Source organism: Ambystoma mexicanum, chromosome 6q (assembly GCF_040938575.1).
Source record: "Ambystoma mexicanum isolate Mex_15411 chromosome 6q, UKY_AmexF1_1, whole genome shotgun sequence".
Lineage (NCBI taxonomy): Eukaryota > Metazoa > Chordata > Amphibia > Caudata > Ambystomatidae > Ambystoma > Ambystoma mexicanum.
Genome location: NC_090937.1, coordinates 1,684,943,748 through 1,685,087,926, shown reverse-complemented (window position 1 = coordinate 1,685,087,926; position 144,179 = coordinate 1,684,943,748). Strand labels below are relative to the sequence as shown.

Here is a 144,179-nt window from a genome sequence, read left to right as displayed (position 1 = left end):
AGGAAGGCGTTTCACGTCAGGCGGCCATGTTGGGAGTATCAAGGAGTGCAAGCCCCGTTGAGATAAGGACTAGGAAGTCCAAAAGGAGCACGTTCTGTGGTTCATAACAGCATGCCTCCTCCGAAGACCTGTTCCACCAGGTTTGCCCGGGTGTATGAGATGGTATCTTCTGAGCAATCGAGGGGTGTTCAGGTTAGAAAATGGTTCCCAGGTTATTTCACTAGGAGGATATCCTTTCCATTCAACCAGGTATTGAAGCTGACCCCGTTTATACCAGGAATCACATATTCGGGAGACTTCATATTCCATTTGGTCATTCACCACCACGGGAGTGGGTCTGCAGGATTTCCGGGAAGATCGGATGTAAGGTTTTAATAAAGAAGTGTGAAAAACTGGGTGAATTTTCTTCCAGGAGTCAGGTAGCTTAAGGTATGAGACTGGATTTATGATTTCCTTGATGGGAAATGGACCATAGTACGGGGGGGCCTATTTGTTTGGCCGTAAATGTCGGGGTAGTAGTTTCGAGGACAACCAGACTTGATCACCAACTGCATAAGAAGGTCCTGGTCTTCTTTTCGAATCTGCGTACCGCTTAGTATGTGTTCTGGCCTTTTCTAAGTGTTCTTTGGCTTCCTTTTGTATGTTGATGAGAGTTTCAGTCCAGGAGTCGACGGTGGGTACTGGTGTGGGATTTGGAAGAACAGAGGGTAGAACAGATGGATGGAATCCTTGACTGCAATAAAAGGGGCTGGTCTTAATTGCTGAGTGATCGGAATTGTTGTAGGCGAATTGAGTCACGGGTATTAGGAACGACCAATCATCCTGAACCTTGGTGGCGAAACAACAAAGGTATTGTTCCAGGGTCTGGTTTACACGTTCCGTAGCTCCGTTGATTTGTGGGTGATATCCTGATGAGAGTGCGCATCGGATTCCATAGAATGCGACAGAGATGTTTCCAGAACTGTGAGACGTATTGAGGTCCTCGGTCAGATATTATCTTGGAAGGGAGTCCATGAAGGCAGAATATGTGTTCTAGGAAGATTCCAGCGAGTTCCGATAAAGATGGCAGTTTACACAGGGGTGTAAAATGGGCCATATGAGTGAACAAGTCAATGGTGACCATGATAGTCGTGAATCCCCTGGAAGGTGGCAATTCCCCAATGAAATCTGTAGCAATGAATTCCCATGGCCTTGTTGGTGGTATAGGTTGCAGTAGGAGACGCGCCAGTCTCTTGTTATCGTGTTTGTTTTGACTACAGATAGAACAGGCTTAGATGTACAGTGTACGTCAGGTTTCATTCCAGGCCACCAAAATTGCCTTCGTATGAGACGCAGGGTATTGGTTATCCCACGATGTCCAGAGTGAAGGGTATAATGGCAGAGGTTTATTATCCTTTGTTGTAATTTCTGTGTGGGAATGACTAGAGCTTTATCCTTGATTAAATATCCATCCTTGGTTCTCAGATTCCATTGATTTTATTCTTGAAAAATCCTTCTAGAGCTCAGAGGATTGGGTTTGCATCCAAATTTCTTCCAGGAGACTGACTGCCTGAGCTACGAAAATTGTATGGGGAAACATCTTTGGATAGGCCCGATCTTCAATAGTCTCGTAATCAGGACATTGAGATAAAGCGTCAGCAATTATATTTTGTGATTCAGGAACATGAGTGATGTGGAACTGGTACTGGGCAAAGAAGAAGGCCTAACGGGCCTGACGACTGTTCCGGCACTCCATGGATTGTAGAACTTGAATATTTCGATGGTCTGTGCTGACCTGGACTGGATGTCTAGCTCCCAGGAGTAGGTGTCGCCATTCTGTGAAGGCTTGGCGGATGGCTAACAGTTCCTTTTCCAAGACGGAATAATGTGTCTCACTGAGAGTCAGAGTTCATGAAAGGTAAGCAATGGGGTGTTCGAATTTGTTCTCAAATTCTTGCTTCAACACTGCTCCTATGGTGTAGTTAGAGGCATCCGTTTCCACTAGGAATGGCCGATTGATGTCAGGTTGGGCCATGATGGGGGCTTGAGTAAACTCTGTCTTTAAATGTTGGAATGCTTCTTCTTGAGTAGCAGACCAGAGGAAGGGAGTGACTTTCTTCAAGAGAGCAATGATCGGTTGAACAATCTCAGAAAATGTGGGGATGAATTTCCGGTAGAAATTGGCAAGCTCCAGGAAGGATTGAACTTGTTTCACGGAAGCAGGAGCCGGCCAAGATAGTATGGCCTTTACCTTCGAATGATCCATAACAATTCTTTCTGGACTAAGGACAAAACCTAGGTAATGAACAGAAGTAACGTGAAACAGGCATTTCTCAGGTTTAGCTAGGAGTCTGTGTTCACATAGACGTTGTAAGACTGCCTTCACATGCTCCTCATGCTTTAGAAGGTCCTTGGAGTAGATCAAGATATTCTCCAGGTAGACGATGACAAAGAGGAACAGCATGTCAGAGAACACCCTATCCATGAAAGATTGAAAGATTGTCGGGGCATTAGCAAGTCCAAAGATCATGACTAGGTATTCGAAGTGACCAAAGGGTGTTCTGAAGGCTGTTTTCCATTTATCTCCTTCCTTGCTACGAATCAGATGATAGGCACCCCTGAAATCCAGTTTCATGAAGATTACGGCTCCTCTCACCGCTTCCATGATATCCGAGATAAGGGGTAAGGGATAGCGGTCCTTGAGGGTGCATTGATTTAATCCACGATAATCGAGGCAAGGTCTAAGTTCCTTGGTGTCCTTCTTGGGAACAAAGAACAACGAGTCTCCAGCTGGGGATTTCAAGGGTCTTATGGTAGCGTTTTCAAGGTTGGTATCCAGGTAATCTCGGAGGGCCTTTTTTTCCAGTTCGGATAGGATGAACATCCTCCCAAAGGGAATCACTGCTGAGGGCTCTGTGTCTATGGCGCAGTCTGTGAGGGGGTAGAGCCTGAACTATGGCAGTTGCAAACACGTCAGCATAACCTTGATAGGCCTTTGTAACCTGTATAATATTGGAAACCATGAGTGATTCCTGCTGGTCTATTGAAGGTTCTTTGGAAGGTGTCAAGGAAGAATCCAGGGATAAACAGTGAGACATACAAAACTCAGAGCCGAGAAATAAGGATCCTGCTGCCCAGTTGATATAAGGATTATATTTCTGCAGCCAAAGCATACCCAGCACCATTGGGTAATGAGCTGACTTAATGATGTCAAATCTGATCAGTTCTTGGTGATGGTTTATTGAAAGCTGGATCTCTTTAGTCTGCAGGCTTATGGGTCCTGAAGTGAGGCGTCTTCCATCGATCGCTTCCACCGGTTGCATGATGCTTCATGTCTCATATGGAATGTGGTGGCTAAAAACCCAATCTTGATCAATGAATATTCCCATAGCTCCGCAGTCTACCAAGGCCAAAATGGAGTAGGTCTTATTCTTGGATGGCGATAGGAAGGCCTGTAGAATCACTAGGTTGTTTTGTCCAAGAGAGTGTGTGGGAGCGAGGGGCCAATGCACCCCTCTCTACCATCACTTCTCAGTACAAAACTTGGACCAAGTGCCTCTAGTGGTGGGTATGCACTTGCCCTTATGCGATACTAACTTTTGTTTATATTTGCGTAGATGGGACCACCGAGTAGGACACAGGGCATCCATTTTCTGTACCCCCTTTCAACTCCATCTTGGTAACTAGGCCTCACTGCAATAGTACAAAATGCATCTCTCCCCTTTGCCCGCCGCTGTAGCTCGGAGCACATGGCCCCCACCCTCGTCCCCACACCAACTGGAAAAGTCCACGGCTCCATTCTCATGCTGAGGCTGGAGCTGCTTGCAACAAATAATGAATGTAACACATCCCTTTTCCTGTGAGATCACTGTCCTGCATGTGAACCGACATGAGCCAAGCACAGAGCTCGTCCATCTCCACAAAAGTGTCCTTGCCCTCTTACCCTCGCCAGTCGAAACGTATTGCCATTCTAACCTTATGTCCTTGCGAGGCATCCCTTTCATGTGGCAGACTGCCAACCTCGCTATGAAGCCCTACCCAACAAACCCCCCAACTAACATTAGACCCCGATGCAGTATATTGTGCCCAATATTAACAAGTGCCACATACCTGAGATTCTTGTGAGACTTACCTTATAGTTCAATGACAGTATTATAGTGGTCAAGGCCCTTAAAACCTGTGACCTGTGTAACCCAAATGTGTAGACGGTATAAACTCTTGAGTGATTTGTATAACGACATGATACACTACTGAGAGTCTTTTGATCAACTGTTATTTAGTGCATGCATTATTCAGAATGTATTTTCTTAGCTTAGATAGTGACCACCGTGTTTCACAGCGACCTGACCTTCACCCATCCGGAGCAAAAATGTCTCACGTCAATCCTCCCGCCAACCCAGCAACCAACCCGGAGGAAGAGATGATGCCCACACCTAAGACACCACCCCAGCTGACCAATCCTGGTCCAACGTAGTATCATATGTCAAAGATGTAGATGTACTATATAAATGTTTTGTAACCTTGATGTGGTCAGAGCGCTCTCAGAGATCCAGATAAACCTTCCTTGAAACACTCGCAGCCTGTGCTTTTTTGCCAGGGAGTGTCTGTTTTATTAATTTTTTACACGTGTTAGTCAGGGTGGGCACAAACATTTGGTGACCCCGACGTGATCGGAGAGGTGCCTCGAGGCCAGCGCCGAGCGGCGAGATCCGGGATGCCCCCCAGTGAAACCATTTCCTCTGCGGCCCACCAGCCTGTGCACACTACGAAGAAGGGTCAAGGGTTCCCGGTTGACGAATATCCGACTGAAAAGCTGCTCACCGAGGCGGGCCACGGCTTGGTTGGGGTGCGAGCCTGACTGGGGTCGGACTGTGAGTGGCGACCCTCGGATCACCTGTCTGAACACGTGAGTGCCGGTTGCGAAGGTTACGAAGGAAAGGTAAGGAGGAAATAGGGGGACAGGTGGTAACGGGTAGCAGGGAAGAGTAGGGCCTGTGTGAGTGATGATGAGGCTTTTCTGATCTGTCCTTTATATGGCCTTTAGGTTTTGGTAAGAAGTGAAGAGAAAAAGAGAAGTGGTATCCTAGCCCAAACGGGGTAGAAGGCTGCGCCGCGTAGCATTGTCTCGTCCAGTGCAGAATAAATAAGTGAAGTTACTGAGAAAATAGTAGGAGTCTCGTATATTGAGTAGACTCAGAGTAGTTATTTAGAACATTCTATTTCTGGGTACGAAAGGATTCTTGGAAAAGAGTAAGAGGGTGTAAGAGGTGGGGAGTGAATGAGAAGAGTAGGCGAAATGGGAAAGGGAGTGGGAAAAAAGAGCAACGGGGAAGAAAACGCGCGCAGGTAGTGCATGTGCATGATAAGTGTTATATGTGCTTTTATGTTCTGTCTATTTTTTGTCAAGGATATCCAAGTACTGTGATTAATTTGTGGTTAAAGTGCCAATATATGCAACAATGAACTGTTGAATTTGAACATGCAATAACTAAGAGATTAACGTTGAAAAGGGGGTCGATATATACATATATATCTTGATACAATATGTGCATATAAATTACAAGTAATTGACAAGACTCGTGGTATATTACCCAACTGGTGAAGAAGTGATTACAGGGAAAGGGAGGTCAAAAGGTAAGTACAGACAGAGGGAGGGAAGGAAACACATCGTCATGGGGGGAATAACACCACTAGTACATATTTGTCAGCACCTTCCATTGTACAGTGAGAAAATACAAAAATACCATGATCAATGGTTGACGGAGATAAAATGAGACAGTGTGACACCAATCTGGCCAGAAGGTGGGTCATTCGACAAAAGAGTATTAGACCTAATATCTACACACTTGTTAGCATGGTATAAGGGGAAACAATTGCAAAACAGAAGGGAAGTACTAGACCTATGGCGAATGTTTGAGGAAGTTGTGCCTGCAGCAGAGGTAAGTAAAGAGAAGGTGAATGAAACACAGAAAACACAGGAAGAGGTAAAGTGGAACGCCAAAGGGCGAGTGCACCACCACTACAGCTGAAGGCGATACAACTAAAATATACCCTCTAATGTCCAGACCAGCAGTAGGATATAGTGAGCCCCTGTACGTACCAGCATGTCCAACTCCTACACCTACAACAGGAGCAGTTGCCACAGCACCACCCCCCTATGGATAAGGAGGTTTGTATGGCCCAACAAGCGCACCCTCTGTGAATTTAGCACATATCACTGGAGAATTAGACCGCCAGCTAGCGCATGGACAGATGGAGATAACGCGGTTACGAGCATTGTGCGATAGGAGCCAGATGCTGCCAGGAGGAGGAGAGGTGCCACCATTATCCATAGCGGATCTAACACCAACATTGAGCACAGCAGGGGAAGTGGTGCAAGCGATCTCAGAGCCAGCACGGTCAGTATCATCACAAGGAACACGCATACCACAAGGACAAGAGAAGGAGTGGCGGTCAGGGCAGTTCCTATTCCATCTAAATGACAAACCCTTGAGGATTATACGCCCACCTACCCCAGAATGTGAGTGGGGAGAAGGATGTAAAGGGAACAATGAGCAAAAATAGAAGAAGTGTGGAGTCACTTAGACGAATATGAAGAGGCATCTGCCGAGACAGGGTGCCCACTGCCAAACCGCCGGTACCCAGACACACCATCGCCACCACTATGGCAGGGTAGGCTAAGACAGCGAGGGGGAAAATTGATGGTAAGTAAGACAAAGAAAGGTGCGGTAAGTAAGATAGGGAAGAAACACAAGTTGCAAATGCCATTGATACATAAAGGAGCAGGTAGGCCGCATTACATTCCGTGGGCGCAAATGGATAAAAATAACTTGCTAAAGGTCCTCCCCCCACTGTCGGGAGGGGCTGGGAAATGGAAAGAAGCCTTTGAGAAAAACACAGCAGGAGTGCCGCTAGCGATAGGGGTTGTGAAGAACTTATTAGTGTCAGCAATTGGTGATCAAGCAGACACAGTGTGGGAAAGAGCCGGATTTCTCAGAGTAACGATGAGTTGTGATCGCCACGATGGATCGACCTTCAATAATGTTCGAGCAGAGGTATGGGATGCATTGAGGAGCACGTTTCCAGATATTCCAGATTTACATTTGGTGATGCAGTGCACAATGGAGGAGGACGAGGATCCTACGCAATTCATACTGCGGGTGCAGGATTTATGGAGAAGCGAAACTGGCACGGCGTGGAACCAGTCCACCGCCTTGTTCTATTTTATCATCAAGAAGGGGCTCCCGAATGAGGTGCAGAAGGCCTTGGACAATATAGCTGGGATAGAAGCCAAGGGCTGGCCTGAAATACAGAGTATAATTGTGCACCACTGCAGGAGGATCAAAGAGAGGGAAAAGGAGATAGCACAGAAAAGGCTGGCAGACGAGGCGAAGCTGGTGCAGAACAAATTAGTGAAGGTCGCCGCCGTCAATGCCAGCGTAGCCACAGACCGAGAAAACGAGGGGGACGAAGGAGCAGGAAACAGACCAGCATCAATAGCAGCACTGCGGGCTACAGGAGGGCCAGGACAGTGGAACGGAGAAGAGCAATACGGTGGACAACAGTGGCAAGACCGACCGGCAAGAGGAAGAGGTGGGTACCGTGGCCAGAGAGGGGGGTTTGGAGGTATGGGAAATAGGGGATTTGGCGGCCAAGGAATGAGAGGCAGACCACAAGGGTCATGCTGGAACTGTGGAAGATGGGGACACTACTCTAGAGATTGCAGAATGCGGCCTTCAGGGTACTTCCAGGGGCAACAGCCCATGGAGAACGAACAAGGTTGGGGGTGTCTACGGACTACCAATGGGAAGTGGGAGACAACAAGACTACTGCTATAACGAACCTCAGGTATAGCAAGGACAGCAACCACCACCACAACCAATGGCAAGGCAAAATGCCACAACCAATGGCAAGGCAAAATGCAGTGGGAAGTGCGACCATGTCACGCACGGCGGTTGCTGGCAGTTGTGGAGACGCTGGAGCGGCCATTGAGTAAGCCATTACGCCGCTGTGCGTTCTCCAGTAGCGGTCTAGCTTTCCGCCTTTTGACCAGCGGCGTCCTTTATTACGAGCGCCAACCCGGAAGTCCGCGCGTTGCAACCTATTCGCGTTAGGCTTCCGGGTTGGTACGCTCCAGTCCTTTCTTCAGAGCCTTGCTATTCTCTTCATTCTCCAGTGATTTTGTCCGTCTTGCCTTGCCTTCCCGGCTTCTCCCGTTCCTCTCTGGCTTCCCCCTCCCATTTCAGTCCTCCTGTTTTTCGCTACCTTAGGCTCTCACCTTTCTCCTTTCTTTTCCTCTCTGCTTACTATTCGCCTCTCCCCTCCTACTCCCCCTGTGGAGTCTTGTTCATCCGGTCTAATCCAAATCATTCCGACCTGGTATCCTGTCGGTATCCTGTCAACAAAGAAGGGGTTTTTTGTGCCTGTGGGCTTTTTCCCCTTCACCGGTCTGCCCCGGTTCGGGGGGCCCCCTAGGCCCCGAGTTAGAGGGGCAGGGTGGCTTCCTCTCGAGGCAGACCCCATCTGCATTCCAGAGAAGAGACCTTGAGGATTCGGAGATTCAGACTCCCAGCAGAAGAGGAGACTGCAGGTGAGCAGGAGGGCTTAAGGGACACTTGGGAAAGCGGTGTGGAACCAACTGAATTCGGGAGCGATTGTGACAGTTTGAAACGCCCAAAAAGAAGTATGGCCACCCCCGAACAAATACAAGAATTAGTGGCCGCGGTCCAGGCCATGAACGTTGAATTGCAGAACGTGAAGGCAGATAATGCAGTCCTGAGGCAGATGATCTCTAATCGGGAAGCTAGAGATTACGACTTACCTCCTATGGCCTTATCTGCAGGCAAATATGATGGCACCCCGAAGCGCTTAAAAGAATTCTTGGAAGCCTGCTCCATTTATTTTGCCTTTAGACCTTTGATGTTCTCTAATGATCACGCCAAGGTGGGGTACATGATATCTAACATGATAGGAAATGCCTTAGCTTGGGCCACCCCCCTAGTGACCAACAATAACCCTATTATCAGAGATTATGGGGTTTTTTTGACCTTACTGCGCCAGACTTTTGAACAACCTGAGATCACACATGTGGCTGCAGAAGAACTCTTGGATGTGCAACAGGGTTCCAGTGACCTGCTAACATACATCTCCACCTTTAAACGTTTGGCCTCTGAGGCAGGTTGGCCAGAAAGGGCCCAGTATACGATTTTCCGTCGAGGATTGAAGGAGGAGATAAAGGACGAGCTGGCCAGGATAGCCCGTCCTACTACCCTGTCGGACTTATTCTCCATCGTAACACAGATTGACTACCGCCTCAGTGAACGCAAGGCGGAAAGGAAGAAACAGAAAGCATCCGTCGCTCCTCTACCAAGTGCCTACCCTATGCCCTCCCTGTCTCACTCCAGTAATAAGGAGGAACCGATGCAAGTTGGGTCCGCACGATCCCCTTTGACACCTGAAGAGAGAAGACGCCGGAGGGATGCGGGCCTCTGCATGTATTGTGGATCCGGTAACCACTTGCTTCGGAACTGTCATGAAGTACCGCCTAGACGCCCGGGAAACGAACGACCTCGGAACTAAAGGGGACGAGTAACCGAGGTCAGACCGCAAGTCCCTATGTTACAGTGACTGTAGCTTCTCATCCAACCACCATGGACTCCCGCCTTATGGCTGTTCCCATCCAGTTGGAAACCCCGACAGAAGTCCTTACCACCATGGCTCTACTGGATTGTGGCGCCTCCGGAGTATTTATGGATACCGAGTGGGCGCACAAACAAGGTCTTCCTCTGTTGAAACGGGAAGAAGTACAGAAGGTGGAAGGAGTTGATGGTTCTCCGCTTTCATCGGGGCCTATCACCCATTCCACTGTATCCTTGAAGGCCTGCATTCTCTAGCATTCGGAACAGATACAATTTGATCTAATTCAAGCAGCCCATTTTCCAGTAATCCTCGGAATTCCATGGCTGAGGAGGCATAACCCGCTCATCGACTGGGCACAGAACACCCTGGCCTTTACCTCCTCATATTGTAAACAAAACTGTTTACTACATGTTTCAGAAGATCTGGTACAAGTCCTTACCCCCCAACAAGAAGGAGTAAATGAAATATGTAAGATTTCCCCAGAATTGGCTAAGTTCAAGGAAGTTTTCAAAGACAATTCTGTCTCGGATCTCCCTCCGCATAGGCCGGAAGACTGTGCCATCGAGCTGGTGCCAGATGCCCTGGTTCCGTTTAGTTGCATGTTTTCCTTGTCTCTATTGGAGAAGAGGGCGCTTCGCAATTACTTGGACTCCCATCTGACCAATGGCCTCATTCGTCCCTCCAAATCACCAGCTGGAGCCTCTTTTTTCTTCATTCCCAAGAGGGATTCCTCGGAGTTAAGACCATGCATTGACTATCGGGGTCTCAACAAGGTCACAGTCCGTGACCGTTATCCGATGCCTTTGATAGCAGACATATTGGAAGCAGTCCAGGGTTCAACCGTCTTCTCTAAATTAGACCTCCGGAGTGCCTACCACCTTCTCCGGATTAGAGATGGGGATGAATGGAAGACGGCCTTTCGGACGCCGTTTGGCCTTTTTGAGTATCGAGTGATGCCTTTTGGCTTGGTTAACGCTCCGGCCATATTCCAGCGTTTCATGGATCGCCTGTTTTCTGACCTATTATACCTCTGTGTCATAGTATACCTCGATGACATCTTGGTTTTTTCAAAATCCTCCTCCGAACATACATCGCACCTTCAGACAGTCGTACATCGGCTACAGTCTCAACACCTATTAGTTAAACCTGAGAAGTGCCTATTTAATATGCCTTCCGTTCCTTACTTAGGTTATATTTTATCCCAGGAAGGCATAACCATGGATCCAAGGAAAGTGTCTGCCATCCTAGACTGGCCCCCACCCACTTCTTTGAAAGAAGTCCAACGGTTCCTGGGACTAGCCAATTTTTATAGGAAATTCATCGGACATTTTTCACAGATAGTGCTGCCCATTACCTCATTACTTAAGAAAGATGCCAAGCCGTTTCACTGGTCTGAACCAGCTGATCAAGCCTTTATTGATTTAAAGAGGAGATTCTGTTTCGCTCCCATTCTATCGCAACCCGATCAGAACCAGCCCTTTATAGTAGAGGCTGATGCCTCCGCTAACGCCTTGGGAGCAGTACTTCTTAAACTCAAGGAGGGACAGGAACATCCTGTTGCATATCTTTCTAAGACGCTTTCCGCAAGTCAACAGAACTACTCCGTTATCGAAAAGGAACTTCTGGCTCTTAAGGTGGCTTGTGAAGAGTGGAGACACCTGCTTCAAGGTGGAGCACATCCATTTACTTTACGTACTGATCATAAAAACTTGAGGATTCTCAGAAATATGGAATGTGTCAACTCAAGGCAGGTTCGCTGGGCGCATTTCTTCAGCCAGTATGACTTTGCTATAACCTACATTCCAGGCACCCAAAACAGCCTGGCGGACGCCCTGTCTAGGTGTCAGACTTTCGAATACCACTCTCCTTCATTCAGTCACCTTATGTTTCCCCGGAACAGAATAGTGGGGATAGTCTCTTCATTCTTCAAGAGGTTAAGATGGCAACCCAACCCGATCTGGCAACCACTGTGCCGGGTGCCTTACATCCTCAACTTTGTTGGTCTAAAGGTCTTTTACTGGTGGGACAGCGTTTATACATTCCCTCTAGGTCCTTACAACTTAAGGTTCTGGAATGGGGTCATAACCATGTTACCGCCGGACATAGGGGTGTCCGAGGTACCATAGAGTTAATCTCTCGCTCTTTTTTTTGGCCTTCACTTTCTCTCGACGTAAGGCAACACTGTAGGTCGTGTATGGTTTGCGCCCAGAATAAGAACTCCACCCACAAACCCTACGGGTTGCTGATGCAACCGGACTTGCCAGCCATGGTCCCAAATATCCACTGACTTCATAGTAGACCTGCCCCGATCCCAGGGTTCGACCTGTCTCATGGTTACCATTGATACCTTCACCAAGCTGGCCCATTTCACAGCACTGCAAGGAGTGCCGTCCGCCACTGAGATGGCCGAAGTTTTCCTTAGGGACATCTTTAGGCTCCACGGTCTGGCCGATAAGATCATTTCTGACCGGGGTAGTCAGTATACCTCTCGATTTTGGGGCGCCCTATGTCAACGATTGGATATTAAGAGGGCATTGTCATCAGGCTTTCATCCTCAGACTAATGGTCAGACAGAACGCCTCAATGCATCCCTTGAGCAATACCTCCGATGCTATGTCAATAAGAACCAGGACAATTGGGTGAGCCTTCTGCCCACCGCAGAATTCGCATATAACAACGCGGTACACTCGGCAACGGGACTCAGCCCTTTTTTTTGTTCCTATGGTTTCCACCCTCACAGTATTCTTCCAGTTTTTTCCTCACCCACTAATATACCCACCATTGAATCCACCTTAGATCAAATAACCACAGCCCACACTACCGCCCAACAATGTTTAGTATCTGCCAGACGCAGGTATAAGGATTTGTCTGATCGAGGTCGTTTACCAGGTCCCGATTGGCAGGAGGGCGATCGGGTCTGGTTATCTACTAAATACTTGCCCAGATGGGTACACCCGACCAAACTAACCCCCCGGTTTATCGGACCCTTCAGAATAATCAAGAGAATTAACCCAGTGGCGTACAAATTACAACTTCCCAAGTCCATGTCTCGAGTACACCCGGTCTTTCACTCCTCCCTTCTCCGTCCAGTTGATCCAGGCACCCCTGTTAGAAAGACCACAGGGATATTGGGTACTCCCAAGTCTATACCAGAAGAATACGAGGTATCTGCCATCTTAGATTCCAGATATCGCAGGGGCAGATTGGAATATCTTGTGTCTTGGAAGAACTACCCCAGTTCCGAAGATTCTTGGGAACCCAGGTCGTATGTACATGCTCCTCAACTGGTCAAGCGTTTTCACCGGACACATCCGGGAAAACCCGGAGGGTTCGGATCTGGATGGGGGCATACTGTCACGCACTGCGGTCGCTGGCAGTTGTGGAGACGCTGGCGCTGGAGCGGCCATTGAGTAAGCCATTACGCCGCTGTGCGTTCTCCAGTAGCGGTCTAGCTTTCCGCCTTTTGACCAGCGGCGTCCTTTATTACGAGCGCCAACCCGGAAGTCCGCGCGTTGCAACCTATTTGCGTTAGGCTTCCGGGTTGGTACGCTCCAGTCCTTTCTTCAGAGCCTTGCTATTCTCTTCATTCTCCAGTGATTTTGTCCGTCTTGCCTTGCCTTCCCGGCTTCTCCCGTTCCTCTCTGGCTTCCCCCTCCCATTTCAGTCCTCCTGTTTTTCGCTACCTTAGGCTCTCACCTTTCTCCTTTCTTTTCCTCTCCGCTTACTATTCGCCTCTCCCCTCCTACTCCCCCTGTGGAGTCTTGTTCATCCGGTCTAATCCAAATCATTCCGACCTGGTATCCTGTCGGTATCCTGTCAACAAAGAAGGGGTTTTTTTGCCTGTGGGCTTTTTCCCCTTCATCGGTCTGCCCCGGTTCGGGGGCCCCCCTAGGCCCCGAGTTAGAGGGGCAGGGTGGCTTCCTCTCGAGGCAGACCCCATCTGCATTCCAGAGAAGAGACCTTGAGGATTCGGAGATTCGGACTCCCAGCAGAAGAGGAGACTGCAGGTGAGCAGGAGGGCTTAAGGGACACTTGGGAAAGCGGTGTGGAACCAACTGAATTCGGGAGCGATTGTGACAGACCAGTAAATGTTATGCAACATCTGCAAACGGTGCACCTGCACTGTACCGTGGCGTGACCGTGATCGGAGACAATGTCTTCTACGTGCCAGGGAAAGAAAGACATTCAGATTAGGACAGCTCACAGGGAACACTTGCGTGTCCAGTCCTATCCACCACCCTATGTGCAGAAGAGGAACCACTAGTGGGGGCAGAGATAGGAAACAAGAAGATTATCTTCATGGTAGACTGTGGAGCAGAGAAATCATGTCTTATGGAAGGGCGGTTTTCGCTCTCATGCAGGAATTTAGAGACACAGGGGTTCTCTGGGGCTATTTTAAAAGTTCCTTACACTAAAGATCTTGATATAACGGTGGGGGGAAAAACCGTGCGCGCACCCTTACTGTGCCACGAAGACGCACCAATAAACCTGCTGGGTAGAGATTTGTTGAGCAAATAGAATATGACGATCTATTTTACGGAACGAGGAATAGTGTGCTCAACACCGGGAGTGTGCCCAGTATGAGCAATGTTGATGATCAGCACAGTGATGAATGAAGTGGTGGTGCGAGGGGTACCCATTGATATAAGCATGTTCATATATGGTATCAAGGTGTTAGCACGGGTGGTGCCAGAGATAACGAGAAAAGAATGGAGAACACCATCAGATTTCATATTCCGCCCAATTGCACACACAGACATTGTACCAGGCACGATAATGTCCATAGACATTGAGGCAGTCCAAGTATCCAGCAAACGTACTGTGGTCATAGGATTGGACGCGCAGGCGTGCGAGTGGAGGACTGTGTTATGCATAGACCCAAACATAATGCTACAAGATATAACAGATGAGGAATTGTTCACTGATGGTGAGGATGATGGAGAAATAATAATGGAAATAAACATACCATGTGATATTATGGTCCAATACAGAGAGGTACATAACCCATTGATGGCTAGCGTTAAAGCCCCACTGACTATATTTGAGGAAGACATAACAAAGGTAGCACCTGAAATTTGGACTACCGGGCCCCACGATTTAGGGCTGCTGCATGAGGTGACACCAATAAAAATAAAACTCAAACCAGGTGCAATGCTGCCGAGAGTAAAACAATATCCCATATCAAAAGAAGTGGAGGTGGGTATTAGAGAGACCATAAATGCACTTGTGAAACAAGGCATCATAGTGCCATCAACCTCCCGATGTAATACAGCGATTCTCCCGATCAAAAAAGCAAAGGGAGGGGCGTGGAGGATGATCCAAGATCTCCGCCCACTCAATGACGTCATTCAAAAAGAGTTCCCATTAGTGCCTAACCCGGCATCAATATTGTGCAGTGTGCCAAAAGAATCAACATGTTTTACTGTAATTGACTTGAAGAATGCTTTCTTCTCCATACCACTTGACCCAGTATCCCTGTACCTAACAGCGTTCACAATAGGGAACAACAGATATGAACACCGCCGACTCCCACAAGGGTATTGTGAAACCCCAGCATTTTTAACAGGGTGTTACGGGAAGACATTGGAAACATAGATGTAGAGAGCACCATCATTCAATATGTAGACCATTTGCTCGTCTGTAGCCATACAGAAAAAAAGTGTCAGGCAGACTCGATAGCACTACTGAATGTGTTAGCTGCCAAAGGATACAAGGTAGACAAAGGGAAATTGCAATACTGCTTTGCCGAGGTTGTATACCTTGGACAGTTAATTTCAAAAGATGGGAAACGAATACTCCCAGACAGAGCAGCTGCCATACGCAACATAATAATACCATAATCGGTGAAAGACATGCAAACATTTCTTGCCATTTGTAATTATTGCCGAGCATGGATCCTTGATTACGCGGCATTCACATGCCCCTTACTACAAGCATTAAAAGAGGCACAGAAGAATAGGGCGACAATAAAATGGACGCATGAAATGATAACACAGTACTCGAAATTAAAAGACCTTATCGCTGACGCCCCAGTCCTCGCGAACCCAGATTATGAGAGGGATTTTTTCTTGTTTTCACACTGCAATGGGATACTGATGACAGCAGTACTGACACAGAAGACATCACTAGGTCACAAACCATTGGCTTACTACAGTGGGACACTAGATCCAGTAATGCAAGGTCATTTCGCGTGCAAACAGGCCCTCGCAGCTGCGGCCTTCGTGATTGAAAAAAGCACCACCATTGTCATGGGATGTTCAGTAACGCTATATGCAGAGCATTCCCTGTTTGCCATCCTTGAGCGATCAAAATCAACACTAACACAAAGAGCAACAGCATATGAAGTAATAATTTTAAGCCCCAATGTACACGTTGTGAGGTGCAAGACAGTGAACCCAGCAACATTTATTACAGAGCCATGCACGACAGAGGACATAAAAGAACACGATTGTGCCACATATGAGGGGGAAGGTGACAACATCCCTAAAACAAGTGAGAATGCCCTACAGGAGGGAGAAATATACTTTATAGATGGGTCAGCATCAACAGACCCCGAGACAGGAGAAAAACACGTTGGAATGGAGGTAGGGCGCATGCATGGAGGAAGATGAATATGAGACAATTGTGCAAAAGCGCCTCCCATCCCCTTATTCAGCACAGGCAGCAGAATTAACTGCCTTGATTGAAGCCCTGCACACAGCCAAAGGCTGTGCGGTGACAATATATTCAGACTCAGCGTATGCAACTACCACAGTGCACTCAGGACTGTCACGGTGGCGTAGAAGAGGATTCAGGAGGGCAGACGGTTCACCAGTACAGCATGCAAAATTGTTGAATGAGCTGATAGGTGCATTAGCAGTACCATCAGTAGTGGCAGTGGTGAAATGCCAAGCCCATACCAACAACACAGACGCAATCTCATTGGGAAACTCGGCAGCCGACGCAGCCGTGAAGGAGGCCTCGTATTTCAATATGACACCAACACTTGAGTGCATCACAAAAGCAACCATCACAGACCCACGAGAGGAAGCATACAATAATACCCCAATAGCGCAGATAATAGAGTTACAAAAACGAGCGTCCCAAGAGGAGCAAGAACTGTGGAGCAAACGGGGATGTACACAATCAGCCACAGATCTCATTTGGAGACAAGAGACGACAGGAAAGGTTGTAATGCCCATAGAGTTGCTAGAAATAGCATTCCAACAGTTGCATTTCCTCGGCCATGTAGCGAAACAACACATTGCTGCAGACATTCAAGAACACTGGTTCATCCCCAATTTACAAGAGCACCTGTCAAAATTCATTATAGAATGTATAACATGCCAAACAAATAATTCTGGAAAGACATTAAGAACACTTCGTGGCACCTTGCCCCGACCAACAGGACCATTTAGAGAGCTACACATAAACTATGCTGATATGGGAGAGCGGTGTAACGGAGCAAGATATTCGATTGTGGTGGTGTGCCCCTTTTCAAGGTGGGTGGAAGTAAGCCCATGTCCCCAACCAGACGTGAAATGTGCAGCCAAATTCCTCGTGTGGGAGGTGTTTTCGCGATGGGGGATATGTGAGGTGATTAGATCAGACGATGGCACGCACTTTGTGAATGACCTCTTTAAGGAAGTGACATCACTTTTGTGGTGAAGCACAAATTATGCTCAATTTATCACCCAATGGCGAATGGGATGGTAGAAAAGACCAACGGATTATTGAAGGGTAATTTGTCTAAGTTGTGTAACACAATGAAAAAAAACTGGGTTTATTGCTTGCCCCTCGCACTGTTCCAACTCAGGACGCAGCCGTGTACAGACCACCACCTAAGTCCCCACGAAATTGTGACTGGGAGGCGAATACACACACCAGTATCCCCAATCAGAAGAGCCTCGGACGCACACTGGGCTGCCACAGTGCTGGGGGAAGAGTTCAAGGAATACCTAATCCAGTTAACACGTGCAGTACACAGCATAGCGCAACAAATAGCACCACCTTTTACTGAAAATGTGATGACTGATACTACTACACCGGGCCACTAATGCCAGGGGCACATGTGTATGTCCGCAGCTTTGTGAGAAGGTGGAATTCACCCAGGTTTCATGGCCCCTGCGAGGTCATTTATAGTACCCCCACTGCGGTGAAAGTGAAGGGATTGAAGTATTGGGTGCACTTATCCGATGTAAGGAGGGCACACAGTAGTACAATCCCCCCGGAGGAGCAAGACAGCGCTACTGGGACCGCAAACGAGGTTGTAGGAAAATAACAAAAGAGTCAGTAAAAGAATATGCAGAGATAAAAATGATGATATGTATTTTGTTCTGCACAACTTGCTTCCTCCTTCTTTCCTTTCTGCCTCTTCCCCACTCTCTTCTTCAATTGGCCAAGCATACCATCTATATACCTCACCTCTCTCTCCCCCTCTGTCTACCACCTTCATATTTGATGGTTGTCTCTACAGCAAAAGTACATGAACAATAGAGTAACAGAACAAGCCTGACTGAAAATAATGATTAAACGTGAAGTTGAACACGAATGGAAATAATTGTACATATTGTGATGACTTAACAAATTTATATCGCCCCTCCAGGTGAACAATCGCCCCACGATCGGAGAGAGCAAATTAATGTTAGATAGCGATAGGGTTGCCTCTAGGGCTAAAAGGTTCAGTGATGTTAAATGCATTTTGAAATGTGCTGCAATTTTTATGTCGGTAATGCTGTTTTTTGCAGCGTGGTACTATACCCTTTTATCTCTAAGGGTATAGTACCACGCTGCAGGCGGGGGGAGCGGGGCTAACTTGATAAGAGATGGATCACAAATGATATGGACTGGGGTGAAGACAATATGGCAGGACTCACATGAAATTAATGTTAACAAAACAGATGGAATGCAACCCTCCGAATACATCACTAAGGGATCAACAAGTGTGTCAGTGTTACATTTCGATGTAAATATGAGTAATGCTTATGGATATAACGAATATAATGGAGATTATTATTAGATAAATGATTTAATTAACATTAGTAGTAATGTACAAACAACCATACACTCTACCTCGCACACAATTGCTGCTACTGATGATGATACATATGCCATATTGAATAGTAATGATACAACATGGGCTGGGATGTTCCGATACATTACAAAAGGGTGAAAGAGAATGATCAGGAAGGGAGGGGGAGGAGGAAAAGGGGGGCGGGAGGGAAAAGATACATCTATCACGACCTGGGATTAGATGAAATAGAAGATCCCCGCCCGCCTCATCAATCAAATAAATGGTATTCTGACATGAGTGCCACGGCGAAGCAAACAACAAGTGAGAGCTGCTATGTCTGTTCACTCAGCCCGCATGCATCAGGAACACCGAAAATGTTAGTACCACAGGAAGTTCCCTTGTCGGAGGTCCAATGTTTAATTCATCTGGTTTTATGCAGAGCACATTCCAGGCGCACACTGTCACATTGGAAAAGCTGGAGAACGAGAAAACGTGCACAAGCCGGCGCCAAGGAGTAATTTGCCTCGAGGAACCATTCCTTGTTATCAAGGAGACACGATTTGCAGAAAATAAATGGCACGAAGAGACAATACAATGCAAGGCAGAAGCGTTTCGAGGCCTACCAAATGACACTTTCCAATGGATAAAAGGGGCATGTGACCACATCTGGTCACAACACATCGCAAAACTAACATGGGTCACAGCATTAGAAAAACCTATCAAAATACAAAAAGAAGTGCCACATGAACTGTGTTTCCATGAGGAAGGGAAGGTGAACATGGGAGAAGCAAGGAAATGTAACAAGACGGTAATAATCCCCGACATGAAGAAAGGCACAGCTGCACTAATGGACATTTATTGGGTTTGCGACAAACAAGCTTACCTGCACCTCCCCGCATCGTGGAAAGGAACTTGTGCTTTAGCGACCCTCCACACAGCCCTGATGGTAATACCAGAGAGCCACATTCAAGGGTCAACAGAGCAATCAGCTGGCAAATTGGCAGCAGAGCAATCGGCTGGCATATCGGCAGCAGGGCTATCGGCAGAACCATTGGCAGCGCCCCAACTAATGAGAACAGAAGCTCCAGCATATGAACTATTGTCAGAATATGAACTCAAGAAAAGTTTGACACGAAGTAAAAGGTCCTCCAATTACATTTCATCCGAATCATCAAAACTACTTGCTGAGATCCCGCAGAAATACAAGCTCTTTTCATCAGCAGAGACATTCTTTGCCTCACTTCTCTCCCCCGGACTACAAGAACGAGCAAACGCCAAATTGTTGTAGATCGTGCGCTGGGAACTCATACAATTGGCTAACGACACTGAAGAGGGGTTCAACATGATAAAGATAGAGCTCTGCGCGTTGCGCCTAATGACAATGCAAAATAGATATGTCCTCGATCTCCTCATGGCGATGGATGGTAGTGTTTGCCGAAAAATTGGGGGTGCGTGTTGCACATTCGTGCCAACTGAAGACGCTGATAACGGGACACTCTCCCATGTGATAAACGCAGTACAGAACCTAGGGGAGAGAATGAGAGCGGAAGGAGGAGCAGAGGAAAGTACATGGTTCAACAATTTGTTCAGCTGGATACCATCATGGGTAAATGTGGCAATGAAAATACTGATCCCGATCATCGTTTTTGTGCTCTTGTTCTTTTGTGTGTGCCAACTGGAACTACAGTGTTGTAAGAAAAGCATACCAACCTCGGCTATGATGATGGTGACAGTGGGCTGACCGACAACGGTGGCTACCATGATAGATGCGCAAATGCAAACAGGAGAGTACACCACACCACAGTACAGAATGACAGCAATTTACAGGCAATATGGGGACATAGTGGATAATTTGCATTACACGACAATAAAGGACCCAAGAGAGCTGCAATGGTACCACGAAGTATGGGTAGATCTAGATGGGGATGGAGGAATTTACTCAATGTGTACCCCAGATGAATATGCCAGAAGAGGGAACAGCCTAAGAAGCGTCTGCAGAGCTTGGATGCCCATAAAAGGTACCCCCGCGTGGGACGAGGCGGTGGCGGAGGTTGAGTACTACCGAAGGGAGAATGAAAAGAATAAAAAGTAGAAGTATTTGTTACTTTAGATGTAATGAAAGGGGGGAATGTGTGGGAGCGAGGGGCCAATGGGCCCCTCTCTACCATCACTTCTCAGTACAAAACTTGGACCAAGTGCCTCTAGTGGGGGGTACACCCCTTGCCTTTATGCAATACTAACTTTTGGTTATATTCGCGTAGATGGGACCACTGAGCAGGACACAGGGCATCCATTTTCTGTACCCCCTTTCGACTCCATCTTGGTAACTAGGCCTCACTGCGATAGTACAAAATGCATCTCTCCCCTTTGCCCGCCGCTGTAGCTCGGAGCACATGGCCCCCACCCTCGTCCCCACACCAACTGGAAAAGTCCACGGCTCCATTCTCACGCTGAGGCTGGAGCTGCTTGCAACAAATAATGAATGTAACACTTCCCTTTTCCTGTGAGATCACTGTCCTGCATGTGAACCGACATGAGCCAAGCACAGAGCTCGTCCATCTCCACAAAAGTGTCCTTGCCCTCTTACCCTCGCCAGTCAAAACTTATTGCCATTCTAACCCTGTGTCCTTGCAAGGGATCCCTTTCATGTGCGAGACTGCCAACCTCACTATGAGGCCCACCCAACAGACCCCCCAGCTAACATTAGACCCCTGTGCAGTATATCGTGCCCAATACTAACAAGTGCCACATACCTGAGATTGTTGTGAGACTAACCTTATAGTTCAATGACACTATTATAGTGGTCAAGGCCCTTAAAACCTGTGACCTGTGTAACCCGAATGTGTAGACGGTATAAACTCTTGAGTGATTTGTATAACGACATGATACACTACTGAGAGTCTTTTGAGCAACTGTTATTTAGTGCATGTATTATTCAGAATGTATTTTCTTAGCTTAGATAGTGACCACCGTGTTTCACAGCGACCTGACCTTCACCCATCCGGAGCATAAATGTCTGACATCAATCCTCCCGCCAACCAAGTGACCAACCCGGAGGAAGAGATGATGCCCACACCTAAGTCACCCCCACTGCTGACCAATTCTGGTCCAACGTAGCATCATATGTCAAAGATGTAGATGTACTATATAAATGTTTTGTAACCTTGATGTGGGCAGAGCGCTCTCAGAGATCCAGATAAACCTTCCTTGGAACTCTTGCAGCCTGTGCTTTTGTGTCTTATTCCCTACCCAGGGAGTGTCTGTTTTATTCATTTTTTACAGATGTTAGTCAGGGTGGGCACAAACAAGTGTTCAAGGATGGAATTGATGTGGAGCAAACATCCCTCTCCCGAAGCCTTGCTCCATCTAGGATCGGGAGCTGGTGTTTTCCGAATGCCGAGGAGGGGCTAGAGGACATTCTCTAACCAGGTGTTTATCCGAGGCAAAATACATGCATAACCCCGTATGAATCCTTCTCATCCTCTCTTGTGGGGATATGGGTCCACGGAAGGCTCCTATCTGCATGGGTTCTGGTTCAGCAACTGACCCTGGGGTTGTGTCAGTCTTGGATGTTACCTCAAATGATACCTTCGGGGGGGTTTGCTTTGGTTCTTTTCTTTTCTGCCTTCCTTTCCTGGATGCGAAAATCTATTTGCAATGCAAGGTCCATAAGAGCCTGGAATGAGCTTGGGCGGGCCACTCTGGCCCACTCATCTTTGATCTCCTCATTCAATCCTCTTCTGAAAAGAGTAAAACTTGCTTCAGAAGACCAGTCCGCTTCCTTGGCTAATTGCTTGAATCGAGGTACGTATGTGAGCATATCCTGGGATCCCCGTTGAAAGTCTAGTAGGCGTTCCTGGGCACTATAGACCTGTTCTGGGCGGTCAAACATGGTTTTAAGGGCCTGTATGAAGCCATCATAGTCATCCAGGAGGGCATCTCCAGTATTTGCTAAGGGCGTAGCCCAAGTGAGAGCATTTCCGGAAAGGTGTGAAATAATGAAGCCCACCTTAGCCCTGGGAGTCGAAAAGTAGTAGGGCTTAAAAGTAAAGTGAAACAAACATGAATCAAGGAATCCACAAAGAGTTTTTGCAGACCCATCATATTTGTCAACAGCAACACACTTTCCTTTGTGGCAGAATCACAGGATAGAACTCATTGTTTGAGAGAAGCGTTTTCCGCTTTTAGATTTTGTACCTCGGTTGTTAGTTCTTGCATTCCACACATGAGGTCCTGAACGGTCGCTTCCATGTCGACTTCGACTTCGGTTGTTTGGCATCTCAAACTGTCACAGACTTCCCATTTTCTCACCTGAGAGCGATCTTTGCAGTATTTCTTGGGCGGTGTCTTCTTACACACCGACCTGGTCTTGTATAAGCCCGCCCAAGCCTCTTCTGGCTCCAGCGTGCGTTCAAAGTTCCGGGGTACAGATTCTCCGGGGATCCAGGAAATGAAGAAGGTGCGCGAGCACGACACACAAGTCCAGGAAGCAAGGAAGAAGGAAGAGGGGTAAGGGACAGAATCAGAAAGTCCGGGAACCAAGCTATCAGTTCTACGAACTATGGAACACATGTCTAGTCACTACTTGCAATAGCATTGAGACGTGCGGGGCCGCGAGGGCGCGGTCTATTAGTAGAATACGCTACGTCCGACGTGAAGAGCTAGGAAGGCGTTTCACGTCAGGCGGCCATGTTGGGAGTATCAAGGAGTGCAAGCCCCGTTGAGATAAGGACCAGGAAGTCCAAAAGGGGCACGTTCTGTGGTTCATGACAGTGATAGCATATCTTACATGTCTTCTATCTGTATGAAACAGAGCTTCCCACAACTGTTGATGGGTTAGGTTTGCATGCTCCTCAAAATGACATTTAAAAGAAATATTTCTCTGTGATGACAATTCATGGAAGTCTATCATCAAATGCCTTAGAGTTTCAATTTCTTGATGACAAAAATGACACATTGGGCCTCATTCTGAGTTTGGAGGCAGCCATGGTTCTTTTAGCACCATGGCTGCCTCCAAACTCTGGTCCGGGTTCCCTGAATGGGGACTTACCGGGTCATTCCAACCTTGGAGGACCCGGTATTTCCACATTCAGGGAAGCCATCCCCATTCCCATTCGAGCCCCCATAGGGCTCAATGGGAATGGGTAGGGAGCTAATAACGGGCCCGTTAATAACGGCCCCGTTATTAGCTCCCTGGTCCCGTAGCGGGACCCGCAAAGGACGTCTGGTCTGACCAGACGCTCTGAGCGGGTCCCGCTTGGGAACCTTGTAATATGGCGGTAAGGGGTTAACAGCACCGGCATCCTTAACGGCGCCGTCAACCCCTTACCACCGACCTCGTAATGAGGCCCATTATATCTACCTGAGATATAATTTTTTGTTTACATAGGATTTCATTGTTTGACCACAGATTAAACCTAAAGCGCATAAAGTCGGCACAATGCTGTGGATTTGGTGACTTTGGGCCTCATCAAGACTTCGGCGGTAACCCTTAAATCCGGCGGTAGCGCTATTGCCGCCGGATTTAAGGGTCTGCCGAATCAGGGCTTCGGTGGTTCGCCCCAGCTCTGAGCTGGGGGGAAATCTGCTGAAAATTTGCGCTATTACCGCCGGCGGGAAATCCGCCGGCGGTATTAGCGTGAAGATTCCCCATTGAGCTCAATGGGGAATGGGGCATTCCCGAATGGGCTCAGTGGGGAATGGGGACTTACATTACCGCCGAACTCGTGATCCGGCGCTATTAGCGCCGGGGAGTTCGGCGGTAGGACTAATACCGCCCGCGCTAATAGCGTTACCGTTACCGTCCAAGTCGTGATGAGGCCCTTTGTCAGGAATGGTGCGGGTGTTCCATACCTTTTCTGGGCAAATGGATATTGATTACATTTTTGATATGGCATACATTGTTTACTGGTTTTAATCCAGTCGTATTCCCATAATTTTTTGTTTTGCTTTGTCTGGTTTCTCAATTAGCAAAGTAACAGAGATATTTGCATCGTGAAAATTGTTTGCGCTCTAGTACGCCGTGACTTGGCAAAATCATCATTAGATGTTTTCAGGTAATTTGCTATTAATGCTAAGAGTCAATTCTTGTCCTCACCCATGATGCATTTTTCGTTATAAAGAGCATAATTTCCATTTATATTGTGCATACAAGGAGATCAGACCCAATTCATATCTAATCATGGGTAGGGATTCCGATATTGGTAGAAGTAAGGCTTTCTTCTGGTAAGAGCCTTCCATTTTTGACCAATATGAATATGGCTTCCACTTGTTTGTTTCTGTGCAATAAAGTAGGAGAGGTGTCATTTTTTGTTTATAATTAAACAATATGCCCCGAGCAGCGGGGGCATTACCGACTCAGGTAATTCCCCGGGGCCCATACTCGCTGGGTACTAATATACTATAATTGGTTCTATCGTAAATTTGCAATATTTGGCTCTAATGACCCTGGGTTGGGAAAGTGCATTGGGCTGTTTAGTTTTTATATTTTCTTCGTAGGGATTGTCCATTGGACGATTATTTACAATCACACCTAGATATACATAACTTTTGACCACTTGCAAATTAACATTTTGCAATTGCTGTAAGTGATGTCTGGTTCTCTGTTTGAGATTGCTGAATTGGATAATTTGGGTTTTGGTTGTGTTAATTGTAATACAATTTTTCTTGGCATATGTATCCAGGGCTCTTAACATCAACCTCATTCCCATCCCTTTGGTGTTTTAGATAGTAAAATCATATCATCTGCATACAATAGCCAGTTTATAAGCGACCCCTTCAGTCTTGGTGCATCAGTTGTCAAACCTTCAAAACAATTACTTATATAAGCAATAAAGAAGTTGAATAGAGCTGAGACTACCAAGCAACCTTGTTTTAACCCTCGCTCCGTCTCAATTGCGTTTGATAGTAGGCCATCACGTCTTAGTCGGATCCGAATAGTTGTACCATTTTAAGATAAACCGAGGACATCCTTGGTCTATCAGTTTCTTGTAAAGTAACTCTCTGGGAACTGAATCAAATGCAGTTCGAAAGTCTATGAAGTGACATAGATTGGCTGCTTTCGTTGTTTTTCATGATGTATAATTGAATTTAGAGTGATCAAATTGATGGCTGTTCCCAGACCTGGGACAAATCCTTTCTATAAGAGATCTCTCAATTTCATATTAGTTAGCCATTGCTTAAATTCTATTAGCACCAAGCGGGCAAAAATCTTGCCTGGGCAATCCAGGAGGGCAATAGGATAATACGATTTTGGATCGGATCTATCTCCTTTCTTGAATATTGGTAAAATGATTGACTTCTTCCAAAAAGTTGTAATTGTACCAGTTCTCATTATATGCCTATAGATTTGGTACATAATTGAGGCCCAAGCGTGATGATTTTGTTTCAGCATAGAAGTCATGAAGACCATTGTGTCCCGCAGCTCGTGAGTGACTGAGCTTTGACATGCAGTGCAGTATGTCCTCTCTATGAAATGGAAATTTGTGGTCAAGGTTTATGCCATTGAGTACAACTTCCATATGAGGGAAGGGTGTCTGATAAACAGTACTATAGTAAGTGTCTCCATGCTGCTTCTGTTATAGGGTTCAATTGGATAGAGGCCTGAGTTGTATGTAGCGCTTCATTCAACAGGGCACATTTACCACCTGAGGATTTGGTTATAATTTGAACCATCATATGTTCACCATCTTTTTGATACCGAATTGCCCTTCTCCCCCATTGACAGTTTTTGTATCATGATTTAAGATGTCTTATTTGACGGGTTCTAACTGATGGTATGCCACTTTTCAAATTTTGTAGATTTTGCCTTAATTGGGCTTCCTTTTCTTTTATCTCTGGGTCAAAAGCATGGAGATGTTTATGTCTATACTGTTGATCAGAAGTCCTACCCTGAGTGAACTTTTGCATTGACCTCACATAACATCCTGCCTCGTACAAATTTGGTCCCTGTAAGGCATTTACAAGGATTTGTTCAAATTGTGCTAGTTTAGGCTTCGTCCATTTTATGCGATTACCTGCATTATTTACAGAGATGTGGGCCACATGAATATTTATCGAATTGGCGGGTTGGTAAGCAGGCCAAGTCCTTGTAAGGCATAGCTGGTTATGATCGCTTAGGTCAGTGGCCTTAATGACCAATGAGTTCACTATGTTCAAAAACTGTGTGTCGGTGAAAATATAATCCAAAATAGCATGTTGAAGGCCTCAATGCCAAGTGTGTGCGGGGGTATGTCCCCCAGAATGCCGCCATTCAACATGGCATAGTTCCTTTCAGTCATCAAATACTTCCACCGTAATTCATCAACTGTGATTTGACTTTTATCATGAAATATTAAATGAAGATTCAAATAATTAGGGTGTGGTTGATGGTTGCGTCTAATAACAAATCATCGAGAATGGAACTTAAATGTTCAAAAAACATTTCTGATGATAGATGTTGTCTTCCCCAATAAATATTAATGATACAAATTGTGTGGAAGTCCTTCTGTAGTTTGACTACCTGAATGTAGGGAATAGGCGATTTGCAAGACTTGGGGCCTCATTACGACTCAGACGCTTATGGGTTAAAGGTGCCGTAAAAGGCTGCGGCGCTGTTAACCTATTAGCGCCTAATTATGAGGTCCCTTTGCAGGACCTGACCTTAATGGCTGGTGTAGACGAGCCGTTAAAGTAGGGACCCGCAAAGGGACTTTGGTGCTAATTACGGAGTCGCAATTTGCGGCACCGTACTTAGCGCCTTCCCCGTTCCCATTGAGCCCTATGGGGTAAAAATGGGAATGGGGAAGGGCCATGGAGGAAGGGGGAATTACCGCCCCGCCAACCTTGTAATGGGGTGGTAATTCCCCCTTTCTCCATGGCGGAGTCAGTAACTTACCAACATGGACCATGGTGCTATTCGTAATGAGGCCCTTGATTTTAAAGTTCTTGGATTGTCTGAAGGCTATTAACAACCCTGCCATCGGACGACCACTTGTATTAGTTAAGGCCGGTACTGTCAATATGTTGAATAGGTCCCATACGGGATCAACTGTAAGCCATGTTTCTTGGAACACAATGATTTCATAGTTGTTCAGTTCTTCACATTGCGTATTGACAAAGTGCCTGGGACTGTTCGTGTTCGTGTCGCATGACATTAAACTCACATTTTCGCTAGTCATGGATTGTTATGGTCTTCTCTCATCTGCCTGATTTTGCCATTTTTCATTAGACATTTGATTATAAGGCACGTCTTGGTAATTCTTCACTGAGTTATCCTAAATTCTCTGTTTAGAGGCTGCTTGCGCAGATTCAGGGCCTCATTACACGGAAGGCGGTAAGGGTTAATGGTACCGGTGACCGTTAACCCTTACCGCCTTACTACGAGGTTCCTTTGCGGGTTGGTACATTAACGCCTGCTTTTTAGCAGGCATTTAAAACCAACCCGCAAAGGGACCAGGTTGCTAATTGCGGTACCGCAATTTGCGGTACCGTAATTAGCACCTTCCCCATTCCCATTATGCCCTATGAGGCAAAAATGGGAATGGGGAAGGGCAATGGGGGAAGGGGGAATTACCGCCCCGCCAACCTTGGAATAGGGCAGTAATTTCCCTTTCCTCCAAGGCGGTGCTGGCTAACAGCACCTTGGTCCACCGCCTACCGTGTAATGAGGCCCTCAGTTTCCTTATTTTGTATGATATCTTGATTCAGAGTAAAGCCTAGGTTGTATAATGTTGCTCTTTCTTGCCATAAGGTGTTTAATATCAGTCCTGATCGAATGAAGAGTCTTGCTTCAGCCAGATCTCGCTGGTCCGTGAATGCCACTAGATCAATATCTGAAGACGTCAGATCTTCTAAAGCGGAGACTTCCAAGCACATTTTCAAAATGCTTGCTCGATTAAGATCATACTTTATAAAGGGATGTTCCCTGCATTTTATCAATCATTGATGATGATTTTTGTATTGTTGCCAATTATCACCTGAACATATGGTAGAAGTTTCCACCATCTGGTTAGAGGCAGAGGTCTGAAAGTTGTCATTCCTAGGTTTTGTGTTCTTGGCTATGTCTACTAATGTCTGGCCTGTATGTCTCCCTTTCTGGGCGAAAGATGATCCCTTTAGAAGCGAGGCTAAGTTTGGGATTGATGCAGAAATTGCCTGCTTATTGCCCATGATTTCAACTGCCCTCTGGGATTGTGAGATCTAATGTGCAATTGAGCTTTTTATCACTACTCGCAATTCTTGCATGGTTGGACACGCTGATTTAGTTACATCGACGAACACCGGTTATGGTAATGCACTTGACTAGGTTTAGTGGGTTCTGCGAGTGTTACTAAGTCCACCAAGTCATTTAATGATTTATAATTCACTGGTTTTAGGGGAACAGTACTTATTTTGTTCAGAATTTTACAGTTCATCACCTGCTCTGTGGCCTTTAACTTCGTTGGGGTGGATAACATTTTAATGAAACGCCTTGTTTTAAATCTTGACTTTCTTATCTTTAGCTTTTTAAGCTGCGTTGTTTTCCTCTTCGGTTCCTTTGCGGAAGTCCTCTTAACTTTGAGTTGTGTCAATGTTGAGTTGGTAAACATGTTAAATGAAATACATGATTTAGTGAGGGCTAAATCAATAGATTTGGCTCCTTCACCCTTAAAAATATTACTATTTGTATTTTATACAGGGTCCTTGTTGATCTCAGCGGATATGCCAGTATCTAGTAGGCTATCTCTGGCTCCAAGACATTGTAGGGAGACATGGTAAGTGCTTGTAGGTGGATTGATTTTAGAAGCGGGCGAATTATCAGATCCTTCTTTAACATGTAAATGAGTTTCAGGCCTTTCATTATTTTCCTGAGGGGTCGAGGTCGCCACCTTTTCCACCTGTGTTGTTACTACAGATAACGATTGATTTTTTAATTTACAATGGGAGTGAGTCATTTTATTCTCTTTCAATACTTGTGTCAGTAGATCTGTATTTTTATTCTTTTTTTGTTCCAAGACTTCGTACAATCTGGCTATGGTTAGGAGAGCCGTGTTCATGGCACTTAACGTATTGTTCAGGACGGGGGCTTCGGGAAAGGGAAATTGATTTGAGTGCTGATCTCGAATAAAATATTGACGTTCCTCGTCCAATTCATTAAATCTTGAGTGTTGAGGGGTCGGCGCTATAAAGGATAGCCAATTGCTCGGGGAGGGGTCAGCTGACTTATCGAACATTATTGGTGACTTTGACAATTCGAGTATACTCGCTCTGACCTCCTCATCAACCTGTATAGGCTTGTTCATTACAGTGTTTGTTGTGCTATACTCATCATTTTCCTCATTTAACTGGATTAGGTCCCCAGTATTTGAACAAATATACATGATTTCCTGAGAATCGGGAAATGTGTTAAGTGTGTTCATGAAGTCCAGGGCATCATCATCTATTTCACTCACTATTGTCAAGGCGTCATAGGCTTGCACCGAACAAGCTAAAGGAGCTTTCTGTGATAATTCACTTTGTGATAACCCTTTTTGTACATGCATGTCAGTGTTTAATGACACCGCTTGCATGGGTTGAATTTCTCCACTTAGGAAAGCAGACTCCAGAGCAGAGTCTGGGCATTTTGCATGACTGTGTGGCGTTTTCAAGGCCAGGTCTGAGATCACCTCTTCCGTGGCAGAGGATGAAAGCGGAGCGCAGAGATTAATAAAGTTTTCTTCAGTTGCGAAGGGTCTATGTTTGTCACCTCCTCATTTACCTATTGCAATAGCATACATGACTTTAAAGAATATGTGTAGACATGATGAATAAAACAACACTTGATAATAATAAAAAAAGAGTGCCATTGTCTTACAAAGTAGGCTCTCTGCCTCCGCCTTCCGCTAGACAGCCAGACAGCAAATACACTTTGCAAATGCACTTGCAAAATGCGCGAGCCCAGTTCTTTACAAGGAATGCTGGGAGTGGAGGCGGGGCATGCACTGTGAATGGGCAAACAAACAAAGACAAAGAAAAGTGAGAAAGTGTACCAATAGTTATTATCCGTCACGTATCATCAAAATTCCAATGTGGCAGTCAGTCCATACCGCCCCAATCCGATATTGGCTAGTATAATCCAGCAGCGTAGCGGGGACAGCCACACAGCAAATACACTTTGCAGGTGCACTTGTCAAATGCACCATTATTACTTCAAAAGTCAGTTTCCAAGAAACGTATTAACTCCAGATGAAGTTGGTCTGCAGAAAAGTTAGTTCAAAGAGTAGAGAGGGACAAGCCCTCGGATTGGAGAAAGATTTCACACACTTTCACTGCGGCTGAACGAAACGAACAACCAGATGTTGAACAGTACCTTAAATGGAGAAGAAGCTGTAGCTGAGGCGGATGTTCCTGGCAGGTCCTGTAGGCTCACGGTTCCTGAAGCGACTGTCGGACTGACACGAAGTAGGAAGACTGGAGGTTCCTGCACTACCCAGGGAAGAAACCAGGAGCAGAGCAAAGCAACAAATAAAAGGTGCGATCCTTAAAACCCAAGCAGGGTCCGACTTTGCTGGCTATCTGGCCCACTGTAGCTCTGTATAGTGAATTCAACCAGAGGAGGGAGTCCTGGCATGTAGTTTGGGTGAACTGGGTGGTCCCACCAGCTCAGGGGAAGAAGATTCCTGGAGGATCTTCTCTGTCTAGGGATTCTGAAGAGTCGGACCTGCAGCAGGGCTTCACCGGGCGGTTCAGTCATTGTAGGGGTCTTCGTCTGTCAGCTCCTCGTCGGTTCTTTCGTTCCAGTGGCGACTCTGCTCTTCCAGACGCAGAGACCTGCATTTTATGCAGTTTTCCCCCATTCACACAGCCTGGCTGTCAATCACACAGCAGGGTGGCTGTCCTGGCCGGACAGTCACCTAGCTAATCAAACAGGAGTGCGACTTGCGTTACTAAGGGAACCCATGGCAGGGGTCCTAAGACCCCTCCCTCACATCCTGCCTACCCAGACTTTCAGGCGCCTAAAGGAGGGCTTCTGTGCAGAAGCCCGCGAAAAGACAGTGAACAAAGTAACCAAAGTTTGGCGTGCAGAGACGAACACGAGAAAGACTTTTCCAAAAAGAAATGGTGACTAAACCCAGCCGGAACAATATTAAAAACAAAATGGTCAAGCGGGTTTAAGTACGAGGCTACCAAGATAGCCTAAAACAATACCATGGTTATTTAAGATAACCGCAGTAAGAAAAATAGGGTAGTTACCACTGCCACCAGCCAAGTCTTAATGGAAAGGGAGCAAAACAGTGCTCCAAGAGAAACAGACAAAAAGGGATAAGGATTAACCCTTTCCAATACTCCATCTAAGATGAGTTGTTCTGGGTTTGTGGTTTAAAGAGACTACATAAAGTGAATGGCAACTTTACATGTTTCTGGGAGACAGTAGTCAGTCCCAGAAAAATGGAGTCAATGAGAAGTCTAAAAGACATCCCTTTGTCACTATACTGAAGGTGTTGTGTAACACATATTAAAAAAGATGAGGCCTATGGAGTAGGTGAGGCTCCATAGCCCAAGATCACACAAAAAGGTTAAACACACACAGCCAAACACATGTAAGAGTGGGAAAAAAGGCTCACACTCTCACCAGGTGAAAAAATAAATCTTAGAAATCCAGCAAAGCTGCTGAGGGACTCAGTAGTTAAGGGAAATTAGCCATTTTGGAGAATTCTCCTTAACACCTATCTCTAGTGGAACACTTTTCTCCCAAGGATCCCCTCTGGTGTAGTACACTATTTCCTATCTCTAGTGGTACATTCTTTTCCTCAGTATGCCCTCTAGTGTATTACACTATTGCCCATCTCTATTGGAACACGCTTCTCCTCAGGATCCCCTCTAGTGTCTTACACTATTGCCTGTCTCGATTGGAACACTCTTCATCTCGGCCCCTAGTGAATTACACTACGGCCTATCTCTGGTGGAACCCTCTTCTCATGATCCCCTTAGTGAAGTACACTATTGCCTATCTCTAGTGGAACACTAGAGATAGGCAATAGGGGCCTCAGGGCCCCTCTAGTGTATTATACTATTGCCTAGCTCTAGTGGAACACTCTTCTCCTCAGGACCCCTCTAGTGTATTACACGATTGCCTATCTCTAGTGGAACACTCTTCTCCTCAGGAGCCCCTCTAGTGTATTACACTATTGCCTATCTCTAGTGGAACACTCTTCTCCTCGGTACCCCTCTAGTGTATTACACTATTGCCTATCTCTAGTGGAAAACTGTTCTCCTCAGGATCCTTCTAGTGTATTAGACTATTGCCTATCTCTAGTGGAAGACTGTTCTCCTCAGGATCTACTCTGGTGTGTTACACTATTGCCAATCTCTAGTGGAACACTCTTCTCCTCAGGATCCCCTAAAGCGTATTACACTATTGCCTATCTCTAGTCGAACACTCTTGTCAGGATCCCTCTAGTGTACTACACTATTGCCTATCTCTAGTGGAACACTCTTTTCCCCAGGACGCCCTCTGGATTATTAAACTATTACCTATTTCTAGTGGATCACTCTTTTCAGCAGGATCTCCTCTAGTGTATTACACTAGCGCCTATCTCCAGTGGAACACTCTTCTCAGGACCCCTTCTAGTGTGTTACACTATTGCCCATCTCTAGTGGAACACTCTTCTCCTCAGGACCCCCTCTAGTGTGTTACACTATTGCCTATCTCTAGTGGAACATTCTTCCCCTCAAGACCCCCTCTAGTGCATTACACTAGTCCCTATCCCTAGTGGAACACTCTTCTCAGGATCCCCTCTAGTGTATTACACTATTGCCTATCTGTAGTGGAACCCTCTTCTCCTCAGGATCCTTTTAGATGTACCCACTGTTCCCTGCATCAAATTAGCAGACAGGATGCAGCATGCTTGACTATTTTCGTGAATATATCGACCCAAACTTAACCTGTCAAACTTAACACAGATCTACTTGTATCAAACAAGAGAAGGGGATTGTGAGACAGGCATGGTTTCAAGAGATGACACAGACAACAGATTTCAAATTCAACACTAGAATCTGTATTAAATATCAGGATGGTGTAACGCCTAACTTGCCCAATAACTAAGGTGGGATTTTCCCTACCTAAGAAACCTGAGTAAAATCAAAAGGTCTGTCTGTGCCAAAAAGCAATGCTTGTCCTGAGAGCTAATGCTAAATGTAGTGTAGGGTTGATCTAAATCAACCATATTCAAAAATAAAATCTGGCGTCGCTTCCTGCTCTCGTCCCAAAGTTCAGGATACAGTTCCTATGCTTGCAGGGTTGAAATGTTCCCCCGGTTTTGGATTTCTCTTCCCCAAGTTCAAAGCAAACTTGGTTTCCGTGTACAATGTTTAACTGGGTTCACACTATCCCAATAGCAGGTCAGGATTCCCTTCCACAAGCTCAAAGTACTGGTTCACAAAACAACCTAGCAATGTTCAGAAGGAGCTTAGGGTTCCCTTCCCCAAGCTTGAAGTACTAATTCACAAAAATGGTTCATAATATTCTGGTGATCTCAGCTTGATGTATTGATTCTCAGAGCAATCTCACAGTGTACTCTGGCTTTGGACGGCTTTCACAGTTCCTCTGGATTTGTTGGGGATCTCTGGTCTGGGCACAGTTCACAGACTATACATTCCACCCACTACAGGTCATGCAACCAGTTGCCATTGTTTGTACTTCCTCTCAACTTATTTTAGGCTTTTTAGGCTTTAGCAGACTTAATTTACTTTTAGATTCTCAGTTTGGAATTTTGCTCACACTTCACTGCTCCCCTCAGCTGCTCACTCACAGCTTGCGTTGCTTTCTAAAATAGTGAACTAGTCATGATATTCTGGTCCAGCTCATTTACATTGCCCTACTATGCAAGTGTGACCTTAAAAACCAAATACAGCCACAAGAGGTAAAAACGAATATGAAAAAGTGGTGCTATGAACAGAAAAATCTAGCTAAGATATGCCTGCACATATTAACCAAATACTGTTGCCTCCCCACCCATGAATCCTGAGCTTTACTCTACCACTCATTTACTCAGACCTCTAAACTCTACCCCAGAACCTATTTAGATATTATCAGACAACCAGGGCTCGTCCTCTCTTGGCTCTGAAAAAGGTTACCAGATTTGTACCTACATCCACTTATTTATGTTTGTTGTAATTTAAATAAAGTTCAAGCAACAGACCTATTATTCAGCGTGCCTTATCAAAAGTGTCCTTTTGACTATCCCGGGAGGATAGCTTAACGGCAACGTGCGCGCCTTGGAAGCAAGATGACACGAAGCAAAACAGGTTCGATCCCCGAGGTCCGCGCTTAGAAACCTCTGGGTGTTTAAGCGCGTTATAAATACGCAACTAAGACAACAAAAAAAAAAAACAATTACGCAACTGAAAAAACAAACAATTCCTGTAACAGCGCCCCGATGCCCGTGGGCTGTGTGAGCGCTTTAAAAATGCAAAATAAAATAAAATAAAATACAATGGCACCCCTGAGATGTGTTCTGCATGCTGCAGCACGACACATCAATGGACTCTGGAAATTTGACTCTGGCCCTCCTCTAACTGCACTGGCTCCTGCTGCAAGCCTCTACAAGGCTGTCACCCTGAAGTCCCCAAGCGACCTCAGTGAGAAACTCTGTGTCTCCAGAGGCCTGCGATCCACCAGAAGTCGGGAAATACGCAGACTTGAACTCCAATGGGGCAGGAAGAAAAGAACGAGTCGTCATCAGACTCACCTTATTGCTTCTACCCTTAAGGAAAAAAACTTCCTTTTAAAGTAATGGCTCCTCTGTAACACGTAGGTCCACACACCCTGCACTCCCCACCGTACTGACACTCTGATCTGCTCTTCACTGTCTCCTACCCTGGTTGCTTGTAAAGCCATTGCTGCAAATTGCCCACCCGTTACCTCCCATTCCCTTTTTCTCTGCTTCCCTGACTGTGACTGTAAAACGCTCTGTTGCTTCCCGAAGCCAGGTCCGTGCTCAATAAACACCCCAATAATAATAATAATAAACGTGACACCCACACTATCATCTTAAATATTGGATACTGGCTGCAAGTAGGCAGGCTCCTTGGATGTCTGACCTCAAGCCATGCTTTCCATTCTTAGAGCGTATGTCACTTAATCGCGTTGAAGGGGTCCCCTTGCAAGTTAAATCATTATAAAACACAAATATGAATTTTCTGTCTCTGGATTTGGAGTAGACAAATGTTATGCTCAGCGTTTCCTACTTTAGCATTGCTAACATTACCCTAAAGGTGGAGAGTAACATTGGAATATCATTTATTTAGCCTGGAAGGGATAATGTGTATGGGCTAACCCCAGTATTATTAATCTATAGTAGTAGGGCAACCTCTACAAGTGTTCAGAGTTGCATTGGGCATAGACATCAACAAATTATATTGTAACTGGCTTCTATACAAAAACAGCTTTACTTATCAGTTGTATAATCCTACCCAACTATGTAAGGGTGCGATAAGTCGCAAACAATCTTGAATGCACTGCAAAATAATGGTGTACATGCAGATTCATGACACTTTCTTAAAATACAAATCATATCATGGTGAGGCACTAAATATGTTTTCATTGTAAAGTATCATGGGTCTGCAAATATCCCAGTGATTGTTTTCCTGTTGCAATCCCTCACTTTTTATAGTGCCCTGTCAACTAGTATTGAAGGCTACCATGGGAGCTAGAGAGGGGTATGAGTTGAAGGGCAGAGGCGAACACTCCTTGCGGATGATGAGCAAATCAGTAACTTTCAAAAGCCAAGTCAGTTGTTATGGCAGTACAGTACAGTGAAGGACAGGAAACTCTAGTAACAGTCTATAGAACTGCAGTTTGTGGGCCTCATTATAACATTGGCGGAATGGGTTAACGGGTGCCGCTAATGAATGTGGACCCGTTAAACCCATTCTGCCTGATTACGAGGTCCCCTCGCGGGACCCAGTAAGGACGCCTGGTAAAACCAAGCATCGTTACCGGGTCCGAGAGGACCAGGGAGCAAACAACGGGCCGGTCGTAATCGGCCCGTTGTTAGCTCCCTGCGCCCATTCACATTGAGCCCTATGGGGGCTAAAATGGGAATGGGAAAGGTCCGGGCCCAGGTTCCCTGAGGGAGGAGTTACCGGGCCACCAAACTCGGAATGGCCCGGTAATTTCCCATTCAGGGAACCCGGATCCGGTTTCGGAGGCAGCCATGCCGACAATAGCAGCATGGCTACTGCCAAAGCCGTAATGAGGCCCTGTGTCTTTCTATGCTCAGCTGCTGAGGACATTTCAATATAAACATGTTGACTCTGGCATCCCCCTGCATCTTGTTTAACTGATAAAAATGAATTACAGAGGGGTCCGTAGTTACAGAAGAAGGCACTTAAGCTGCTGTACCTCTGGGCATTGATGCTATTAACCTAAAAGGCATATATATGTGATTTTATTTTCTTCAACCAAGCTCCATAAAAAACCTCAGTAAGGCTCTTTTTGATTTTTTATCTAGCCCTTGGTGAGGAAGGGTGGGCGGAACTATAGGTGGTAATATGTGCCCTGTAATTTTACTTCCTATGCCAGGGTAACGAGCAAGGCTCTGATAAGAATTTGCTTCCTACTTGGAGTGAAATGATTTTTCAGGGAGTCAAAAAGTAATTAGCTTTGCCAACCAGGATACTTTAAGCTTATTAAAAATGTCTTTCCCGTTACAATTCATCTTGAGATTGGGCAAAAACATTATTAGAATTTCTTCCTATGCCGCCGCTATGCTGGTCACTGATTCGAAAGAATATCAGGGGCGCTTTGTGGGCAGAAGCCGGGGGTTGGCTAATATGTGTTAATTGTTTCCCATTTTTGTTGGGCAAATGTTTGTTTTTAGGAGTAAAAACTGATAGTGTATATGTGTCTCTTGGCTGTACGGCTGGTTTTGAGTAACTGTTGTCACAACTCACATGACAACGTAATGTGGATAGAAGTCAGAAGGCAGGGAATTTTGATCATCATATTAACAGGGTAATTCATAGAATTTCGCAGAAAAGTGTCGCAAGCGGCTGGCGCAGAGTGTCCGCGTGCGATTGACTGCGCCAGGCACTTGCGCTAAAACCGATTTCCGCGCACAGCGTATTCATGGATTTCAGGCTTCCAAACCAGCCGTGGCGCAGAGAATCGCAGCGACCCTGCAGCAGCGCCAGTAACGCCCCCAAGAACGCCCTCGCGCAAGGAAAAGCCATCAAAATCGCTAAATCATCGCAAAGGGCTGCGCTAACCCTGGACCAGTTCACCGGGCTGGCAAACAGCAAACGCCAAGCGGGGAACGTGTATTGCAGGGGTGCGCGGGATGTTCCACATGCGACTGGCCCCGTGCAAGCAGGGCACGTGAATTTCAGGGGTGCGCAGGAAGTTCCACATGCGATTTCAGCAGGGTACGTGTATTTCAGGGGTGCGCGGCAAGTTCCACACGCGATTCCATCAGGGTATGTGTATTTCAGGGGTGCGCGGGAAGTTACACACGCGAATGGGCCAGTGCGAGCAGGGTACGTGTATTACATGGGTGCGCGGGAAGTTCCACACGCGATTCCATCAGGGTACGTGTATTTCAGGGGTGCGCGGGAAGTTACACACGCGAATGGGCCAGTGCGAGCAGGGTACGTGTATTCCATGGGAGCGCGGGAAGTTCCACACGCGATTTCATCAGGGTACGTGTATTTCAGGGGTGCGCGGGAAGTTCCACACGCGATTGGCCCAGTGCGAGCAGGGTACGTGTATTCCATGGGTGCGCGGGAAGTTCCACACGCGATTTCATCAGGGTACGTGTATTTCAGGGGTGCGCGGGAAGTTCCACACGCGATTGGCCCAGTGCAAGCAGGGTACGTGTATTTCAAGGGTGCGCGGGAAGTTCCACACGCGATAGTCCCAGTGCGAGCAGGGTACGTGTATTTCAGGGGTGCGCGGCAAGTTCCACACGCGATTCCATCAGGGTACGTATATTTCAGGGGTGCGCGGGAAGTTACACACGCGAATGGGCCAGTGCGAGCAGGATACGTGTATTACATGGGTGCCTGGGAAGTTCCACACGCGATTCCATCAGGGTACGTGTATTTCAGGGGTGCGCGGGAAGTTACACACGCGAATGGGCCAGTGCGAGCAGGGTACGTGTATTCAATGGATGCGCGGGAAGTTCCACATGCGATTTCATCAGGGTACGTGTATTTCAGGGGTGCGCAGGAAGTTCCAGACGCGATTGGCCCAGTGCGAGCAGGGTACGTGTATTCCATGGGTGCGCGGGAAGTTCCACACGCAATTTCATCAGGGTACGTGTATTTCAGGGGTGCACGGGAAGTTCCACACGCGATTGGCCCAGTGCGAGCAGGGTACGTGTATTTCAGGGGTGCGCGGGAAGTTCCACACGCTATAGTCCCAGTGCGAGCAGGGTACGTGTATTTCAGGGGTGCGCGGGAAGTTCCACACGCGATTGTCCCAGTGTGAGCAGGGTACGTGTATTTCAGGGGTGCGTGAGAAGTTGCACACGCGATACCAGCAGGGAATGTGTATTTCAGGGGTTCTGGGGAGTACTACACGTGAATTGGCCGTGTGGGTCCTCCCAGGTGTACGCTCCAGAACCTCCACGGCCCCTGCAGGCAGCCCACACCACGGGGGACTACCCTGCACCCCTGCTCATGTCCCGCAGGCAGCCCATCCACCATGGGCATGCCCCCCAGCCAACCCACATGTCACCTTGCACTACTGATCAACAATGCATGTCTCCCACCACCCCCACCCCCCAGCACTGTGGGGCACCTGACAGCAGGCCCCCACCCATGTCTCCCACCACCCCCACCCCCCAGCAGTGCAGGGGCAGCCTCCACCAGGCCCCCACTCATGTCTCCCACCACCCCCACCCCCCAGCAGTGCAGGGGCAGCCTCCATCAGGCCCCAACTCATGTCTCCCACCGCCCCCACCCCCCAGCCACCAGGGGCAGCCCCCACCAGGCCCCCACCCATGTCTCCCACCACCCCCACCCCCCCAGCAGTGCAGGGGCAGCCTCCACCAGGCCCCCACTCATGTCTCCCACCACCCCCACCCCCCAGCAGTGCAGGGGCAGCCTCCACCAGGCCCCCGCTCATGTCTCCCACCACCCCCACCCCCCAGCATCCAGGGTCACCCTCCACCAGGCGCCCACTCATGTCTCCCACCACCCCCACCCCCCTGCCACCATGGCCACCCTCCACCAGGCCCCCACTCATGTCCCCCTGCACCCCCACCCCCCAGCATCCAGGGTCACCCTCCACCAGGCACCCACTCATGTCTCCCACCACCCCCACCCCCAGCAGAGCAGGGGCAGCCTCCACCAGGCACCCACTCATGTCTCCCACCACCCCCACCCCCCTGCCACCATGGCCACCCTCCACCAGGCCCCCACTCATGTCTCCCACCACCCCCACCCCCCAGCATCCAGGGTCACCCTCCACCAGGCCCCCACTCATGTCTCCCACCACCCCCAACCCCCAGCATCCAGGGTCACCCTCCACCAGGCCCCCACTCATGTCTCCCACCACCCCCACCCCCCAGCAGTGCAGGGGCAGCCTCCACCAGGCCCCCACTCATGTCTCCCACCACCCCCCAGCATCCAGGGTCACCCTCCACCAGGCCCCCACTCATGTCTCCCACCACCCCCACCCCCCTGCTACCATGGGCAGCCCCCACCAGGCCCCCACTCATGTCTCCCACCACCCCCACCACCCTGCCACCATGGGCAGCCCCCACCAGGCCCCCACTCATGTCTCCCACCACCCCCACCCCCCTGCTACCATGGGCAGCCCCAACCAGGCCCAAACTCATGTCTCCCACCACCCCCACCCCCCTGCCACCATGGGCAGCCCCCACCAGGCCCCCACTCATGTCTCCCACCACCCCAACCCCCCTGCTACCATGGGCAGCCCCCACCAGGCCCCCACTCATGTCTCCCACCACCCCCACCCCCCAGCACTGTGGGGCACCTGCCAGCAGGCCCCCACCCATGTCTCCCACCACCCCCACCCCCCAGCAGTGCAGGGGCAGCCTCCACCAGGCCCCCACTCATGTCTCCCACCACCCCCACCCCCTGCTACCATGGGCAGCCCCCACCAGGCCCCCACTCATGTCTCCCACCACCCCCACCCCCCTGCCACCATGGGCAGCCCCCACCAGGCCCCCACTCATGTCCCCTACCACCCCCACCCCCCTGCTACCATGGGCAGCCCCCACCAGGCCCCCACTCATGTCTCCCACCACCCCCACCCCTCAGCAGTGCAGGGGCAGCCTCCACCAGGCCCCCACTCATGTCTCCCACCACCCCCACCCCCCAGCAGTGCAGGGGCAGCCTCCACCAGGCCCCAACTCATGTCTCCCACCACCCCAGCCTCCAGGGGCAGCCCCCACCAGGCCCCCACCCATGTCTCCCACCACCCCCACCCCCCAGCAGTGCAGGGGCAGCCACCACCAGGCCCCCACTCATGTCTCCCACCACCCCCACCCCCCAGCACTGTGGGGCACCTGCCAGCAGGCCCCCACCCATGTCTCCCACCACCCCCACCCCCCAGCAGTGCAGGGGCAGCCTCCACCAGGCCCCCACTCATGTCTCCCACCACCCCCACCCCCCAGCAGTGCAGGGGCAGCCTCCACCAGGCCCCAACTCATGTCTCCCACCACCCCCACCCCCCAGCCTCCAGGGGCAGCCCCCACAAGGCCCCCACCCATGTCTCCCACCACCCCCACCCCCCAGCAGTGCAGGGGCAGCCTCCACCAGGCCCCCACTCATGTCTCCCACCACCCCCACCCCCCAGCACTGTGGGGCACCTGCCAGCAGGCCCCCACCCATGTCTCCCACCACCCCCACCCCCCAGCAGTGCAGGGGCAGCCTCTACCAGGCCCCCACTCATGTCTCCCACTACCCCCACCCCCCAGCATCCAGGTCACCCTCCACCAGGCCCCCACTCATGTCTCCCACCACCCCCACCCCCTGCCACCATGGCCACCCTCCACCAGGCCCCCACACATGTCCCCCTGCACCCGCACCCCCCAGCATCCAGGGTCACCCTCCACCAGGCACCCGCTCATGTCTCCCACCACCCCCACCCCCCTGCCACCATGGGCAGCCCCCACCAGGCCCCCACTCATGTCTCCCACCATCCCCACCCCCCAGCAGTGCAGGGGCAGCCTCCACCAGGCCCCGACTCATGTCTCCCACCACCCCCACCCCCCTGCCACCATGGGCAGCCCCCACCAGGTCCTCACAATCCCCAATCATGTGCGTAATGGTCAGCCTCCACAGCCAAAAAGCCCTACCAAGTAACCCATTCACCCACATGGAAATGGAAATCACATGTTACACCCCCAATGTTCATGAAGCTAATGAACCCATGTCCGTCACACACAATGGTTGCAATTGAATGGGAAAACACCCAACATGACATGCATGAAACCAATGAGATGATACCACACAGTGAAGTATGGAAACAAAATTGTATTGTAAAAAATAAAGAATGCTAAAGAAAGAAAACAAACTACAATGTGAATGAGAAAAAAAAGCTGCATGTCCGTATAAAAACAAAAAACTGGAAATCCGAATCCAAACCAAAAAAATTTTGTCCAAAGTCAAATGTAAAAAAATCTCCATGCAATAAAGAACTATGTACAAAACTACCAAGGGTCCATGAGCCCAACTGAACAAAGGAAACCTACTAAGAAACCTACCTAAAAATCAACTATATACAAAAAGTGGAGCAGTGTCCGTCGACTCCAAATCATAATAAGAAAGAAAAGAAACCTAAAACTAAAGAACTATATACAAAGGCGGCGGGCAAGTCCAGCGGCTCACTCCGTGGTGTCACGGGCCAGGGCATCATCGAACTCCTGTTCGATGTCCCGGAGGCGGTCCAGTTCCATGGCCCCGAGGGTCCGCAGGGACGACGCCGTGTCCTCCTCCAACCCCCTGCGGATTGCCTCGAGGCACTCGGCCCGCCTCAGGGCCCTCCGCATGGAGTTCTCCGCCCTGACCATTGTGAGCCGCGCCTCTTCCGCCCGCCGCCGCTCTGCACCTATGGCATGGCCCAACCGCTGCCACACGGAAGACACTCTCTGTCCTGGGTCCCCCTGCCCTCCGGCCGATGCCTGCCCCTCCGATGTCGAAAGCCCCGAGCCTTCATGTCTCCCACCATGTTGCTGCTGCTCTGCCTCTGCCCGTGCACTGCCTCCTGCTGCCTGCACATCCTCCGCCGGCTGGGTTGCAGTTGTTGATGTGGCCACCCCTGCTGGACCTCCGACTCCCGACTGTGGCAGGGATGCCTCCTCCACCAGCCTGGCCGCACCGTCAGAGGCAGCTCCACAGGGCACCCAGGTGACTGATGGGTGGGAAGATGGCACAGAGGACGACTGGCGCGTAGGGGGTCCAGTTGAGGAGGGGGTCAAAGCAAGCCCCATCAGACAGCGGAATCCGGCCTGGGTGACCTGTCCCAGCAGGCTGACGTGGTCAACGAGCCATTCGAGATGACGTGCAGTCTCTCCATGAAAAGACTGCAGGTCACCTCGCATGGCCCGTTGACGCAACGCCACACCAGCCAGGACAGGCTCAACCCGGACCTGGATGGCCACGTCCGCAGGCAGAGGAAGGCCAGTTGACGTCAGCTCATCCCCTGCCTGAAAACGGGTCTGGACGTAGGCATCCCTGCTGGTGCAAGATGATGCAGGGACAGGATCGGGGACAGGATTGCACACAGGCACCTCCGCGGCTGCCTGTGCTGCCTCCTGTCCCTGGTCCTGCACTGCACCACTAGCACCAGTGGGATCCCACCTCCAGACCCCGTCTCTGGTGCTTGCACGGCCTCCTCCTCCACCAAACCCCCCACCAACCTGGATGACTCCGTGCCATCTTCCCCTGTTTGGCCCTGTGGGGTCCCAGCTGCCCCTTCTGCTGCCGAGGAGTCCAACTGCAACCTCTGCCTCTTAGACCTCCCCCCGGCAGCTGCGGCCTGGGACGCGGCACCGGACTCCTCACTCCCAGACGAGATGACAACACGGGAGGGCAGCCGGGCCTTGCGTCTCCGGCTGGCGGTCGGATCCCCGCCGCTGTGCTCCACAGCACCTTCTCCGCCCTCTTCATCAGTTGACGCTGCAGACAGGGAGAAACAAAACACAGGCATCAGGGCACTGTACAATGGACACATACACGCATGACAGTTGCACATGAGTGGCATTGGCAAACCTCAGACATGTCATCACAATCCCCAACACACATGTCATTGCAACTCGCACACATGAGCCATACCACAGCCATATCGCAACTGCCACCACCATCCATACACATACAACAGCATGAGCAGCCAAAGGGGAGCCAGACATCACATGCAACACAGGAAGTGCACCACACATGTACACACACCACCACACTTGCATGCATGTCTACACCTCTGCCAAGTGTCGCACTGTTCAGACGGGCATCCATGTCACATCTGCCAATCAGGCTTCCACATACCGCTGTCACATGCATCCATGTTGCATCACTGTTGCACCCTTGTCAAATACACACACATGCACATGTACACAGTGCTCATACATGCAGCCGAAAACAACATACATGCGGCATACGGCACGTAGGTCTCATCCGAATCAACACCTGAGTCACAGACGCGCTTACGCGCTGAGGGCCTTTGGTCCAATAGATTCGCGTATGCGTGCTGACGCGCTTACGCGCTAAGGGCCTTTCCTCGGATTTCACGCTGACGTGCAGGATTTTCACGTGCCAAATCACTCCGTACCAAGCTGGCCACGTGTAAGCACACGGAAGACCACGCTCCTGCCCAGAAGGCCAAACTACTGCCCCCCAGAGCCCCGAGCACGCTCCCACCTGCCATCTGCTGCTGCCTGACTGCCTGCTGCCCACGTGCACTGCCATTTGCTGCCTGCACATCAGCCAGGGGTGCTGTTGCTGTGACCACCCCTGCTGGAACCGAAGACTCCCGACTGGAATTCCATCGCTCCACAGCCCAGCCCCAGGACCCAGTTGCCCACCCACTCCTGCCTCTGGGATTGTCATGTCGGGGCAAACACCATCTGTGACCACTGACAACCCCCGGCCAGAGAGGCAGAGGGGCATCAGCTTCAGTGCCACCGAAGTTGGTGTACTGGTGGAGCAAGTCCTGGGGCAGTATGATGCCCTCTTCGGAAGTTCCCGCGCCGACAAGGAAGGACGGACTCGGATCTGGACTGACATCGTGACTGCCATCAACGCGGAGGGGGTGGCAGTCCGGGACTTACAACATGTCAGGAAGCGCTGGGAGGACTTCAGGTCCAGGACCCTGAACAAGGCCCGGTGCCTCTTGAAGGCAGCGGATGCCAAGGGGCGCCGGGGCCACTTGTCGGAAGAACAGATGGGGGTCCTGGAACGCATATCCCCAGTGCTCCACGTCCAGGTCCTAGAGAAGCAGACCCGTCTGGAGTCGAGCGGTGAGTGTACATGCATCCTGATTGTGAGCAGTGCGTGTGGTGATTATTCGGTATTGTGCCGGTTGCACATCTGTTTGTATGGGGTCGCGTATGGGTGGGGGTGTACAGGGCCGTGGGGCTGACACATGCGAGGGCTGTAATGTGTGAGACATGGATGGTGCTTGTGTGTGTGGGCTTGCATGTCAAATGCAGTTGTGCGTGCACACATGTTTGGATGAATGTGTATGTAAGTAGACATGTCCGTGATGTCAGGCATGTATGTTGTTTTCGGCTGCATGTATGAGCACTGTGTACATGTGCATGTGTGTGTATTTGTCAAGGGTGCAACAGTGATGAAACATGGATGCATGTGACAGCGGTATGTGGAAGCCTGATTGGCAGATGTGACATGGATGCCCGTCTGAACTGGCGACACTTGGCAGAGGTGTAGACATGTATGCAAGTGTGGTGGTGTGTGTACATGTGTGGTGCACTTCCTGTGTTGCATGTGATGTCTGGCTCCCCTTTGGCTGCTGATGCTGTTGTATGTGTAGGGATGGTGATGGCAGTTGCGATATGGCTGTGGTATGGCTCATGTGTGCGAGTTGCAATGACATGGGTGTTGGGGATTGTGATGACATGTCTGAGGTTTGCCAATGCCACTCATGTGCAACTGTCATGCGTGTATGTGTCCATTGTACAGTGCCCTGATGCCTGTGTTTTGTTTCTCCCTGTCTGCAGCGTCAACTGATGAAGAGGGCGGAGAAGGTGCTGTGGAGCACAGCGGCGGGGATCCGACCGCCAGCCGGAGACGCAAGGCCCGGCTCCCCTCCCGTGTTGTCATCTCATCGGGAGTGAGGAGTCCGGTGCCGCGTCCCAGGCCGCAGCTGCCGGGAGGAGGTCCAAGAGGCGGAGGTTGCAGTTGGACTCCTCGGCAGCAGAAGGGGCAGCTGGGACCCCACAGGGCCCAACAGGGGAAGATGGCACGGAGTCATCCAGGTTGGTGGGGGGTTTGGTGGAGGAGGGGGCCGTGCAAGCACCAGAGACGGGGTCTGGAGGTGGGGATCCCACTGGTGCTAGTTGTGCAGTGCAGGACCAGGGACAGGAGGCAGCACAGGCGGCCACGGAGGTGCCTGTGTGCAATCCTGTCCCCGATCCTGTCCCTGCATCATCTTGCACCAGCAGGGATGCCTACGTCCAGACCCGATTTCAGGCAGGGGATGAGCTGACGTCAACTGGCCTTCCTCTGCCTGCGGACGTGGCCATCCAGGTCCGGGTTGTGCCTGTCCTGGCTGGTGTGGCGTTGCGTCAACGGGCCATGCGAGGTGACCTGCAGTCTTTTCATGGAGAGACTGCACGTCATCTCGAATGGCTCGTTGACCACGTCAGCCTGCTGGGACAGGTCACCCAGGCCGGATTCCTCCGTCTGATGGGGCTTGCTCCAACCCCCTCCTCAACTGGACCCCCTACGCGTCAGTCGTCCTCTGTGCCATCTTCCCACCCATCAGTCACCTGGGTGCCCTGTGGAGCTGCCTCTGACGGTGCGGCCAGGCTGGTGGAGGAGGCATCCCTGCCACAGTCGGGAGTCGGAGGTCCAGCAGGGGTGGCCACATCAACAACTGCACCCCAGCTGGCGGAGGATGTGCAGGCAGCAGGAGGCAGTGCAGGGGCAGAGGCAGAGCAGCAGCAACATGGTGGGAGACATGAAGGCTCGGGGCTTTCGACATCGGAGGGGCAGGCATCGGCCGGAGGGCAGGGGGACCCAGGACAGAGAGTGTCTTCTGTGTGGCAGCGGTTGGGCCACGCCATAGGTGCGGAGCGGCGGCGGGTGGATGAGGCGCGGCTCACAATGGTCAGGGCGGAGAACTCCATGCGGAGGGCCCTGAGGCTGGCCGAGTGCCTCGAGGCAATCCGCAGGGGGTTGGAGGAAGACACGGCGTCGTCCCTGCGGACCCTCGGGGCTATGGAACTGGACCGCCTCTGAGACATCGAACAGGAGTTAGATGATGCCCTGGCCCGGGACACCACGGAGTGAGCCGCTGGACTTGCCCGCCGCCTTTGTATATAGTTCTTTAGTTTTAGGTTTCCTTTCTTTCTCATTATGATTTGGAGTCGACGGACACTGCTCCACTTTTTGTATATAGTTGATTTTTAGGTAGGTTTTTTAGTAGGTTTCCTTTGTTCAGTTGGGCTCATGGACCCTTGGTAGTTTTTTACATAGTTCTTTATTGCATGGAGATTTTTTTACATTTGACTTTGGCCAAATTTTTTTTGGATTCTGATTTGCAGTTTTGTGTTTTTATACGGACATGCAGCTTTTTTTGTCTCATTCACATTGTAGTTTGTTTTCTTTCTTTAGCATTCTTTATTTTTTTCAATACAATTTTGTTGCCATACTTCACTGTGTGGTATCATCTCATTGGTTTCATGCATGTCATGTTGGGTGTTTTCCCATTCAATTGCAACCATTGTGTGTGACGGACATGGGTTCATTAGCTTCATGAACATTGGGGGTGTAACATGTGATTTCCATTTCCATGTGGGTGAATGGGTTACTTGGTAGGGCTTTTTGGCTGTGGAGGCTGACCATTACGCACATGATTGGGGATTGTGAGGACCTGGTGGGGGCTGCCCATGGTGGCAGGGGGGTGGGGGTGGTGGGAGACATGAGTGGGGGCCTGGTGGAGGGTGCCCCTGCACTGCTGGGGGGTGGGGTGGTGGGATACATGAGTGGGGGCCTGCTGGAGGCTGCCCCTGCACTGCTGGGGGGTGGGGGTGGTGGGAGACATGAGTGGGGGCCTGGTGGAGGGTGCCCCTGCACTGCTGGGGGGTGGGGGTGGTGGGAGACATGAGTGGGGGCCTGCTGGAGGCTGCCCCTGGTGGCTGGGGGTGGTGGGAGACATGAGTGCGGGCCTGGTGGAGGGTGACCCTGGATGCTAGGGGGTGGAGGTGCAGGGGGACATGAGTGGGGTCCTGGTGGAGGGTGGCCATGGTGGCAGGGGGGTGGGGGTGGTGGTAGACATGAGTGGGGGCCTGGTGGTGGCTGCCCCTGCACTGCTGGCGGGTGGGGGTGGTTGGAGACATGAGTTGGGGCCTGGTGGAGGCTGCCCCTGCACTGCTGGGGGGTGGGGGTGATGGGAGACATGAGTGGGGGCCTGGTGGGGGCTGCCCATGGTAGCAGTGGGGTGGGGGTGGTGGGAGACATGAGTGGGGGCCTGGTGGGGGCTGCCCATGGTGGCAGGGGGGTGGGGGTGGTGGGAGACATAAGTTGGGGCCTGGTGGAGGCTGCCCCTGCACTGCTGGGGGGTGGGGGTGGTGGGAGACATGAGTGGGGGCCTGGTGGAGGCTGACCCTGCACTGCTGGGGGGTGGGGGTGGTGGGAGACATGAGTGGGGGCCTGGTGGGGGCTGCCCATGGTAGCAGTGGGGTGGGGGTGGTGGGAGACATGAGTGGGGGCCTGGTGGGGGCTGCCCATGGTGGCAGGGGGGTGGGGGTGGTGGGAGACATGAGTTGGGGCCTGGTGGAGGCTGCCCCTGCACTGATGGGGGTTGGGGGTGGTGGGAGACATGCGTTGGGGCCTGGTGGAGGCTGCCCCTGCGCTGCTGGGGGGTGGGGGTGGTGGGAGACATGATTGGGGGCCTGGTAGAGGCTGCCCCTGGTGGCTGGGGGGTGGGGGTGGTGGGAGACATGAGTGGGGGCCTGGTGGAGGGTGACCCTGGATGCTGGGGGGTGGGGGTGCAGGGGGACATGAGTGGGGGCCTGGTGGAGGGTGGCCATGGTGGCAGGGGGGTGGGGGTGGTGGTAGACATGAGTGGGGGCCTGGTGGAGGCTGCCCCTGCACTGCTGGCGGTGGGGGTGGTGGGAGACATGAGTGGGGGCCTGGTGGAGGCTGCCCCTGGTGGCTGGGGGGGGTTGTGGGAGACATGAGTGGGGGCCTGGTGGAGGGTGACCCTGGCTGCTGGGGGGTGGGGGTGCAGGGGGACATGAGTGGGGCCTGGTGGAGGGTGGCCATGGTGGCAGGGGGGTGGGGGTGGTGGTAGACATGAGTGGGGGCCTGGTGGAGGCTGACCCTGCACTGCTGGGGGGTGGGGTGGTGGGAGACATGAGTGAGGGCCTGGTGGAGGCTGCCCCTGGTGGCTGGGGGGTGGGGGTGGTGGGAGACATGAGTGGGGGCCTGGTGGAGGCTGCCCATGGTGGCAGGGGGGTGGGGGTGGTGGGAGACATGAGTGGGGGCCTGGTGGAGGCTGCCCCTGCACTGCTGGGGGGTGGGGGTGGTGGGAGACATGGGTGGGGGCCTGGTGGGGGCTGCCACTGGGGGGTGGGGGTGGTGGGAGACATGAGTGGGGGCCTGGTGGAGGCTGCCCATGGTGGCAGGGGGGTGGGGGTGGTGGGAGACATGAGTGGGGGCCTGGTGGAGGCTGCCCCTGCACTGCTGGGGGGTGGGGGTGGTGGGAGACATGAGTGGGGGCCTGGTGGAGGCTGCCCCTGGTGGCTGGGGGGTGGGGGTGGTGGGAGACATGAGTGGGGGCCTGGTGGAGGGTGAAACTGGATGCTGGGGGGTGGGGGTACAGGGGGACATGAGTGGGGGCCTGGTGGAGGGTGGCCATGGTCGCAGGGGGTTGGGGGTGGTGGTAGACATGAGTGGGGGCCTGGTAGAGGCTGCCCCTGCACTGCTGGGGGGTGGGGGTGGTGGGAGACATGAGTGGGGGCCTGGTGGAGGCTGCCCCTGCACTGCTGGGGGGTGGGGGTGGTGGGAGACATGAGTGGGGGCCTGGTGGAGGCTGCCCCTGGTGGCTGGGGCGTGGGGGTGGTGGGAGACATGAGTGGGGGCCTGGTGGAGGGTGACCCTGGATGCTGGGGGGTGGGGGTGCAGGGGGACATGAGTGGGGGCCTGGTGGAGGGTGGCCATGGTGGCAGGGGGGTGGGGGTGGTGGTAGACATGAGTGGGGGCCTGGTGGAGGCTGCCCCTGCACTGCTGGGGGGTGGGGGTGGTGGGAGACATGAGTGGGGGCCTGGTGGAGGCTGCCCCTGCACTGCTGGGGGGTGGGGGTGGTGGGAGACATGAGTGGGGGCCTGGTGGAGGCTGCCCCTGGTGGCTGGGGGGTGGGGGTGGTGGGAGACATGAGTGGGGGCATGGTGGAGGGTGACCCCGGATGCTGGGGGGTGGGGGTGCAGGAGGACATGAGTGGGGGCCTGGTGGAGGGTGGCCATGGTGGCAGGGGGGTGGGGGTGGTGGTAGACATGAGTGGGGGCCTGGTGGAGGCTGCCCCTGCACTGCTGGGGGGTGGGGGTGGTGGGAGACATGAGTGGGGGCCTGGTGGAGGCTGCCCCTGGTGGCTGGGGGGTGGGGGTGGTGGGAGACATGAGTGGGGGCCTGGTGGAGGCTGCCCATGTTGGCAGGGGGGTGGGGGTGGTGGGAGACATGAGTGGGGGCCTGGTGGAGGCTGCCCCTGCACTGCTGGGGGGTGGGGGTGGTGGGAGACATGGGTGGGGGCCTGGTGGGGGCTTCCCCTGGGGGGTGGGGGTGGTGGGAGACATGGTTGGGGGCCTGGTGGGGGCTGCCCCTGGTGGCTGGGGGGTGGGGGTGGTGGGAGACATGAGTGGGGGCCTGGTGGAGGCTGCCCATGGTGGCAGGGGGGTGGGGGTGGTGGTAGACATGTGTGGGGGCCTCGTGGAGGCTGCCCCTGCACTGCTGGGCGGTGGGGGTGGTGGGAGACATGAGTGGGGGCCTGGTGGAGGCTGCCCCTGCACTGCTGGGGGGTGGGGGTGTTGGGAGACATGAGTGGGGGCCTGGTGGAGGGTGCCCCTGCACTGCTGGGGGGTGGGGGTGGTGGGAGACATGAGTGGGGGCCTGCTGGAGGCTGCCCCTGGTGGCTGGGGGGTGGGGGTGGTGGGAGACATGAGTGAGGGCCTGGTGGAGGGTGACCCTGGATGCTGGGGGGTGGGGGTGCAGGGGGACATGAGTGGGGGCCTGGTGGAGGGTGGCCATGGTGGCAGGGGGGTGGGGGTGGTGGTAGACATGAGTGGGGGCCTGGTGGAGGCTGCCCCTGCACTGCTGGGGGGGTGGGGGTGGTGGGAGACATGAGTGGGGGCCTGGTGGAGGCTGCCCCTGGTGGCTGGGGGTGGTGGGAGACATGAGTGGGGGCCTGGTGGAGGGTGACCCTGGATGCTGGGGGGTGGGGGTGCAGGGGGACATGAGTGGGGGCCTGGTGGAGGGTGGCCATGGTGGCAGTTGGGTGGAGGTGGTGGTAGACATGAGTGGAGGCCTGGTGGAGGCTGCCCCTGCACTGCTGGGGGGTGGGGGTGGTGGGAGACATGAGTGGGGGACTGGTGGAGGCTGCCCCTGGTGGCTGGGGGGTGGGGGTGGTGGGAGACATGAGTGGGGGCCTGGTGGAGGCTGCCCATGGTGGCAGGGGGGTGGGGGTGGTGGGAGACATGAGTGGGGGCCTGGTGGAGGATGCCCATGGTGGCAGGGGGGTGGGGGTGGTGGTAGACATGCATTGTTGATCAGTAGTGCAAGGTGACATGTGGGTTGGCTGGGGGGCATGCCCATGGTGGATGCGCTGCCTGCGGGACATGAGCATGGGTGCAGGGTAGTCCCCCGTGGTGTGGGCTGCCTGCAGGGTCCGTGGAGGTTGTGGAGCGTACACCTGGGAGGGCCCACACGGCCAATTCACGTGTGGTACTCCCCAGAACCCCTGAAATACACATACCCTGCTGAAATAGTGTGTGGAACTTCCCGTGCACCCCTGAAATACACATACCTTGCTGAAATCGCGTGTGGAAATTCCTGCGCACCCCTGAAATACACTTACCCTGCTCGCACTGGGCCAATCGCGTGTGGAACTTCCCGCGCACCCCTGAAATACACGTACCCTGATGAAATCGCGTGTGGAACATCCCGCGCACCCCTGAAATACACATACCTTGCTGAAATCGCGTGTGGAACTTCCCGCGCACCCCTGAAATACACGTACCCTGCTCGCACTGGGCCAATCGCGTGTGGAACTTCCCGCGCACCCCTGCAATACATGTACCCGGATGAAATCGCGTGTGGAAATTCCCGCGCACCCCTGAAATACACGTACCCTGCTCGCACTGGGCCAATCGCGTGTGGAACTTCCCGCACACCCCTGAAATACACATACCTTGCTGAAATCGCGTGTGGAACTTCCCGCGCACCCCTGAAATACACATACCCGGCCAAATCGCGTGTGAGACTTCCCACGCACCCCGGTATACACGCACACATATTTTTTGTCAGCGGGTGTCCGTGTTTGTGGGTACCCCTTTGCACGTCATTTGTCCTGGAGGGCCACAGTATAGGACATTCATCATGGCAGTATATAGGTGCTATTTGTTGGCGCACCTTTTGGCGCACATTTCTTACTGCCGCAGAGACGCTACCGCCTGCTTTCTTGTGGCGGTCGTGTTTGTGCCTGTGCGCTGGTTTGAGCGTGCGCTTTTTTGCCCTATTCTATTCCATGAATACGTGTTGTAGGCGAGCGTGTGGGCGTTCCGCGCACTTGTGCCCTGTACTTCCCCCGTGACGCCCACGTTTTGGCAAGTTGTTCCACATTCCGAGTGTTCCTCCTGTGTTCCGCCTACTTTTGTTGTGTGCGCCGCGCTATGTGCGATTTTCGCTGTGGCCTGTGCGATTTTCGCTGTGACCTGGCGCATGCTGTTAGATGGCCTGTGCGCCAACATGCGCAGCGCACTTTTTTATCGCACATCCGCTGGTTTTCTCGCGCACGGACTTCCGTGAATCGATGTGCGCTGCTTTTCGTGCGATTTTCGCACTTGCACTGCGATTTTCGCTATTCCACTGCGATTCGCACGTTTTTGCCCACTTGCGCCGCGCTAATTATTCCATGAATCGGCCTCTAAATGATGCAGTTATTCTGATGCAATTATCATCCTTACACAAATTATGAGAGGGATGTTCTCCTGGCCCTTGCATTACTTCATTAAAGTTGCACATGAACTCCTAATGGCATGTTTTAGTGTCACATTCCTTTTTTTGCCATTATTCCATCTGCAAATATTGTATCCTGTCTGATTTTTTGACAGCCACATAAGTGATTAAAAGCGATAATTGTTTTTTGTAATACACATGAGTGTTTTTCCAGTGGCATAAAGCACACATTGTTCTCTACATAGGAGTCTATTTGCCAGCTACTGTGGCAGATCTTGAGATCTTGAACTGGTTGTTAAGCACTCTTTATAATCACATATACAATATTTGTTTTTTTAGCCTGTGTGTTTGTAAAAAGAGCTGTAAAATGCACCTTGTACACAGTTTTGTAAAGAACTGCAGCGGGCGAAGGGGAAATTCCTTTCCAAACTCTCTTCAGAGATGGTAACTCACTAACTATGCATGCTCACAAAGTGGCTTACCTCGTTAGTCAGTTGCCCACATAGAAAATAAAGTGTGCACAAAAGGCAACCAGTTCCACACTTGGAGAAAAATAATGAGAGGGAACATTGCCCAGGACCAGCCTTTTTGGGATGCCTGATGACCAGGTCTATGGCAGGTATAGGTTTTCACCTCGTATCATCTTAGACCTGGTCACTGAGTGGGAGGACGACCTCACATCACCCACCCTGTGCTCCCAAGCACTGAGCCCCTTGGAAAAGTTGCTCAGTGTACTGAATGTTATGGCCACTGGGTCATTTCAGCAGACAACTGCCATAGTTGGGAGTGTCTCACAGCCCACACAGTCACGCTGCCTATACCAGGTGTTGGCAATAATGACTGCACACCCCTCAGTCCGCGGGTACATATACATTCCCAGAACAGCCGCAGAAAGGCAGGCTGTGGTCCAGGACTTTTATGGGGTGGCGCACTTCCCTAAAGTGCTTGGTGCCATTGATTGCACCCATGTGGCTCTACGTCCACCTAGGGCCACTGAGCACATCTATCGCAATCGCAAGCACTGGCATTCCATCAAAGTGCAGGTTGTATGTGATGCCAAGGGAATCATCACCTCAGTATATGCCAAATATCCAGGGTCCACCCATGATAGTTTATATTCAGAATGTCACTCCTACAGCAGGACCTGGAAGCTGGGAGGCATGGCAACACATGGCTCATTGCTGAGTATAAATGCCTGTGCACATGCATGCATGTTTGTTAGGCAGAATCACCTGCAGTGCCCATTGAGAACACTACAGGCAATTAGGACTACAAGTCTAAGCACAATTTCACCTTTGGTACAAACCTGTACTACTCAATAAAGTGGTAGCGATGGCTGAGCAGCCAGACTTATCTCAAGAGTTTAAGTGAGCAGTAGAACAAGTTACACAAAGGACCAACAAATACAGTGATTCAAGTAAACACTTACTCAACGTTTCTTGGCAAAAGAATATACATTTATTTACTCAATCATTTATAAAACATTACACTAGCATAAGCATCTCAATATCACACACTAATACACAACAAAAATTCAACCGGTAAGTAACTGAACAAGTTTAGCTCGAAAATGAAGTAGGAGCAAAATAGCACTTCAGATACTTAGAAAAGTGAGGAAAAGACAAGGTTATAAGAATAGACAGCCCAAATATATTCATAGGCAGGGTAAAGGGTTTCAGTTAAATACAACCAGCAATTCTTCTCAACAGGCCTGGATAGGATGTATAGGGTAGCACAGTTCTGGTATATAACGGTTAAGTCTTTGCCACAGATTTTTTAAGAATTTGGGTAGGCGAAAGGTTTGAAGAATGTTTAGGGAAGGACAAGCCTTCGTAGTTGAGGAAAGTTTCACGCACTTTCTCGATGGCCGAAAATATTTTCCGGACCGTGTTTGCACAGTGCCTTATTAAATGAAGAAAGCTGTAGCTGAGGCAGTTTTTGCTGGCAGTTTGAGCAGATCCCGCTGTTCCTTGGCTTCAGTTGTGGGGACAAGAAGGAGGACGTCGGGAGGTTCCTGCACTGCCCAAGACGTCGTTTTCAGGTGTGAGTGCCTTAAAGTCCCCGTGGTGTCCTTCCCTCTGGCTATCCGGTTTTCAACAGCACTCTGAAGAAAGTTCGATCAGAATAGGACGGTGTCTATATGGCTTGCGAGTTGGTTGTTCCCACCAAACTCAAGGGAAGAAGTTAACCTTGAAGGGCTTCTCTGTCGTCGGAGTTTCAGGTAATCCGGACCTGCAGCAGGGCTTCACCGGTCGTCCAGGAGTTGCAGCAGTCCTCTTCCTTCCTCTCCCCTTCGGTTCTTTTGTTCCAGTGGTCGACTCTGCTTTCCAAGTCCCAGAGACCCGCATTTAAACCGTTTCCCACCCATTCATTCAGCCTGGCTGTCACTCACCCAGCAGGGTGGCTGCCCTTGCCGGACAGTCAGCCAGCCAATCACATCAGAGTGCATTCAGGTCTCCTAGGAGACTTAGCACAGGGAGTTTTGGGCACCTCCCTCACATCCTGTCCACCCCAGACACTCTGGCACCAGAGGAGGGCTTCAGCACAGAAGCCCGCCAAAGGGCACAAACAAAGGGACCAAACCTGGTTTGGCGTGCAGAGTTACACACAAGAAGGACTTTTCCTAAAAGAAATGGCGAAAAAAGATGACTGGAGTCTGTTTTTACAGGTAGGTCTGGGGTGCCATACTGAAAAACATGGCTACCCCTGATTTTTAGTTACCGTTGTTAGCGGTCTCGAAAAATCACGGTAGTTGATCTAAACCACTGCCACCAGCCATTTAAATAGGAAAAGGTAACATTTTACTGTTAAATGAGTGTTTTGACTCAGGGGAAGCTAAGCAACCCCTCCAGTGCTCTATAGTAAGATAGGGTGTGATGGGTCAGTAAATTTAAAGAGACTAGTAAAGTCAATTTAACTTTACATGCCCTGGGAGACAGTAGTCAGTCTCAGGGTTGGTATGTAAACCTCGGGGAGTCTGAAAGACACCTCTGTGCCACTGCACTAAAAGTGCTGTGTGACACATAGGGCCTCATTACGACCCAGGCGCTAATGGGTTAACGGCGCGGTAAAAGGCTGCGGCGCCGTTAACCTATTAGCGCCTAATTACGAGGTCCCTTTGCAGGACCCGACCTTAACAGCCGTTAAAGTAGGGACCCGCAAAGGGACCTTGGTGCTAATTACGGTGCCGCAATTTGCGGCACCGTACTTAGTGCCTTCCCGATTACCATTGAGCCCTATGGGGCAAAAATGGGAATGGGGAAGGGCCATGGAGAAAGGGGGAATTACCGCCCCGCCAACCTTGTAATGGGGTGGTAATTCCCCCTTTCTCCATGGTGGAGTCGGTATCTTACCGGCATGGATCATGGTGCTAATAGCACCATGGTCTTCTGCCAGGGTTGTAATGAGGCCCATAGAAAAAGATGATGCCACTGGAGTTGCTTTAAAAACTCCATAACCAAAGAACACAAAAGTAAAATACACACAAAATAGATGGACGAGTGGGAAAAAATGTCTCACACTCTTCCCAGGTAAAAAATCAAATCCCAGAAATCCAGCAAAGTTGCTGAGGGTCTCAAAGGTTAAGGGAAATTAGCACATTCGGAGAATTCGCCCTAACAATGTTATACACAGACAAATAGACAAAGGGCCTCATTACGACCCAGGCGGTAAGTTACCGCCTGGGTCGTACCCTTACCACCATGGTGTAAACTATGTTTACACCATGGTGGATGGCGGATTTACCGCCCCATTCCAAGGTGAGTGGGGCGGTAAATCCCCATTTCCCATTTACCCTTCCCCATTCCCATTTTTGCCCCATAGGGCATAATGGGAGTGGGGAAGGCGCTAATTACGCCACCGTAAATTACGGTGGCGTAATTAGCACCATGGTCCCTTAGCGCCATGGATTTTAACGCCTGCAAAAAGCAGGCGTTAAACTCACCATGGCGCAAAGGGACCTCGGAATCAGGCGTTAAGGGTCGGCACTGTTTACGGCGCCGTTAACCCCTTAACGCCTGACTCGTAATGAGGCCCAAAGCCAACTAATGACAACCATTCTCACCTCCCCAGGGGACAGTTCCTACCCTCAGAGCAGCTACATGATAACGCCAATACAGAACTCCACCACACCACCCCTGGTAAGATGCAACGCAGCCCATATTGCAAGTAGGGCCATAGTGCAGTGCACATTCAGAGTGCTAAGAACACTTTTCCGCTCCCTTGACCACTCCGTTGGACAGCTACTATATGCACCACCAGTAGTGTGCAGGATCATTGTGACAGCATGAGTTCTGAACAATATTGCAACACGGTGGGGTGTACTGGTGGACATGGTGGTGCCCCCACATCCCCAACCACATGCATGGCCTCTACGGACCGGAGGGGTAAGGGCACGTGGCGAGGCAACCCGTACCCAGCTTGTGGCGCATTTATTCACCTAACATCCCACCCCTGCAACGTGCACACAGGCCTGGCACATTCCAGGTGACAATCAATGATGACAAAGGGATAACGAACTGTCCTAACCTTATCACCCTGATAATGTGTGTTAGGGAGAATTCTCTCTTTAGGCTGAATTTCCTAACCTAGTGAGTCCCCCAGCAGCTTTGCTGGATTTCTGGAGTTAGTTTTTTTTCTCCTGCCAAGAGTGAGACTCTTTTTCTCCCACTCTTGGACATGATTTATGGTATTCCCTTGACTGTTAATGTGTTTTATGGGCTATGGGGTCCTTTACTCCATAGGGTCTCATGTGTTTTTACTATGTGTGTTACACAGCACCCTCCGTGCAGTAACACAGGGGTGTCATAGTGACACCCCACCATAGACTCCATACCCTGGGGCTGACTACTGTCTCCCAGGGCATGTAAAGTCACCATTGGCTTTACTAGTCCCAAATTATTAACAGAAACCAGTACAAACCATCATATTGTGGACATACTGGTTGGGGCAATTCGATTGCCCCGGGGTCTGTTAGTCAAGGGGGCATGTCTCCGTCCCCCCTGATCGAGTTTTGGCTGGTGGCAGTGGAAACTACTTTTTATATTCGACCACAAATATTTTCCTATGGGATTTTCCCATTGTTCGAGGCTACCAACTTTAATTATTTAATTCTCATAGCCTCGAACATACCGCCGGTTAATTTAATTAATATTAATTTGCCGGTTGGTATTTTTTGCCAGGACTCAATTCTAAAATGGCGTTTGTGTTCTCTTCTGTGACTCCAACCCAAGTCGAGCCCTTTGTTCCACCTTTTGGCAGGCTTTTCCACAGAAGCCTCCAAAAGTGGTGCCACTCTGTCTGGGTAACACAGGGGGTGTGGTAGGGGGTTTAGGCACCCTGGACTGAGTTACCTTGTGTGATTGGCCCAAGTGGTGAGCCGGCCGGCTCACCACTTAGCATGTTTGTGGTCGAACTGCCCGTGCCAAGCACCCCGGCAGCCGGATAGCCACTCACCACTGAACCGCGAATCAACGGATCGCTCCTTGTACCTGAGAAACTCTGCGGCTGGTTTCTTCCCTGGCAGTGCAACGGACTCCTGTCTTCCTCCACAACGAGATCCTCTCTTCCCCCGGACGAAGCACCGACTTGCATCCGCTGCCAGGAACAACTGCCCCCGCTGGAGTATTCTCACCACTTTAAGGTACCGTGTCCGCTAGTCCTCCCTTTCTAAAGATTGCTACAAGGTAATAATAACCCCTTAACCTTCTGGACTGGGCTGGCCGCCTTGACCCTCTAACTGGTCCCTTTCTTTGGTCCAACTCCTTTTTGAACCTTTACAAGACTTTTGTGCACTGCAACCGTGTGACCTTGGACACATTTTGTTTCGATCCTCGTAAAGCGAATCCGGCTACTGACTCTGAATTCACGGTGTTACTTTGCCTTCCTCTCTTGTCATGTTCTTGTAAAAGTGTTGGGATCTGTTTCAACTTATTCTCTGCTTTTCTCTCCCTTTTTAAACCGAATTATTAGAGTGCCATCTACGATAACCGCTCACCGCTGTCTGAAAATAAGTGGGGCTTTACTTAAGACTTGTCTAATATTCTTTTAAGGGAGTGTATATCTTTTAGTGACCATGTTTTTGAATTGCTTACTATTAGTGCCTGTGTGTTTTTCTAGATGTGGTTTTAAATACATAATTATATCTCTTTTCACCAAGCTCTGGTCAGTGTTTGCTTATATTATTGTATCTGAGTGCCTATTGTGTATACTTTGCATACTGCCTAACTCTTCTTGAGGGAAGTCTGACTGCTCAGCCACAGCTACCAGGTAAATCTGGGTGGTACAGACTGCTACCAAGTGGGTTTACTGCCAAACACCTGTAGTCCTAAATCTTTTGCAGTGGTCCCAGAGGGAACTGCACAGGTTTCTGCCTAACAATGTGTCCTTGAAAGTGCTACATTATGTGCATCCCTAGCTACTTAAACTAACCCAATCCTGTTTGAACAAAAGGCACACATTGAAGATGCAGTATGCCACTAGCCCCATGGAAAACAGCACATCTAAATCCTGGTATGTCACCTAAACCCTCTCAAACCTCATGTCAACCGGTTGCCACACCATGCCATGGCATGCAATGCCAAACGTGACAGATTAATGGGCAACACATAACGCTACTGTCACAAAGTGCATTTCGACAAATGGAACTAGGTCAGAAATAATAGAGCAAAGGTTCCATTCACACTGCCCACAAATCACAAAAGTCCATGCGTAAATTGCATGTATTTAATTGATTGTAGGTCAGCATGACACGTGTTTCGAGCTATGTGCCTTTCGTCCGAGGCTTGTGTAGTCTTGGTGTCAATACATTTTTGAGTGACCACCTTCAGAAGGGATCACACACCGAAAGGCTGATAATTACCATTACCTATTGAATGGAATCACGCAACAGCGGTTTATATGGATGACAGCTTGCACAATAAGTGCGCCCATGGTCACTCGGCAATTGATTGACACCAAGACTACAGAAGCCTCTGACAAAGAGCACATGGCCAGGATGGTCTGTAGAACCAATGGATAGTCATGGGCTACCTCACCACGTCCTCCACTAGTGCCTGGTTGGGGCTCAGAATACATTTCCTCCTTTACCATCTCCTCCTCCTGCACTGCATCACGTGCCTCATAACCTGCACAAATGCAAATAAGAGACATGAATACACACGTTAATAGCATAGACCACACACATAGGCATTACAATGTTGTCAGCCACCACTTTAACCTGCCATGTCACACATGACACAAACTTAGGCACGCACACAGTGTCAATGAAATGGAAGGGGAGCCTGAAAGCAGCCATGGATGCGTGTCAAAGGGCAAAAAAACACATGTACTGCATGGTGCATAGCACCTGCATCACACACAAGCATGTCACTGGCATGGTCCTTCCACAAAGATGACTGATGCCAATACACAGATGGCACGTAGCATAGCCATGCCAGAACGATCAACCGGCCTCAGATGGAAGTTGAATACTACTGTCCATGAGCCATGTACAATGCATGTCAGACTGTGTTGTAGCAGACAGTGTGGGCAGGTGGCAAGTGCATTGTGTCAGTCATCTGGGACTACAGCACGGGATAGGAGGACAGAAAGCACAACACATGAGGAAGCATCAGTAGTGCCTCCAGACCCGGAGAAGCTACACCTCCAGTTACATAGAGGCAGGGAGGCTGTACCAGAGGGAGGCCCTAGCTCAACACAGACGAGAACCACAAACTAATTTCCATGAGGAGCAATTGACCCTGAGGGAGCATGAAAGGGATGATCAAAGACTATGAGAAGGAAGTAAATATTGGAGATGGAGTAAAACGACTTGCTTGCCCAGGACCCATAGGGGTTTGCTGAGAATGCACAGGGTTCAGGAATGAATACTAATAGCCACTGTGAGACTGTGCCATCATCACAGTCCTAGGCAGATACCTGAGTTTAGAATCACAGAAATCCTGGTAAAGCCTGTTGCAGTAGTCCACCATAGGAATTACCAGTCCTCTGGAGACAGTGAGCTGCTGGGGGATGGAGAGGAAAGGAAGAATGCCTCTGAAGAGGAGGCGCTTGCAGGGTGACCTCACAGAGACGTCAGTCATGTGACGATAGAAAGCGAGTGTTGAGTGGAGGATCATCACAGGCTATCCGCGACTACATGTCAGAACAAGAATAGGGCCAAGAGAGGCTGGACAGAGACTGGCATGGAAGGAGGGATCAGGTTTGGTGATGAGGATTGCCTCTGTGTGCAGCACATGGTTTATATGCAGTCTGCATGACAACAAGCACTTATCAGTCGGTCATCACATGGGTCACACGTGGCAGTCATGTCAATGTAGCCTGATTTGGCAGACAATCATAAGACATCACCCAAGCAACATACACATTGCCTGGGCACACACGCATCACCACTCAACAGACATTGGCTCATACATTGGCAGGTCTCCCACGCCTTGGACCTGCTCCACTCCAGTGAGTTCATCGTCCTGTGGTGCCGACCCACCACCAGTCACCAGAGTAAAGGCAAACTTCCCCCTCTTCCGTTTTCCTTTTCCTTATTATCCTTAAAAATTAATAAAAACAAAAAAACAAATACACTCCACAGGCATGCCACACTCCCAATTTCAGTCGCCGCGTGTTCACACTGTTCACACTTCTCCATACATCCAACCCCACTTTATCCCTTGCAGGCCATACTCACCTGCGCGTGTTCACCCGAACTCCTCCGTTCACGGGGTTCCTACACTGGCCTGCACCTCTCCTTGGGGCTGCATCCTGCTTCAAAGAGCAGGCAGGATTCTGCAAAGGTGGCTCCTGCAGGGCCACTGGGGAGTATGGTTTTGAGGCTGGTCGCTGTAGGTGGGCGTGGCCCTTCAAGAGAGGTCACCTGGATACCTCTGCAAGTACGGGGGTCGCGGGGATCACATTGGCAGGGTCACCGAATGAAGGCATGTCCCTTTACGCTCATGCCAGAAATAATACGAAGAGAGTGCTTGCTTAATTGAACAAAAGGAAAAGGGGTCAGCAGAGGACCCTACTGCTCAAAAACATTCAGCCTGAATTTTGATGAACAGTACATTATAAGAGCCCACAGCGTCACTAATGACGTCGTCACACAGGGTCTGAACACGAACAGCTGATTGATGAGACCAAAGACAAGGTCCTGCTCCATTGGGGATGCCAGGCTATGATTGGTTCCAGCCTCCGCGTCTGTCTTTTCCCATGTGGGTCAGCTGGGCTCATCTCTCAAGGGACTGAAGGTCAGGCTCTTCACACGTTGCTGTACACTAACGTTACTACTACATCATTATGCATGCACCTGGGAGGCTCGAGACTGGCACCAGGGGGGAGGAGGGGAAAGGGCTGGAATCATGCTGACCCACACATTCGGTCCATATTGCGCCTCTTTGCACCCAAGACTTCCACCCTCGTTTTGATCTATAATGTATCCCTCCCGGTACCTCGTAGTGCATAGGGTGTATTTGTGGGAAGAGACTAACTGGTCATGCATGTTCAGATCTTTTATGACCATTGGTTTTATCGCTGGTGGGCTGGGGTCACTCACTTTTGTGTAATGCAGAGGTTCTAGGGCCGGGTCATTGATAGGTGCCATTACTCGTCGATGGTTGGTGGTGGTTCGGGGGACTGCAGTTGGCCTAGCTGTGATGAACGTGTTGCGAGGAGCCTGGTGCTGTCTCGTGGCATTGCTGTGTGCATTCTTTCTCTGGGATCATAAGTAATTGCAACAGTTTGAGAAACAATGGGAGGTTTCCGTAAGAATTTAGCAGCGTGGCTCTTCCCTCCGTATTCGAGTCTGCTCATGTCTCTTCCTCAGGCCTATGCTTTACCATGCAGCCATGTAGGTCTGCTTGTGTATTTCATGACTACAAAATGTCTTTTCAGTATATACATGCCCTACTCTTGTGTATCCGCGATAAAATATCAAAGTACTATTTTGAGTGAGTAAACGACACAGTGGGCAAGTGTTATAAGGAGTGGCCCGGAGAGGGAATGTTTGATAAAGATGTTATAGAAAGTATGTACTCATACTTAGCAGCTACATATAAAGGAGCTAATCTTAAAAATAAACATGACATTCTGGGGCTATGCAAATTGTACGAGGAGAAAGAGAAAGAAACAGAGAAGGGGAAAGAGGACGAGGAGCAGGGAAGTGTGCCACCAGCCTATACGATATACCCATTAGTAAATCCAGCTGCAGGGTATACAAATCCTAAACGAGAGTGTCATGACAAGGAAAGAACACATAAAAAGTAAGAATGGGGCAGTACAAGTGTCATCAGCAAGCACGTAAAAAAGAGTACACAGCAACAACTTGACAGTATGTTCAAGGAGGCAGAACAAGATATGGAAAGGGAAATAGAAGAGAAAGGAAAGGAACAAGATAAGGGAACAAATGAACAGGGGTGGACAGCAGGACGCATCAAATTTAAGATAGACAAGTGGGGACGGGACTCGGACCATAGTGAAACTGACAGAGCAGACGAAGGGCAAACCTTATCAGACTGGGAAGACAGTGCTGACAGCGATCAGGGGAGGACGAAAACGACAAGCACCTTTTAACAGATAAGAGATGGGGAAGAAGAAGAGATGATAGAGAAGAGGGGGGAAGGGAAGAGTCATTGGGCCTCATTCCGAGTACGGCGCTAACCAATGGCGCTATTAACGCCTTGGTTGACGCCGTACCCGGACCAGCAGCACCTTGGTGGATGGCGGAATTACCGCCCCATTCCAAGGTTGGCGGGGCGGTAATTCCCCAATCCCCATTTACCCTTCCCCATTCCCATTCTTGCCCCATAGGGCATAATGGGAGTGGGGAAGGCGTCAATTACGCCACCGTAAATTACGGTGGCGTAATTAACATCAAGGTCCCTTAGCGCCATGGTTTTTAACACCTGCTAAAAGCAGGTGTTAAAACCACCATGGCGCTAAGGGAACTCGGAGTATGGCGGTAAGGGATTACCGCCACCGCTCTCGTTAGCGGTGGCTGCTATCCCTTACCGCCATACTCGGAATGAGGCCCATTGGGTGACTGGGAAACAGGCTTTGCAGCAGGAAAACCAAAATAGCATTAGCAAAAAGACCACAACGTGGTAAAAAAAGTATGCCATAGACACAAATGCCACTACAAGGTGTGAGGATCATTACATACCATGGCAGACAATGGACAGTCTTCCTTCGTTGATGGCAGGGGCAAGCAATTGGATTTATGTTTTTGAGAAAGAGACAACGGGAATCCCATTGGCCATAGGAAATATAAAAGGTTTGTTGGCGGGATTGGTCAGGGAGAGAAGGGACAAAATATGGCTGCAGGCCGGATACTGCGGGGTGAAATTAAGCTCTAATATACACGATGGAGCATCTTTTAACAAATATTGAGGACATGTTTGGAGGGCTTTGAGGGAGCTCTATCCAGACATGTCCGACATGGGATCGAGACTGGCTCTGAAACTGATGAGGACCCCGCAGAATACATACAATCCATACAGGAAATGTGGACACAGGAAAATAAGCAGTAATAGGACGAGAAAATACTTTTGTTTTACCATATCCTAGTGAGGGGGCTCCCCGCGGGTGTACAGGTCACTTTAGAGAAAATAGCAGAAATTGAGGCAAAGGGGTGGCCTGAGATGCAGGCAACAATTGTGCACTTTTGTAAGAAGAAAAGGATAAGGAGATACAAGAAAGGCCGAAACAAATTGGTTTAGACAAAACTGGCGAAAATACACATCGAGGGAGCAGTACTCACAGGGCCAGTGGTGCTTCCTCAGGCACAGAAAGAGGGAATCCTGTGGATGCGATGATGCCACCAGGAGATTACACACAGGTGCCACCCAACTAGCAGTGGGGGATGGTACCAATGCCACAAGAACCCACATACACAAACTGTGCACGTTGACACCCACAGGCAAGTAGCGCTATACACAAATTACAAATAAATAAGTAAATAAATGCAGGAGCCTGAGGTTATGCAGGCAGGTGGGGGGTTGCATATATGGGACAGTATCAGGCGGGGAGAGGATACTACACACGTGCAAGGGGAATGGGATACAGAGGGATGAGCACAATATTATGCTTGCCTGAATTTTGGACATGTCGTACGAACATGCCACTAGTTGCACAGGGAGGACAGCAACAGCAGACATACATGCAGCAGACACCTCAACAGATGCAGGTCATACCGCAGCAACAGCAGACATACATGCAGCAGACGCCTCAACAGATGCAGGTCATACCGCAGCAACAGCAGACATACATGCAGCAGACGCCTCAACAGATGCAGGTCATACCGCAGCAACAGCAGACATACATGCAGCAGATGCCAAAACAGATGCAGGTCATACCACAGCTACAGCAGACATACATGCAGCAGATGCCTCAACAGATGCAGGTCATACCGCAGCAACAGCAGATATACCTGCTGCAGACTACACAGCAAGTACAGGTAATACCACAGCACAAACAAGTGCAGACACAGCCTGCACAGACACAGGAAATTACTAACCAAGGACCAAAACAGGTACAAAATGGGGAAATGGCAGGAACTCAAGGTACAGTGAGTGTGTTTCAGGCACCAGCACAGCCACAGATACTGGAAGGAGTGATAATATAGGGCAAGAACACCATACCCCAATATACTGGAGTGACAATGGTGGCTAGTAAGCCATGTCATCTGCGAATACCTTTCCGCGATAGGGGTGTCAACGGGGAATGTGAGTGTGTCCTGTCCTAGAGTAAGTGAGGACCGCGAGGAGGAACCGAAGGTATCAGTTCAGACAGGACAGAGGGGATTTTCCTTTCTTATAGATACTGGGGCAAACAGATCATGCATCAAGGAAGAAGGATTTCCAATATCTAACAAACGTTAGGACACACAAGGCTTTGCAGGGATGATTTTGAAGGTTCCTCTGGCAAATGATGTGTCCTTGATGAAAGGCACGCAGCATATTGTAGTACTTTTGCTGTATTCAAAAGACACTGCCATCAATATTCTGGGGAAGGATTTACTTAGCAAATAGAATGCCATAATTTAATTTTCAGAAAAAGGGGATGGTGTGCTCCACACCGGGAATGTATACAGCCCGGGTGGCAGTACTGATTCAGGCATACTATGCACACAGCACAATGAGAGGGATAACCACACACATGGAGGTGTTTGTGTATGAGGTACATGTGTTGTTGAGATGGTGGCCAGGGATTTAGGGGAAGGTGTTTCCAGCTGTCTAACAAGTTTTTGTTTATGCCCCAGTGTCCCTCCTTCGTTAGCTCAGGCACACACAATTTTCTGTACCGGGAGGAAGTAGTAGCACAGACCGATATGATTATACTGGTTGCTACTGATGAGAACAACATGGAATGATGATCAATATTATGTATTGATCCTACACTGACATTGATAGGAGTAAATGACACAGAGTTGTTTGCAACAAAAGAGAATGAAGGAGATTTAATGTTTGAGCTGAGTTTACCTTGCCCAGTTCATATAACAGAAACAGCAGCTCCCCAAATGATGCAGATAGCAAAACCCCACTATTTAGAGGGTGATTTGGAAAAAGTGCCCAAGAGCTTGTGGACAAGAGGACCCCATGATGTAAGAGCACTTAAAGGGGTAGGGGAAGTACACATTAAATTAAAAGAAGGAGCACTATTGCCATGAGTAAAACAATACCCACTTTCTTGAGAAGCAGGTGAAGGCATATATGAGACACTGCATGCCCTATGGCAGCACGGCATACTACAGGTGAGTTCATCACCTTGCAACACTATCTATCTGATTAAGAAAGCAACGGGATGGCATGGCAGTTTATACAGGATTTACACCCACTGAATGACATTATTGAGGCACTGTATCTATTGGTTTTAAACCCTGCAACACTTTTTTTGCAGCGATCCTGCAGAGGCACATTTATACACAGTGGTTGACTTAAAGAATGCTTTTTTCTCCATCGCACTACACCTAGACTCTAGGTATCTCACTGCCTTTACGTATCGCGGGATGCAGTTCAAACATACTAGAATGCCTCAGGGGTACGGTGAAGGGCCAAACATCTTTAACAGAGTGATACAAATGGACCTGAGCAGCTGACAAGTTGCGAGCATTGACGACTTATTAGTGTGCAGCACAACAGAAGAACAGTGCAGAAAAGACTCAGTGGCCCTCATTACAACACCAGCGGTAACCAATGGTGCTATTAGCACCATGGTTGCTGCCGGTATTGTAATGAGTCCGCCATTGGTAAATGGGGAAATACCGCCCCATCCCAAGGTTGGCGGGGTGGTAATTCCCCATTTACCATTGGCCCTTCCCCATTCCCATTTTTGCCCCATAGGGCTCGATGGGACTGGGGAAGGCGGTGATTACGTTATCGCAAAGTGTGGTACCGTGATTACCTCGAAAATCCCTTTGCGGGTCCCTACTTTAACGGCTGGGCCAGACCAGCCGTTAAGGTCGGGAACCACAAAGGGACCTCGTAGTAAGGCGTTAAGGGGTTAACGGCGCTGCAACCTTTTATGGTGCCGTTAACCCCTTAACGCTAGGGTTCTAATGAGGGCCAGTGACACTACTGACACTGCTAGCTAGGATACAAGGTGGACAGGGAGAAAATGCAATACTTTAAATATGGAGTGGTGTACTTAGGTCAGATTGTGTCAGGAGATGGGAGAAAAATAACCCCAGAAAGAGTAGGGTCCAAACACAAGACTCCACAACCAAAAATGCAGCAATTTGTGGGATTATGCGACTATGGCAGAGCATGGGTTTTTGATTACTCCACATACATCAAGCCATTGCTGCAAGCACTAAAATAAGCACAGAAAAACAAAACACTCATAGGGCCTCATTACGACCCAGGCGGATTTCGCGGTGCTAAATGCACCGCGAAGCATGGCGGAAAGCCGCCGATAGCGCCATGGGGGTTGGCGGATTTACCGCCCCATTCCGACCTTGGCGGGGCGGTAAATCCCCAATCCCCATTCTGCCCTTCCCCATTCCCATTTTTGCCCCATAGGGTATAATGGGAGTGGGGAAGGAGTTAATTACGCCACCGTAAAATACGGTGGCGTAATTAACAACGAGGTCCCGTAGCGCCATGGTTTTCTCCGCCTGGTAAAACCAGGCGGAAAAGGCCGCCATGGCGCTACGGGAACTCGTAGTATGGCGGAGAGGTACGCCATGCACTACGCTGGCGTAAAACCCTCTCCGCCAGGGTCCTAATGAGGCCCATAGAATGGACGGCTGAAATGGCCGAGAATTTTGATGAGTTGGAAAATGAACTAGTACATTCAGCAGTGTTAGCAACTCACAATTACAAGGAAAAATGTCACCTGTTTTCACATTCAGATGGAAAAGTAATGACAGCACTACTGACACAGAAGAAGGGTCAGGGGCACAAGCCTCTAGCATGTTACAGTGGGTCACTGGATGCAGTCAAGCAAGGACACTTCCCATGTGAGCAGGCACTTGCCGCTGCTGCGTTTGCTATTGAAAAGGCTTCCAAAATAACCATGGGGTGCCCAGTAGTTCTGTATATGGAACATGCATTATTTTTTATAATGGAGAAAACAAAATTAACACTGACTACCCAGAGGTCTTCAGAGTATGAGGTAATTCTAATAAACCCAGCAGTGAATTGGTGAGGTGCAGACCAAAACATCCTGCAGAATTGATTGCATAAACATTAGAAGAAGGAGACTATGTGCATGACTTTGTAGCGTACATCGAGAGGAGTGAAGGTAAGCCCCTATTTAAGGAAGAAGTGATCGAAGGGGGGGCATGATCTTCATTGATGGAAGTTCCAGCATTGGTCAAACCATAGGAAAGAGCCACTCAGGCTATGCAGATGTGGGGTATGGAAGGGGAGTACAAAAGGGGGAGAAGTTGATGGTGTACTCACAAACACAATTGCCAAATCATTACTCTGCACAAGCAGCTGAATTAGTGGCTCTAAGTGAAGCACTAAACATGTCCGAGGGCCAAGCAGTGAACATCTTCTCAGAGTCATCTTATGTCACCTCCACAGTACACTCAGGACCAGCAATATGGGAAAGGAGAGGGTTTAAAAGAAGTGATGTACTCCTGTTCAACATGCAGCATTTTTGAGACAATTATTGGAAATGTTACCACTCCCAGTAGAATTAGCATTAATAAAGTGCAAAGTCCATACAGGAGGGCACGGTTGTATCTCACTAGGAAACAAAAGAGCAGACAGAGCAGCAAAAGAAGCAGCATATCTGCTAGAGGGATCACATGTGCTGTGGCAAGAAAGAACAGATGCCCCTAATAGCAGTCCTGAAAGTGAGCAAAGAGAAGGATGCATTGCCAGAGAGTTTTAATGCAATTCCAATGTTACAAATAATTGAGCTACAAGGGGAAGCATTAGATGGTGAAAAAGATCTGTGAAAGAGGAGAGGATTCTCGATGTCCCCAACTGATCTTGTTTAGTGACATGATAACACATGAAAGTTTGTCATGCCGAAGAAATTGTTACAATTGGCATTGGAACAGCTTCACTATCCTTCCCACGTATCGAAAGAGTATGTGACTGCAGGGATAAGTGACGACTGGTTTGTGCCAAATCTGTATGAATATGTTTCAGAGTATGTCAGAAATTGTATGGTGTGCAAGAAGTACCTAACAGGTCATACATTAAGAGTTGTGCGAGGATGTTTGCTGTGACTAGAGGGCCCCTTTCGGCACTTGCATATTGATTACCTAGATATGCAAGTGAGGTGTACCTCAAACAAGTATCTGCTAGTAGTGGTGTGTCCATTCTCACATTGGCTAGAGGCAGGTCCCTGTGCCCATAACGATGCCCGCTTAGCAGCAAAATCCTGAGGGAGGCAATAATGGGCCAGATGTAATCTGCCCATTATTACCTCCCTCCCCATTCCCATTGAGCCCTATGGGGGCTCAAATGGGAATGGGTTCCTGCAAGGAGGAATTACCGGGTCCTCCTATGTAGAGTAACCCGGTAATTCCCCATTGCATGAAACCCGGTAATGAAGCACGGAACGGAGGCAGCCATAGAGCAAATAGCTCCATGGCTACCTCCATTCTCGTAATGAGGCCCAATGTCTTTAAATACATGGGTGGGAATCACCCTGAGTAACAACAGCACTGAAAGACCAATGCAAGACGCGCTCTGGATAAAACTCAAAGCTTTAACTACACAAGTGCAAATAATCGACAAAAAGTACGGCAGATTCTCGCTCGTGGCAGTATTCACCCTTTTATAAATCTAAGGTGGTTCCAGCAATACTGTACGGGATAGAAGCTATGCTCTTCCTCCCGGATAAACTTTGGATTAAATTGGAGAGCTACTTCTGGAGGCGAGTCCTTGGACTCTCAAAGACCACCCCTATGCCATTAATCAGACGTGAACTATGCCTTACCTCACTTAAAGCCATCAAAGAGAGAAATAAGATGATGATGTACTGCAAAACCTTAATAGACAACAAACCAAAAGCTCTTTATTTGATCGGAAAAGAAATGGAGGCTGATAACATTCCAGCACTGACAGAATGGAAGAACCAGAACATCAGTCTATTAAACGAGATTGAAGCCTCGGTAGAACAGCTGCTAACAAACCCAGATAAGGTGTCCAAAAAACTATTTGAACAGGACTGGATATCCATGGGTGATATTGCCACCAAATACAGCTTGACTAAACAATTTCCAACAACAGCTAAGAAATTAAACAATACCAGAAGCTACCTTGAAAAATTCCCAGACAAAACTTGCAGCAGGTTCTTTTTGAGATTCCGAATAAACCAACTCAAAACAAACAAAATACACTTCATAAGAAAAGAATCTTCAACGGACAAGTGTAGATTTTGTAACAATGGAGACAAAGTGGAAACAAGCACTACTGAGTCGTGAAGGGACCCAGCAAATTAGAACTGTAGTTCTGGGGAAAATAATGTCAGCCTTTACAACGCTAACACAAGATGAATGGTGGAGGATGCTGTCAAATGGCGATGACATGCGCTGTGTGATTGGGGTGACTTTCTTTTTTTAAAATATTGACCTGGATTAAAACACGAGATGAAAGCTGGAGGGCCGAAGATGTACGGCCCGATATATCTAGGGAGTTTTGCCCCATAAGCCCTCAGGGACCATCCGGCCCCAATGGATGTACCAGCCTCTGAATACCGTATGAACTTATAAACCTTTTGGGTTAGTCAAGTTGCTTCACACAAGAGAACTCTGGGTGGGGTACAGACTTGAGTGAGGGATTATTTTGATGCTTTAATTCTTCTATTTTGGCGGATTTGATGGCTTTTTGGATGGATGGATTTTACTAATTCTTCTTTTTGTAAAAATTGTTAAATCAATTAAACAAAATTAAAAATAAATTTGAAAAAAATAGGCCATTAACACAAGCACCTTCCTACACACATGGAGGATACTGCTGTTGCTCACGCTGGGCTGGTGGGGCCTCATTCAGCCAGATCTGCAGCCATAAATCAGTAGGTTTTGACACCTAAATCGGTAGGTGCTAGGACTGCTTAAAAAGCAGTAGCCTACCACCTGAATTGGTAGGGTTGGCAAGTATGCCATAATAGAGACAATACAAGGGTAACACCTTGCAAAGGAGGTTTATTTTAAGGCTATGTGTACACTGTTATTGAAATGGATATGCTATGCCGAAAACTCGCAAAAAATGTGAGTGTGCCTGGGCATGTTATGGTAATTACTGACAAATCCCTATACTGATGCAAAATCTGCCATTGCCATTGAAAAAGATTTTGTGGCACGGTCATTTTCGGCACAGGCCATAGTCTTGGGCCAAACGTGGTAAACGCGATATGGTCCATAAAAAAAAAGTAAAAAATACTTTCAAAGTAAACTGCTGCCACCAGTTCGTCCTAGACACTTGTACAAGAACCAAAAAAAACATGCATAGGGTTCCTTTTGTTTTATGACCCTAACCATAAAACAAAAGGACCCCTATGTGCTGTAATGTAAGGTACTTGGCACATAGGTCAAAAGTTACCAAGAAATGGCAACATAGTCAAAGACTAAGGGAAACATACAGGCCGATTCATGGAATTCCTCACAAAAGTGTCGCATGCGGCTGGCGCACAGCATGCCCGTGCGAATGTCTGCGCCAGCCGCGTGCGATAAAATCAATTTCCGCGAACAGCGTATTCATGGATTCTCGCCTCCAAAAGCAGACGTGGCGCAGAGTGGCGCAGCGATCATGCAGCAGCGCCAGTTACGCCCCCAAGAACGCCCTCGCGCAAGGAAAAGCCATCAAGATCGCAAAACCATCGCAAAGGGCTGCGCCAACCATGTACCAGTTTACCGGACTGGCAAACAGCAAACGCAAAGCGGGGAACGTGTATTACGGGTTTCGGGAACACACGTGTGCGAGAAGTCTCACACGTGATCTGGCCTGGGGGAGCGTGTGCGTGTATTGCAGAGGTGCGCGAGAAGTTTCACACGCGAACGGGCTGGGTGCGTGTATTTCAGGGGTGCGATAGAAGTTCCACACGCGATTGGCCTGGGGGAGCGTGTGCGTGTATTTCAAGGGTGCGCGAGAAGTTCCACATGCGATTGGCCTGGGCGCGTGTATTCCAGAGGTGGGCGAGAAGTTCCACACGCGATCGGGCCTGGGGGAGCGTGTGCGTGTATTTCAGGGGTGCGCGAGAAGTTCCACACGCGATTGGCCTGGGCGCGTATATTTCAGAGGTGTGCGAGAAGTTCCACACGCGTTCGGGCCTGAGGGAGCGTGTGCGTGTATTTCAGGGGTGCGCGAGAAGTTCCACACGCGATTGGCCTGGGCGCGTGTATTTCAGAGGTGCGCGAGAAGTTCCACACGTGATTGGCTTGGCGCGTGTATTTCAGAAGTGCGCGAGAAGTTCCACACGCGATTTCCATGGGCGCGTGTATTCCAGAGGTGCGCGAGAAGTTTAACACGCGATTGGCCTGTGCGCGTGTATTTCAGGGGTGCGCGAGAAATTCCACACGCGATCGGGCCTGGGGGAGCGTGTGCGTGTATTTCAGAGGTGCGCGAGAAGTTCCACACGCGATTGGCCTGGGCGCGTGTATTTCAGAGGTGCGCGAGAAGTTCCACATGCGATCGGGCATGGGGGAGCGTGTGCGTGTATTTCAGGGGTGTGCGAGAAGTTCCACACGCGATTGGCCTGGGCGCGTGCATTTTAGAGGTGCGCGAGAAGTTCCACACGCGATTGGCCTAGGCGCGTGTATTCCAGAGGTGCGCAAGAAGTTTCACACGCGATTGGCCTGTGCGCGTGTATTTCAGGGGTGCGCGAGAAGTTCCACACGCGATCGGGCCTGGGGGAGCGTGTGCGTGTATTCCAGAGGTGCGCGAGAAGTTTCACACGCGATTGGCCTGTGTACGTGTATTTCAGGGGTGCGCGAGAAGTTCCACACGCGATCGGGCCTGGGGGAGCTTGTGCGTGTATTTCAGAGGTGCGCGAGAAGTTCCACACGCGATTGGCCTGGGCGCGTGTATTTCAGAGGTGCGCGAGAAGTTCCACATGCGATCGGGCCTGGGGGAGCGTGTGCGTGTATTTCAGGGGTGTGCGAGAAGTTCCACACGCGATTGGCCTGGGCACGTGCATTTCAGAGGTGCGCGAGAAGTTCCACACGCGATTGGCCTAGGCGCGTGTATTCCAGAGGTGCGCAAGAAGTTTCACACGCGATTGGCCTGTGCGCGTGTATTTCAGGGGTGCGCGAGAAGTTCCACACGCGATCGGGCCTGGGGGAGCGTGTGCGTGTATTCCAGAGGTGCGCGAGAAGTTTCACACGCGATTGGCCTGTGTACGTGTATTTCAGGGGTGCGCGAGTAGTTCCACACGCGATCGGGCCTGGGGGAGCTTGTGCGTGTATTTCAGAGGTGTGCGAGAAGTTCCACATGCGATTGGCCTCGGCGCGTGTATTTCAGAGGTGCGTGAGAAGTTCCACACGCGATTGGCCTGGGCGCGTGTATTTCAGAGGTGCGCGAGAAGTTCCACACGCGATTGGCCTGGGTGCGTGTATTCCAGAGGTGCGCGAGAAGTTTCACACGTGATTGGCCTGTGCGCGTGTATTTCAGGGGTGCGCGAGAAGTTCCACATGCGATTGGGCCTGGGGGAGCGTGTGCGTGTATTTCAGAAGTGCGCGAGAAGTTCCACACGCGATTGGCCTGGGCGCATGTATTTCAGAGGTGCACGAGAAGTTCCACACGCGATCGGGCCTGGGGGAGCGTGTGCGTGTATTTCAGGGGTGCGCGAGAAGTTCCACACGCGATTGGCCTGGGCGCGTGTATTTCAGAGGTGCGCGAGAAGTTCCACACGCGATTGGCCTGGGCGCGTGTATTCCAGAGGTGCGCAAGAAGTTTCACACGCGATTGGCCTGTGCGCGTGTATTTCAGGGGTGCGCGTGAAGTTCCACACGCGATCGGGCCTGGGGGAGCGTGTGCGTGTATTCCACAGGTGCGCGAGAAGTTTCACACGCGATTGGCCTGTGTACGTGTATTTCAGGGATGTGTGAGAAGTTCCTCACGCTATCGGGCTTGGGGGAGCGTGTGCATGTATTTCAGAGGTGTGCGAGAATTTCCACACGCGATTGGCCTGGGCACGTGTATTTCAGAGGTGCGCGAGAAGTTCCACATGCGATTGGCCTGGGCACGTGTATTTCAGAGGTGCGCGAGAAGTTCCACACGCGATTGGCTTGGGCGCGTGTATTCCAGAGGTGCGCGAGAAGTTTCACACGCGATTGGCCTGTGCGCGTGTATTTCAGGGGTGCACGAGAAGTTCCACACGCGATCGGGCCTGGGGGAGCGTGTGCGTGTATTTCAGAAGTGCGCGAGAAGTTCCACATGTGATTGGCCTGGGCGTGTGTATTTCAGAGGTGCGCGAGAAGTTCCACACGCGATCGGGCCTGGGGGAGCGTGTGCGTGTATTTCAGGGGTGCGCGGGAAGTTCCACACGCGATTTTAGCAGGGTACGTGTATTTCAGGGGTGCGCGAGAATTTTCACACACGATTTCAGCAGGGTACGTGTATTTCAGGGGTGCGCGAGAATTTTCACACGCGATTTCAGCAGGGTACGTGTATTTCAGGGGTGCCAGGGAGTCCTACATGTGATTTGGCAGTGTGGGTCCTCCCAGGTGTCCCCTGTACACCCTCCACGGCCCCTGCAGCAGCCCACACCACAGGGGACTACCCTGCATCCCTGGTCATGTCCCGCAGGCAGCCCACCCAACATGGGCATGCCCCCCAGCAAAGGCACATGTCTCCTTGCACTACTGATCACCAACTCATGTCCCCTTGCACCCCCACCCCCAGCATTGCGGGGCACCTGCCAGCAGGTCCCCACTCATGTCCCACTCAAGTCCCCCTGTACCCCCACCCCCCAGCATTGCGGGGCACCTGCCAGCAGGCCCCCACTCATGTCCCCCTGCACCGCCACCCCCCAGCATTGCGGGGCACCTGCCAGCAGGCCCCCACTCATGTCCCCCTGCACCGCCACCCCCCAGCATTGCGGGGCACCTGCCAGCAGGCCCCCACTCATGTCCCACTCATGTCCCACTCAAGTCCCCCTGTACCCCCACCCCCCAGCATTGCGGGGCACCTGCCAGCAGGCCCCCACTCATGTCCCCCTGCACCGCCACCCCCCAGCATTGCGGGGCACCTGCCAGCAGGCCCCCACTCATGTCCCACTCATGTCCCCCTGCACCCCCACCCCCCAGCATTGCGGGACACCTGCCAGCAGGCCCCCACACATGTCCCCCAGCCAACATGTCATCACAATCTAGATCCCTGGCCCTTATGGTCAGCCTCCAAATGCAAAACACCACCTCGAGTATTGCATCCACCCACTTAGAAATGGCAATGACATGATAGAACCCCAATAGCAAGTTTGGAAATGAACACATGTCCCTCACATACACCCAACAGGTGTCAGTGAATCTCAAAACCCATATCATGATATGCATGATACCAATGAGATGATACTACACATTGAAGTTTGATGAACAAAAATGTATTAAAAACAGCATAAATGGAATTAAAAATAAACAAATGACAATGGGAATCAAAAACCAAAAGCAGCATGTCCGTAAAATAATGAAAAACGACAAATCATAATCCAAAGGAAAGGTGTCCAAAGTCACAGTTCAAGAAAGTAAATCCAAGGTAAAAACAAAACCGAAACCCATTGCTCCATGGGTAAATCCAAAAAAAAAAAAAAAATCCAACAAGCAACTATATACAGATAAACAAACCAGGGTCCATGATCCCAACTGAAGAAATGAAACCTACATAAAAATACTACCTAATAAAATAAAACTATATACAAAAATGTGGCCCATTCTCCAAAAGGTCCAAAATAAATAAAAAAGCAAAGGAAACCTAACACTAACTACATAACTATTTACAAGGGTCAGCGGGCTAGTCCGACGGCTCACTGGTTGTTGTCATGGGCCAGGGCATCATCGAACTCCTGTTCAATGGCTTGGAGGCGGGCATGTTCCCTGGCCCTGAGTTCCCGCAGGGATAATGTAGTGTCCAGCTCCAACTCCCTGCGAAGACCCTCGAGGCACTCAGCCCGCCTCAGCGCCCTCTGCATGGAGTTCTCCGCCCTGACCATTGTGAGCCGTTCCTCCTCTGCCCGCTGCCGCTCCGCACCTATCTGCTGGCCCAACCGCTCCCACACGGAAGCCACTCCCATTCCAGGGTTCTCCTGCCCTCCGGCCGATGCCTACACCCCTGATGTTGATGGCCCCGAGCCATGATGCCTCCCACGTCGAGCCTGCAGCTGCCTCCGACGCAACTGCCTGTGCCAGCACGACGGCATCCAGGCTGATGGAAACCACTGACGCCGTCGTGCACGTGCCCTGCCCGATGATGCCGTCACATCCTCCATCTGCTGGGGTCCAGTTGCTGGTGTGTCCACCCCTGCTGGACCTCCGACTCCCGACTGTGGCAGGGATGGGATCCCCACCGAGGTGGCTGCATTGGTCGGGGCAGGTCCACAGGGGGCCCTGGTGGCATCTGGGCCGGAAGACGGCATGGAGTATGACTGGGGCATAGCCTCCACAGAGGAGGAGAGGGTCGCCAGAGTGCCCGACACATGTACGAGACCCCCGACCATGACCGCTCCCAACTGGGCCACGTTGGCACGGTGCTCTTCGTGATGACGTGCGTGCTCCCCCCGGGAAGCATGCACCTCATCACGAATGACAGCCGTGCGCAACGCAACACCAATCAGGACCTTCTCCATACGGCCAGGGGTCCCCTCGTCCGTAGGTGGAGGGGAGTCAGATGACATGGACATCCCCCTTACCTGCGGACGGGCCTGGGATGGTGCATCCCTGCTGGTGCATGGTGGTGCAGTCACAGTGTCAGGGACAGTGACATGCACAGGCACCTCCACAGCGACCTGTGCTGCCTCCTGCCCCTGGACTGCACCACTTGCACCAGCAGGGATGCCCCCACCAGACCCCATGTGCGGCTCAGTAGCGGCCTCCTCCTCCTCTGTGGAAACCACCAACCTGGATGGCTCCACACCGTCTTTCGCCGTTGCAAGCCCCTGTGGGGGCTCACCCACCCCTTCCGCTGCAGCCGTGGGGGCATCCCCGCCGCTTAGCTCCACAGCGCCGTCTCCGCCCTCTTCTTCACTTTGCGCTGTGTAGAGGGAGACATAGAACACAAGCATCAGGGTACTGTACAATGGTCCCCTAGACAGGAAGCAATAGCAGATGAGTGGCACTGTCAAAGATCACTTCCATCATGTCCCTCCAAAACACATGGGTCAGTGCAGGCAAAACACATGCAGTAACAGGCATGGCGCATGCTATGGACATAAGCAAACATGTCCAAGGGACTCTTGAAGCATACAATGTTGTTTTTGGACTCACATGCATCATGGGTCATGCCTATCACATGCACACACTTCAACGTACTTTCATCCATCTGGACTCGTACACCCCAGACACAGTGGATGCAAGGATAACTAGGCTGCATCAGTGAATCTGAACATTGTCACAGACATGTGTCATGCATCCATGGCATCCACAAGTCACAGACACGCAGGTCAGAAACACAGACATGGACACCATACATGTACATGGCATCAGCACCCATCCCTCACCTGTCCAGGAACAGAGAGTGGCATGCTCTCATGTGTCCATTCCGAATAGGGCTCCCCATGTTACATTTAAACACATACACCAACCGTGTGCTTCACACATTACTGGTCTCACATGCATGACCATGATGTCCCTGCACACACACACGCGTACATGGCCTATGTCACACATACAGGCAAGTATTAGACAACCAGCACGCTGCAACATGCCCTGTCTCACACAGCAATGCTTGGCCACTTACCGCTCGACTCCAGACGGGTCTGCCTCTCAAGGATCTGGGCATGGAGCGCTGGGTGTACACGTTCCAGGACCCTCAGCTGGATGGTACTCATGCTGCCCCGGCCCCCCTCCACGAGGTGCCGGGCCTTTATGAGGGTCCTGGACCTGAAGTCCTCCCAGCGCTTCTTGACTTGCTTGATGTTGCGGGTTGACACCCCCTCCGCGTTGATGGCAACCACAAAGTCGTCCCAGATCCTGTCCCGTCCTTCCTTGTCGGCGCGCGGTGATCCGAAGAGGGCATCATAATGCCCCAGGACAAGCTCCACCAGGACTCCAACTTACTTCTAACTGAAGCTTGTGGCCCTCTGCCCCTCTGGCTGGGGGTCGCCAGTGGTCTCGGATGGTGTTTGCCCCGACATGACGACCCCCGAGGCAGGCGTGGGTGGGCAACTGGGTCCTGGGGCTGGGCTGTGGAGCGATGGTATCCCAGTTGGGAGTGTTCTGTTCCAGCAGGGGTGGACACAGCAACTGGACCCCTGCAGATGGCTGATGTGCAGGCACCAAATGGCAGGGCACGGTGGCAGCAGGCAGGCAGGCAGCAGCAGATGGCTCGTGGGAGGCTGCTCGGGGCTCTGGGGGGCAGTAATTCGGCCTTTTGGGCAGGAGCGTGGTCTTCCATGTGCTTACGCGTGGCCAGCTTGATACGGAGTGATTTGGCACGTGAAAATTCTGCACGTCAGCGTGTGAATCGAGGAAAGGCCCTTAGCGTGTAAGCGCGTCAGCACGCATACGCGATTCCATTGGACCAAAGGCCCTTAGCGCGTATGCGTGTCTGTGACATATCGCGCACGGGCGTTGCTTTTCGTGGGGTGCGGTGCATGTGTTTTGCAGGCTTTGGGGTTCACACGCTATTACTTCACAGCGGGTGGGTGTTGGCTACGCATTCTTCTACACGCAAGGCGGATGGTGAGTGGTACCCTGCTCCCCCAGGCCCGATCGCGTGTAAAACCACCCGCGAGCCCCTGAAATACACGTACCCCGCTCCCCCAAGCCCGATCGCGTGTAAAAACACCTGGGAGCCCCTGAAATACACGTACCCTGCTCCCCCAGGCCTGATCGCGTGTAAAAACACCTGCGAGCCCCTGAAAAACACGTACCCCGCTCCCCCAGGCCCGATCGCGTGTAAAAACACCCGCGAGCCCCTGAAATACACGTACCCCGCTCCCCCAGGCCCGATCGCGTGTGAAAACACCCGCGAGCCCCCTGAAATACACACGCCCAGTCCAATCGCGTGTGAAACTTCTCGCGCACCTCTGAAATACACGCACCCAGGCCAATCGTGTGTGAAACTTCTCGCGCACCTCTGAGATACACGCACACGCTCCCCCAGGCCCGATCGCGTGTGAAACTTCTTGCGCACCTCTTGAGATACACGCACACGCTCCCCCAGGCCCGATCGCCTGTGGGCCTTCTCACGCGTGTAGAACTTTGGCACACATTTTTTTCCTGCGCAGGGACGCTACCGCCTGCTTTCGTGTGGCGGACAAGTATGGGCCTGTGCGCGTCTTTGCCCGTGCGCTGTTTTTCCCTATTCGATTCCATGAATAGGTGTTGCAGGCGAGCGTGTGGGCGTTCTGCGCACTTTCCTCCTGTACTTCCCCCGTGACGCCCACATTTTCATGAGTTGTTCCCCATTCTGCGTGTGACGCCCCGTGTTACGCCTACTTTTGTTATGTGCGCCGCGCTATGTGCGAATTCGCTGTGGCCTTATCGCACGGCGTTCGATGACCTGGGCGCCAGCGTGCGCCGTGCACTTTTTCAGCGCACATCCCACATTTTGCGCATGCACGGACTTCCATGAATTGATGTGCGATGTTTTCTGTGCGATAATCGCACTTGCACTGCAATTTTCGCTATTTCACTGCGAATCGCACGTTTTCGCACATGTGCGCCGTATTTTCGGCGCACATTAATTCCATGAATCGGCCTGATAGTTTCCCAGTACTAACAGCCTGAAGGACGTGTCGGTTTCCCCATAACAAATTAGCAAAAGTCCAGAGGAGTGCAGCTGAAGGCTGTGCTGCACTAGAAAAAGTAAGGTTAGGTAAGCCAAACAAAGGCAAAACGTTTGGGGGTGTCAATAAATGGAGGGAAAATTGCACCTAAGCTAAATCTTTCCTAACACTCCTCCAGTTAGGTGCAGTGTTCACCTGCTTACTCAGACACACCATGGACAACCATTTGATGGCAAATGGTCAACATGATGGTTCGTAGTTTTTTTTAAATAGTGTTTAATGTATTTCTCTCACAGGGCAACATGTTTCCATTACAACCAGCTAATGAATTACAGTTACATAACTTCACATACTTACACTGCAAAGCACTCGATACACAGAACATGTTTTCCATTATAACATGCAAATTTCCATATTTTACCCTTCACAATTTTCAATTGCACAATTAAACATAATTACATTATAAATTGGTGTCTGTACTTTACATACAGACATCTGAAGGGGAGGAGGAGGGCCTTAAAGCAACAATACTTGCCTGGACCTCATGGTCACCAGGCCCTGGGCAAAGTGTCCATACATGCCAAAATTCCAGTGCACGTGGGAGGGAGATTTCTTCAGAGAAATCGGGAGATGTTCATTTTCTCATACGAATGCATTGGGGCTAGAATTTTTTCGTGAAAGATAGAATTATTTTTCACTGAAAAATCAGGAGTCTCCTGCCTGAATCAGGAGGTTTGGCATGTATGGTTGTCTGTTTTATGTCTTCTGTGGTCAGGCACACACCCATCAAATGATTAGGCCATTTACCATGCCCACCTTTAGGATGCTGTGGATGCTGCTCTCGATGGACAGGCTTGGCCTTGAGGCAAGCAGGCCTGGAAATCAGTAGGAAAGCACTCTCATATCTGTTGTCAGTAGGGCTACGTAACATACATGCCAACATTCAGACACAGCTGGGAGGGAGATTTCCAAAGGGAAATCGGGAGACCAAAAATTCCCCATAGGAATGTATTGGGGCTACAGCTATTTCAGACAGTGAAAAATCGCCCGATTTTTCGCTGAAAAATCGTGAGTCTCCCGCCTAAATCGGGAGGGTTGGCATGTAGGACGTAAAAAGCAGAGGCCTACTGCCTAAATCGGTAGGGTTGGCAAGTATGTGGAAGGTGATATGATCATAGCTCTCAACTCACATGCTTTTGGCGGGTGTCACCCGCCTTGTAAACAGCTCTCTCACCCGCCAAGCCTCCTGCACTCCCATTCGTTTCAATGGGCCTCTCACGCGCCAAAAATAAACTCGGGGGTTTTCACCCGCCTTTGCGACATAAATGGTTGAGAGCTATGCATGATATATGATGTGGCATTTATAACAAGCCTGTAAACAAGGTGTTTCTCTCAGAGCTATTCTGATGTATTCTAAGAAATTGCCCATAGGCTAAATTATCCGTCAATGGATGAGGGTGAAAGCTCTGATGGTGGAGTAACACATTTTTAGCCATGGGTTTGGTATATGGTGCAATTCTCAGGGGTCCTCATTCTGCATAGATACTAATATCTAAAAAGTTAGCTGAATCTGCATTGATATCACATGTGAACGTGAGTGCAGGATTTCATGTATTCATCCAACTGACAGATGCCTGTGCTGCCTGGAGGAGCCATTCCATATGATCAGGACATCGTCTATATACCTCTTCCATAGATGAAGGTTTTGACTTTAAGGATTGCTGTCGCGATAAATGTAGGCGAGTTCAAATTCCTTACATAGAGGTTCGCTATACCAGGTGCCACAGAACCCAGCTGTTTGTACAGCCTTTTCAAGTTGGAAGACATTCTCAGTACGTGCAATGTTCGCACAACAAGAAATGCAATCTCTAGTGTCTGGGCTAAGTGTAGAGGGGGGCCCTGCTGAAGATGTGGAACAGCTGTGCATAGAAAAACTCTCACACTTTCTCTTTCTATGATGTGCACATAGATGAAAATTAGCATGAACATTTTAAAATCTTGAGTTGTCGGTGATTGCTTCAAGGCTCATGATAAAGGGTTGGGAGTGAGCCGCGCGTGCGCACACAGAGGACCGAGTCCCCCATCTGCTTATAAAGGGTTGGGAGTGAGCCGCGCGTGCGCACACAGAGGACCGGAGTCCCCCATCTGATAATAAAGGGTTGAGAGTGAGCCGCGCGTGCGCACACAGAGGACCGGAGTCCCCCATCTGATAATAAAGGGTTGGGAGTGAGCCGCGCGTGCGCACACAGAGGACTGGAGTCCCCATCTGATAATAAAGGGTTGGGAGTGAGCCGTGCGTGCGCACACAGCGCACCGGAGTCCCCATCTGATAATAAAGGGTTGGGAGTGAGCCGCGCGGGCGCACACAGAGCACCGGAGTCCCCCCCATCTGATAATAAAGGGTTGGGAGTGAGCCGCGCGTGCGCACACAGAGCACCGGAGTCCCCCCATCTGATAATAAAGGGTTGGGAGTGAGCCGCGCGTGCGCACACAGAGCACCGGAGTCCCCCATCTGATAATAAAGGGTTGGGAGTGAGCCGCGCGTGCGCACACAGAGGACCGGAGTCCCCCCATCTGATAATAAAGGGTTGGGAGTGAACCGCGCGTGCGCACACAGAGGACCGGAGTCCCCCATCTGATAATAAAGGGTTGGGAGTGAGCCGCGCGTGCGCACACAGAGCACCGGAGTCCCCATCTGATAATAAAGGGTTGGGAGTGAGCCGCGCGGGCGCACACAGAGCACCGGAGTCCCCCCCATCTGATAATAAAGGGTTGGGAGTGAGCCGCGCGTGCGCACACAGAGCACCGGAGTTCCCCCCATCTGATAATAAAGGGTTGGGAGTGAGCCGCGCGTGCGCACACAGAGCACCGGAGTCCCCCATCTGACAATAAAGGGTTGGGAGTGAGCCGCGCGTGCGCACACAGAGGACCGGAGTCCCCCATCTGATAATAAAGGGTTGGGAGTGAGCCGCACGTGCGCACACAGAGCACCGGAGTCCCCCATCTGATTGATAAAGGGTTGGGAGTGAGCCGCGCGTGCGCACACAGAGGACCGGAGTCCCCCATCTGATGATAAAGGGTTGGGAGTGAGCCGCGCGTGCGCACACAGAGGACCGGAGTCCCCCATCTGATAATAAAGGGTTTGGAGTGAGCCGCGCGTGCGCACACAGAGCACCGGAGTCCCCCATCTGATAATAAAGGGTTGGGAGTGAGCCGCGCGTGCGCACACAGAGCACCGGAGTCCCCCATCTGATAATAAAGGGTTGGGAGTGAGCCGCGCGTGCGCACACAGAGCACCGGAGTCCCCCATCTGATAATAAAGGGTTGGGAGTGAGCCGCGCGTGCGCACACAGAGGACCGGAGTCCCCCCATCTGATAATAAAGGGTTGGGAGTGAACCGCGCCTGCGCACACAGAGGACCGGAGTCCCCCATCTGATAATAAAGGGTTGGGAGTGAGCCGCGCGTGCGCACACAGAGCACCGGAGTCCCCCATCTGATAATTAAGGGTTGGGAGTGAGCCGCGCGGGCGCACACAGAGCACCGGAGTCCCCCCATCTGATAATAAAGGGTTGGGAGTGAGCCGCGCGTGCGCACACAGAGCACCGGAGTCCCCCCATCTGATAATAAAGGGTTGGGAGTGAGCCGCGCGTGCGCACAGAGCACCGGAGTCCCCCATCTGATTGATAAAGGGTTGGGAGTGAGCCGTGCGTGCGCACACAGAGCACCGGAGTCCCCCATCTGATGATAAAGGGTTGGGAGTGAGCCGCGCGTGCGCACACAGAGGACCGGAGTCCCCCATCTGACAATAAAGGGTTGGGAGTGAGCCGCGCGTGCGCACACAGAGGACCGGAGTCCCCCATCTGACGATAAAGGGTTGGGAGTGAGCCGCGCGTGCGCACACAGAGGACCGGAGCCCCCCATCTGATGATAAAGGGTTGGGAGTGAGCCGCGCGTGCGCACACAGAGGACCAGAGTCCCCCATCTGATAATAAAGGGTTGGGAGTGAGCCGCGCGTGCGCACACAGAGCACCGGAGTCCCCCATCTGATAATTAAGGGTTGGGAGTGAGCCGCGCGGGCGCACACAGAGCACCGGAGTCCCCCCATCTGATAATAAAGGGTTGGGAGTGAGCCGCGCGTGCGCACACAGAGCACCGGAGTCCCCCCATCTGATAATAAAGGGTTGGGAGTGAGCCGCGCGTGCACACAGAGCACCGGAGTCCCCCATCTGATTGATAAAGGGTTGGGAGTGAGCCGTGCGTGCGCACACAGAGCACCAGAGTCCCCCATCTGATGATAAAGGGTTGGGAGTGAGCCGCGCGTGCGCACACAGAGGACCGGAGTCCCCCATCTGACAATAAAGGGTTGGGAGTGAGCCGCGCGTGCGCACACAGAGGACCGGAGTCCCCCATCTGACGATAAAGGGTTGGGAGTGAGCCGCGCGTGCGCACACAGAGGACCGGAGCCCCCCATCTGATGATAAAGGGTTGGGAGTGAGCCGCGCGTGCGCACACAGAGGACCAGAGTCCCCCATCTGATAATAAAGGGTTGGGAGTGAGCCGCGCGTGCGCACACAGAGCACCGGAGTCCCCCCATCTGATAATAAAGGGTTGGGAGTGAGCCGCGCGTGCGCACAGAGCACCGGAGTCCCCCATCTGATTGATAAAGGGTTGGGAGTGAGCCGTGCGTGCGCACACAGAGCACCGGAGTCCCCCATCTGATGATAAAGGGTTGGGAGTGAGCCGTGCGTGCGCACACAGAGGACCGGAGTCCCCCATCTGACAATAAAGGGTTGGGAGTGAGCCGCGCGTGCGCACACAGAGGACCGGAGTCCCCCATCTGACGATAAAGGGTTGGGAGTGAGCCGCGCGTGCGCACACAGAGGACCGGAGCCCCCCATCTGATGATAAAGGGTTGGGAGTGAGCCGCGCGTGCGCACACATAGGACCAGAGTCCCCCATCTGATAATAAAGGGTTGGGAGTGAGCCGCACGTGCGCACAGAGAGTCCTGGCCCGGTGAAGAGCGTTTCCTTAGAGCATCCAACCTTCCGTGAGGCGTTATCAGTGCGTCCTGTGATTGGTTGGGCCACCCGTCTATCTTCTGAGCGTGAGCATTCGGCGTCTTGACTGAGCCTGCGCGTGAGAGTAGTGTCATCACTGCGTCCATGTGCGCATGCTCTTGCAGAGATGCGCCCCTTGATTGGTCCTGCCTCCCCATCTATCTTCCGGGCAAATTGGATATGATAGGCCCTGCTGAGTATGTCCTGTGCCCGCTGTCTTCACAGCGTCCATGCAAGCGTGCTCTCAGCAGAGCCCTGTGATTGGTTCTATCGCCCGTCCGTCTTCCGGGCGTGTTGCGTGCGGTGTCCCCTTGACTGAGCATGCGCTTTTGACTCATTTCGTCACATTTTCCATGTGCGCATGCACTGGCAGAGTTCCGCCTTGTGATTGGTTCTGCCGCCCATCTATCCTTCGGGCATGTTGGGTGGCTGCCTCCTTAATGCGCATGCGCCAGTGCACTGTCTTCGCAACGCCCATGCGCAGCTCTGCTGGGGGGTCTGAGTCACTCGGAGAACCTGAACTAAAGCTGTCGCTTGTCCCTCACGCTCCTGCCCGTCTCATCGTCAACAACAACCTTCAGGTGGAAAATACAGCAGGAAGTGGCATGAAATCAGCGCGACCACATCCCATTTAGGCGAGTGACTGGCTGCTGTTTTTGACTTTGTAGTGAGAGGTTCTTGTGCCAGCAGTCCCCCTCCTTTCATGTGAATAGGAGTGGCTTGTAGCCCCCCTCCTTCATGCGAATGGGAGTGGCTTGCAGCCCCCCTCCTTCATGTGAATGGGAGTGGCTTTTAGCTCCTCTCTCCTTTTGTTTGTTTTGAATGGGAGGGCCAAACAGATACTCTAGCCTGGATATGTAATCTGGCGGTAATAACGCTGGACCAACTGACGCTAACGGTAATACAGTTTTGTGGTATCTGGGTGGATTTACCACCCAGATACCACCAAACTCCTAATGAGGCCGAATGTAAAAGCCACATGTCCTGCAGATTTGGTGACACCATAAGAGCTGCATGTCCTGCAGATTTAGTGGCATTGTAAGAGCTGCATGTCCAACAGAGTTAGTGGCACTGTAAGAGCTGCATGTCCTGCAGATTTAGTGGCACTGTAAGGGCTGTATGGCCTACAGCTTTAGTGGCATTGTAAGAGCTGCATGTCCCGCAGCTTTAGTGGCATTGTAAGGGCTGCTGTAAGAGCTGTTTGTCCCGCAGATTTAGTGGCATTATAAGAGCTGCTGTAAGGGCTGCAGATTTAGTGGCACTATGATCTGAATTTATCGTAGACTCTCAACTACTTAGTGCCGTCCTGTCATACTATGAAGGGTTTCATTAGGTGTCGAGTTGTTCCGTTGTTGGCACTGTCAAAAACCTAAGGATCTTACCAAACCCACTCCCCGGTGATATTCTACAAAGGCGGCCAGGGCCAGGCCATCGCTTTTGGATCCCAGCCCCGGGGGTGGACAAGCGAGGGAGGATCGCCTGAGTAGAGGATCCTCGAGGATTGGCGAAAGACGGCCACAAGGTGAGATATGGTATCACCCTCTTTCTTTCTAGTCCCGACCTATACTACCCTCTCTCCACTATTATAGGCTATTGTCATGCCTGGCCTGCTCCACCTCAAGACCTTCCATCAAATATTCACCTTCAAAGAGAAATAAAGGAATATAAAAACCATGGGCGGTCAACCCCTTTTTCTAACCATGACATTAGCTTATCCTTCAGACCTTATAGTCTTACCAACTCCTATGAGGACCAATATTTTCCTTACCATTAACCTTTACTTACTGGGAATACCCACATAAAAAACCTGCCAACCCATTATCATCATCATTATAATAAGATAGGAAGGAGAGGATTTGATTCATTGGGCCTCATTATGACTGTGCCGGTCCGGAAACACTGGTGCCTTTAAGCCTACCAGCACCAGTGTTTCTGGACCGGCACAGTACGACTCTGTGGGCGGGTGCCGTCCCGCACGCAGAGTTTCCCGGAAGCACCGGCACCATTGTTAACGGTGCGGATGGTTCCGTGGTCCCTATTCCCATATGGGACTCCATGGGAATGGGGACTTACAAAAATACCAGCGCCTGAATTCCCGACCGCTGGGGTCGGAATACCCTGGTGTTACCAGAAAGTCAGGTGTCGGTAATCCATTATGGGTCTGGCGGCAACCTGCCGGTTTTACCGACATGGTTACCGCCAGACCCGTAATGAAGCACACTGTATTCAGAACCTCATGACTACTTCCCTAACATGGAGAAAGGGGAGAGAAAACCAACAGTTCTATAACCTCGCTGTCATAAGGACCGTAACCTTGATAACCCCCGGCCTCAGCCTTTATAGGGTACACTAAAGCACACCCTCCTCTTTCCCTTAAATATTATCTCAGTACTGAGACGAAGAAGAGGAGATCAAGAGGCGTACATATTGCCTATGAGAAACACCACTATGGTACTGGAACGAGGAAGATGCCGATCAAGGTACATCAACTTCCCCAATGGACCTGTCCGACTAATGAGGCCAGCTAGGGTCAGGCAATTGATTTCAACTATGCCCACCTGCAGCCTGTTAAATACTGAGTTGCATATAAAAGAACACACAGGCTTGGCAAATGGAACAAGCTGGATGGCTAGCAGGAGAGGCAGCAGAGCTAGAGCTGCCCAAAATCGAGGCAACAAAGAGCCTGATGCCAGGAGGCTGTAAGACTACTAGGTGATGCAGGAGAAAGCACAGCTAGAAGGTTGTGTCTCCAGCAAGCCGGAGGAGTTGCCAGACGGGAGCCGTGGAGCATGTCATTCACGTACTCTGTTTGGCCAGAGAGGTCCTCGTACCCCTGGGTAAAGATGGAAGCCCTGCAGGGTCTCAGAGGCAGTTGAAGAGACCCTGACCTCAGGCGGGAAAGCAGTTGAAGGAAAAAGCGACGAAGCCCGTGACTGGTGAGTTTCTGAATGAGCAAGGAACCTGGCATCGTTTGAGAAAAGACTGAATACTTTGTAACGGTGTGTCCGCAAGTGAAAGAGCACTTGTTCCCGAAAGCTGTTGGGATGCTGTTGAGATATGAACAATAATAAAGACAGTATAAAAGTATATACAGTAGAAGAGTGGTCCTGTACAGTATTATATGCATTTGAAAGACTCTGTTTGTTTGTACATTTATATAGCGCTACGAACCCTCAGGTATCTGAGCGCTGCTTATTTCCCACAGTGTGTAGTGCTCATTTATCGACCTCGGATGGATGAAAGGCTGAGTTTGGCCCTGCCAGGATTCGAACCTGCGTCAGCAGGCTCTGCACGGATGTCAAAGCGAGCACTCTACTCGCTGTGCTATCTGACCGGACTCTGTGAATGAAAAGAAGTACAGCAGCAGCAGGGGAGCTGTGCGTGAGTTAAGTGTGAGCAAAATAGAAATCCTTTTTAAGAAGCACCACGACAGCTGGGGAGCTAGACGAAAACTGAAAGCATTGTGGTGGCCCCCAGGCAGGAGGCAGATCCAGGAGGGTCGAAGAGACACCACCCTAAGGACAAAACAAGAGACCTAACCAAAACTAGGCATCTGGTGGCGTCACCTGTAATATGTGGACTGTGCCATGACCAGGGGAGGTCTAGGTGTAAGAAGGAATTATTTGAGATGCTGAATTTGAAAGTCAGAAGGACTTGATTTTCCATGGGCAAGGGAGTCCTGCAAGTGAAGAGTGATATTTTCTGATGGAACTTTTGTGAGTTATATTTTTGTGTTTGCGACAGAGGTAACATTGAACTTTAGCATTTTGAAAGATAACGAGGACGGTCTAAGCTTGAGGCAAGAGAAGCCTAAGATGCTCTGAATGGGGTTTCATTAGGTGTTGAGTTGTTCCTGTGTTGGCACACTTATCCTGTCATTCTCTGAATGGGGTTTCATTAGGTGTCAATTTGTTCTGGTGTTGGCACACGTATCCTGTTGTGCTCTGAATGGGGTTTCATTAGGTGTCGAGTTGTTGCTGCGTTGGCACACTTATCCTGTTGTGCTCTGAATATGGATTCTTTCGGTGTCAAGTTGTTCTGGTGTTGGCACACTTATCCTGTCGTGCTCTGAAGGGTTTCATTAGGTGTCGAGTTGTTCCAGTGTTGGAATACTTATCCTGTCATCCTCTGAAGGGTTTCATTTGTTCCTGCGTTGGCACACCTATCCTGTCGTGCTCTGAATGGGGTTTCTTTAGGTGTTGAGTTGTTCCAGTGTTGGCATACTTATCCTGTCATGCTCTGAAGGGTTTCATTTGTTCCTGTGTTGGCACACTTATCCTGTCGTGCTCTGAATGGGGTTTCTTTAGGTGTTGAGTTGTTCCTGTGTTGGCACACTTATCCTGTCATGCTCTGAATGGGGTTTCATTAGGTGTCAATTTGTTCCGGTGTTGGCACACGTATCCTGTCGGGCTCTGAATGGGGCTTCATTAGGTGTCGAGTTGTTGCTGCGTTGGCACACTTATCCTGTTGTGCTCTGAATATGGATTCTTTCGGTGTCAAGTTGTTCTGGTGTTGGCACACTTATCCTGTCGTGCTCTGAAGGGTTTCATTAGGTGTCGAGTTGTTCCAGTGTTGGAATACTTATCCTGTCATCCTCTGAAGGGTTTCATTTGTTCCTGCGTTGGCACACCTATCCTGTCGTGCTCTGAATGGGGTTTCTTTAGGTGTTGAGTTGTTCCAGTGTTGGCATACTTATCCTGTCATGCTCTGAAGGGTTTCATTTGTTCCTGTGTTGGCACACTTATCCTGTCGTGCTCTGAATGGGGTTTCTTTAGGTGTTGAGTTGTTCCGGTGTTGGCACACTTATCCTAACATACTCTGAAGTGTTTCATTAGGTGTCGAGTTGTTCTGGTGTTGGCATGCTTACCTTGTCCGACTCTGAAGGGTTTCATTAGGTGTCGAGTTGTTCCGGTGTTGGCATACTTAACCTGTCCGACTCTGAAGGGTTTCATGACTTTGGTGTCAAGGTGTTCTGGTGTTGGCACACTTATCCCGTCGTGCTCTGAATGGTTTCATTAGGTGTTGTGGTTCCTGTGTTGGCACACTTATCCTGTCATGCTCAGAATGGGATTTCATTAGGTGTCGAGTTGTTCTGGTGTTGGCATACTTATCCTGCCATGCTCGGAATGGATTTCCTTAGGTGTCGAGCTATTCCGGTGTTGGCACACTTATCCTGTCATGCTCTGAATGAGCTTTCGTTAGGTGTCGAGTTGTCTCAGTTTTGGCACCATTATCCTGTCGTGCTCTGAAGGGTTTCATAAGGTGCCCAGTTTTTCTGGTGTTGGTACCCTTATCCTGTCATGCCCTGAATGGGGTTTCATTATGTGTCGAGTTGTTCCGGTGTTGGCATACTTATCCTGTCCTGTGCCGATGGGTTTCATTAGGCGTCGAGTTGTTCTGGTGTTGGCACCATTATCCTGTCGTGCTCTAAAGGGTTTCATTATGTGCCAATTTTTTCCAGTGTTGACACACTTATCCTGTCATGCTCTGAATGGGGTTTCATTATGTTCCGAGTTGTTCCGGTCTTGGCACCCTTATCCTGTCGTGCTCTGAAGGGTTTCATTAGGTGTCGAGTTGTTCCAGTGTTGGCATACTTATCCTGTCATGCTCTGAAGGGTTTCATTTGTTCCTGGGTTGGCACACTTATCCTGTCGTGCTCTGAATGGGGTTTCTTTAGGTGTTGAGTTGTTCCGGTGTTGGCACACTTTTCCTGTCATGCTCTGAAGTGTTTCATTAGGTTTCGAGTTGTTCTGGTGTTGGCATGCTTACCCTGTCCGACTCTGAAATGTTTCATTAGGTGTCGAGTTGTTCCGGTGTTGGCATACTTAACCTGTCCGACTCTGAAGGGTTTCATGACATTGGTGTCAAGTTGTTCTGGTGTTGGCACACTTCTCCTGTCATGCTCTGAATGGTTTCATTAGGTGTCGTGGTGTTCCTGTGTTGACACACTTATCCTGTTATGCTCAGAATGGGGTTTCATTAGGTGTCGAGTTGTTCAGGCACACTTATCCTGCCATGCTCGGAATGGGGTTTCCTTAGGTGTCAAGCTATTCCGGTGTTGGCACACTTATCCTGTCGTGCTCTGAAGGGTTTCATAAGGTGTCCAGTTTTTCCGGTGTTGGTACCCTTATCCTGTCATGCCCTGAATGGGGTTTCATTATGTGTCGAGTTGTTCTGGTGTTGGCATACTTATCCTGTCGTGCGCCGATGGGTTTCATTAGGTGTCGAGTTGTTCTGGTGTTGGCACCATTATCCTGTTGTGCTCTGAAGGGTTTCATTATGTGCCAATTTGTTCCGGTGTTGGCGCACTTATCCTGTCATGCTCTGAATGTGGTTTCATTAGGTGTTGAGTTGTTCCGGTGTTGGCACACTTATACTGTCATGCCCTGAATGGGGTTTCATTAGGAGTCGAGTTGTTCCGGTGTTGGCACACTTATACTGTCATGCCCTGAATGGGGTTTCATTAGATGTTGAGTTGTTCTGGTGTTGGCACCATTGTCCTGTCATGCCCTGAAGGGTTTCATTATGTGCCGAGTTGTTCCGGTGTTGGCATACTTATCCTGTCGTGCTCTGAAGGGTTTCATTATGTGTCGAGTTGTTCTGGTGTTGGCACCATTGTCCTGTCATGCCCTGAAAGGTTTCATTATGTGCCGAGTTGTTCCGGTGTTGGCATACTTATCCTGTCGTGCTCTGAAGGGTTTCATTATGTTCCGAGTTGTTCCGGTCTTGGCACCCTTATCCTGTCGTGTTCTGAAGGGTTTCATTAGGTGTCGAGTTGTTCCAGTGTTGGCATACTTATCCTGTCATGCTCTGAAGGGTTTCATTTGTTCCTGTGTTGGCACACTTATCCTGTCGTGCTCTGAATGGGGTTTCTTTAGGTGTTGAGTTGTTCCGGTGTTGGCACACTTTTCCTGTCATGCTCTGAAGTGTTTCATTAGGTTTCGAGTTGTTCTGGTGTTGGCATGCTTACCCTGTCCGACTCTGAAATGTTTCATTAGGTGTCGAGTTGTTCCGGTGTTGGCATACTTAACCTGTCCGACTCTGAAGGGTTTCATGACATTGGTGTCAAGTTGTTCTGGTGTTGGCACACTTCTCCTGTCATGCTCTGAATGGTTTCATTAGGTGTCGTGGTGTTCCTGTGTTGACACACTTATCCTGTTATGCTCAGAATGGGGTTTCATTAGGTGTCGAGTTGTTCAGGCACACTTATCCTGCCATGCTCGGAATGGGGTTTCCTTAGGTGTCAAGCTATTCCGGTGTTGGCACACTTATCCTGTCGTGCTCTGAAGGGTTTCATAAGGTGTCCAGTTTTTCCGGTGTTGGTACCCTTATCCTGTCATGCCCTGAATGGGGTTTCATTATGTGTCGAGTTGTTCTGGTGTTGGCACCATTATCCTGTTGTGCTCTGAAGGGTTTCATTATGTGCCAATTTGTTCCGGTGCTGGCACACTTATCCTGTCATGCTCTGAATGGGGTTTCATTAGGTGTTGAGTTGTTCCGGTGTTGGCACACTTATACTGTCATGCCCTGAATGGGGTTTCATTAGGAGTCGAGTTGTTCCGGTGTTGGCACACTTATACTGTCATGCCCTGAATGGGGTTTCATTAGATGTTGAGTTGTTCTGGTGTTGGCACCATTGTCCTGTCATGCCCTGAAGGGTTTCATTATGTGCCGAGTTGTTCCGGTGTTGGCATACTTATCCTGTCGTGCTCTGAAGGGTTTCATTATGTGTCGAGTTGTTCTGGTGTTGGCACCATTGTCCTGTCATGCCCTGAAAGGTTTCATTATGTGCCGAGTTGTTCCGGTGTTGGCATACTTATCCTGTCGTGCTCTGAAGGGTTTCATTATGTGTCGAGTTGTTCTAGTGTTGGCACCATTATCCTGTCATGCTCTGAAGGGTTTCATTAGGTGCCGAGTTGTTCCGGTGTTGGCATACATATCCTGTCATGCTCTGAATGGGATTTCATTAGGTGTTGAGTTGTTCTGGTGTTGGCACACTTATCCTGTGGAATCAGAAAATACAATATTAAGGCTTTTACACCATGCAAGAGGAAAATACACAGACACAGGCTTGTAAAGATTCCCAGAATCTTTATTACAAAACTGAACAGTTATAAAACAAAGTACACAAATAGCTATTTGGCTGTCAATACATCACAGAGACCACAAGCAGGGTTCAATGTGAGCAGTGAGCAGCATTTGCTAGCTGGACATCAGCGTATTTATACAGTTTATTATAATGATGTCCAGCCTCCTGCAAGTTAATCATGTACTGGGCTAGGGTCGCGCCAGGTTCGTTCCTAATTTACATATCTCGTGCATGCAGTTTACTTTTTAATACATTCACTAACAAACATTATTATTCTCTAGTTTAACGTTACACTCTTTACACATTGCTTTAATACAGATCAAACAAATGTTTCGCATGTCATATTTGGATAGCGTTATTGTTCTTGTATACTTGTAGGTTAACAATGCTGATTCAAGTAATCCCCCATAACCCAAATCCAACAGTTACTAAAAATCCAGTTATTATTAGAAAAAAAGGCAACAATACACCTTGGGGGTCCCCTTACATGCTTCATCATTGTCTCTGCTAGTCACATATTTATCTAAAAGTTCGGTACGAGCGGTAGCGTGCAGGCATTGTAGTTTTCAATCGAAAAACACCAATTGTTCGTTTGCTGGTGACTCCAGTCGTGCGTCTTCTTAATGTCTTTCCCACAACCTTTAGCCAACAGAATCCTTCAGTACAGTCAGGCCAAAAGACAAGCCCTCAAATGATTTTCTCAATCGCACAGTCAGACCGTGCTGTAAGTCTATTTCCATGGACGTAAATTATATTTCATACTTTCTTTTGAGAACAAAGTTTCGTCACTTCCTCCTGGAGGTGGCGAGTGAACGGAAATGGGATCAGAAAAGGATTGATCCGGAAGTTCCACTGTTGGAGTGTGCAGAGACAAGATGGCCGTTTTGTCTGGCCTTGCGGATTTTGGAACAGTCTCTGATACTCTCATGTCGGTTGTTGCTGTTTCAGGCACAGTAGTTACAGCAGTGGGAAGGGATTCTGTGTCTTCTGTATCGTATGGCACGGGCTTCAGGATCCGTTTGGTGTGCGTCGCATTGATCCAGTTCTTACGACCCGCTACCCGCACAGCAGTCTGAGTGACTAGCAGGACTTGGTAGGGACCCCTCCACCGAGGTGCAAGGCAAGACGACCTCTCAAAACCTTTGTGAGGATCCAGTCCCCCGGTCGTAGACTGTGACCAGGACCCTCGTACCATACAGGTAATGCCTCTCGCAACTGGTGATAAATTGAAACAGATTTTTAGTCAACTGGTTACAGTAATCTGAAAGAAGCACATTTTCTATATCCCGCAACAAACTGCTTTTTGGCAAACCCCAAATATTAGCAGGTCTTCCCATTACCACCTCAAAGGGAGAGAGCCCAGTCTTAGTTTGAGGGGTTGTTCTCATAGACAACAACGCGATCGGTAAGGCGTCCGGCCATTTTAACTTGGTTCAAGCACATGTCTTAGCGAGCTTGTTCTTTATAATGCAGTTATGCCTTTCCACTAATCCGGCACTTTGGGCATGTCTGGCTGAATGGAACCGTTTATCAATCTGTAATCCTTTGCATATTTGTAGGATTACATCAGCGATAAAGTGTGCCCCATTATCCGACCAGATGACTCTCGGCAGCCCGAACCTAGGAAAAAACTCTTTCAACAGAGTTTTTGCCGTGGTTATGGCCATTGCATCTCTAAGCGGGAAGGCCTCAACCCACTTACTTAAGACATAAATGACAACCAACACATATTTAAGATTGTTGCAACGTTCCATTTCAATAAAATCAAAGTGAATAACCTCAAACGGAACAGAAGGTGGAGCGAAACTTCCTCTAGGAGTCGAGGTACCTTTTCCTACATTGTGCTGCAAGCAGACCATGCACCCTTGGACAAAGCGCTCCGCAGTTTTGAAAATCTTATCATTGGCCCATACACTGTGTAGCATTTTAGTCAATTTACACGCACAAACATGTGTCGGACCATGAGCCATAATAACCATCATTGTAATGTAGGCGTCAGGGAGTAACCATTTTCCTTCAACATTGTCCACCCAACACCCATCATCATCCAGTCTCCCTGCACCCTCGATCCATCTCTTAGTTTCCTCTATGGTAGCATCTGCTTGAATGTCTTTTACAGAATCGATACGTTCACCCAAAGTGCAAATATTTACAGTTTCTCTTACAGCATACATTTCTGAACTAAAATCAGTGGTAGTTTGTTTAGCTATCTGATCAGCGAAAGCATTCCCTTTTCCTACATCATCTGTAACCTTTTGATGTGCTGCACATTTTATGATAGCTAGCTGAACAGGGAGTGCGAGTGCTGAAAGTAATCGCACTATTAAAGTGCCATGCTGAATTTTCGTGCCATGCGAGGTCAAGAACCCTCATTCTTTCCAAAGTCTACCGAAGTTGTGAACCACCCCAAAAGCATACAGACTATCGGTATATATATTTACTGTAAGCCCTTCAGAAAGTTCACAGGCTCGAGTTAACGCCATAATTTCTGCGGCCTGCGCGGAATTATGCATAATTCTTTTGGTTTCCACAATCGTGCTTAAAGTAGTGACGGCATAAGCAGCCGTGGATGTACCGTTTGGAAGTTTAAAACAGGAGCCATCACAAAATAGCTCTCCTTGTGGGCTATTCAAAGGCGTGTATTTCAGATCGATTCTGCCTTTAGTCTCTTGTTCTGTCACATTGCCTTTATCGTGTGACGTTTCGTCACCATCAACAGTATCCTGCAGGACAGGTAAAAGTTCAGCCGGATTTAATACACAACACCTCTGAATTTGAATGTGGGGTGCAAACAAGATTAGTTCATATCTTGTCAGTCGTGCGGAAGTGAGGTGTTGCGTTTGAGTTCAATTCAATAAAATATCTACAGAGTGAGATACCATTAGGGTTAACGCATGACCCAGGACCATTCCCTCACTCTGTTTTACAGATGCAGCAGTAGCAGCAACAGTTCTCAAACCTCTCCGCAAAGCGCATGGAACAGGATCAAGGGCGGATGAGAAATAGCCACATGGCCTATTCTTCCCTCCATGTTCCTGCGTTAACACAGCCAAAGCACATCCATCACGTTCATGCACGTACAACACAAAGGCCTTGACATAATTCGGAGTTCCTAAAACCGGCGCTGAACACAGCGTGGATTTGAGCAAATCAAATGCTGTCTGGTGTTCCAAAGTCCATGGCAATGGCAAAGAAATGCCCTTCTTTGTCAAAGCCAGCATTGGTTTAATCGTTAACGAAAATTTAGGGATCCACAATCTACACTAAGAAGCCATATCTATCAGGGCTCTAACTTCCTTCTGCGTATTTGGGACAGAAATGCCAGAAATAGTCTTTATTCGTTCAGGTGTCAACCGTCTTCCCTCCTTTGACAGGAGATAGCCTAAATAGGTGACCTCCTGACAACAATATTGGAATTTTTTGAGTGAAGCTTTGTGGCCATGTTTCGCTAGATGACAAAGCAACAACACGGTGCCTTCTTTACAGGCATCCTCAGAATCAACAGCCAAGAGGAGATCATCTATATACTGTAGTAACGTGCAAGTAGGAGGCAACTCGAGAGTATCGAGCTGCTCTTTCAATGCCCTACTATAAATACTTGGACTCTCAGTGTACCCTTGTGGTGCACGAGTGAATGTGAACGAGCGTCCACCTAGGGTAAACGCGAACAAATACCTGCTATCCTTGTGTATAGGAATACTGAAAAATGCGTTTTTAAGATCAACAAAGCTAAAATGAGTGGCAGAAGCCGGAATCATGATTAGTATCATTGTAACATCAGGTACAATAGGAAATTGAGGAGCCACAATTTTGTTAATAGCGCGTAAATCAATTATAAACTGAAAGGGAATCGCATTATCACCTTTTTTGTATACTGGCAAAATGGGGATGTTACATATGCTACCCGTAATCTCCTCAATTACTCCACGATGTACAAAATCAGAAACTATACATTTTAAAGCCTGCTCGCCTTCAACTGAGATCTTATATTGCGGGATGCGAGGCAATTTTACTCCATGTTTCTGAATAATTTTAACAGGTTCAATTTGAAGAATGCCCACATCATTATCATCAATTGCCCATAAGCTTTCTGGAACATTACTGAATTCTGGCGGTAAAGGTCAAGTCAAAAACGGACCCTCGAATGGTTTCTGAGGTGAAATTGTTAACCGAGCTCCGTCCGGAGAACAATGTATTACTGCATGCAATGTCTTCAACAAATTTAACCCCAGCAAATTCTCCCCACAGTTTGTGGTAAGTAGAAATGGACACTGTTCCGTGAAGGGACCCAGTGTTATCGCTACCAGAAAAGAGACCGGACAAACTACAGGTGTGCCTGAAAACCCTACGGAAACGTTGGAATGTTCAATGGAACATTTTTGTGCTCCCGTATCTACTAAAAATAGATGCTTCCTATTTCCCACCACCATCTCAATGTGTAGGGGCCTTTCTGATGAACGGGAATAGGCGTCGGTTCCAAATCCTGCTTCGGGCAATCCTAGAGAAACAGAATATTATCAAGAGGAAGCTCTTCAGAGAGGTACGCGGCATAAGGGTGATCAAAAATGTTTGTATTATCCACATTCGAAACTTGCTTATCTTGTGAAGGAGGTTGCTGTGATTCTGGTGCAAACTGACCTCTACCAGGGCCCCCTGCACCCGGGAGACCTCTGGATCGTCTACCCATGTTCCCAAATGACCTCTGCTGCAAGGTCGGACATTGTGCGCGCCAGTGGTCTTCCTGTCGCAATAGGCACACTGGTTAATGGTTACCGGAGCCAGGGGCGTACTTCCCTGTGGAAAGTACTGACCTCTAAATTGATTACCCCCTCAAGGGTTTCTAACAATCTGTTGTAATAGGACTTTTGTTTTCAGGTCACCCTTTTTTTTTTCAAGTTTTTCCTTTTCATTATTCACACGATTTTCATAGTACTGAGCCATTTGCAGTACTTCTGATTGAGACTTCGCCTGGCAGGTGCTTTCGGAAGACATAGGGCCTCATTACACGGATGGCGGAGAACCATGGCGCGATTAGCGCCATGGTTCATGCCCGTAAAATACCGGCACCGCCTTGGCGGAAAGGGCAATTACCGCCCCATTCCAAGGTTGGCGGGGCGGTAATTCCCCCTTCCACCATTGCCCTTCCCCATTCCCATTTTTGGCCCATATGGCTCAATGGGAATGTGGAAGGCGCTAATTGCGGTATCGTAATTAGCTCCCTGGGTCCCTTTGCAGGTTGGTTTTTAACGCCTGCAAAAAGCAGGCGTTAAATCCCCCAACCCGCAAAGGGACCTCGTAGTAAGGCGGTAAGGATTTACCGGTACCGGTATTTTACCGGTACCAGTAAATCCTGACCGCCATCTGAGTAATGAGGCCCATTATCTGTAACTGGATGTTGGGCAACAATCCACGTAGAAATTTGTCGACAAACAGCCTTTTCCCTGACTCTGTGCCTAAGTCTTGTCCATTGAAATCTGAAAATACCTGTTCAAACCGATTTGAAGAAATCGGTAGCACCCTCAGACTTTCCTTGGACACAGGCCGTAAGCTTGTCCCAAATGATTTTTTTTTTTCAGGAACTATGGTTTTCAATTTTACAATAATCCTATCAGGCAAGGTTACTATCACTTGAGGCGGTCGCTCGCCAGCTGGTCTTTCTCTATCTAGCCTAACCATGTTATCCCATGTATCTCCTAACCCAGGTACATCAACTACAGTCCTAATCTGTTTCCACAAATCAACTGGCAGGAGTACGGGAAATAATACATTAATATCACTTAAGGTGAATACCGACGATTGTAAGACCGACTCTATTTCTTTATAGAACCCGGTCGGATTCTTTCTTACATCGGGAATAGATTGCTTTATGGTGTTCACTTCCTGTCTTGAAAACGGGACGTGAACAAACTGCGATACTTAATGTGGAGGAATTTCCCCCGCGAGTATTCCTCGCGCAGCATCGGCCGCAATCTCAACTTTTGGGACAAATGTCGGAGGGACCACTCTCATAGGCAACTGAGAAGTAGGCAGCTCCGAACACTTACTAAGTAACAGAACCAAATCAAGCGCTAAGGCAGTCGAAGAAGTATCAACCGTAAAGGCTCTCTTATAAACACTCAACAATTCTGCGGGACAACAAATCTTTCTTTTTACACACTCATTCTGCAGGTATTCTACCATAACCTGTATCACTTTCTTTTGCATTTCTAACGTATACTGGGCCTCATTCCGAGTATGGCGCTAACCAACGGCGCTATTAACGCCTTGGTTGATGCCGTACCCGGACCGGCAGCGCCTTGGTGGATGGCGGAATCACCGCCCCATTCCAAGGTTGGCGGGGCGGTAATTCCCCATTCACCAAGGCTCTTCCCCATTCCCAAATGAGCCCCCATAGGGCTCAATGGGAATGGGGAAGATGCAAATAACGGTGACCGTTCATTACGGTCACCGTTATTGGCTTGGAGGCCCCTTTGCGCCCTCGACTTTAACACCTGCTCAAAGCAGGCGTTAAGGGCGAGGGCGCAGAGGGAACTCGGAGTATGGCGGTAAGGGAATACCGCCACCGGTCTCGTTACCGGTGGCTGCTATCCCTTACCGCCATACTCGGAATGAGGCCCACTGACTATATGTGTCATATACTTCATCTGGAGTTATCGACATATCAGAAATCGATCTTCTTGCATCCTTTGTACAAATTCGCACTTCCTCACCTTTTAATTCACAGCGAGGAGAAAACCGTTTCTGTAAGTACATAATGCCTAAACTACCACCATCTGCTTCCTCATTCTGTAACACTTCCAACTCCTTCCTATACTCAAAAATCCTCTCAACATGCTCATATACCTTCTCCGCAGTATCTCTGGACAACGCTGAAGCGTTCAAATCCCGTAACCCTTGTGGGAAATCTACATTGTTTAATCTATTCCACATTATACTCAAATGAGTCCCTAATCCTTCAATAAAAACATTTTTCTCAGGAATACCTTTTAAATTTTCGAGTGTGGAAAAAACATCAGCTTGTTCACCCTTCTCCATACAATGTTTAGCCCAAGCGATCAATTCACTCTTTTTTTTCCGGGGACACAGTATTACGAGTCACAACCCTTGGTCTCGCTCCCTGGTCTACTACAAGCGATGCAGAACCACTTGGAAGAGGAAGAGTAGGCACATTCTGAATATCAACAGGAGAAGGCAAGGGGGCAGGCAAAGGACCGACGGCTGCAAGAACAACAGGGAAAACAGCAGGGCGGACCGGAGGAACTATAGGAGGGGGAATAACAACGGGAAGAGGCAAAGCGCCAGGAGGAGGGACGTACGGAGGTGGCGCGGAGGCACCGGGCCTTCGTTCATGCAAAAGTTTATTAATAAATTCATCTGACGTATGAAAATCTTTTGAAGGGTAGATTTTCTGAATGCCTAATTGGAACGCCCTGTCCGTGTTCCTAACTGACTCCAATTGTTTATTTTAGTCATATAACCGTGCCTTTTCGACACTTGTCATATGTCTACGCATATGTTTCTCTCTACTCTTTTGTTGCTGCAAAGCTTCTGTTTTCCAACTATGCAATGCGTCAAATGCTGCAGGTCTAGCCTTTTTCTTTACTAATACAGACTCTAGATATTCTATACGATGGATTTCAAAACTACCATTGGTTGGCCACCGAAGATTAGAATTATGTCTGGTCTGTCTGTGCCAAATGTCATTAAATGCTATACTACCAAAGCCTTTCTTACAGTACATAGTACATGCCGGCGACCCCTCCTGTGGTGCGGGACGGCCATCTTCCAAAGATTGTCTGTCGCTGCGGAATAATGCCCTAAAGCAGTCAGACAATTTCCCAGACATATCAACTTTCTGGTGTTACCTGGTCAAGAAATTGTGCTCGTGAGTACAATGCGCCAAATTCAAATTGTCAGGGTTAAATTAAGAATCGGGTCACGATTCACCTGACCAAAGTACTAGGAGGCCCGATCGGGTTACTAAGGACAACGCTAAGGACCCACGTGCCTGGTGATTTTCGGCAAATTTACCCACCTCGATATATGGACCCTCGTCAAGACGTCGTCTTGGGCTACAGCTCACCGTTCAGGGATCGGATTGTGCAGTTTTGTCGAGGAATTCGCTTCTCATCCAAAGTGGCCGTTTCTGTTGGCACCGTCTGATCCCGGTCCGATAGCCGAGCCAACCTTCAACGAGACAAAGTCGATCTTGAGGGTCCCTATTCGGGCGCCATCTGTGGAATCAGAAAATACAATATTAAGGCTTTTACACCATGCAAGAGGGAAATACACCGACACGGGCTTATAAAGATTCCCAGAATCTTTATTATTCACTAACAAACATTATTATTCTCTAGTTTAACGTTACACTCTTTACACATTGCTTTAATACAGATCAAACAAATGTTTCGCATGTCATATTTGGATAGCGTTATTATTCTTGTATACTTGTAGGTTAACAATGCTGATTCAAGTAATCCCCTGATCCCGAGGTCGACAAAGGACAAGGTCTACATGACCCTAACATGTAGCCTGACATTAACTCTCCTACAGAGGTTGAAGAGGTTTAAGGCAAGAACAAGAGCACATGAGACGGCCATTTTAGACTACAGGTTGACTTTGTACAATAAACTAAAATGGCGGCTCTAACCTAAAATGGAGGCGTTATTCACTTGAGGTCACGACCTTGTAATACGGATTTCCTCGCAAAGCGACTGGGCCAACATATACAATGAGGACGAAACAATATTATATCAGTTCTAACAATCCTGTCATACTCTGAATGGGGGTTTCATTACGTGTTGAGTTGTTCTGGTGTTTGCACACTTATCATGTCATGCTCTGAAGGGTTTCATTAGGTGTCAAGTTGTTCGGGTGTTGGCATGCTTATCCTGTCATGCTTTGAAGGGATTCATTAGGTGCTGAGTTGTTCTGTTGTTGGCACCATTATCCTGTCGTGCTCTAAAGGGTTTCATTATGTGCCGAGTTGTTCCGGTGTTGGCATACTTTTCCTGTCATGCTCTGAAGGGTTTCATTAGGTGTCAAGTTGTTCTGGTGTTGGCACACTTATCCTGTTGTCCTCTGAAGGGATTCATTAGGTGTCGAGTTGTTCTGGTGTTGGCACACTTATCCTGCCCTGCTCTGAATGGGATTTCATTAGGTGGCAAATTACTCTGGTGTTCACACACTTATCCTGTCGTACTCTGAAGGGGGTTTCATTAGGTGTTGAGTTGTTCCAGTGTTGGCACACTTATCCCGTCCTTCTCTGAATGGGGTTTCATTAGGTGTCAAGATGTTCTGGTGTTGGCACACTTATCCTGTCGTGCTCTGAATGGTTTCATTAGGTGTCGCTGTGTTCCTGTGTTGGCACACTTATCCTGTTGTGCTCGGAATGGGGTTTCATTAGGTGTCGAGTTGTTCTGATGCTGGGACACTTATCCTGTTGTGCTCTGAATGGGGTTTCATTAGGGGTCAAGTTGTTCAGTTGTTGGCACACTTATCCTGTCATGCTCTGAATGGGGTTTCATTATGTTCCGAGTTGTTCCGGTCTTGGCACACTTATCCTGTCATGCTCTGAATGAGCTTTAGTTAGGGGTCGAGTTGTTCAGTTGTTGGCACCATTATCCTGTCGTGCTCTGAAGGGTTTCATTAGGTGTCAAGTTGTTTTGGTGTTGGCACCATTATCCTGTCATGCTCTGAAGGGTTTCATTATGTGCTGAGTTGTTCCGGTGTTGGCATACTTATCCTGTCGTGCTCTGACGGGTTTCATTAGGTGTCGAGTTGCTCTGGTGTTGGCACACTTATCCTGTCTTACTCGTTTCCTTGCAACCTCTGTTGCCATGGCTGATGTTTCTCCCGGTCTGCGCATGTGCGCTTTGCTGTGTTTGGCCTTACCTTTCTTGTTCCCGTGCTTCGTTGGCCTTCCAGGGGCCGTGGCCTTTCATCTACCGGGCTTCCCTATTCTTGGGCTTCTTGGATCCTGGTTCTTGCCTCCCTGGCCTTCCTAGGCTTCCTGGCCCCACCTTCCTCTGGCTTACCCCAGTTCTCGAGCATGTTCAGTCCCATTGGGATTCCCTAGTCTGTTACCCAATCTGATTGTTCCCTGTCAGCAGTCTCTGCCTAGGGGTCCTTTGCCTGTCATTCCTCACTGCATCATTGCTTGGGTACCTCGCCTCAGAAGACGACTGGACATCTCGCCTCGACTGCTCAAGAACAAGGTCTACAACCAGTCCAGCAAATCATCAGTCTGCAGATGGCCTTTCCTGTCAGTGCTTGCACTGTCCTGACGTCACGCTAATCAGGGAAGTGCCCATCTGTTGCGCCGGAAGCCGGTTCCCCTTTGACCTTGTGTTGCACAGGTGGGAATGGGGCTGGTTCCTTGCGTTACACTTCACCATCTCATCCGTCTACCAGACAGACTGGCAACTCCTCCTCAAACCCCTGCAAGGAGCTCAGGTATGCAGCGTTCACGGGACGCACATCTTAACACCAATTAGAAAAAACATCCAATGTCACCAGAAGATATTTCCATTTATTTCAATAGGGAAGTTTCAGAAAATCAATCTGGAGGTTACAAAACGGACCATAAGGAGGTGGAAACACAATGCAGCCCTAACCATTTTTGAGTAGATTTATAAATGCCTCCTTTTCACATTGTTTGATTCCTATAATCATCAAGGATGTGGTTGTCGCCCCCCTTGTAAATAAACGAGGGCTTGACCCTAAGGATCCTACAAACCTTAGGCCCATTACCAATACAAATGCAGTCCTAAGTAGAAGCCATTGGTGTCCCTCAAGGCTCCGCCCTTTTCCCCATTCTCTTCAATATTTACATCTGGCCTCTTGTGTTTCTCATATTCTGCTTCGGCATCAGATGTTACTCGTATGCCGATGACACTCAGATCCTAATCCAATTGGATTACAATCAGGCTGATATGTCGTCGTGGTTGAGGAGATGTCTGGCAGCCGTGGGAGATTGGATGAACCGCAACTGGCTGAAGTTGAATGGGGACACGAATGAGGTGCTGGTGGTTGGATCCCCTACTGATCCGTCACGTTGGGTGTCTTCTTTCTGGCCTTCCTATTTGGGTCCCCTACCCGTCCCGGCCGATAAGGTGAGGAACATGGGGGTAATAATCTCGGCCACTCTCTCCATGGAGTCCCAGGTTGCTGCTGTCTGTAAAGCAGGGCATTTCCATTTAGAAATTCTTAGGAAGGTTCTCTCATTAATATCTGTCCATCTCCAGCCTCCTGTTGTGGCCACCCTTGTGCTTAGTCGTCTCGACTGTTGTAATTCCCTCTATTTATCACAACCAAAGTGACTTATTCAGCAGTTTCAAGGGTTACAGAATATGGCTGCCCTGGTCGCCACTGGCTCTCCATATGGTGCTCACATATCTCCAGTGCTGCAGTCTTTTGCCATGGCTGCCAGTTGTCCAGCACATTGTTTTTTAAACCTTGTGTTTGGTTCATCGGGCCCAAGGGGCTGAATATCTGTGCGCTAAGTTTACGCGCGATCCTTGCGGTCAGCAACAGCTGGCTTACTTGCCGTCCCTGTGATCCAGTGTTCGTGCTGTGGTGGGTGCGCTTTCTCTGTCACTGCACCCCGACTTTAGAAAGGCTTTGAAAATGTATCTGTTTTAAGGCTATTGCTGCTGTGTATACTATCTGTTTTAAGGCTATTGCTGCTGTGTATACTTGCCTCTCTCCCTCCCAGCGCCATGATGCTTCTGGCGAACGTGCGCTTATCAAATACACCTAACATAATATAACATAACATTGGCCTTCTTCATCATAAACAGTCCAATTTCAGGCGTGCCTGCAGGACCTAGAGCATGTTGTTAGATCTTCATACCCACATGTTTTCAAAAATGGAAAGGAGTGGCTTGGGACTGATCATTTTATTAGATCTGTCAGCAGCATTTGACCTCCTTGACCACAAAAGGCTGTTGCAAAGGCTGACTGTAGTGAATCAAAATAGGTAACAAAAGATCGCCCCTATTCCTCACTAGCTCTACCATCAGGGGATGTGTAGATATATATTCTCATAAACAAAGAGATAGGACCACAAACATAAATGAAAAAATGTAGGTATAACACTGGGAACATAACCCACTCTCTCAACGATGTACCGGTACTTCTTATCTTTTAAAAAATAGATAAAGTACAACCCAAGTATCCACAAATATATAATTTATTATGGAAAAAGACCCCAAGTAAGCACAATACTTAAACATAAAAAAAATACAATAGTGTTACTCGATTTTCATAAAAAATCACAATTTAGACAAATACATAAACACAAATATAGCAGCATATCACCACATCATAAAACGAATGTGTCACATGGTGATGGGTATACCTTCTCTCACGCTATGGGCTTAGGCCTGAATTTTGAGGTGAAGGGTGTGATTGATACATTGTTTGGTACTCCTCAGAACCTAAGGCTCTTTTCAGCTCTTTTGATTAACATTCGTTGGTGGATGTCCATAGGACCCCGACCGCACAATATTGAAAGATTTTTAAAAAAGAAAAATACGTTTTTTCCCCTGAAGAAAGTTCAGCCACATAAAGGCATCAAGATCTGAAACATGTTACATGTCGGGAATATATATGTTGGTTGTGACAAATTCGTTCTGCCATTTTTGGGCAGAATGGGGATCGGGAGCCCGGCAATACTGCCACCCGCGAATGAGGAATTACTGGCCCATTCAACTCGCACTGGGCTGGTTATTGCCCAATAGCGGGTGGCAGGTCCGGTAGCGAGTTTGGCGGTAGCCGTGCCTGTAGAACAGGAACGGCTACCTCCAAACTCGTTATGAGGCCCAGTGTGTTCAACTGTGCTATGATTTACAGTTAGTAATTGTGCTGAATTGTGCTGCGCTCCATGCTTGGCTATTGTGTTGACATGTGCTGCCCTCTATAGTTAGCTATAGTGCTGAGCTCCATACTTAGCTATTGAGCGCTGCTCATGGTTTCGAAGCTAGTTGCATTGTAGGCTAATGCACACATCTTGAAGCCAGCAGTATAATAAGTACTGCATATGATCTGGAGCTAGCTGCATTGGAGATTAATACGCTCATCTTGAAGCCAGCAGTGTCGTAAGTACTGCATATGTTCTGGAGCTAACCTTATTGGATATTACTGTGCTCATCTTGAAGCCAGCAGTGTCATAAGTACTGCATATGATCTGGAGCTAGCTCCATTGGGGATTAATGTGCTCATCTTGAAGCCATCAGTGTCGTAAGTACTGCATATGTTGTGGAGCTAACTCTATAGGAGATTAATGCGCTCATCTTGAAGCCAGCAGTGTCATAAGTACTGCATAGCTGCATTGGAGATTAATGCGCTAATCTTGAAGCCAGCAGTGTCGTAAGTACTGCATATGATCTGGAGCTAGCTCTATAGGAGATAAATGCACTCATGTTGAAGCCAGTCGTATCGTAAGTACTGCATATGATCTGGAGCTAGCTCTCTTGGAGATTAATGCACTCATCTTGAAGCCAGCAGTGTCGTAAGTACTGCCTATGATCTGGAGCTAGCTGCATTGGAGATTACTGCGCTCATCTTGAAGCCATCAGTGTCGTAAGTACTGCATATGATCTGGAGCTAGCTCTATAGGAGATAAATGCGCTCATCTTGAAGCCAGCAGTGTCTTAAATACTACCTATGATCTGGAGCTAGCTCTTTTGGAGAGTTATGCGCTGATCTTGAAGGCAGCAGTATCATAAGTACTGCATATGATCTGGAGCTAGCTGCATTGGATATTAATGCACTCATCTTGAAGCCAGCCGTATCGTAAGTACTGCATATGATCTGGAGATAGCTGCATTGGAGATTAATGCGCTCATCTTGAAGCCAGCAGTGTCGTAAGTACTGCAAATGATCTGGAGCTAGCTGCATTGGATATTAATGCACTCATCTTGAAGCCAGCCGTATCGGAAGTACTGCATATGATCTGGAGATAGCTGCATTGGAGATTAATGCACTCATCTTGAAGCCAGCCATATCATAAGTACTGCATATGATCTGGAACTAGCTGCATTGGAGATTAATGCGCTCATCTTGAAGCCAGCAGTGTTGTAAGTACTGCATATGATCTGGAGCTAGCTGCATTGGAGATTAATGCGCTCATCTTGAAGCGAGCAGTGTCGTAAGTACTGCATATGTTCTGGAGCTAACCTTATTGGATATTACTGCGCTCATCTTGAAGCCAGCAGTGTCATAAGTACTGCATATGATCTGGAGCTAGCTCCATTGGGGATTAATGTGCTCATCTTGAAGCCATCAGTGTCGTAAGTACTGCATATGTTGTGGAGCTAACTCTATAGGAGATTAATGCGCTCATCTTGAAGCCAGCAGTGTCATAAGTACTGCATAGCTGCATTGGAGATTAATGCGCTAATCTTGAAGCCAGCAGTGTCGTAAGTACTGCATATGATCTGGAGCTAGCTCTATAGGAGATAAATGCACTCATCTTGAAGCCAGTCGTATCGTAAGTACTGCATATGATCTGGAGCTAGCTCTCTTGGAGATTAATGCACTCATCTTGAAGCCAGCAGTGTCGTAAGTACTGCCTATGATCTGGAGCTAGCTGCATTGGAGATTACTGCGCTCATCTTGAAGCCATCAGTGTCGTAAGTACTGCATATGATCTGGAGCTAGCTCTATAGGAGATAAATGCGCTCATCTTGAAGCCAGCAGTGTCTTAAATACTACCTATGATCTGGAGCTAGCTCTTTTGGAGAGTTATGCGCTGATCTTGAAGGCAGCAGTATCATAAGTACTGCATATGATCTGGAGCTAGCTGCATTGGATATTAATGCACTCATCTTGAAGCCAGCAGTGTCGTAAGTACTGCAAATGATCTGGAGCTAGCTGCATTGGATATTAATGCACTCATCTTGAAGCCAGCCGTATCGGAAGTACTGCATATGATCTGGAACTAGCTGCATTGGAGATTAATGCGCTCATCTTGAAGCCAGCAGTGTTGTAAGTACTGCGTATGATCTGGAGCTAGCTGCATTGGAGATTAATGCGCTCATCTTGAAGCAAGCAGTGTTGTAAGTACTGCAAATGACCTGGAGCTAGCTGCATTGGAGATTAATGCGCTCATCTTGAAGCCAGCAGTGTCATAAGTACTGCATATGATCTGGAGCTAGCTGCATTGGAGATTAATGCACTCATCTTGAAGCCAGCAGTGTCATACGTACTGCATATGATCTGGAGCTAGCTGCATGGGAGATTAATGCGCTCATCTTGAAGCCAGCAGTGTTGTAAGTACTGCATATGATCTGGAGCTAGCTGTATTGGAGATTAATGCGCTCCTCTTGAAGCCAGCAGTGTCGTAAGTACTGCAAAAGGTCTGGAGCTAGCTGCATTGGAGATTAATGCGCTCATCTTGAAGCCAGCAGTGTTGTAAGTACTGCGTATGATCTGGAGCTAGCTGCATTGGAGATTAATGCGCTCATCTTGAAGCCAGCAGTGTCATAAGTACTGCATATGATCTGGAGCTAGCTGCATTGGAGATTAATGCATTCATCGTGAAGCCAGCCATATCATAAGTACTGCATATGATCTGGAGCTAGCTGCATTGGAGATTAATGCGCTCATCTTGAAGCCAGCAGTGTCATACGTACTGCATATGATCTGGAGCTAGCTGCATGGGAGATTAATGCGCTCATCTTGAAGCCAGCAGTGTTGTAAGTACTGCATATGATCTGGAGCTAGCTGCATTGGAGATTAATGCGCTCCTCTTGAAGCCAGCAGTGTCGTAAGTACTGCAAAGGGTCTGGAGCTAGCTGCATTGGAGATTAATGCGCTCATCTTGAAGCCAGCAGTGTCGTAAGTACTGCATATGATCTGGAGCTAGCTGCATTGGAGATTAATGCATTCATCGTGAAGCCAGCCATATCATAAGTACTGCATATGATCTGGAACTAGCTGCATTGGAGATTAATGAGCTCATCTTGAAGCCAGCAGTGTTGTAAGTACTGCGTATGATCTGGAGCTAGCTGCATTGGAGATTAATGTGCTCATCTTGAAGCAAGCAGTGTCGTAAGTACTGCATATGATCTGGAGCTAGCTGCGTTGGAGATTAATGAGCTCATCTTGAAGCCAGCAGTGTCGTAAGTACTGCAAATGATCTGGAGCTAGCTGCATTGGAGATTAATGATCTCATCTTGAAGCCAGCAGTGTCGCAAGTACTGCATATGATCTGGAGCTAGCTGCATTGGAGATTAATGCGCTCATCTTGAAGCCAGCAGTGTCATACGTACTGCATATGATCTGGAGCTAGCTGCATTGGAGATTAATGCGCTCATCCTGAAGCCAGCAGTGTTGTAAGTACTGCATATGATCTGGAGCTAGCTGCATTGGAGATTAATGCGCTCCTCTTGAAGCCAGCAGTGTCGTAAGTACTGCAAATGGTCTGGAGCTAGCTGCATTGGAGATTAATGCGCTCATCTTGAAACCAGCAGTGTCGTAAGTACTGCATATGATCTGGAGCTAGCTGCATTGGAGATTAATGCGCTCATCTTGAAGCCAGCAGTGTCGTAAGTACTGCATATGATCTGGAGCTAGCTGCATTGGAGATTAATGCACTCATCTTGAAGCCAGCAGTGTCGTAAGTACTGCATATGATCTGGAGCTAGCTGCATTGGAGATGAATGTGCTCATCTTGAAGCCAGCAGTGTCGTAAGTACTGCATATGATCTGGATCTAGCTGAATTGGGGATTAATGCGCTCATCCTGAAACCAGCAGTGTCGTAAGTACTGCATATGATCTGGAGCCAGCTGCATTGGAGATTAATGCGCTCATCTTGAAGCCAGCAGTGTCGTAAGTACTGCATATGATCTGGAGCTAGCTGCATTGGAGATTAATTCGCTCATCTTGAAACTACCTGCACTATAAGTCACACATTTTCACTCAGAAGTACATATTGGGGGTCATTACGACCTTGGAGGTAACCATGCCGCATTTGCGGCATGGCTACATTTATTCCGGGTACCGGGTCCGGGTTCTCTTAAATGAGGAATTACCGGGCCATTCCAACCTTGGAGGGCCCGGTATTTCCCCATTCAGGGAACCCAGACCCAGTCCATCCTCATTCCCATGCGAGCCCCCATAGAGCTCAATGCGAATGGGCAGGGTGCTAACAACGGGCCCCTTAATAACAGGTTTTACCAGGTGCCCTTTGCAGGGCCCGCAAGCAGACTCGTAATAGGGCAGTAAGGGGTTGATGGCTCCGGCACCTTTGCCGGCACCGTTAACCCCTTACCTCCAACTTCGGAAAGAGGCCCATTGTGACGCCTGGTCTCCAGTTAGCCCAGGTACCGTTTGAAACTTGTTACACTCCCATACCTCCTACAGTGTCAGTTCCAAAAGCTGCAGCGCACACAACTAACAGGGCACTGATTCCACCCGCTGTTAATCTCGGAGCAGACTAGTCATTCCTTGCCGCTCACAAAGACTTAGCTGCAGTCATTCCCCAACACAGATTGAGTCTAGCTACACTCTAAGGCAACACCATAACTGCCACATGTGCCACTGCATGCAAGGTCCCACCACTGCAAAGCAATACAGGGACGCCATAGGAAGGCCTTCACCACTGTGAACCCAACACGAGCACAAAAACCCAAAACATATAGATACCAGCATCACAGCGAAGCAGAGCTCATCACAGTACCACACCTTCTGACCTCTCCATCCCTAGAAGAAACCAGGACCGCATGGCAATATAACTGTAAACCAGGAAACAACCTAACGACGAGGGCTCACGCCCCTGGTAAACAACGATAAACAATATACAACTAATAACAAACATACACCTCATACATAAAAGGAAACTACAAAGTGAACGTAATCTAACTGGGGTCCAGGAAGCCGCGTAACAAAGAGGACACTCGCTCTGGGCAACTTGCCACACAAACGCAACACAAAAAGAAAAACACACTCAGCCATGCTTCATCACAAGCAAGACAAAGTAGCAAAAAAGGGAAAACAGAAATAGAAGGGAAACCATAACCCAACAAGGTGGAACCTACCTTCTGGAATTCACAACACCTAGGAACCCCATGGCCACGCTGCTAAACGGACAAAGGATACAGACCAAAAATGGCAAACATAGAATACGTCTCGCGCTACCTCTCCACCTACGACTCCATCGCAATGTATAATAGACAACCTGCAAACAACCCACATGCAATAACCCAAACAAACATGGACCCCAACAGAACACCAAACCAAACACACCAAAAAGCAAAACATTGAAACCCGGATAACACCTTTTGAAAAAAAAACAAGAAGAATCAGGGGCAAACTTGAGTCTATACTGATAAACACGTCCTATAGTACCAAAGACTGGAATAAAGCACCCACGCTGAAACAACCCACCAAACTGTACAAACTAAAACTAAGCAACCCCACCATCAACCTAATTAGACTACTCGACAAAGAGATGGAACACCCAAGAACAATCCCACCCAGCAAGCGCAACCAGAAGAGAATCCCCAGTGATGAAAACTTGACAACCACCACGCCAAATGGGACACACGAAAGATCAAACAACTGGATACTATAAGCCGGTGTGCAAGCCAAACCATTCATGATGCACACAAACACACACCCAATATAACGCTAATAGCCAACTGAGGCATTGGGCCTCATTCCGAGTACGGCGCTAACCAATGGCGCTATTAACGCCTTGGTTGACGCCGTACCCGGACCGGCAGCGCCTTGGTGGATGGCGGAATTACCGCCCCATTCCAAGGTCGGCGGGGCGGTAATTCCCCATTCACCAAGGCACTTCCCCATTCCCAAATGAGCCCCCATAGGGCTCAATGGGAATGGGGAAGATGCAAATAACGGTGACCGTTCATTACGGTCACTGTTATTGGCTCGGAGGCCCCTTTGCGCCCTCGACTTTAACACCTGCTCAAAGCAGGCGTTAAGGACGAGGGCGCAAAGGGAACTCGGAGTATGGCGGTAAGGGATTACCGCCACCGGTCTCGTTACCGGTGGCCGCTATCCCTTAACGCCATACTCGGAATGAGGCCCATTCAGTCTTACCCCTACCGATACAACAAGCCAGGTAACACAACCAACTCGAATGCAAGACAACACACACAGACGCCAGTTTCTCCAGGTTCTGAACCTATCCTATCCCTCTACCCTCACTAACATGCCTCACCCTCTTTCTTGCAAAGCCAAGTGAGCACCTGTAGACTGCCCCAGTGGTGGTAATGGTGCACGGTGTAAGACAACATAACATGCTCAGGCGATGGGTTCTCTTCTTCTCTGAGCCATAAACTCTAGTTCCCCACTTTTATCCTGTGCCCACTATGGATAGGTGCCACAGAAGGGGATACGGTGTGAATAGTGGTGAAATTATAGAACTGCTTTGGGGTACAGCCTTCCTTTATCCACTAGTAGAGCTAGTAGAGCCAGTTCTAAGATTTGAGGGGCTATGGGCCTCATTACGAGTTTGGCCGTAGCCATGCCTTTAATAAGGGCACAGCTACCGCCAAACTCGCTACCAGCACCCGCGAATGGGCCATTACTGGCCCATTACGAGTTGAATGGGCTGGTAATTGCCCATTCGTGGGTGCTGGTATGGCCGGGCTCCCGATCTCCATTCTGCCCCATAGGGCAGAATGGGGGTGGGGAGCATGATTGCACCGGCACCGTTTATAACGGTGCCGGTGCAATCACGAGTTCTGCTCGCGGGTGCCGCTCTGCATGCCTGGTCTGACCAGGCGTTCAGAGCGGCCCCCGCGAGCAGTACTCGTAATGTGGTGGTATGGTAACATGGGTGCCAGAAGCACTACCGGCGCCATTGTTGCCTTACCGCCACATTGGTAATGAGGCCCTATGTGTGCAAAAGGTGTGGACCTCCAATATGCATGTGTGTTTTGACTGAAATGACATGACTGAGAGAGATACAGATTTTAATACTCGATTGCATCATGGGAAGTTGCATTACAATAATGTGCCATTAGTAGCCAAGAGAAACGTAACTGCAATGTGAAGTGCATGAATGGTAACAGTTACTGTTAAATGTGGAGCAGCTCTATAGTCTATTAAACCATGAGCGAGTATTTATATAATAGCATGGGGACTCCGACTATTGGTAAATATTGCTCGGTGAGATTAAATGATTTGCCCGGGATCACACACTTAACTTAAGGTATTTATGCTCAGTTATTTTATGTAATGTATGTGTGTTAGATAAACATGTAAAGCACAACATACTTCCACCATAGCCATATTTTCCTATATCTTTGTACTAATAGAGCAGGGAAGAACAGCAAGGGTTTGATGAAATATGTCAATATGGTATTCATTTTGTTCCAAAATTGTCAGTGATAGTTCTCAATTCAAGAGGCAATCAATCACATTCAAAGGCTCCTTAAGAGTGACTGGCCCCCTTTTCTATCCTGAAAGATTTTAGGTACAATTAGTGGAGACCCTTTTGCTGAACACAGGTCTCTCGAAGTCTTATAAACATTTCATCTCCAAAACCCATGACATCCTGTCCTTCCTCTCGTCCTCCCCTCCTCTTCCAGTGTCTCTCTGCGCTACCTGAGGCCCCCACCGACGCCTCTCCTCCCTCTTTCTCTTCCTTTCCTCTGTTTTTCCCTGATGAGATTACTAGACAAGTCCGATCTATGAACGTCTCGTCAAAACAGGTTCTTCCCTGTAGGTCCAAAACCACCATGGACCACATTGACACCTTTGCTCCTGCCTTGGCTGACTTTTGCAACCACTGCTTCACCAGCGGAGCCTTCCCCTCCCCTCTCAAGCACTCTCTTGTGCACCTTCTTCTCAATTAACACACTGCCAACCACTCCTGCCCGGCTAACTATCGCCCGATCTCTATCACTGTTTTCCTGGGCAAACACGTGGAAAACTGGCCATCTCCCAGGTTAACCTCCACACTGAGTCTGTTGGTTGCCTCCATGACCATCGATCTGGCTTCAGAGCTGCCAGAAGCATGGACACTGCTTTACTGAACATCCGTGAAGACCTATTGTCCAACCAAGGACTCACTCCTGAAACCCCTTAACTGGGCTCAGGTTTATAAAAGGTGGGCCTTCAGCAGTGCAAGGAGAAGCAGTTGGGACAGCAAAAGGGAAGCTGCATGGCTCTGTCGAGCAGGGAATCCCTTCTTGTTCCTAGACCAGTTTCCCCAGAGAAAACAGAGCAATATGGGGTTTCTGGATGGATCGTGGCAGCCAGGGAGGAGGAGGCTGCAGCAGGAGGAGCCTAGAGGATTTGGAAGAGAACGGGATGCCAGGACACTGACCCGGTGTCAGAGGGGCTGCAGCGTGGCGATGGAGCTGTGTCTCCAAGGAGCTGGATTGGGGAAAGGTGTGACCTGTTCGCCATATCCAGGCCAGTGCTCGTTCCCCTGGGACGTGTGCCAGTCCAAGAGGTGTCTGAGGCACAGGTGGTGAGACCCTGACTTCTATCCACACATCCCAAGGAAACTGCTCACCAGCGCTGCGCTACTCTGTGAGTCTCATGAGAGAGAGCGAGAGAAATCAGTAGCACGGAGGTGGCTGGAGCAGGAGTAGTAACAGCATAAGGTGCAAGCGGCACGATAAGCGAAAAATGAGAGAAAGCAAGAGAACAAAGGTGAGCAAGCGGCGCAAAAGCAGAAACAGCAGAAACAGTGAGGTGTGAAGAACAGAAAGAGAAGCGATGGTGCGAGTGGCCTGAAAGAGAAAAGGAGGTGTGCAAAAGGTAGGGCAATGTGAAAGCAGTGTGCAAGAGGCCCGGCAAAGTAACAGAAGTGTGCAATAGGCCCGGCCAAGTAACAGAAGTCTGCAAGAGGCCCAGCAGTGTAACAGAAGTGTGCAAGAAGCCCGGCAAAGTAACAGAAGTGTGCAAGAGGCCCGGCAAAGTAACAGAAGTGTGCAAGAGGCCCAGCAATGTAACAGAAGTGTGCAAGAAGCCCGGCAAAGTAACAGAAGTGTGCAAGAGGCCCGGCAAAGTAACAGAAGTGTGCAAGTGGCCCGGCAAAGTAACAGAAGTGTGCAAGAGGCCCGGCAAAGTAACAGAAGTGTGCAAAAGGCCCGGCAAAGTAAAAGAAGTGTGCAAGAGGCCCGGCAAAATAACAGAAGTGTGCAAGAGGCCCGGCAAAGTAACAGAAGTGTGCAAGAGGCCCGGCAAAGTAACAGAAGTGTATAAGAGGCCCGGCAAAGTAACAGAAGTCTGCAAGAGGCCCGGCAAAGTAACAGAAGTCTGCAAGAGGCCCGGCAAAGTAACAGAAGTGTATAAGAGGCACGGCAAAGTAACAGAAGTGTGCAAGAGGCACGGCAAAGTAACAGAAGTGTATAAGAGGCACGGCCAGACTAAAGGTGAGAGCGAAACCTGGACAAGAGTGAAAGAGGCACAAGAAAGAAAAGGCACCTTAAGAAAAGTTTAGAATATAAGGAGAGGGGCCAGAAACCAAAGTGGTTGCACATGGGAGGAGCAAAAAGCCCTGCCTTCTCGAAAGTCTCTCATACTGCCCTGTGTTAACTAGAAGGGGGAGCTATAGTGAGCGTGAAGTGGGAGCGAAGTGAAGGAAAGGCTGTTACATCCTCATCAGAAAGAGCTGAGCCTTGAAAGGTACATCCTGACAAGGTGAACGTTTGGTGTTTTGTATATGTGAACTTTTAAGTGAGCCTTTGTTTAAGACAAGAGGGGCCTAGTCCTGGGGAAGTGAACCCTGAGAGGCCGAGAGGACTTGTGAATTAAGTAATTGTGAGCCTTTTTTAACAAGAGGGGCCTAAGCCTGAGAGGCCCACATGAACTATACACTGTAAGAAGCTTGTGGAAGGGAACCCTAAGAGAACTTTTGGTAAACTGTTTTGTTTTGTTACCAGAGCCCTGCCTGGAAGATCCAAGGCACCCTTTTGAGTTGGACTGTTTTTTTTTTTAACTGGTAAAGATGAACCTGGCTACTTTTAAGCTGAACTATGTTGAACTGGCAGAGTTGACTGTAAAGAGAAAACCACCCAAATCTTGCCTAGATTTATACTTTCTTTTGAAACACCATTTTGTTGTCTTTTAAGAAGGTCCAACGCCACATGTGTTTCAAGAGTGAGAGCAAGCATAGGCTTGACACAGACAGACTTTAGTTTTGGACATAGGGACCGCAACTCTCCTTAGAAACATCAGTTTAGGGAACTACCACATTAGAGTTATAGCCAGTTAGGCATTTCACCAACTCTACTAATTTCCTAATAAAGGTTTTTACACTGTTATCCTTGAGTCTGTGTCTCTCTTGATCAATCAATCAATCAATCAATCAATCAATACATACCATGCCTCTCACACTGCATAGTCTCTTGATGAGGCGTGCAGCTGTGTGTTGGGCACTTCTCTGGGGCACAACAGAGGATGACAGGAAGCCTTAGAAGAGTGCATTGCCCCCATCCAGGTGGAATAGGACCAGTGCTTGAACGGTGGATCTAAAGCAGTCCAGCGGGAGGAAGGTCTTGACTTTCGACAGGAGGGAGAGCTGATGTCAAGCTGTCTGAGTTTTCTTACATATGTGTGTCCTGCAGTGTTTGTCGATGTGAAACCTGTGGGACTTGGCGGGGGAGGTTAGCTTGGGTGTGAAGTTCTCAGAGTTCATGGTTTATAGCCAGGCATCTATGTATTCAGTGTTGTTGGTGTGGAGTAGGAAATCGGTCTTGCAGGGGTTGAGCTTCAAGTACTGGACATCGAAGACTCGATCAGCGAGAGGCAGGTTTTGAGCTTAAGGATGTCCTTGATGGAGTCAATTTTGAGGTATAGCTGTGTGCCGCCGGCATATTGGTGGACGTTTTGTGTAACTAGTAGGGCTCCCAGCGGCCCCATGTATAGATTGAAGATCACTGGGGAGAGGATGGAACCCTGAGGGACCCCACAGGTGATGGGTAGTATTGTCGATCTAGAGGAGTCCATCTGAACAAACTGCAGACTTTTGGCGAGGTAGGACTTGAACCAGCGTAGACACTTTTGTTCATCCTCATGTGCGATGTAGGGTGTCCGTAAATGCCTGGTGGTCTACTTTGTCAAAAGCACCCGAGAGGTTGAGCAGAACCAAGAGGCAGTGGTAGCCATTGTCAAGCATGTTGAAGGCGTTGTTGGCCAACTAAATGTTTGCTGTTTTCATGCTGCATCTGGGTCTGAACCCAGGTTGTTAGGTTTGGAGGAGATTGTTGGTGTCGATGTGTTGCTGCAGTTGTGCAGCTACTGCTTTCTCGATGATCTTACCTAGGAGCTTACCTAGGTTGTTGGGATCCAGAGTGGGTTTCTTTAGAGGGGACCTGTTGATGAACTCCAGGTAGGGAATGAGATCTTCTACAGGGAGGGTCTTGAGGATAAATTCTGTGAGGATGTCGTCTGTATAATATGTGGCTTTGAGGGCGGCCATGTTTTCTACCTGGTCCTCTGTCAAGAGTGTCTTGACTGTTGTCCAGGGTGTGGAGATTTTAAGAGGAGGGACGTGAGATGGCTCTGTGGATGAGGAGCTGGTGTCTATGTGCTGGCGAATCTTGCTGATTTTGTCGATGAAGGTGTTGATGGTGGTGGATTTTCTGATGGAGTGTGGAATTGCATGGTCGCTAGCGGTTTGATGCAGTGCTTGACCACTAAGAGGCTCTTCTTTTGTTGTTGGCTTCTGATATGGTGTTCTGAAAGTAGGAGGCTGAGGTGATTAGTTGTCGGCAGGTTGCTCAGAGTTCCTTAAAGAGTGCCAGGTTGGATGCGGTCCTGGAGCGGTACCAGGTTTTCTCTTGTTTCCTGATGACTCTTTTGCTGCAGATGAGTTCTTGTATATATCAGGGTGCTGACGGGTTCAGTTTGCAATGCTGAAAGGGTGGCGTTGGGTGCTTCCAGTAGAGAGTCAGAGTTCGGGTGGGGTGTTCGGTCCATTAAGGTGGAGGCTGGCGAGGTCTTCTGTGAGGCCCTCAACCTGGATGTTCTTGAAGGACCTGAAGGTTTGTCTGATGGGTTTTTGCTGGAAGTGCTTGACTGGGGCAGTGTGAAGAATGTGAAAGGCACGGCTAGTTGATCAGACCAGTCAAGTGGGAGAGGTGAGCTGTAGTGGAGGGAAGACCATGCAGTGAGGATTAGGTTGCAGATGTTACCTTTCTCGTGTGTTGTGTGAGGGGGAGGGTGTCGAGAAGGCCAAGGAGAGCTTCCTTTATCAGTTTGATGGCCTTGTTGCCTCGGTTATTGAAGTCACGTAGGAAGCTGTTGGCGTTCGTGATGGACATGGTGATGACCAGCTCGGTGAAGTCTCCCATGAAGGCGGTGTTGGGTTTGAGCGGTCTGTAGATGAGATGGGAGGTGACTGTGTCCGTCGGGGAGAGCAGGAAGTGGCATGAGAGGAGTTGGAAGGAGCCAATGTTGTTGCATAGATTTCTATGGAATATGCCTGCTTGCATCTGGTGTGAAAAGCAGGAACATATACAAGAATCCAAAGCATTTGGGTCAGCAGGAACATGTCCTGCTTGTGTGAATACCTGTACCTTTGACAGAGCTGATGCGTGGAAACAACGGTTCTCTTCGTCTACCATACAAATGAATGACGATATGGTGTGGCACTAAAAGCCTTCTTAAAGGCTGTATGCATACATTTTACACATGATTTTCATGCTCCGCCATGATAAAAATCACCTGTATGTGTTCGCTGGTGTACAATAAGTTTCCCTTCCGAGCAAACACTTTAGCACATTCAATGCACACATGAAGTTTCTGGCTTATTGTGATACTCACTGTAATTCTGTTGGTAGAAGCACACATTTGCTAGTTAATTGGATCTCTATGGGGGTCTGTCAGTTGGAAATGCCCCATTGCAGTGCCAGTCACCAGTGCCAGTCACCTGCCAGTCACCTGAAGATTCAAGTACAAGAAAGGCACTGCAGGTAGCAAAAGGAGGTTTTTGCACAAAGCCGGACTCGCATGGCGGCTTGGCAGTACTATACAATCTGCTCTTGCCCCAGGCTAAAAAAGGGGGAATATGTGTGTTTTTGCATCCTCACATTCATGTAAAATGAACGTGTCTGACTATGGAGGAAGCAAAAGAAACGAATTCAATTTTCATCCGGGTAGACCTAAATATTCCTGTTATTTTAATAAATAAATAAAACTACACAATTGTTTTGCTTTATTATAGCACGATCACCTATTCAGTGCAAATGCAGGACTTGGAGTCTTCACTAATACTCTGTGGCTGAAGCACAGTGATATACAATCATGTGCCCAGGATCACAGTCTTTAGTTAAGTGTAGGAGCCAGGTCTGCAAATGAAACACTTCACCACATGCCTTCTACAGTCTAGGTGGTAGGTGTATGTGTTAATGTGGGACTTTTAACAATACGCTGTTTTATAAAGAGGACACAACAGTACAGATATCATAAAACATGCAGCTGAAAATATATGTCCTTATAGAAATACTTTTAAACAAAAAGATTATTACTATTACTGTAGATTTCTCCCCCAAACTCCTTGAATGGAATCCCTGAATGCAACTTAATATGAGCCTAAACAAATGTCACAACAATGACTGTGAAAAGATCACCTGTTTATTGGATGCAATGATCCTGCTTATTTATATACAGTGTGAAGAAAATCCATCTTCATGAAAACCAGACCCCTCATTACGTCTCTCCACCACTCCTGCTGATGTAGGGCCAATACACATGATGCTGTATGTTTAGGATGAACAGTAATGATTTCACAACAATTTTTCCAAAATGGGCACTTTGATCACTGTTCATACTAACCGCAATTCCAAATCTGGGTCAAAGGGCCTCATTACGAGTGTGGAGGTAGCCATGGTGCTATTGGCGCCATGGCTTCCTCCATACTGGGCTCCAATACCGAGTTCCTGCAATGAGGAATTACCGGGTCATTCCGACATTGGATGACCCGGTAATTCCTCCTTGCAGGAACCCTTCCCCATTCCCTTTTGAGCCCCCATAGGGCTCAATGGGAATGGGGAGGGAGCTAATAACAGGCCCGTTAATAACGTCCCGTTATTATCTCCCTCGTCCCCTCTTGGGACCCGCTAAGGACGCCTGGTTTTACCAGGCATCCTTGGCGGGTCCCGCAAAGGGAACCTCGTAATCGGCACTCCCGTAATGAAGGGTGCCGGTCCCGTACTGACACCCTTCATTACGGGAGCGCCAGGATTATAATGAAGCCCAAAGTCTCTTACAAGGATTTCCACAACTGTCACAACATCTGCTCTTCTGACCTTGTGCTAAACTGCAAAACAGGTTCCCCTTACCCCACAGGAACAGGAAAAACAAATATTAGCTGAACATTGTTTCCATGGAATGAATACAGAAAAAGTCTCAATTTTAATTTACCATCTAGTTAATGTATATTATTTCATAAAAACAGCAGGGGGACTTACAGTTCATATCTGTGTAACCAATTGTAAAAATATATACTCCTATTACAATAACTTCTGATATTTAGCAATGTATGTCAAATGTGGACATATGATACGTGTAACAGACAAATATTTACAAATGTGCTTCAGTGCCGACATGTAAGGACATTCAACAAACCAAATTATGTTCTAACAAAGGCAAAAATGTGCTGAAGAACAAATAATAAAGATCCTACAAAGAACTCAAGTTATTCTCTGCTATATTCAATACAATCTTAGGGCCTCATTACACGGATGGTGGAGAACCATGGCGCTATTAGCGCCATGGTTCATGCCGGTAAAATACCGGCACCGCCTTGGCGGAAAGGGGAATTACTGCCCCATTCCACGGTTGGTGGGGCGGTAATTCCCCCTTCCACCATTGCCCTTCCCCATTCCCATTTTTGCCCCATAGGGCATAATGGGAATGGGGAAGGCGCTAATTACGGTACCGCAAATTGCGGTACTGTAATTAGCTCCCTGGGTCCCTTTGCGGGTTGGTTTTTAACGCCTGCAAAAAGCAGGCGTTAAATCCCCCAACCCGCAAAGGGATCTCGTAGTAAGGCGGTAAGGATTTACCGGTATCGGTATTTTACCAGTACCGGTAAATCCTTTACCGCCATCTGTGTAATGAGGCCCTTAATCTCCTAAATAGGTCTTGGTTCTTAAAATTAATTTAAGCGGTCTTGTCATTGTCACCATCCTCGATATGTGTTTATGTTAACACCAAATGGTTTTGTCGTGTCTATCTGAGTGCACACACCTTCTTCAGGGTGTAATTTAACTACAACACAATTTGAAACAAGCAATAATCGTCTTTTCACTATGCCCCATCACTGCTATCTCAATTGTACTACATGAACGATTTAACATACCATCTTTTTTTGTAGACTTTTAAAAAGGGTGATGATTGATTCGACCTGTGAAACAATGGGAAGCTAGGGCTAATGACAGAAAACTATGGCCAGTGATTTCAAAATACACCCATATACAGAAGCAAATAAATGAATACACACGGCACCATAGCCTGTAAAGTCTTTCACTAGATTGTTAAAACTGAAGAAACCAGAAAGAAAATTAAGCAATAATCTCGATGGGTTCTGATTGCCACATCGAATATACTGTGTCAAACCTCTTATCGGATCAAGTAATCTACATTAAGGTTACCTCCCGTGTGGAAACCACAGTGTGCTGTTACACAATGACTGCATCTCAGTGGCTCTGGGGATAATCTGCAAAGAATCATACTGGGGGCAGGAGAAGGCAGCTAATACCACAATGCTAGTTAATACAAGAGCGCTGGAGCAATTTGTGTGCGCCTCAGTGTCTGGCATGAGGAGAACTATTGGTTTGACCTCGTTCCCACTTTGACGCTGCTCCGGTCGGAGGGGTGCACATCATGTGACTATTGAAGATTCATTACGGTTGTCGAGTATCTTGTAAACCAATCATTTACCTTTTTTGATTGTGGCGCCAGAGTAGTCCATGTGTTTTGCAGGCAAGGGAATAGCGTCGATGTGGCTACTCGGTCAAGGGACTATAGGGCGGCATTAGCATGTAGGTAGCGGCAGGATAACATTGTATAGTGGCGATTCCACTCGTGACGATTCTGCTCCATATAACTTTCTTACCCATCAACAATTGACAGAGCTCTGTCAGTTTGGTTCTACGGGACAGTCTGAGATCTTTGTACGAAATAATCTTTGTTTTCCCTGCAAACTAGTGCATCTGTTATTTTTCCCTGGAGGATTGTTTTTATTATGGGCTGGTTTGTCGCAAGACATCCCTACAGTACTGAACACCTGGGTACAGTGACAATCAAGAAGGTTAAAAGGAGCCTCTCTATCTACTAGGAAGGGATGCCGACATGTGTTGTGTTTTGGTTTGGAGGATGAGGGGGGCAACTGAATGGGGCATGACCACCTCAAGGAGGCTTTCAACACAATGTTCTGACACCATTTTATTTCCAGTGCGATGGAGGCCATAGATCTTAAGCAATAAGTCATTCCTGTACAACCTGGAACAAACTCTTTGCTATAATAGGCTATTGGTTTATGGTGTATGCTAGTTCCAAAGCAAGTCAAAACAGCAGCAGTGAAACCATTCTGCTCCCCTTCTCAAGCGCAGGGTCTGTCTCTGGAATGTTTGTTTCAATCCGCTCATTCCTGTCACCCAGCGGCGTGCTTCTATCAGGCAGACGTAATTTGTGAATTATTCCTAGAATGTGCTCAGACTTCAATAACCGCACTTTGCCACACTGTGTTAATCATGGCTGTGGGCAGTGGGTCACTCCTTCATTGTTTTCTGTGCAAAAGCATGATGTGAGAATGGTGACTTTGTCGCACGTTTCTTGATTTCTGTATTAATACTTTTTATTCGATAAAGAATGGGATGAGTTACACATTTAACTCACTGACCTCTATACAATGTAATGGTATTCAAGGATTTCATAATAACTGTTTTATAAAGGCAAAATATGCTGTTTTGCTTTTCACATATGCTATTTCAAACATGAAATATATATGTCAGTTCTGAAATTCTAATACTGTTTCCCTCTTTCTTTCAAACAGGGCAAAAAAGCAGGAAGCCTGGAAAACAGTGAAATGTTTTTAAAAGGTTCTGTTAGAAAACAAATATCGTTCCTCTGATAATTGTGTCTTGGTAACATGTTCTTGCTCATGACAGAGTCACTCCCAAATTGTAACTTCTTACTGTGCGGCAAATATTTCATAGATTCTGAAGACATTTCACTAAAAAAGAACTGCAAATATTAACAATTTTAGAGGAATCACTGGTTCCTATGTCCAGCCAATACCAATAACTAGTGAGGTCCTTTGCGTGCAATCCATGTGATAACCCTGTACCAATAAAGATTTTTTTGAGTCATCACGTTATGTACACATACAAGGCCACACACATATGCTGAAGAGATACTAACCTGAGAGTATATACAAATGGATTAAAGAAGATACAGGCTCCTCTGTAAAGAGGTTTGAGAATACATCAAGGAGGGGCTAACAAGAGGCACCTTGTAAATGCACTGACAACCAACACATTCAGTAGAAATGGACATCGAACAACGTTTCGTATGTGCCACAAAGGGATAAGACTACACAACTGCAGTGTTGGGCGAGAAGTCTTCCAGGACAGAGCCGTCTAATGGTAGACCACTGAATCTATACTGAAGAGAGGAAAGAAGGTGAACGGGCAGACGCGAGGAACATGGCTGCCACTTTAACGTAGAGGCTTTGTTTCTTCATTCATTGGGACTTGGATACCCTCTTTAAAAAATATGGTCTAAGGCAACACCCTGGTGCGCCACAATCAGTTTGCAAAGGAGATCAAAACCAACTTTGGACTTCATGCTTCAGAATCTATATAACCCCTTCTGATATGCTAAGCAGTAGTTGTTGATGTTCCAATGGCATCTTCCAGTTATTAAAGCCCAAAAACACAAAAGCCATAAGGCTGGAAACCATGCTCTGGACAGAGAACGGTTACCAGCACAAGCGTTCCTCTATTTTCAGACTTGCCTGCTCTGGCTGAGGAATTGAGGTACATTCTTGACATTCATGTGCGAAATAAATGCACTGGACCTCGTGAGACTGAGTCATTCATATTGTTATATACATATACTGAATTTGACAAGGAGCACCTTACGAAGAATGTAGTATTTAAAAATAACATCCTAACAATGGAGGTATCTTTTCAATTTTCTGAATGTGAAGCGACTTTCAGGGAAACAGGTCCGATATATCAGATTCAGAGATGTCACACTAAAGAGACAGATCATAAATATTCTGAATGTGACAAGGCATTGAAAGATGCAAGTGATCTATTGCAAACTCAGAGAAATCACACTGGAGAGAGACCATGGGCATGTTCTGAATGTGACAAGTCTTTTAAGCAAAAGGGTTCCCTAGTGAGACATCAGAGAAATCACACAGAGGAGAAACCATATAAATGTTCAACATGTGATAAGGCTTTCAAGCAAAAGGGGGACCTAGGGAGACATCAGAGAAATCACACTGGGGTGAAACCATATACATGTTCTGAATGTGATAAGGCTTTCAAGCAAAAGTCTAGTTTATTGGTACACCAGAGAAATCACACTGGCGAGAAACCATATACATGTTCTCAATGTGATACGGCTTTCAAGCAAAAGGGTGACCTAGTGAGACATCAGATAAATTACACTGGGGTCAAACCATATCCATGTTCTGAATGTGATGAGGCTTTCAAGCAAAAAGGTCGACTATTGATACATCAGAGAACTCACACTGGTGAGAAACCCTATGCATGTTCTGAATGTGATAAGAGTTTCAAGGAAAAGGGTGCTCTAGTGAGACATCACAGAAAGCACACTGGGGAGAAACCATATACATGTTCTGAATGTGATAAGGCTTTCAAGCATAAGGGTGACCTAGTGAGACATCAGAGAAATCACAGTGGGGTGAAACCATACACATGTTCTGAATGTAATAAGTCTTTCGTGCAAAAGGGTAATCTAGTGGTACACCAGAGAACTCACACAGGTGAGAAACCATACACATGTCTTCAATGTGATAAGTCTTTCAAGCAAAAGGGTGACCTAGTGAGACATCAGAGAAAACACACTGTGAGGTATCTATATAAATGTTCTGAATGTGATAAGGCTTTCAAACAAAATGGTGAACTATTGATACATCAGAGAAATCACACTGGTGGGAAACCATACACATGTTCTGAATGTGATAAGTCTTTCAAGCACAAGAGTGACCTTGTGAGACATCAGAGAAATTACACTGGGGAGAAACCATATACATGTTCTGAATGTAATAAGTATTTCAAGCAAAAGGGTCATCTATTGATACACCAGAGAATTCACACTGGGGTGAAACCATATACATGTCCGCAATGTCATACATCTTTCAAGGTGAAGAGTAATCTATTGATACACCAGAGAAAGCACACTGGTGAGAAACCATATACATGTTCTGAATGTAATAAATCTTTCAAACAAACTAGTGAGCTAGTGATACATCAGCGAACTCACACTGGGGTGAAACCATATGCATGTTCTGAATGTAATAAGTCTTTCAAGCAAAAGGGTCATCTAGTGATTCATCAGAGAAATCACACTGGAGTGAAACCTTATACATGTACTCAGTGTCACAAGTCTTTCAAGATTAGGAGCAATCTATTAATACATCAACGAATTCACACTGGTGAGAAACCATACACATGTTCCGAATGTCATAAATCTTTCAAGCAAAAGAGTAACCTTGTGGTACATCAAAGAATTCATACTGGGGAGAAACCATATACATGTTCTGAATGTAATACATCTTTCAAGCAAAAGGTTCACCTATTGATACACCAGAGAACTCACACTGGTGAGAAACCTTATACATGTCCTCAATGTCATAAGTCTTTCAAGGTGAAGAGAAATCTATGGATACATCAGAAAAATCACACTGGTGAGAAACCATATACTTGTTCTGAATTCTGAAAAGGATTTCAAGCAACAGGATGAGGTAGTGATGCATCAGAGAAATCCCACTGGGGTACCATATACGTGTCCGGTATGTGAGAAGTCTTTATGATATGATATGGCATTTCTAACACGCCTATACACAAGTGTTTCAAGGCGCGATGAGGCAAGGGTGGGGGAACAGAGAAAAGAGACAACAATCCTACTAGGCCAAGTGTCATTTAGATAGCGCAAGTGCATGTGAAGGGGAGAAAGGGAAATGCAGGGGGAAATGGGGAAGGGGAACAGTGCAAAACATGGGCTAATAATAAATAACAAAGTAAAGTATGGCCAGCAGGTGGCAAGTGCAAGGGAGAAGGGTAAGTGCAGGCATCAGGTGTCAAGTGCTAGTGGTAGGACTGTAGGGATACAGCAAACAGTCCTCAAGTGCGGGGCTATCCAGGAGGGCAGTGCAGGAATGCGAATTGCGGAGGGGGGGACCTGGGCCCGAGATCAGAGGTAAAGATTAGTCACGTGATGCATCAGAGAGAACACACTGGAGGAAACCATATACGTGTCCTGTATGTGAAAAGTCGTTCACAGTAAAGGTTAGTCGTATGATGCATCAGAGAAATCCCACTGGGGGAAACCATATACATGTCCTGTATGTGAGAAGTCGTTCACAGTGAAGTTTAGTCGTGTGTTGCATTAGAGAGAACACACTTGAGGAAACCATATACGTGTCCTGTATGTGAGAAGTCATTCACAGTGAAGGTTAGTCGTCTGATGCATCCGAGAGAACACACTGGAGGAAACTATATACATGTCCTGTATGTGAGAAATCTTTCACAGTGAAGGTTAGTCATGTGATGCATCAGGAAATGCATATACATGTCCTGTATGTGAGAAGTCTTTCACAGTGAAGGTTAGTCGTGTGAAGCATCAGGAAACATATAGGCATGTTCTGAATGTGACACGTCTTTCACAATGAAGGTTAGTCGTGTGATGCATCAGGAAACACAGAGGCATGTTCTGAATAGTGTAAGGATTTCACAGTGAAGGTTAGTCGTGTGATGCATCAGGAAACACATAGGGCCTCATTACATGGATGGCGGAGAACCATGGCGCTATTAGCGCCATGGTTCATGCCGGTAAAATACCGGCACCGCCTTGGCGGAAAGGGGAATTACCGCCCCATTCCAAGGTTGGCGGGGCGGTAATTCCCCCTTCCACCATTGCCCTTCCCCATTCCCATTTTTGTCCCATAGGGCTCTATGGGAATGGGGAAGGCGCTAATTACGGTACCGCAAATTGTGGTACCGTAATTAGCTCCCTGGGTCCCTTTGCGGGTTGGTTTTTAACGCCTGCAAAAAGCAGGCGTTAAATCCCCCAACCCGCAAAGGGACCTCGTAGTAAGGCGGTAAGGATTTACCGGTACCGTTATTTTACCGGTACCAGTAAATTCTTACCGCCATCCGTGTAATGAGGCTCATAGGCATGTTCTGAATGTGACACGACTTTCACAGTGAAGGTTAGTCGTGTGATGCACCAGGAAATGCATATATGTGTCCTGTATGTGAGAAGTCTTTCACAGTGAAGGTTAGTTGTGTGATGCATCAGGAAATGCATATACGTGTCCTGTATGTGAGAAGTCTTTCACACTGAAGGTTAGTCGTGTGATGCATCAGGAAATGCATATATGTGTCCTGTATGTGAGAAGTCTTTCACAGTGAAGGTTAGTTGTGTGATGCATCAGGAAACACATAGACATGTTCTGAATGTGAGAAGTCTTTCACACTGTAGGTTAGTCGTGTGATGCATCAGGAAATTCATATACGTGTTCTGTATGTGAGAAGTCTTTCACAGTGAAGGTTAGTCGTGTGATGCATCAGCAAATGCATATACGTGTCCTGTATGTGAGAAGTCTTTCACAGTGAAGGTTAGTTGTGTGATGCATCAGGAAACACATTGGCATGTTCTGTATGGTGTAAGGATTTCACAGTGAAGGTTAGTCGTGTGATGCATCAGGAAACACATAGGCATGTTCTGTATGGTGTAAGGATTTCGCAGTGAAGGTTAGTCGTGTGATGCATCAGGAAACACATAGGCATGTTCTGTATGGTGTAAGGATTTCACAGTGAAGGTTAGTCGTGTGATGCATCAGGAAACACATAGACATGTTCTGAATGTGAGAAGTCTTTCACACTGAAGGTTAGTCGTGTGATGCATCAGGAAATTAATATACGTGTTCTGTATGTGAGAAGTCTTTCACAGTGAAGGTTAGTCGTGTGATGCATCAGGAAACACATAGGCATGTTCTGTATGGTGCAAGGATTTCACCGTGAAGGTTAGTCGTGTGATGAGTCAGGAAACACATAGGCATGTTCTGAATGGTGCAAGGATTTCACAGTGAAGGTTAGTCGTGTGATGAGTCAGGAAACGCATAGGCATGTTCTGTATGGTGCAAGGATATCACAGTGAACGTTAGTCGTGTGCTGCATCAGGAAACGCATAGGCATGTTCTGTGTGTGAGAAGACTTTCACAGTGAAGGTTAGTCTTGTGATGCATCAGGAAACACATAGGCACGTTCTGAATGGTGTAAGGAGTTCAAGGAAAAGCCTGGCCTATTGATATATTTTGTTTATGTATTTATTTGGTATTTACAATGCACCGCTTCACATCTGAGAATTCACAGTAGGGTGAAAGCATATTCATGTGTTGAATGTGATAAGTCTCTCAAGGACATGCATGGCCTATTGATGTATCAGAGACACCACACTGGGTGAAGGCATTCTACATGTTCTGAATGTGGTAAGGACTTCAAGTAAAAGGGTAAACTACGGCTACACCCGAGAATTCACACAATGGAGACACAGTTAGAATGTCAATGTGATTAGGCTTTCAAGCAAAATGAGAGACTGTCATGCCATCAGAGAAATCACAGTCCAGAGAAAAAAGATGTTGGCATGAATAACCCAAAGACTCAGCAACATACTAGGTCTCCTGCACTGGGCCCTGATGTTTTTGGAGAGTAAACTTACTAAGCCTTATTATCAGACAGGCACTAGTGAAATGATATGCATGTATACAATAAAATGAACATTTTGCTATTTTGTTTGCTCTGTTGTCTTGTCTTTGTGTGTTACAGATGGTAGGTTCAATAATGCATCTACTATGCATTTATGAGTAACTGATACTTCACCAATGAAGTGATTTCTCAAATGTTGTACCAAGCAGAATATCTCACTATAAGAACAAATGATCCTTTTCGACAAAATTCATGGTTGATGAAATCCTAAAACAGAAACAAACCTCCATGTGAATATGTTTCGCACTTCAGGTGTTTCCTCAGGAAAATAATATATCACAGTGTGCAAAATACGACTATTTTTACATCATCATTATTATTATTATTATTATTATTATTATTATTATTATTATTATTATTATTATTATCATTATTATTATTAGTATTATTATTATTATTATTATTATTATCATTATTATTATTAGTATTATTATTATTATTAGGGTATTTATTGAGCGCTGACTTAGTGTTTAGCTTTAGGAAGCAACAGAGCACTTTACAATCATAGGGGGAGAACACAGTGATGGAAACAGAGAAAGGAGCTAACATGGGAGGGTGAGGGTGGACAATTAGCAAGGGATCTACGCGCAACCAGAGAAGTCAACAGTGGGCAGCAGATCACCAAGTCTCAGGTAGGGGGAGAGTGGAGGGAGGGTGTGTGGACTGAGATGTTAGAGAGGAAGATCTTGAGTTCTTTTCTGAACTGTAGAAGCGATGGGGCAAGTCTGATGTTGACAGTGAGGAGGTTCCATAGCCTTGATGCATAGACAGAGAAGACCTCTCTTCTGGTTCTTTCCTTCCTGCACCGTCAAGTCTGCACATTTCCTTACTTCTTGTCGATTGTAAAATGCTGAGTTTCTGAGTGAAGTAGATTGAGGACTTCAGGGTGACAGCCTTGTAGATGACGCAACAGGATTTGAAGATGATACAGGCTTGCAGAGGGAGCCAGTGCAGTTCAATGGGGGTCGGGTGATGTAGCTGAATTTGTGGAGTCCATTGATGAGTCGTGCTGCAGCATGCAGGACACTTCACAGGGGTGCAGGGTAGTCGCTGGAAGGCCTTCGAAAAGGGCATTGCCACCATCCAGATGGGATACAACCAAGGATTGGACAGTGGTTCTGAAGTTGTATTCTGGGGTGAAGGGCTTGATTTTCCACAGGAGAGAAAGTTAGTACTAAGCCATTTGTGTCTTCTTTGCTATGTGCTGTTTGAACATGCTGTGTCTGTCGATGTTGAAACCAATGGACTTGAACAGGTGGCCATGTGGTGTGTGAAGACCTTGAGGTTCATAGTAGAGAGCCAGGTCTGGATATCAGTGTGTAAGGTGTTGTTGGTCAGTAGTAGGAATTCAGTCTTGGAGGGGTTGGAGGCATTGGTAAGCACTGGACATCCAGGACTAGACTTTCAGCCTGTGGATGTCTTTGATGGAGGATATTTTGAGGTAGATAGTCTGGTTCATCAAAGATGCAAATTCCTCATTAAACTTTTTAATGGCCACATCTTTCCAACTGACCCAATTTTTACCTGGATTACTTAATAAGCTGACTGCCCCATCATTTTTACCAACCCCCAGACTAAAATTAGAGGGCCTCATTAATGGCACCCTTGATTCCGGATGGCCACACTACGAGTCTGCTTTCCAGGGCCGCTGAGCCCGACAGGTCTGACCTGCTGGACGCAGCAGCCCCGGTAGGCAGACTTGTCACAGAAGCACCGGCACTGTTAGCAATAGTGCTTCCATTGCCCCACTCCCACAGAGTCCTATGGTAATCTATGGGAATCGGTAGTTACAAAATCCGGTGCCTGACTTCCTGCACCGCCGGGACTTGTAATGTCCCGGTGGCACCAGGAAGTCAGGCGTTGGATTCGGGGTTACAAGGTTGGCGGCAACCCGCTGGGCGCACCGGTGCGTTACCGCCAACCTCGTAATGAGTCCCAAAGACTGTAATCAACATATAATTTGATTTTTGTGGCGTGATTGCAGGTGAGCACTGAGACCCTCTGGGCCTCCTGTGATAATATCTTTGTGCCTCTTGTTAACCTCGCACTCTGTGCGCCGCTGTTCTCTCCATCCCATCCCCTACCCTGCATCCATTTCCCTGCTCATAGCCCTCCTACCTCCCAGCCCCCCCCCTTGATTGGTGGCTTGCCGGTGAGAATTTGGCCTAGTGTTCCTGCCAGTGTTGTGCTCACCATTTGTGGCATGATTGCAGGTGAGCACGGAGACCCCCTGGGCCTCTTGTGTTCATATCTTTGTGCCGCTTGTTAACCTCGCGCTCCGTGTGCCGCTGTTCACTCCCTCCCACCCACCCCCTCCCCTGCATCCATTTCCCTGTTCATAGCCCCCCCCTTCTTTGGTGTGCTTGTTGGTCTTCTCTGACCTTCTCAGGACAGCCCTCTACCCGGCAGCCCCTGTGGCTAGGTGCCCCAAGGTCAAGGGTGGCTCCTCAGTGGCGGCTCTAACTAGTGTCAGCAGGTGTCTGCAGGGGGAAGCCAGTGTCCAGCAGTCTATCAGCAGCTACTTGGAAAGATATGAGTGGCCCGGGTTAGGTTCAGAACCTAACCCTACCCTACAAACCTGTCCATATAGCAGACTCTTAAAGTTAGGTGTGTTTTTCTCTTGTTTTAAAAATCTTAGCGCCGTCATCTTGTCCAATTGTCTACTTGTCTCGTCTCTCTCTGTCTCGTCTGCTTGCCCCCTGCCCTGGGTACCTCCCTAGTGTGCCCCCTTCCCACTTCCTCCCTCCTCTCTCCTCTCCCCACCTACTCTATGGTGCTCTCTGTCTCTCCTATCTTTTCGAACTGCTTCTCTATTGACTATCCTGCTCTCCTCACTAAATCTGTTAGGAAGAAGTTTAAAAAGGACATCCTGGTCTCCAACCCAGGCCTCCCTATCGCTGACACCTATACCAGTTCCTCCTCCAGGCAAACTTTCACAGACATCCTCTTTGTCGTTCCTTCGCCAGACCTGTGGACTCTACATATGGTCTCTGTGCTCTCTCCCTTCTCGTCTCTCCCATTAATGGTGGCACCCGGTTGGAGGCCCTCCTGGCCTCCTTCCAATTCTCTAAGGTCATCATTAACGTTTACTTGAATGGAACCGTCTTGGTCCAAGGCCAACCTTCTCCTCTTTGATAGACGATTCCTGTGCCTCATCAATTTCCTTTCTTCTCCTACTGTCCCCTCTCTCCCCTCCACGTCTTCCTCGTCTCCCCCTGGTGTCTCCTCCTTGGCTACCTTGCCCTCTCCTCCTTCCTCTTCTGCCCCCCCTCGAGCTTCTTCTAAAACTCGACAGGGTGTACCTCCGATTTGTACCCCTCCCCATAAGTCTTTCAAGGATGGCAACCTTCTCTATATTGCCACGCTAAAGTCTCGCTCAGCTGTCAAACACTCCTCTGACATTTGCCACCTCTTGGAGGGACTTGATATCGAGGTCCTCGGTCTCACAAGACATGGTTCATGGCCAGCTTTGTCACAAGCTTTGACACTCTCCTCCCTGATGGCTACAAGATCCTCTCCACGTCCAGATCCAACTGTTCTGGAGGGGGTTTAGCCTTGTTCGTCCTGGAGTGGTTTCCTGCCTCGGTCATACCTATGCAGGGCTACTCTTCTTTCGCAGGCCTACTCTTTTTTCGAATGCCTCGTCTGCAGGCTCTATCTCCTAGCCATTCTCTTACTGTGTCTACTATCTATCGGTAACTTGGTCAGATCACATCCTTCCTCTCTGAGTGGGCAGACCTCACCTCTTCCCTCCTTAGCCTCAACCACTCAAATCCTCCTTCTTGGAGACTTTAACATCCACCTGGATGCTTCCAGTCCTTCCACTGGATTCTTTCTTGACCTCTGCGACTCTCTCTCACTCTCTATTCTCCCCTCTGGCCTGACTCATTCTGCAGGGCACACTCTGGATGTTCTGATCTCCTCAGACCTTCCCCTTTCGATCCCTCTTACCACTCATCTATCCTGGAGTGATCACTTTCTCCTTTCCTCCCATCTCACCGTCTCTGCCCCTCAGGCCAAGCCAACTCCGGCACTGCCACTTACCTTCTCCGTTTTCCCACCCATGAAGCGTGTGTCAGTTGAGGCTTTCGCTGCCACTTTCTCCACCCCTCTCCCCCTTTGGCCGACTCGCAACCTGACACAGCCCTTTCCATGCTCCACTCTGCTATATCTGATGCTCTGGATGTTCTTGCACGTCATGAGGAATTGCCTGAAACCAAAAGCCAAGTGCAACTCCTGGTATGATTCAGACCTCGTCACCCTTATACACAATTGCAGGATGGCTGAGAGGAAATGGCGTGTTTCTGGTACATCCTCATATAAACTGGCCTGCCGCCTGGTGGAAAGGCAATACTGGCTCTCGGTCCGTACCAAGAAGAGAGCCCAAATACAAACCTGCGTCACCATAGCATCTAACTGTTAGGCAGAAACCTGTGCAGTTCCCTTAGGGACCACTGCAAAAGGCTCAGGACTACAGGTGTTGGCAGTAAACCCAATTGGTAGCAGTCTGTACCACCCAGATTTACCTGGTAGCTGTGGCTGAGCAGTCAGACTTCTCTAAAGAAGAGTTAGGCAGTATATAGAGTATACACATTAGGTACAAAAATACAGTAGTACAAGTAAACACTGACCAGAGCTTTGGTATAAAAGTATATAATTATTTATTTAAAAACACACTTGTAAAAATACACTGGCACTAATATGTCAAACACAGTCATTAGAAATATATACACCCCCCTGATTAAATATTCGACAAGTCTTAGGAAAAGGACACCACTTATTATCAAATAAAGAGGTGAGCACTTAACCAAGATGGCACTACAATAATTATTTAAAAAGGGAGGGAAAAGTCAGAATTAGGAAAGCACACAATACCAACACTTTTAAAAGAAACAGCAAGTCAGGAAAGGCAGTCTATTGTAGAGCAAGAAAGTTCATAGGCCAGGCCCACTCTTGGAGAGAGAAAGTCGGAATGTGCCCAAGATCACACAGTTGAATTATAGTTCAAACGCCTTTGCAGATAGTTCAAAAAGGGTTGGATTAGTTCAGAAAAGTTAGTTAACAGGTCCCAGGTCACCCCAGGATAGAGAGTCAAGGATTTACGGGACACCTTGAACAGTCTGTTGCAAGGGAGACCAGACGGGACACAGTACCTGAAATGGTGAGAAAGCTCCAGCGGGGGCAGTTCTTCCTGGCAGCGGGTGCAAGTCAGTGCTTCATCCAGGGGAAGAAAAGAGCTCGACGTGGAGGAAAGCTGGAGGTCGTTGCACTGCCAGGGAAGAAACAATCCGCAGAGTTTCTCGGTTAAAAGGTACTACCCTTTCATTCGCGTAGTGGTGAAGCGTGGCTATCCGGCCGCCGGGGTGCTTGGCATGGGCAATTTGACCACAAGACGATCCAGGAAGGCGAAAAGAGGGTGAACTAGTTAACCCCACCAGTTCAAAGGAAGAAGACTCTCCAGGATGAGGATCTCCTCTGTCGTTGGGAAGTGGTGAGGCGGTTATGCAGGGCTCCACCGGTGGTGTCGTCGTTGCAGATCGGTTCAGCTTCTCCCTCTTTGGATTCTTTAGGTCCTGTGGTGACTTCTGAAGTTCCAGTCCCCAAAGCCCTGCTTTTATGCAGAAAACCCCCATTCATCAGTCCTAGCTGTCACTCAAACATGCTAAGTGGTGAGCCGGGCGGCTCACCACTGGGCCAATCACACAAGAGTGCGACTTGAGTTGCTGAGGCAACTCAGTCCAGGGTGCCTAAACCCCTTCCCACGCCCCCTGTGGTACCCAGACAGAGTGGCACCACTTTTGGAGGCTTCTGTGCAGAAGCCCTCCAAAAGTGGAACAAAGGGCTCGACTTGGGTTGGAGTTACAGAGGTGAAAACAAATGCCATTTTAAAACCTATTCCTGGCAAAAAGACCCAACTGGGGAATAAATATTAAATAAATATCCCAGCGGTATCTTTAACATTGCACCAAAAAAAGTGATGCATTTAAAATGAATGGGAAATTACCATAAAAAATATTCCGGTGGAAAACTGTGCGTGGTAACCACTGCCACCAGCCAGAAACTCGACAAGGGGGGAATGCACAGTGCCCCCTAGAAAAACAGACCCAGGGGCCATCTAATTACCCCTACCAGTACTTCCACAATATGATGGTTTGTACGGGTTCTGTTCACAATTTAAGACTAGTAAAGTCAATGGTGACTTTACATGCCCTCGGAGACAGTAGTCAGTCCCAGGGTATGGAGTTTATGTTTGGGGGTCACTATGACACCCCTGTGTTACTGCACTGAGGGTGCTGTGTAACACACTTACAAAAAACACATGAAACCCTATGGAGTAAAAGACCCCTTAGCCCATAAAACACATTACAAAGTCAAAGGACATTCTCAAATCATGCCTAAGAGTGGGAGAAAAAGAGTCTCACTCTTAGCAGGAGAAAAAAATAAACCCCAAAAATCCAGCAAAGCTGCTGGGGGACTCACTAAGTTTGGGAAATTAGCCTATACAGAGAATTGTCTCTAACACTAACAACTCAACTGAACTCTTATAATCTGCATGGAGCTGGCCAATCCTGCTGCTGTCTCTCCCTCTCCTGTCCCCTCCCAGGCCCTCTGCACGCCCCTTTCTTCTCATTTCATTTTTAAAACTCAGGACATCCTTTCCTCTCTCTCTTCCTCTCCCCCTCCTCCCTCTACTCCCTGTTCTTCCTCTGCCTCTTCTGCGGCCACCTCTCCTTCATACTACTCAGCCTTTCCCCTTTTCTCCTCAGACAAGGTTTCTAGACAGGTCCAACCTATGAAAGTCTAATCAAAACAGGTTCACCCCTGTTCCTCCAAAACCATCAAGGACCACATTGACACACTGGCTCCTGCTCTGGCTTATTTCTGCAACCACTCCTTCGCCACTAGAGTCTTCCTATCCCCCCTGAAGCACTCCCTTGTGCAGCCTCTTCTTAAACTCTCTGCTGAACGTTCCTGCTCGGCTTACTATCATCTAATCTTCATCAAACATCTGGAAAAGCTGGCCATCTCCCAGCTTAAACTTCACACTGAATCGGTTGGTTGTCTCCATGACTATCAGTCTGGATTCAGAGCTGCCAGAAGCATGGAAACTGCTCTCCTGAACATCCATGAAGACCTGATCTACGTCCTGTGTCCTCATCTTACTTGATCTCTCTTCTGCCTTTGACATGGTCAACCATGCCATCCTGCTTAACTGCCTCTGTGATAACCTGGGTATCACCGATCAGGCCATAGCTTGGCTGACCTCTTTCCTCTCTGATCAACCCTCTCAGGACCAACATGGGTCATTCCTCTCCCCCATCTCTACCTGTGGTGTTCCCCAGGGGTCTAGCCTCTCTCCCTGGCTGTTCAACCAATACCTGTCACTTCTTGCCCACTGCATTGCCGCTCTCTTCCCCAACTTTCAGTGCTATGCGGATGACACTCAATTCATCTTCAGGATCCCTTCCGCCATCTCTTCTCCTTCTCTCATCTCTGACTGTCTGTCCGCCATCCTGGAGTGTTGTGGTGCCAATGATCTCTGCCTTAATGCCAGTAAGACCAAGATTCTCCTCATCGGCACACCTGCTCCATCCTTTCCTGCTACTCTGTGGACGGCCTCTCTTGACCCTCTCCCTGCTCCCACCTATGAGGCTAAAAACCTTGGGGTCATCTTCGACTCCACACTTTCCTTCTCTCCTCACATTTCTGACATTTCTAAGAAGTCACACTACCAGCTGTACCTCCTCAAAGGTATTCTTCCTTTCCTCTCTTACCCCCAGAAGCTCACTGTCTATAGGGCACTGGTTCTCTCTAGGCTGGACCACTGCAACAGCCTCTTTCTAAATCTGCCTGCTTCTACTCTCCGCCCTCTGCAACTCATCCAAAACAGAACTGCAAGACTTGTCCTTGGCCTCAAGCCCAGGGATCGTATCTCTCCAGGACTGAAATCCCTGCACTGGCTCCAAGTGGTGGCGAGTTTTAAGTTCAAAACCCTCTGCATTGTCCACAAGGCCTTCTGGGGCCTGCAACCTCAATACCTTCAACTCCCTCTTCCTAAATATCTTCCCTCTCGTGCTCTTCACTCATCCACCTCCAACTCCCTCAGGGTCAGTCGCTTCTCCATACAGCGAGTTAGTGGTAGATCTCTTTCTTCTGCTGGGGCCTCCCTCTGCAATAATCTCTCTGCCTCTCTGAAACTTGAAGAGAACCATCTCCGGTTCTGGAAGCACCTCAAGACCTTCCTCTTTGCTTCTGCTTTCTCTCCTCCTCTCCCCTGCTGATCTCCTGGCTGAATCTGAAACTGCACTGGTTACCTGGCTACCCTCTGATCTCAGGACCAGGTCCCTTCCCCGCCAGTTGCACACCTGCACTGCCCCCCTTGCAACCCTTGCACTCAAGGACTGTTCTGTATCCCTACAGCCCCTATTAGCACTTGACACCAGATGTGTGCACTTACTCTTGCATTTGCCACCAGCTGGCTGCACTATTATTTTTGTCCTTATTTATCTTACTGTTATCCAATGTACTGCACTGTCCCCTCCCCATCCCCCCACACTTTTCCCCTTCTCCCCTCCCTTCCACTTGTGCGATCTCATTTTCACCGGGCCTAGTAGGATCGTTGTCTCTGTCTTCCCTCTGTTTCCCCTCCCTTGCCTAGTCGCACCTTGAAACACTTGTGTATAGGCGCGTTATAAATGCCATATCATATCCATGTTTGCTGCAGTGTGTTTGTTTTACGTGGTGAGATTTACATTTTTCAAAGAAATGAGGTAGTAACGAAATAGTCTAGGGCTCGATGCACCCCAGCTACTCTGTGCGAGATTCCACGTAAATAACGGCTGCACCCCAGTTACTGCGTGGAAGGTCCCACACAAGTAAAGGTGGCACCCCAGATACCATGTGTGAGGTCCCACGTAAGTAACGATTGGACCCAGTTATTCTCCATGAGGTCCAATGCAAGTAAAGTAAGCCCCTACTTCCACTGCACCCAAACTATTGGCACATGTCCCAACTGCACAGCAGCCCCCTAAGGTCCAGATACTACCCACCAGCCCTTCCAACTCCAAAGCCACTCCAGGACCGCTCCCTCAAGTCCAGACACCACCCACCAGCCCCCCTCACATGGAACTCCACCCCCAGGCAGCCCCACATGTTTCATTCTACACCAGCCCCCCTCACTTCTGACACCACCCCCAGGCTGTCTCACAGGTCCTCACACCACCCAGCAGCCCTCCTCACATCCGACAGCACCCCCAGGTAGACCCTCAGGTCCTGACACCACCCACCAGCCCCTCTCACCTCCAAAGCCACCCCCAGACAGCCCCACATGTCCACACACCACCCACCAGCCCTTCTCACCTCCAATGCCACCCCCAGACAGCCCCACATGTCCACACACCATCTCCCCTCTCCTCCGACACCACCCACCAGCCCCCCTTACCTCTGACACCACCCCTACCTGGCCATGCCACATACCCACCCATAGACATAACAACTGGGGGCACTGATGCAGAATCTATGCCCTTAGCTTATCTCAGGACTCTCTGGTACATCACAACCAGTGGCACAGCAACAGGACAGCAGAATGCAGCATAAACTACGCAGTGAAAGCACCATGTACCTGTGACACAGTAAAGCAATGTGACGTATCATTGTGCCCATGTGCCATTGCAATGGCCTCAAGGTGCCGTAGGTGAATGACCGAGGAGTATACAAGTCCTAGACATCACTGATAGGACAGAGTCACATGTAATGTGAGTGCAAAGTAGCAAAAAGCAATCTATGAATGAAGGGACCCAGGTAGGAAAGCATAACACTCCAAGGCACCGCAAGTTGAACAGACATGTGTCGGTTTGACGTGAAGGAAGCCTGAGAGGGTGTGAGCCAAGCAGATGGATGATGTGCACAGCCAGATATAAGAAAACTCACATGGGATGAAGAAGCGTTCCAGTGGCAGATGTGCAGCATGACGTGAGAGCACCCACTGACTGGTGTGTGTAGGTGGGTAGCCATGCATTGTGAGACACTGTGTGATGAACAAAGAGAAAACTGCATTAGCAATATTTACACCAGGATAGAAAACTATGAGGAAGGGGGAAATGTACAAAATTAAAAAATCAAAAGAACACAATGAACTATATACATAGGCAGTCGGCTCAAAAGTCTTTCATTACATCTTCCGGGGCAGAGTCAAATTCATTGTCCTCCACTTGGATGGCTTGCAGGCCCTCCCTTAAACTCCACACCTCCTCCATATCCTTGCAAGCATCCTCCAGTATGGCAACCCACCTCTGTGTCCTTACTTCCATCACCACTGTCCTTGCCCTTGCAACCCGTGACATCCTCAACCGCTGCCTCTCCGCCATTAGCTGCATTCTAAAGTCCATCCTGAAGCACACCAATTCACGTATGTGCCTGTGCTCCTCATGACAGGTGATCATATGTTGCTGCCTCGCTTGCCTCCTCGATGATGATGGGCCCAGCGCAAGTGCCAGCTGGCCCACGTAGAGGGTCATTGAGTTATGATGCTGTGAGTGTTCTGAATGCAAAGCTCTCACATCATCACACATAAAGCCCATCCATTGTGCAATCACAGTCAGCAGGGCGTGTTTTATCTCAGGGGTGATCCCTGTGTCCCCAAGGGGGTGGGGCACAGTCTGGGCAGAGGCATCCATGACAGTGGTCATTGCGGCATCCGATGGAGCAGGGATGGGAGGTTGGGCAGCTCCCTCTATGGTGCACTGGACATCCTCCTGTCCCTGGCCCAGGGGTGCAGTCTGAACAACCTCCTGGATGCCCCCACCCGACCCTGTGTGCTGGCCTTCAGCTGCCTCCTCCTCCACCTCACTGGATGACTCCAGAAAGCCTTCATCTCTGGATGGCCCCTTAATTTCCGCATCCTGGCCCACAGTCACTGAGGAGCCCCCCCCACCACAACAACTTCCTGGGATGTACGGCCAGTAGCACTGCTTGATGGAACTTGCGCTCCTCCAGCCAAAGCACCCTCAAATGGTGTGGACTCAAGTCTGGCCGGCCTGGGTGTGCGCTTAGTTCTGGTGGTTCTGTCCCTGCTCTTCTGCTCCACAGCAATACCTCTGCTCTCTGCACAAGCTGCAGCAACTGTGAAAATGGGGACAAAAAGAGCATTGACATCAGTAACCATCATCAATCGATGTGTTGAATACACAAAATAAACATGACTAATCATGCAACATGTACCAACCATGAACTGACACACAATTGGGGGTTGTACCGAAATTCGGCTTCGAGTAAGATTTCAGCCGAATTCTGACTGAAAATGAGGTATTCGGCTTTGGCAGAATACCCAATAGAATGCTTACTCGAAGCCAAAGTTAATACCTCTAATCAAAATACACTTTGAAGGCAGGATGTGTGCGAGGGGGCTCCTCGCACACGTTAAGAAAACTCAAGAAATCTTAAGAAAGCAGATGGTATCTTCTGGACTCAAAGGCATAGCCGGACAGTTTGCCTGCGTGTGAAATCGCATAACTAAGTAAAAGTAAACATTGCTTAAGGCGCAAGTCAATTAAGCAGCATTTTCGACCGTGGAAACCGTAAATCGAGGTTTTCCAGGCAAAGAATGTGGTCGGGAAGCACGCAAGTGTCTATTTAAAGGGTTCATCTTCTGTAAAACAGTACAGATCTGGGGGCCGCCCTGGCTGTGTGCAATGCGTTTCCTCCTGAGAAGCTGCATAATATGGCATCGGGTTTTCATTTGGATTCCGTGTGAAAACGTGTATTTCCTCTGCACTAGTCCGCTCTTATTGTCCAGCAGTTCTGGGCGACATTTCTTTCCACAAAGTGCGCCGCAAGGGGAGTTTCCGTTTAGACCCAGCATATGGAGTTGCAGGAAAGAAAAAGTCACAACTATTTCAAGGTGCAATTACAAGTAAAACACGTTTTCATTTTTAACTTAATGAGTTAAATTTTCAAGAACTTGCAAAGAGAATACTTTTTTTTTGGAAAACTTTCATTTATTGGGAGTCATATACCCGCAAACATGTCACAGGTATATCTTAATCAATAGAACATGAGATTAACAGCATAGATGTAATGGAGGAGACCGTAGGTCAAGGCGTAGATGAAGGGGAAAAGTCGCTATTGGATAGCATGTCACTCAGATAGTTGCTGAAAGGAGCCCAAATGTCCTTGGGGCGGCAAGTCACTGACATAGTTAGTACATATTGCTCTTCGTATTCATTAACAAATGTGAGTTCACAAAGAAAATCATCCATATGGGGTGCATTTGTGGCCTTCCAACATTTCAATATACGTTTCGCAACAACACAGGCCACATTGAATAGACATCTGGTGGTTTCAGCCACCTTGCCGATATCCCCGAACAAATATTTCAAGGGGCTAGAGATGCAGGGTTTGATGTAATATTTTCAAGGATATCTGCAACTGAACCCCGGAACATAGTTATCGTAGTACATGCCTAGTACTTGGTTCACCACATTTCAAACACGCCCCAATGCAATCCACCACAAACTTGGCCAGTTTGGCTGGGGTGTAATGGAGTTGGGACGTCCAAAGGGGGGGTTTGGCAATTGCAGTCGATCTTAATCTCGATGGTACTCATTAATAAGTTCCAACAAGGGTAAATGATTTATTAGCTATTAGTATTGCTTGCCCTAGGCTGGACGTTGAAACTTTTTTTGTGAATGTGTCCGTCAATCTGGCTCTTTTGGATATCCATGGTGTACTGGATGAACTATTTACAGAGTGGCAGGTAATGAAAAAAAACTACCTTATTATCTTGGGGGGGCTGGAGGGGGTTAATGCATGCTATACAGATGGAGTTAATGACAAAACTCCAGCAACAGAACAGAATGTTTGCTTCCCTCACCCAAGGGTGCTTCAACAGGTTTTCTGTGGGATCCATTTCTGATGAACTGGGGTCCTAACATTTGTTTGCCCAGCAAAAATGAAACTGAATTGGGGTTCTTTACCTGGTGTAGTTAGATTTGTTGTGTGGACCTTTGACTAGAGGTGGTGATGCTGACAGTGACCACTTTCCGTTGTTGTTGACCGACCATGCATTGTTCTCCTGTTACTAGTTTCTTGACCCTTGAATGGCTTTTGTGACTCCCGAAAGGGGTGGCAAGACGGTAAAATGGAACTCTGCTGCTTGTAAATCCTTCATAGTTATCTTGGACCACTTGTTGTGGAACGATGGTAACATTGCAGAATACTTTTCTGTGGGCAACTTCAACCAAACGCTGTTGCACTGTTTGAAACAATTTACCAATAACAGTAAACTTTTTAACAGGACAACAAATTTGCACTGCTACGACAAAACAGTGAGGGATGCTAAGGGAGCCAAAAGGAAGGCCTTAAGAAACTTGGAAGCGTCATCCTTGATGGAGACTGACTTTTCCCAGGCTAAGAAACAAATTAACGTGAAATATAAGAACCTTTTGAAATTCCTTAAACAGGAGACTCATGTTAGTGAAAACCAAGCGATGTTAAATATCCTGATTGAAAGGGACAATTCTAAATTCTTGTCACTACTAAATGTGAAGCTGACCAGGTCGGCCCTGAAATTGGGACTCGGTTCCCAACGCTGTTAGGCATGAATTTGGTTTTACCTCCTTGGTTGCAAGAGCTATGTGGTGAAAACTATTACAGTTTGGAAAATCCTGAACCCTCCCAATAACTCACTTTATAAGAGCTTGGGTGGGGACAAACACGGGACTCCACGATTACTATTAACGACTGAAGATCTAACCAACAACGCGCGCAACGTAAAAAATAAGTTGTTTGAGTACGATTGGGCAGCTCCAAGACTCATTGGCAACATACTCACTCTAGGAGGAGTATGCTGAACCCATTAGAAAAAAGGAGGATGCCTTTAGTTACATTGCTGTTTTTCCTTGTCCAAAAGTTCAAGCGGTATACCTAAGATTTCGATTAAATCAATTCCAAACTCTGGAACAAAAGAGCAAATGGGACAAGACAATCACAGACATGCATTGCAGGTTCTGTAGTGATCTTTGCTCTATTGAAATCTTAAAGCATTTTGTTGCTGACTGTAATCCATTTAGGGACCAACAAATTTGGTTTCTGGGGTTAGCACAGTTGACTGATTTGGTTGATGTAGGGAAATAGACAGTTTGATTTTATCATTATAAGCCTTTCTAAAAATGTTATTGGAAAAACGGGAGGATAATTAGAAACCGATCAAATGTCGTATGTTAGGATTATTGGTCTGTTTTTGGGTTGTTTATTTACTTCTTTTGTTTTCCTCCTTTTCTTTCATGTTTTATTGTAATCATCATTTGACAGTACTTTTAACTTTTTGTTTTCTTACAACGTGTATGTTGTGAAAGGCCTATTTAGTTTTATGGGCTACAGCACAATAAAACAAAATAAGAAAATAAAAGGTTCCCAACAGATTAAGAATCATCAGGTTGAACAGAAGTGAGAAAGGATAAACTTTGATAAATCAGTCCTTCCCTAGATGTCATGATACATTGAAATATATTTTCATGTAAATGAGGTAAGATACTTATTTGTGGTTACATATTTTATACATTAATGCGCAGGTTCCAAGAGTTTTAGGAATAAGGCATGGTTTTAATTTTTATGTCAAATGTAATAATTAAAATAGTCTACAATGTGTATGTTTGACTACCTATCTTGGAGCTTCTTTTTGGTCCCCCTTTCTAACTGAACAGGTTAGTAGGCTGTGCTGACGGAAGTAGAGCCGAATCATAATTGGCTGGTTAGATTTTATATCTACACATTTTCAGCTTGCTGCCTCCTGTCTGCCAATCAGACTGCAGCGA

General features: G+C 48.8%; 1 protein-coding gene across 1 annotated transcript; it reads left to right on the top strand.

The window, feature by feature from the left end:
• The first annotated feature begins 85,793 nt into the window (after nucleotides 1-85,793).
• On the top strand, nucleotides 85,794-129,366 carry LOC138517061 (zinc finger protein 268-like). The gene is made up of 2 exons (XM_069632571.1): nucleotides 85,794-85,951; nucleotides 123,396-129,366. The coding sequence occupies exon 2, from the start codon at nucleotides 124,520-124,522 to the stop codon at nucleotides 126,314-126,316; it is 1,797 nt and encodes a 598-aa protein (XP_069488672.1). The 5' UTR covers nucleotides 85,794-85,951; nucleotides 123,396-124,519; the 3' UTR covers nucleotides 126,317-129,366.
• Nucleotides 129,367-144,179: the final 14,813 nt, after the last annotated feature.

What these genes read in the sequence shown, in the direction of transcription:
- LOC138517061 (XM_069632571.1), top strand. Translation starts at nt 124,520, where the DNA reads ATGGAGGTATCTTTTCAATTTTCTGAATGTGAAGCGACTTTCAGGGAA.